The sequence below is a fragment of the Antechinus flavipes genome, chromosome 1 (assembly GCF_016432865.1).
Source record: "Antechinus flavipes isolate AdamAnt ecotype Samford, QLD, Australia chromosome 1, AdamAnt_v2, whole genome shotgun sequence".
Classification (NCBI taxonomy): domain Eukaryota; kingdom Metazoa; phylum Chordata; class Mammalia; order Dasyuromorphia; family Dasyuridae; genus Antechinus; species Antechinus flavipes.
In genome coordinates this window covers 383,873,955-384,018,133 of record NC_067398.1, presented here as the reverse complement: position 1 = coordinate 384,018,133, position 144,179 = coordinate 383,873,955, and the positions used below count along the sequence as shown (strand labels likewise).

Here is a 144,179-nt window from a genome sequence, read left to right as displayed (position 1 = left end):
GAAGGAGAAGGAGAAGAAGAAGAAGGAGAAGGAGAAGAAGAAGGAGGAGAAGGAGGAGGAGGAGAAGGAGGAGGAGAAGGAGAAGGAGGAGGAGGAAGAGGAGAAGGAGGAGGAGAAAGAAGAGGAGGAGGAGGAGGAAGAGAAGGAGGAGGAGGAAGAGGAGAAGGAGAGGAGAAGAAGAGGAGGAGGAGGAGGAAGAGGAGGAGGAAGGAGGAGGAGGAGGAGGAGGAGGAGAAGGAGAAGAGAAGAAGAAGAAGAAGAGAAGAAGAAGAAGAAGAAGAAGAAGAGGAGGAGAAGAAGGAGGAGGAGGAGGAGGAGGAGGAGGAGGAGGAGGAGGAGGAGGAGGAGGAGGAGGAGGAGGAGAAAGAAGAAGCTTGAAACAGTCTCTGCAGAGAATGAGTCATTTAAGTCAGGGGCCTTGTCACACAATGGAAGACTTCAGGAAGAATGTGGTTAAAGACCTGCCTCCTGATTGTGTGATGCTGGACAAGCTACTAAATTTTTCACTGCCCTGTATATAAATTGAAGATTTGGTGTCTACCTGCATTGGTAAAGGAAGTTTCCTCAATAGAAGTCCTTTATATGTTAACTCTTTTTGTTACTGAATACACTGAGGAATGAAAAACCAAGTAAGATTTGTCTGCAAATTTCATTTGTTATGGAGTTTGGAGGTGTGATTATGAGAAATAAGATAAGGCTCTTGACTGCTAGGTTTAAAAAAAAAAAAAACTCAACTTGGATAAATGATGATCCCTTATCAGAAATAACTATTTCTTCATTTGACTAAAAATTTGCTATTGGTCTAGAAGGATGTCATTTTGAAAAGTAGTCTACTATAATTTTGAAGTTTATTAATAAAAAAAAAAAATTGGAAAATTCCCAAAATGCATCCAAAAAATCAGGTACATTTCTTAAGTTATATTAGGTAGATTACTATGAGCAAAAATTCTTTAAAGTATTTTCAAAAGTAATTCCAGACTACAAGACAAAGTTTCTGGCCTGTGTTGTCATGAGAACAAATTGAAACCTTTACAATATTCTAATTTCCCCATAAAAATAACCAACTTGTATTGATAACTTTTAAATCAATTGAATTCCACAGATAATTTCTGTACTTATCACCCTTTGTGCATCCAGTTATAAAACTATATGGAACTCATGCATTTGTAACTTAATTTGATTTTATTATCCTAAAAAAGTGGACCAAGGAAACTTCTGTTATATCAAAATATCAAATGGATGCCTAAGTTTTTAAACTGGGATCCTAGTTATTGATGGCTTAGGGCATCAGCATGTCATATTGTTCTCCCAGGATTGTAATAATGTTTTTTGAGTTAAAGTATGTGTTGAATTGTGAACAATGTGTAGTCATAGCTGAGTAAAACACTTCAGGGCAGTTTATGAGATAACATAACAGAAACTTTAGTCTTATTTTATAGGGGAAAGTCCTACAAAAGGACTGTGATAATTTCAAAATGTGCTTGTATAGTTGTGGGAGTTCTTTGACAATTTGAAAAGTTATTCTGTCAATGACATTGTTCTCATATAGTAATTGTTGTCTCAACACGATATGGCATTTTTGTGGTTAAGTACTCTTCCTGTGCCATGAGATGAATTATCAGTGATAAAGCAATAGTTTTTGTTCATAAACAATGTGATTCAAAAGTTAACAACTTTTTAGTATTCTAGGCAGCATCCTAGCATCCTAGCAGCTGTCACAAGAATCTCCTCTTTTCCTAGTAAGCAATAAAGGGGACCAACAAGTTTCCTTCTGAAGAAGACAAATGGTAAATGTTCTCATAGGAAGACTTTAAACTCTTGTTTTATTTTGATGGCAGCATATTATAGATTCCATGTATTTTATCTTGTATAGTTTGAATACCTCTACTATTGAAGAAGTCGTCTAAGATGTCACTGGAAGGTTCCATTCCATTTTTTTTTTTTTGCCCCACTCAGACACCTAAATTGTTAAAATGATTTAGTGCTTCCTTCTGCAAATGATCTTCTGATCATTTGACCAAGCTATCACTAAAATGTGATGTTGACACTTAGAATTCTGGATCTCTGTGAGTATTGAAAAATCATAGAATGATAGATTTAGAGCTACAAAGTGGACTCTAGAGGTAATCTAATTCAATATTCTCCTGGAAATTGAAGTCTAAAGAGGTTAATTAATTTGTCCATGGTCACACAAGTAATAAATGAAAGAGCCAGAATTTGAAGTTGGGTCTTCGTAAGTACAAATCCATCATTGTTTCCTATATATCACAGTGTCTTGGAATAAAGAAAATTCCAATCCAAAGCCATTTAACTCAGTGTCCTTCAATGAGCTTGAACTGCTTGAGTGATCACTGATAATTAGTGATCACTTATTCATAGCTTTGCATAAGGTCAATGTTTACAAAAAGTCCCCTCTCCACCAAAAAAAAAAAAAAAAAAAAAAGGAAGGAAGGAAGAAAGGAAGGAAGGAAGGAAGGAAACAAAGAAAGGAAAAGCAAAAAGCAAGAAAATGACTGACTTAAGTATCTTATTAGCCATAGTTCTACCCTACCATCAGGTTTTATGGCATTTTCCAATCTTCTTCCTCTTCCCCCTCCAGAAAGTCAATTTTTGCAACAGAAAATTAAAAGAAAAGGAAAAAAATGTTTTGGGTAGAATTGTATACAGAAAATTACATAGCAACCATTTTGTAATAGTGTATTCTATTGGTAGGAGGAGGATGATAGGCTTGATGAAGGGGTGAACCTGAATGCTGAATTAAATAGGAGAGAAAAGACCATACAGAAAGGGTGAGAAGGTAGGAAACTTGTAAAATTCCTTTTATTTCTTCCTTCTCCTATTATAACTAGGACTTTCTTTGTTCAGCCTCCAAGAGTTTGTTAGATTATGAATATGAATATGATCATGCTGCTATATGGCCTAAAAAGAAGGGATAACTTTCCTATGATGCTGATGGGCAGTACTGCTCCATCCAATAGTTCTCTGTGCTTGTTCAAAATATCTTTAACTAGTACATTGCTTATAAGAAAATCATGATTAAGCTGTTTTTCTTTTTACACTTATTTAGTGGCCTTTGAGATCCCTTTCAATTCAGAATCTGGAATTCTGATAATGGATGAGCAAATGGGGAAAAATAAATGGAGAGAAAAAGTTTATGGACAATGTTGGGAGAGTTGCACCTTTAAGGATTAGGGAGAAAAGCCAGTGAAGACCTAGAGATCAAAGAGAAAACCCTAGAAATAAGAGGTTATCAAGAAAGAGAAAGTAGTTGGCAAAGTCACATATAAGAAAAGTAATGGAGGATGGATTTTTAAATCATTGGATTCAATGGCTAGTAAGTTATTGAGAGAGCAGTTTTAGAAGAGTTGAGGCAAAGGAAGTCAAATTGCAGAGAGAAAAAGAATGAATTTGGAGGAAATGAATCTTTATTGCACTTGGCAGTGGATCAGAGAAGAGCATTTTGAGGGTCAAAGAAAAGATTTTTTTTTCTTTAATAATAAAGGATACCCGAAAAAGTTTGCAAGCAGAAGCAAAATCGAAGACAAAACAGAGAAAATGAGGATGACAGATGAAGCAAGGTCCCAAAAAAGATGGGAGTTATTAGACCAAGGATATTGTGAGAGGGAGCTGGTTTTCAAGAAGAAAAGCAACCTCAATTTTTGAGACATGAGAAAGGAATGAAAAAGAAAATAGATAAAGGAGAATGGAGGATAAGGCATTAGACAGGAAGTCTTGAGTTCAGATTCTGCCTTAGATTATTACTAGCTAGGGAATTCTGAGAAAGTCACAATCTCTCCCAGCTGATGGCCTCTAAGGTACATCTTAGTTCAAAATCTATGAGTTTATGGACCTAAATTCATATCAGTTTTTTTTTTCGATCCCAATAAAGTTGGAATCAAGATCATTTGCAATGAATGAAGGAAAAAACAGAGGCACTGAGAACTTGAATAAAAGAGATATTTTGGAAAATCTTCTGTGACATGCATGATAGAAAGTTAAATAGGATGTGAATAAAAGAATTTGTATGCATCAATAAGAGTCCAATATGTCACTAATTTGTAATGGACACAATCATCTCATTTTCAGAATTTCTACATGCTTTAATGATTCAGGGATAGAAACAGAAGATAAATGGAGAGCTACCCAAAATCTGATCTTAGAAGAAAGAGTTCAAGACACTAAGGGATTCAAGATTGGAGGCAAATACTTCATTGAAAATGGCAGATCACTAAGTTGAAACTCACTAGGAGATATGGTAGAATTAATTTAGGGTGACAGACTGGGAAAATAAATAAGTGAATAAAGCAAGCGAATGGATGACTAAGAAGGGGTGGGGAAAGAGAAAGAGAATCTGGCATGCTAGAGCACAACATAAAATAAAGGACATTATTGAGGTTGAAGGAGACATGGCCATATCTGTTGCCAGTAGAGAGTGAAACAGTAACCAGAGAGAAATTGAAAATAAGTGAAAAACTGAGGACAGAGGGGGAATTTGTTGGAGATGAGATGGAATACAATTGTTTGAACAAGTAAAAAGGTTAACCTTGGCAAAGAATATAGTCATCTCATGTGGGATAAGAATGAGGGAGGAATTTGTGAAAGAAGGTATCTGAGTAATATGAGATGGGGAGGAGAGGAGAAAAGGGAACTCACAGCAAATGGTCTCTTTTTTTCTGTAGAATATGAGACAAGTTTCTCAGCTGAGAGGATGGGAGTTGGGGAGAAGGAAATATGGGAGATTTGAGGAAAGATGAAAGGGTTTTTTCCTTGCCTACTAACTATTGCCCTGTATCTCTTCTATTTTTTGTGGCTAATTTCTTGAAAATGATCATCTAAAACAGGTGCTTCTTCTCACTCTCACTTTCTTCTTAGTCCCTTGTAACTTGACATCCAACTTTATCATTTCATCACAACTACTTCCTCCAAAGTTATCAGTAATTTCTTAGTTGCCAAATTCAATGACTTTTTCTCAATTCTCATTTTTTTCAACCTCTCTATAGCTTTTCATACTGTTGATCCCTCTCTCCTCCTTGATATTCTATTCACTCTTGATTTGGGGGACATCATTCTCTCTTGGTTTCTCTCTTATCTACCTAACCCACTCCTTTGCTGGTTCCTCATTCAGATGATACTCTCTATCTATAAATATCCCATAAAGTTACATCCCAGGTTCTCTTCTCCCTCTTTACCACTTCAGGTGATGATCTTATCAGATAGCATATATTTAATTATTATGTTGATGTTTCTCAAACTGACCTATGGTGTTGTAATTTCTCTCCTGATCTCCAATCTTATACTTCCAACTGCTTTTCAACTATTCCCTGATCCTCTGATTCCAAGTTCAGCACAATATGCAGCAAGAATGGAATATATTAAACATTTAGATGTATGAAGTAGTTCCACATGATTTAATTAAATCTATGGGCTATCTATAAAAAACAGGTCAATAGTATATTTCTAGCTTATTTTGTATGTTGCCAATACAATGAAATCCTACATTTTATTATGAATTTAGTAGTATCAATATATATATGTGTATATATATACACATATATGTATATATGTATGTATGTCTATAGACAGATACATAGATCCAGATAGATATGTAGATATAGCTATATAAAATTCAAATTTTAGGCATAGGTATAGACATTATGACAAAAATGAAAAGCCATTTCTTTGGCATTAGAACCATAAGAACAACATTATGAAGTATTTGGTTTCTGCAGGCTCAAGGTGAAGGGTGTGTGCCAGACATTGTTTCCAGATGTGAGCTTTTATTGTGTGTGTGCCCATGTTCTACATAGTGATGCAATGTTCCCATCTGACTTGCCCTCAAGGGCTCCCATTTTTTCCCCAGTCTTCCCAACAAAGAGGCTTTTTCCACAGAGATGCCAACACACCTGATTGCCACCTGGTTTCTTCTGAAAGAACTTGAAGATCCTAATATTTAGCAACAAACTCCATCACTCCCCCCCTCCCCGGGCATTCTTCTCCCTTTTGTTTTCTAGTTGTTGATATCTTTTCAGGACTTACATCTGACATTCCATTCTTCTGGGATGATCTTGAATTGGGTATTGAAAGAAGCTGTCCAGAATATTAAGATTTCTTACTCGGTTTGGCTTGAGGTTTATGATTAGGAAATCACATTTTCCCTTCACTGTTCAACATCATATAGCACATATCTTATGCCCTATATTACTCTTTGATTCATCAGATGAAAAACAACTTTCTTTGTAGTCATAAAACTTTGGGGATATTACCATTTAGAAGCAAAAAATAATAACAACAGTTGATAGTGCTTTAAACAAACGTCTCATGAGGTATATTCTATAAATTCTCCCATTTCACAGATAAAGAAGCAAGAGTTACAATTATTAAATGGCAAAGCAAAGAACTGAAAACAAGACAGAGACAGAGAGACAGGAAGGGAGGAAGGAAAAGAAGAACAGAGGGAGGAAGAAAAGAAGAAAAGAGAAAGAGAAGACAAAGAATAAAGAAAGAGGTAGAGAAAAGAAAAGAGAAAAAATAGAGGGAAGGAAGGAAGGAAGGAAGGAAAGAAGGGAAGGAGAGGACAGAGTCTTTACTTCAAATGAAATAAATAGATAAGTTAAAAGAGTCTTTAAACTGTAAGGGATATCAGAGATTATCAATTTTCACCATTTTTCTGCACCTCAGTTTCCTCATCTTTAAGTGAAGAGATTAAACTAGACAATGTATAATGTAGCTTACACTTCTAAGTTCTACAATGCTATGACAAATATAAATGCCAAGGCTAATAAAGGTTAGATAATTTGTCTGAAGTCACAAACCACACACACAATACACATACACACACACACACACACACACACACACATGTGTCAAAGCATTTAAACGAACAGTGAATGAAATGTTTCCTTCTAAAAATCATACTTCATTCTACTATGGTACATTGCAACTCAAAATCTGTTTGACCAACTGGAATGAATAAAGCTTTTCCACACAATTTAATAGTGTGTGAGGTTAAAACTATTTCAGTCAGGGAAATAAAAAGTAAAAGAAATGTAGTCCATGAATCATGGCTAGAAGTTCTAACCATTAGAGCACACTCCCACCTAGTGATTTCTACCAACTGTTTTTCTTGCAGTTGGAACAATTATAATCAGCAATTAATTTATAGGAAAAATACATTAACTAACAATAATATCTGATTACCTCCATAAGACATTCAGATTAATGATTCCTATTCCTGAGACTGGGCCCAGAGAAGTGAAGCACTTTGTATAACTTCATTCAGCAGTTCTTTTGCAAAGCCAGACCACAGAGCGGATCATCACATTGCCTTCAGGGTTGTCTTAGAGAAGAAAACTGGATTAGCCACAGGCTCAGAGGAAGGCCTCTGGTGATCATTTCTTGTGTTTGCTCAGAAAGACCAGACTGCCAAAGCTGCTGACCAGCTTTCATTGAGTCAAGTTTCAGCACTTCAGCACATATCTAAAGCCTCAGTAATTCTCAACAAGGCTAAGTGTTGAAAGGTATAATTAACATTGTCAAGCAGGGCATACAGAATAAGAAAGTTTATATAACTAAGAAATACCATTAAAACATTGCTACTGTTTGCAGGTTAAATATTTGGATTTAGTGCATAGTCCATGAAAGATCTGAAAAATCTTCACCTCAACTCCCATTTTCATAGATCGGTTAGGTTCCCTGAGCTAAGCTGATTACATCTCCATCTCAACATTTTAGAGGGAATTTACTAAGATAGTATGATAAGAAATTTGATACAAAATACCTCCTCTCCACCCAAGAAAACTTTGTGACACTACAGTATCTCTATGTGTATGCAAATTACAGGGGAAAGTAGGCTCAAGTTTAGGTAGCATGTGTGACAATACATGGCTCCTGGTTGCTGGATGCCTTTTTTTCTCATTCCTGGGACACTTGGGAAGTTCCCCTTGTAGGCACAGTGTAATTTCTTTGCTGAGTCTTTCTCTGACTGCCAGTGATGATACTACTGCCAAATGACTTGGGGACAGTTTTAGAATATTGATGGGAAAATGGAAATTCAATATACTCCAAACCTTTCAAAATAAGAAGGTCTTCTAGCAATTAAATAATAAAGGAAGAGACATGGAAAAAGAAAAGAAAAGAAAAGAAAGAAAGAAAGAAAGAAAGAAAGAAAGAAAAAAGAAAGAAAGAAAGAAAGAAAGAAAGAAAGAAAGGAAGGAAGGAAGGAAGGAAGGAAGGAAGGAAGGAAGGAAGGAAGGAAGGAAGGAAGGAAGGAAGGAAGGAAGGAAGAAGGAAGGAAGGAAAAGAGGAGGGAGGAAGGAAAAGAGGGAGGGAGGAAGGAAAAGAGGGAGGGAGGGAGGAAGGGAGGGAGAGAGGAAGGAAGGAAAGAGAAAGGAAGAGAGGAAGGGAGAGAGGAAGGAAGAAAAGAGAAAGGGAGGGAGGGAGGGGAGAGAAAAGGGAAGGAGGGAGGGAGAGAGAGAGAGCGTACTAAGGTCTCTCCCACCCCCAATGGTTCCTCTTCAGGGAAACACTGGATAACCACCCTTGTTCCAATTTCTGGAAAAACCTCCATTTCAACTAATTTAATGCCTTTATATAGGACCTAGAAAGTATAGTAAAAATCCTTTAGCCACTGAAATGACCTCTTTTCTGTTATTATTTCATTTCATCTTGAATGAATTTCAAATGCTTTTCACTGTCTAAAGTCTTTTCATTGATTTCTTGGTTGAGTAATTGATTGAAATGTGTTCTCACCTAGTTATGATATCAGGTTTAAATGCAGGATTATTTCAACTCAAATCTTTTATAAAACTCACAATATTAGTCTTCTCTTTTGACATGCATTTGATATGTAGTGGCAAAAACATTGGATTTAAGATGAGAGGATCTGGATTCAAATCTTAGTCCTGCTTTTACTGAAGCACTGCTAGCCATTAGCCAGAGCCTGGATAACAAGAAGGATCAGGAGAAGGACCAATCTTGTACTCACATTGGTAATTATGGTGCTTCATACAATACTGCCTCTCCTCCCAAGAAAAAGTACTAGAGAAGTACCAAAATCTCTCTGGTTCTCAGAAAATGGGTGGCTTTCTAACCCTCGGTCCCACCACTTTTTTGGATGATTTATTAGTGTAAGAGATATGCTTAAATTGAATGTCTATAATCATAGTCTCTCCTGAGTTACCACATCATCGTCAAACTCCACCTCTCCTTTACATTTCCATATCTAATTGAGTCTTAGTCATATGATCACAACAACAGACAAAATGTGTTTCAATGTATATATTTCATTGCTTTTGACATATAATCAATGAATACAATTAAACAAAACACTTAAAGTATCTAACATGGAAAAAATTTCTTCTCTGGACACAAAAATTCTTGGAAAGTCAGGGCTTGGTTTATTCCTTCTTCAAGAATATGTCTCCTGTCAAGGACCAAGGAATGAGGATTGGACACATTAACACAATCTCATCTTGATATTTAACTCTAATAGGACTAGTCTTTAGATGAAAACTTAAGAACTCTGGACTCAGTTCTCAGCTTCTTCCTGTATTACAGGACATGGACAGGATTGTCTCAGTAAGAAGCAGCTCATGATTACTGTTCCAATCTGGCATCCCTGAACTTCAGCTCAAGAGTCCAGTAGCCAAGAACAATATGTACTCTCTCTTCTCAATTTCTTAATCCAGTCACTTTGTCCTTACTGCCACATCTCATTTCTTCCATTTGTCATTATACTTTTAACCCCCCAAACAGGCAGCCAAAGTTCCATCACTCCACGTAGCTAGCAAAGGAAATAGAGGAACAGAAATCTGAAGAGAGTCAAACTAAATTGTGAAGAATCATAAACAGTAACAGATTATTCAAAATGAAATGAGGACCCTAGAGACAAGGCCCTGAAACTTAGCTGTAACATCATATTATCCTAAAAATTTATTTCTCTTTGCTGAGTTTCAATTTGCTATTTATCACAAAGAATCATCTGAAGACTGAGAAAAGAAAGAATTGTTTGTTTGTTTGTTTTTCCTAGAAGTTTAGATTCCATTTACATCTATTAGTTGAGCTATGTTTAGTTCTTGACTTTGGGTATAGGACAAAGAGAGGAGATGGTTTGAATATTTCAGAGCTTTATCCCAATAAATTTTGTGCCTCAATCTGATTCCCATCATATTTGTATTTTGCCACTCATTGATAAACTGTGGCAATCCCAATTGGACCACTTCTATCATTCTGAGACACGTCTAGGCACAAGGAACTAAACAATCTATTACATACTAATAAATCAACCGCTTGGAACAACTCAAGAATTATCAGTGAGATAATTTTGAGCATTCTCTTTTAGAAACCAATCTGGATTAATATTAAATTGTAATAGTTCATGCAGTACATTGAGGGCCACCAATTATGTTTATTAACAATAGCTATAGGTAATAGGAACAGTCTGTAACTGGAGCAACACACTGGATCCATGTGTCAGAAGCTCCACTGATAGCTAATTTAGGGGACACAGAGGTGATTAGATCAGTTTTGTACTTCAATGTCAGTTTGCCCTGGTCAGACTAGCCAATAACTTGGTAGAGTCACAGTAGAGATATTGAACAATGCAGAAATAAAAAACAGATAAGTGCCAAGAAATGTACAGTAGCTTGTCAACGATGGTCTTTGTTTCCCCTTCTGTCTTTCTCAATATTGGGTGTGATCATAACTCTTGAACCTTTGTGAATCAGAGAACTTAAGAGTTGAAAGGTTAGAGATCATTTGTTTCAATTCATAACTGATTTTTTCCATTTTCAAAAAAAGTTCTACTAATGCTATTTAGGTAGTGTATCCCACGTATTTTCTGATTTCTAACTTCCCTCCAATACCATAACTCTTCCTTGTAAGAAAGCACAACAATTAGGCAAAAGCAGGCAATGAAACAACCATATGTAAGCAGTAGTTCATACAGTAGTTGCCAACCTCTCCATCAAAAAAGGGGCAGCAGAATGTATTTTTCATTATCTGTTGTCCTAGGAGACTTTGCTTAAAGGGGAGCCCACTACCCTCTATCATAGTCCCTTCTCTATGTTTAGACAATTTCAATTGTCTTGGCATTTATTCTCAATGTGATCCTTGAACTTGAATAATTTATATTATTCAATTTAATGCAATTTTAATTTAATGCAAATTTAATATAACCTCATAGCTGATAGGTAGTACTCCTTTTACCAGTGTAGAGTGAAATCCAGTGTAGATTATAGGTAGAATCATGAGCTGTTATCAAAAAAAAAAAAAAAAAGAAAAAAAAGAAATGTGATACTCAGCCCTCTGGTGACAAGTGTCTCAGAAATTAGCTAGACTGGACCTAACAAGAATACAAACATAATCTGTTACTAGGGCTTTAATCAAAGTATTTACATCTTAGTAAAACTCTCTCAGATACTTCATTACTGTTATTGACTTAGAGAAAATGGGGTCACTCCACACAATGAATTATCAGGATAAGAGTTAACGGTAGAGAGTTGATGTTAAAATAACAGTCAGAACAAAAAATATTTTCATCATTCATCAGATATTCTGGAATACATTGGCTGCTTCATATTGGAAAAATGAAAGAAAAAAATTTTCCTTGACTGTATATAAATTAGACTTGTTATTCTTTAGAGTATTTGGCTTAGTCAGGAAATCTCTGCTAGAACAAGGAAATCAGGGAAAGTTTCCCACAATTTCAGTGTCATATTACTAACCAAATTACTTCACAAGGTTTTGTAGCTTTGTAAATTTAGCATGACTGATAATTAAGCTGGGGAAAAAAGGGAAGTGGGCCAATAGACCAAAACAAACTGAGATGTGAGCTGAGGACTAGACAGATGAATAGATGATTATATACATTAGCCACTGGAAGGAATCATGGCATTATAAACTATAATGTAGAAAGTCACACACCCAGAACCCAGCTAGAATAAGCTGCTATAGAAAATACACAATCATGCTTCCGCTCACCTCTCAGTTTCAAGCTAAAACTTGTTCAATCTAAGAGATCTTCCTGAGAAGTTGAAGTGCAGGCATGGAGGTCCTGATACTCAATGAACTCAATTTTCATTAGAAAGGTCTTGCCCCACAAATGAAATATACAAGCAAGTTACAACCAGCTAGAAGCATAATTGCATAATCAATTTGATCCATGCTTTTTTATTTCATTTTCAAACACTTCTTAAAGTTATCTTCACTATTTTATGTTTGCTTCTTTATATTTATTCCAAGAGGAAACATGACCCCAGTAATCAAAATCAGAGCCATTTGCCCTGGAAGAAGGGTACTATCAGACAACATGATGTGAGGAGGGAGGATAGGAAGAGACTATTAGATTTTGTAGCAGTTCTTCATATATATTTTAGTTGTCATGTTTTAATATATTTGCTTTAAGATTACCTAAATTGTTATTTTTCTTTTGATATTGGTTTTTATCATGAATTTTTTCTGTTAATGTAATAAGGAGCATCTATCTTATCTACAATAATTCATTTTATATAATATATATATATATGAAAAATCATATCCTTTCCATAATTGAGATACATTATTTTATTTTCTTCCTTAGCTTTTATAGTTTTCTTTTTATATTTAATTCTATCTGCCAGGTGAATTTACTAAGTTATATGGTATGAGATGTGATTTTACTTTCATTTTCTGCCTTACTGCTAAGTGGTTTTCTCAAAAAGATTACCTAAATAATCACTTTGTCCCCATTTTTTATGTTTTATCAAACACAAATATTTTGAATGTATACGATTCAAAGTCTGGTTCCATCTATCTTACTCTCTGTTCCACCCCACCCCCGAACCAAATAGTTTAGAAGATATATCTTTGTAACATGTTGTAAAAGTCTGAAGCTGTAAATTCCCCATCATCAGCTTATTTTTTTTCCCCTCATCATACACTGTTAAATTAAAGTCTTGGAGGCACTCCTACCTTACCTTCACCTCTGAGAGTCCTTTGATTCTTTCAAATTCTGTGTGAGTCATCTTCTACATAAGCTCTTTCAGAATTCTCATTGCAAGTACAACCCACAAATTACTTTTTATCTCCTCAAATGCTTAGCATAAATAGATAGAGATAATATACCCAGTGTGTATGTGCATGTGTATATGCATAGATTTATTTATTGTTTGCTTATTCATTTTTGCTGAGGCAATTGGAGTTAAGTGACTTGCCGAGGGTCACACAGCTAAAAAGTGTTAAGTGTCTGAAACCAGATTTGAACTCAGGTTCAGAACTGGTGCTCTGTCCACTGTGCCATCTAGCTGCCCCTCATAGTTATATTTTATATACATTGTGTATATGTATATATAGAATATATATGGAATAATATATGTAGTATAATATATAAATATGTAGTATATATATATATATATATATATATAATAAATGAATGTAAGTTCTTGAGGGCATGTACCATGATATTAATTTTGAAAGGAAGAGAAAAAGAAAGAAAAAAGGAAGGAAGAAGGAAGGAAGGAAGGAAGGAAGGAAGGAAGGAAGGAAGGAAGGAGGAAGGAGGAAGGAAGGAAGGAAGGAAGGAAGGAAGGAAGGAGGAGGGAGGGAGAGAGGGAGGGAGGGAGGGAGGAAGGAAGGAGGGAAGGAGGGAGAGAGGAAAGGAGGAAAGGAAAGGAGGAAGGGAGGAAGGGAGGAAGGGAGGGAGGAAAGGAGGAAAGAAACAGAGGGAGAGAAGGAGAAGGAGGGAAGGAAGAAGGGAAAGAGGGAGAGAGGAAAGGAAGATCTCATTGGAAATTCTTTAGATATAACTATAAATGCAAACTTCAATATACGTACTATATATAGAAATAATATATAAATATTATTATTAGAAATAATATATATGAAAATATGTAGTGTATAGTATAAATATGAATATATAATATATGAGTATACATAGCATAGATAGAAATAATATATATGAGTATATATGGAAATGTATATGTCTATATATAACATATATATAATATATACCAAGTTTTTGAGTAAATAAAAAGCAATTTATGAGTTGTACTAACAATGACTTTCAGTTTAATGTCATCATACACATACTCATACACACACACCATTACCACCTTACCCTGACAAAAAAAAATGTAAGTTCTTGAGGGCATGTACCATGATATTAATTTTGAAAGGAAGAGAAAAAGAAAGAAAGAAAAAAGGAAGGAAGGAAGGAAGGAAGGAAGGAAGGAAGGAAGGAAGGAAGGAAGGAAGGAAGGAAGAAGGAAGGAAGGAAGGAAGGAAGGAGGAGGGAGGGAGGAGGGAGGGAGGAGGGAGGGAAGGAGGAAGGGAAAGGAGGAAGGGAGGAGGGAGGAAGGGAGGAAGGGAGGAAGGGAGGGAGGAAAGGAGGAAAGAAACAGAGGGAGAGAAGGAGAAGGAGGGAAGGAAGAAGGGAAAGAGGGAGAGAGGAAAGGAAGATCTCATTGGAAATTCTTTAGATATAACTATAAATGCAAGCTTCAATTCAGGAGACACACTCAGTAAAAGAAATTGATATAAACTATTAAAACTATTAAGTGAACTTTATAATGTACACCTTTTGATTGCTTGTTATATTTCTAAACTTTGTGAAAAGTCTCACTGTATGAGGTTCTATTTTGTGGAGCTTTATGGATATGTGAAATAAATGGTCCATCATATTTGTGACTGTGATTTAGAGAGTCTCTAAGCCTTAAATAGAAAATTGTGTATTGTGTATATCAAGTGTAAAAAAATAAATATTGAGAGAACTATACAAAACCTCCCATCTTCCCTCCAGAACCACTACCATCACTGCCACATTTCAATTATTTTAGGACCAAGAAGTTCTGAATAGCAGATCAAAACCAATCCCACCAGAAAGAGCCTCTCAGAAGAATGGTTTCTCATAGAGATAAAGCAATCACGTTGTTCTGCTCCTAGACATTTGTGCTTAATTTGTCAGAAGCATAATTACAAAAGCCTAGTGAATACATTTCCCCCTCCCCAAAACTTGAACAAGAAAGCTTCTGGAGACAAAAGACAATGACATCTCACCCTTACCAGGATCAACCAGTGGGATAATGTGAATCCTTGAGATTAATACTCAATATAAGTGAATACAAGGACATGTCAATATAGGGCAGAACAGCTTCTCTCTGTGGTACAGATCTAGAAGATGGGAGATATTGCTTAACTCATCTACCCCAGTGAATATCACAATGTAATTATTATTTTTTGCCCAGATGCTATCAACAAAACTCTTACTACTACCCCCCAAAAAATGCCCCTTAGTACTCAGCTGATCTGTTTTCCTACATCAGTTCTATGAAGAGACTTCAATGGAATTTCAGTTAACATTATTTAAATATGTAAATTCATTTGTTTTTTAATCAATTCCAAATTTATTAAAACATTTATTAAAAATCTGTGTCAAGAACTGTAGCAGATGATAGGAATGCATAGAAATGAGAAAGCTCTCAAATTATATATCTCATAATCCAGACAGGGGAGACTACATGCAGATATATAAAAATGTTATGGGAGTAATCAGAGAAAGCCCTTGCCCCCTTCTCTGCATTTGAGTACTACTTCCTATTGAGTCAAGCCATATTCTGGTGGTCCCTATCCTTTGGCCTACTGATAAAAAGATATGCTAACCTAAGCCCCCTAGTTGGTTCTCATGGTCCCAGTCAATGAGAACTATGTCAAAGGTGAATGTTAACTGGACAGGACAAAGTGCCCATCCAATAGGCTTTAAAGAAACAACTCACAAACTTTATTTCTCTTCTCTTCTTTTTTTTCAATATTTCTTTTTGTTTTATATCATCCTTTGTTTCAAATATAGACTTCCCTTGAACCCATTAATTTAGCTTTTTATTTTTTAATTTATGGAATAAAACAAGCACTTCCATAATATAGTACAATAAAAAAGAAGATTGCATATGTAACTCAAATCTACTATGCAAAATTGCTATCCCTTTCAAACATACAACAAAAATATTGTGTAAATTTCTTTTTTCCCTTTTTTCTTTCCTTCTCTGCTCCTGTCCTAGAGATGACTTGCTGTTAGACATGAATAGGTATATGTGTATATACACATATATATGTATATATAATATTGTTTATATATTATATATACAGAGAAGAGAGGTTATATATGTATGTATACAAATATATATTCATAGAACAATTTTATTTATACATACACACTACACCAGTCTTTCTTCATATGTCCTTTATAGTTAATTTGGGTATTTATAATATTCAAAATAGCTTATTCATTCAAAGTTGTTCTTCAAACAATATTGCTGTTACTATATGCAATGTTCTCTTGATTCTGCATTTCACTATATTATTTCATGAAAGTCTTTCCATGTTTTTTTTTCCAAAACCCATTGACTTTATCATAGCACAGTAGTATTCCATCACAAACATATACCACACTTGTTCAGCCATTTCCCAGTTGATGGTCCTCCCTGTAATTTCCAGTTCTTTGCCACCATAAAGAGAGTTGCCCTAAATATTTTAGAACGTATAGTTAGGTTCTTTTTCTTTTTCTCTAATCATCTTTGAAAACAGGCCAAGTTGTGGTATTGCTGGAAATATATAATTATTTCTTCCTTCTTTCTAATATATCTTGTGACATTTCTTGCTTAAATGTTGTGGGCAAAGGATCTGGAAGTTACAAATACAGATGTTTCTCTCCTCTTTCTACTCTACCATAACTGTGGGGTCTACATAGACATAGCAATGTTTGTCTAGGTGAGCCTGAAACTCAACCTCCCATTCCTAGCTGCCTCTTTTGCTTTATATTTCTTTCTTTGTACATAGAAAGATGATTAGATGACATTCCCAAGAAGTGGAAATTTACAGTCAGGATAACAACCTCAAGTATCCCAAATGGACATTTCACTGTGGAAGTATTGATTAATATCCAAAGGTGCTTCTTTTTTAAAGAAAAGGATGACCACAGATACTTCCTAAATTTCTGGTAATGCTTACTAATCTAGCAGCTTACATAAAAAGACACAAAACAGATGAGATAATTTGGGGATGAAGGGCCTAGAATCTGAGGAGAATTAATAAAAGATCCATACAGAGAGAATGACATTGTAGATAAACTTTAAAAGAAAGAAACAAGCATTTGTTAATTATATATTAAATGTCAGGTGCTTTACAAATATTATCTCATTTGACTTTTACCACAATCCTGTGAGATGTATGTTATTATTATCCTCATTTTGTAGGAAACTGAAGCAGAAAAAAGTTACATGAGTTTCCTAGGGTCACAATAAGGTTTCTCCAGCTCATTGAATATTTAATTAATGTTAATATTTAATGAACTGAATGAGGGCTATGTTAATTAGTGAAAAAGAAAATACCAAAGCATACACTTGGATCATTTTAAAATTTAGGATGTTCATTGTTATATATTTTGAATCCTCCCTGATAGTCTGCTGGGAATATGATGATGTTCTCTTTTGTTTTGCTTTTGTTTTTCTTTTTTTATTCTGTTTTTTTAAATAAAATATTTTTTCATAAAGAAATAGAGGCATAAAAAATTAGGAAGACAAAATTTTAAAGGAACAAGTGACAAATGGAGGGATATCATACAAGCAAGTATGATCTAATTCCAATCATACTGTTACAATAGATGTAAAATAGAAATGAGGTAATTTGTGAGTGAAAATACTAGTATTTGTGGGGATCAGAAAATGCTTCATTTTGAAAGCAGTACCCAAGAAGAAAGCAAGTATTCTAAAAAGTGAACAGGAAGAGGGAGAACATTCTAAGCATAAGGGATGGTCAATTGGCAGGCACGTGGATAAAAATCTAGTGTCATGAATAAAGAAGAGGAAGAAAGCCAGTTTGGTTCAAAGGTGTTGTATAAAGGGAAGTAATGTGTCATGAAGCCAGAAACAAAAGTTGGCCTCAAGTTGTGAAGAAGCACTAAGCATCTCTCCAATTAATTGGATCTTTATTTTAATGATTGTAGTTTTATAATTGTTCTTAGAAAATTCATATGTAATTTACTGAAGGTTTATTCTACATAGTTGATAGATTATGGTATTGTTGTAAATGAGATTTCTTTTTTATAAAGTGTTCATGATTTTTATTGCCAGCAAATAAGAATGCAAAAATTATGTTGTGGGTTAATCTATATCCAATGACCTTGCTGAATGCATTCATTTTCACAATTATTTTCCACTTTGAACTGACTTTATTCAGTTTTATGTTGACTGCCAATAATGATATTTTGAGCCCTTCATGTCCAATATTTATCTTTCATACACTTTTTCCTTTTTTATATATTCTCTAACAGGGGTCTTCAAATTATGGCCCATGGGCCAGATGTGGCAGCTGAGGATGTTTATCCCTCTCACCCAGGGCTATGAAGTTTCTTTATTTAAAGGCCCACAAAACAAAGTTTTTGTTTTTACTATAGTCCGGCCCTCCAACAGTCTGAGGGATAGTGAACTGGCCCCCTATTTAAAAAGTTTGAGGACCCCTGCAGTATTTCCAATATAGTATTGAGTTGGCTTTAAAAGCCTTTATATAGGGGTTAAGGAGTGTTCTCAGGTTTCACTTTCAAAATCTTTCTCCTGTGTAACATATATACTTGGCCTATTTTCTGGACATTTATATGTCTCATGCTTTTTTCCAAATTTTGTTTATCATCTGCTCCCCAACTTTGCTATGCCTGTGATATCAGAAGTTGGATATAAACTAAATGCAACTGATCTGCCAAGAGGAGTGACTTCATAGAAAAAAGATGAGGGATTCTTGGGAAGTCCACACATTGACTTGGAAAAGAAATGAAAAACTGACAGAAACTGAGAGTGATGAATCCAAGGCAGACATCCTGAAAGACTATCAATTTCTGCCATTCTCATGTTCTAAGAGAAAAAACTTAGATCAAAAGATAGAACATTGGAATCGAAATTAGAGAGATGTGGACTCAAATCTCACCTCCGACAACCAATGAGCGAGTCACTTAACCCCATCTTGACTTCAATTTTCTTATCTATAAAATGGAAATAATACTTGCCATACTTAACCTTACAAAGTTGTTGTGAGACTCCAATACAATAATGTATGCAAACTGCTTTACTACCTTTAAAGACTATACAAGGTATCCAAAAAAAACTTAGGAACAGTTTGAAGTTATTAAAATTTAATAATGCTCTCTTAGGACATCCTGTATAAATATCAAATATTGTGTCCTGAAAACAATCAAACCCCTGACCTAGCAACTTTTCCTCTGCTGAGTGGGACCTCAGTATCCAATCCCTCCTGCAATTGAGAACTGAGTACATCCTTTGACCCAAATCCCTGTTCCAGCAGCCTAGAAGTAACTAAATCCCACAGTGGATAGATCCTTAAAGCCAGGAAGATCTGAGTTTAAAACCCACCTCAGAAACTAGGTGACTCTATGCCAGTTATTTAGCCTCTATATGCCTCAGCTTTCTCAAATATAAAATGGGAATAATATTATTTTCCATGCTATTATGAAGATTGAATGAGATAATATTTGTAAAGTGCTTAACATAATGTTTGCCATATAATAGAAGTTTAATAAATAATTCTACCCTCCATTTTCCCATACCCCTGCTTTAAGAATCAGGCCTTCTCTTATATGAGTTAGAATTTCTCATTTAAAAAAAAAAAGACTATTGAAATATATATATTGTATGTCCCTGATGTATTTACCTCTTATGAAAATCTTTCCCCAAAGTATCATAATGGACAAGGCAAGGGTCAAAAAGAAAGAATGAAAAGTGGAAATTATTGTTTTGCACATAGCCTTACACGAAGCATTTACTTAATAAATGTTTGTTGATTAATTGCCCCTTTATTAATGTGAATCAAATTTTTCTCTATTATATGCTGCATTGGATTTTAGTCAAAATTACAAATTTTAGTTTTAAGGTAGAAAATTTGGTTGACAAAAAAATCTTGCTGTAATTTCTTAGTCTTTTGATGACAAACGAATATTAGATTTCTATCCAAAACATTTTCCAAATTTATTGATACAATATGGAATATTCTAGGGATTTTTTAAATTATCTTTTCTTTTAGCTTCTAGTTTTTCTAACGCTGAGCATGCCTTTGGCATAAACTCTACAGCTCTAATTAAATTATATGCATATACATATGCCTGTGATTCAATTTATTAAATAAACAGTTAAGATATATGATATTTAAATATTAATATTTTATTAGATTTATCATATTTTCACAAGAAGGAATGTCTTCTACTATTATTATATTTCTGTCTGTTTTTCTTATGTTGTCATTTTATTTTATTTATTTGTTGAATTGGTACAAACAAGTGCAAGATTGTATATGTTTGTTATTATGTTAATATATATTAAACATATTGTTATATATTTTATATATTCTATTAGGTAGATTAGATAGATTATAGAGAGATAGATAAATAGATGATAGAAATAGAGAGATGAATAGATGATAGATAGAATAGAAAAATAGGTGATTGATAGGGCCAATATATAGAGTCAAAATTTTTAATCTTCAGCTTTAGTATTTTTATTTTCAATGAATATTCTGGATTAATTTCTTTAATTGTTGACTGATTTAATCTCCTTGCTGTCCAAAGGATTCTCAAAAGTTTTCTCCAACACTATGATTAGAATGTTGATTCTGTGCTGCTCAGTTTTTCTTATAGTCTAATTCTTACAGTCATACATTACTATTGAAAAAATAAATATAGCTACAACTATATGGATGTTGATCAGAAAAGTTGATGTCTCTGCTTTTTAGTATGCCTTCCAGATTTGTCATAGTTTTCTTTCCAAGGAGCAATTGTCTTAATTTTATGGCTGCTGTTGCCACTGCAGTAATCTTTGATCAGCAAGGCTGTGCATTGTCATTTTATTTATTTAATTTATATGCAGAGTACATCATGCAAAATGTTAAACTCTACATTTCAAAAGTCAAAATTGTTGGGAGAAATATCAACATTCTCAGATTTGCAGATAATACCACCATAAAGACAGAAAATGAAGAATTAAGGAACGTTTTGATGAGGGTAAAAGAAGGCAGTGTAAAAGTTGGTTTGAAGCTTAACATTAAAAAAAAAAAAATTGCAACTGGTCATATCACTTCCTGGCAAATAAAGGGAGAAGAAATGGAAATTACATCAGATCTTATATTCTTGGGATTAAAGATGACTGCAGGTGACAACAGCAGTTCTAAATGGTACTTCTTGGCCCACATGCAGGCTTTTCAGGAGAAAAATAAGATGATCTGGTGCTCTCCCCTCTGAGAACTAGCACATTTTGTTCTGATCTATATAGTCAAAGGTTTTAGCATAGCCAATGAAACAGACAGAGATGTTTTTCTGGAACTCTTACTTTCTCTATAATCCAATAAATGCTTCACAATTTGGTCTTTAGTTCTCCTTCCTCTTCAAAAACTAATCTACACTTTTGATAATTCTCAGTTTACATACTGCTGAAGCCTAGCTTGCAGAATCTTAAACATAGTCCTTGTTGGTATTTGAAATGAGCACAATTGTTTGTTGATTTGAACATTGTATGGCATGGCCCTTATTTAGGATTAAATTGATTTTTTTTCCAAATCTGTGGTCATTGCTGAGTTTTCCAAATATGCTGGCATCATTGAGTGCAGTACAATATCATCTTTTGGAATTTTAAATAGCTCAGCTGCAAATCCACACCTCCACTAGTCTTATTATTAGCAATGCTTCCTAAAACCCATTTGGCTTCATTCTCCTGGATGTATGGCTCTAGATCAGTAACCCAACCATCATCGTTATCAATGATGTTGAGATCTTTTTTGTGTAATTCTTCTATATATTCTTGTTATCTCTTAATTTCTTCTACTTCTGGTAAGTCTTTGCCATCTTTGTCTTTTGCCATGCCCATTTCTGCATGACATATTCCTTTGGTAATTCTAATCTAAGGGGTGTTATTTAGGTCATATCTATGTGGTCTGATACTTTTTTTCTGTTTTCTTCAATTTGTGTAAATTTTGGAATAAGAATCTCATGATCTGAGACATAGTTAGCTGCAGGTCTTGCTTTAACTGACCACAGAGATCTTTTCCACATTTGGTTGCAAATCATCATATAACTAATCTTATTTTTATACTGACCATCTAGTAACATCCATGGATTGATGGGAAAAAAAGGATTTGCTATGACTAGCAAGTTATCTTATCTATTAGTCTTTGTGCATTCTAGGCCAAATTTGCCTGTTATTCCAGTGATTTTTTTATTTCCTACTTTAACATTCCAATTTCCTACGTGACCGATATGTGGTGTATTTTGGATGTTTTTTCTAGAAAATCTTGTAAAGCTTCATAGAATTAAGCAACTTTGGCCTCTTTGGCATTGGTGTTTGGTTTTCCTTGAATTCAAACAGATACTCTAATAGCCCAATGCTGCTTTTCTCATGCTTTTATTGACTATGAAGACTACTCCATTTCTTCTGAGGCATTCTTGTCCTCAGATGAGCATATGGATCAATTAAATTCATCAATTCCTATCTATTTAAGTTCACTGACAGCTAATATATCAATTTTAAACTTTCCATCTCCTCTTTGGCCACATCTAGTTTACTTGGTTCATAGATTTTACAATCCAGATTCCTATGCAAAATTGATTCCTGCAGCATCAGACATATCACAGTTGAACTTTCTATGGGGCTTTGGTCTAGTTCCTTCCTTCTTTCTGGAACTGCTTGTAGTTTTCCTTTGCCCTTCGATTTTAATATATTGGACATCTTTCAACCTGAGAGGCTTATCTTCTAATGTGATATCTTTTATCATTTCAATACTTTGCATAGGATTTTCTTGATAAAGATACTGAAGTGATTTACCATTTCCTTCTCTAATGGATCACTTTTTATCAGAACTCTTCACTATGATCTGTCCATCTTGGGTAATACAGTTCTTAGTTTCATTGAACTTATGCAATGCACTCTTCCAGGACAAGACAGTAGTCTAACAAGGATTATTTCATCTCTACCTATATTTTCCCTTTAGTTTCTTTCTTTTGTCTTATTGTTGTTAGTGTTTTCAGAATTATACCAAATAGTGAGGTGAGCCTATATTTATTCACTGCTGTATTCTTGTCTATGGTTCCTTTCAGCATGATCTAAATTCCTTGCTTACCCTATTTTACTTTCTGAATATTTTCACTTGATCAGATAGCATGGTTGCAACTCCTGCTTTTTGGAGTACACTTAATGTATGGTAATTTTTTTCTATCCTCTCAGTTTTATCTTGAGTGTGTCATTTTCTTAACATATGTTTCTTGTAAGTAATAAATTGTAAAGTTTTGTTTTCTTATGCAACGTCACTCTTTTTCATTTTATTGAATTGCTCAGTCTAATAAATTGTTCGTATTTAAAGTCATATATTTTCCTCCTATTGCTTTTTCTACTGTGTTTTTAAGTCATATTTTTTCCTTTTTCTGGTATAAAAATAGTACTGTCTTTCTTCAGTTACTTTAGCTTAATCTTTTTTAAGGTGGTGTATTCCCACTGGCTCTCTTCTTAGCCAAATCCTCTCTTCATATGTTATCCATTTCCCTTTGGAGTTTTTCTTCTTATTTTTTTCTTGCTTTGTTTCCTTCTCAATAAAGTGATAATCCTCTTTCTTCTCTTCAACCTAAACTAATTGTATTCATTAAGGGGTTTTTGTACCCCTCTCCAGATAGTATGTCATTCATTCTCTTTTTGTTTAGTCTAAACTCTCATTCTCTGGTTCACAACCCCTGTAATTATCTAGTCTCACTCTAGTTTCTATATTCTTCAGGGAATCAAAACTTCTAAGTTATCTATTCTAAGCTCTCACTTAAAGGCAGTTTTTCTTACTACCTTATAGAACCTGGACTTACAACTACCTTATAGAACTCCCAAGGGTTCTCCTTTTCCATTGTGCCTCACTTCCAGAACAATGCTAATGCCTATGGGCAATAAAGAGTTCATTGACCCATAGCAGATTTCTATTCACACAGCTCATTTCTTTGATTATGGGCTCACTACTGATTTGTAGTCTCTCTCTAGTTACCTTCTTTTTCCATATGCTTCAAAATTTCCCCTAGGATTTCCAGCTCCCTCCAATCCCGAAGGAAGATTCCAGCACTAAATCTCCCAAACACACCCATTATAAAATCCCTTTAATGTTAACAGAATATCTCTCTTCACGCATAGCAGTATTCATTAGTACAACTCGCTCCCAATGCCAGAACAAGAGCTCCCTTTTTTCCTCTATCTTTTCGAACCTTCTGTCTTCCTTCTCACCCATTTTCCTATACCTTCTTCTATTCAAAAGAATAGAGACAAAAAGAACACTTTTCCTTTATTCAGTTTGATCCAGGGACTTTACACTTTCTCCTCTATGTTCCTATTTCCCTTTCCCTCTTTCACACAGCTTCCCATTCTGTAATATAGTTCTACCACAAAAAAAAGAAAGAAAAAGAAAAAGAAAAAGAGAAAGAAAGAAAAAGAAGAAGAATATTGATTCACCTGTAGACAGGGTATTGCCAGGTACTACTACTATACAATGCTCCAGGTCCAACCCATTACTTTTATCTCCACCAAATTTCTCCCTTCTTTTCTCTCTCCTTGTGTACTTTTAGAAAGAAATCTCTAATGATTTCTCTACTATCACTCTGCAATTAGTGCTCTTGGTAGCTGTATTCACTCACCTCTCTTGCATTTATATAATCTGGCATGTTCAAAAAGCAAAAAATCTTTTCAAGGCTTTTGTTTTCTAAGAATATTTCAAATACTTCTTTATTATTAGCATCCTTCTGTTTTTACATTTTTGTTAAGCACAAATTTGCAAGGTAGAACACTCTAGTTTTCATCCTAAGCTTCATTGCTCTTTGAATACATTATTCCATTCCCTCCTATATTTTCTAGTATAGGCAGAATACCCTTACTATTCAAATTTCTTTTCCTTTATTTTCTCCTTATCTCTTATAGAACTTGTTTCTGAATTTAATTGTTAAATTTAACAACCATGTATCTTAGAAATTGAAGTCTTTATTATTTTATTTTCCTGGGAATTATCTACAAATTATTTCTACTGATATTTCATTTTCTGTATTAAGAAGTTCTGAGCATTTCTCTTGTATTATTTCCTGCTTTATAATCTTCAGTGTTTTTATCTTGAATTCTTCTTGGAGATTAATGATCCTTAAATTACCTCTGCATTAGTCTTCAAGATCAATATGCTTTTCTTGGACAGGAAGCACACTTTCTTTCAATGTTGATGGGTTTTACTTCTGTTTTCTAAATTATCTTTCATTCCTGTGCATTTACATTCTTAATCTATTTTCTCTTTTATTTCCTTAGTGAGACTTTCCATCACAGATTCAAATTTTTCTATTCTATTCATTATTTTTTGTTATGTGAACCATAAATTCTGCTTTCTTGATTCTCTTTTTTTTTCTTTTAAACCATTCAGATATAACATGCTATGGTTCCATGTTCTCTTCAAATTCCACAGAATCCTCTATCTTATCAAGCATTGGATCATCTCCTTTGGTTTTCAGTATTTATTCAGAGTTGAATGTATATAAAATCTTTGCAAAACTTTAATGCACCATGTAAATTTCAATTTATTATTTCGTGACTAGATTAAACATATTGCTATAAGTGAAATTCACTGATTTTATTGAAAATCTATCTTTTCCCTTAAAAATAATGCTTATTTTTTCTGGACAGTTGATAATTGGCTACAGTCCAAGATCCTTTGCCCTTACAATATCATATGCCAGGCCCTTCGAACCTTTCAAGTAGAAGCTACTAGATTCTGGGTAATCCTGATTGTGGCTTCTCAATATTTGAATTGTTTCTTTCTGATTGCTTGTATTATTTTCTCCATTGTCTGATAATTCTGAAATTTAGCTATGATATTCCTTGGAGGTTTCATTTTGGGGTATCTTTCAGGAGGTGATAGATGGATTCTTTCAATTGCTATTTGACTAGTGCTAGCACTTCAGGGCAGTTTTCCTTGATGATTTCTTGAAAGATGTTGTCTTTTTTCACCATGATTTTCGGGCAGTCCAATAACTCTTAGATTGTCTCTCCTGGATCTATTTTCCATGTCAATTGTTTTTCCTATGAGATATTTTACATTTTTCTATTTTTTTTTCTTTTTTTGTTGTTGTTTGGTTTTGTTTGACTGATTTTTGATGTCCTATTGACTTCCATTTGTTCAATTCTAATTTTAGTGAATATTTTCTTTATTTAACTTTCTAAATTCCTTTTGCATTTGGCCAATTGAACTTTTAAATGAATTATTTTGTTCATTAAATTTTTCCCCCATTTCACAAATTCTGTTTTCAAGTTGTTTTCTTTTTCCATTTTGCTAAATCTATGTTTTGAGAAGTTAGATTCTTTTTCCATTTCACCAAATCTATTTTTAAGTCATTTTCTTCAAATAATTTCTATGCTTCCTTTTCCAAACTCTCCTTCAAAGCCCTCATTTCCTTTTCCCATTTTTCTTCTGACTCTTTAAGATCCTTTTTTAATTCTTTCAAGAGAGCCTCATGAGATGGAGACCAACTCATATCACTCTTTAAGGCTTCATCTGGAAATGTTTGGTCTTTAGTGTTCTCAGGGTTTGAGGTTGGTTCTTCTCTGTCTTCATAAAAGCTATCTATGATTAGAACTCTTTGATTTTTTGCCCATTTTTAAAGGTTGAAAGTAGTCTCAGGGCAAAGGGGAGATTGTCCCAAATTTCCTCTATACAGCACCTGCATGCTGCCCTGGGGCTGGGGCTATTGACTTCCTTACTGAAATAGGTGGGCATGGCCAAGTCCCATATTATACTAGAATCCAGTAGCTCATTGTTTTCCTTCTGTAGTTGTATTGGAGGTCTCACAGCTAGCCTGCTGATCTACTGGCTACAGAACCAGAACAGAATAACCAGTGCTGCTGTCTTTTGGCTAAAAGCTTCCCAGTATATTTCCCCCAGTACATAGATGCCACTCTGCCCTAGATCCTTGCATTGTGCTTGCACTGAGTTACTTTCCTGGCCCCTGCTTTATTGAGACATACCTTTCCTGAAGTTCTTCCAAATTATCTTCTGCTAGAAATTTGTAACACTCCAAATATTTGGAGTGGGTTCTGTCATTCCAAAACCAGTTCAGAGGCTTGATCTGGTGTTGATTTGAGGGAAGCCAGGAAGAGTTCAGTTAAAGACCTGTCTACTTTCTGCCATGCTCCAACCCCTCCCACAAAATCTTTTGTAATTTCAATCTTTTTTTCCCCTTATTTCTCCAGTTGTTTATTTTCTGACTCTTTCCACTCTGATGGCAATGTCCCTATGGACTAGATCTTAAAGTGTCTCAGTTTCTCCTCATATTTGGACAAGCTACAGTTAACCAGTCTAAGCTTCTGTCCCAAGTATATTAGCCCCAGGTGAATACTGGGGTCTTTTCCCTATGCTCATTGGAATGAGGCACTGCCCTTCACACTAGCATATATGTATAAACAATGTCCCATCTCAGTATCTAAATCACTCTAATCCTCAGTTCTGTGACCCAGAACTGGCAGTTTAAAGAATTGTCATGCTGATGCTACAGGATTAATTTCTGTAATTTGGGTCTCTGAGGTTCTAGGAAAAAATGAGTCAGAGTGTGGGACTGAGCTCTATTTCAAACCCAGAAACATGTTCTTTTCTTTTCCCTCTGTTCCTCTGATCTCCCACAGATTTCTTTTGGAATACAGAACAATTCCACTGAGGTATTAGATATCTGTTGCAGGTGCAGCAAGTAGCCATAGCATTGAGCCTAGATGTTCATAGCATTGGAAAGAAGGAGGGAAAAAAATAATAAGAAGGAATATCAGGGTATGAGTTTGAATTTTGTTGCAGTCCTGTATGTCTGATCCTTGGGTTTTGTTACAAGCCTGTGTGCTGCGTCCTTAAACTTGAACAGCCAGAAGGTGGTAAGTAGTAGGGGAAGGGGTGCTAAGTAAGCTTAGGGTAAATATGTGCTTATGTTTCTCATTTTTTTATTCTTTTGGATTGGAGACATCATAATCATGGAGACAACAATCACTACTTTAACTTTGGGCACATTTTTTTTTTATTTGGAGAAGTCAAAGTTGTCATAGCAATCTGAGAAAAAATGTCTAGTCTTACACCTTGTTGTCATATGATCCATAAGACACCTTTTTCATCTAAATTCCATGGGTGATCTATTAGATAACTTTTTTACTAGTTAGTTTCAAGAAAACCTTCTCCAAGTATCAAATAAGTACCTGAGTTTTAGGAAGAAAATAGATAGCCTATTGGTCCAGGAAACTTAGCAAAAGATTTATGACCCATGTACCTGAGACTCAGGAGAAGAAGCAAAAGGAGAAAAAGAAAAGTATTTCTAAATCCTGAAATTTTAACTGGGGTCAATCCTGGCTCCAGGGCTTATAGAATGAGTAAGCACTTCCCCACCCACCTACCCAAAGCTCCCAGACAGGTTTTCCCTGAAGACATAATATTAATAATATGATTCATTTGATGAAACCTTAAGTTTTTATGAACCTTTAATAAATTATATTATTTCTATTTGAAACTAACAACTTTTCTACTTCTAGGAAATTTCTAAAGACCTATTTCCTGATTTAAGTTGGTGGTCAAAAACAAGATTATAAAATATTTAGATAACTATTAAATTGTCAATTACAAAATACAATTTGAATGGCAAAGATATCCATCTATAGGAAGGAAAGGGAATAAACATTTTTTAATGCCCTGCCATGTGTCTGACACTGCAGCATATGCTTTTGTTGCTGTCTCAGTTGTTTCCAACTCTTCATACCCAATATGAGGTTTTCTTGAAAAATATACTGGAGTAATTTGCATTTCTATCTTTCAGCTCATTTTACCAATAAGAAAACTGAGGCAAACAAGGTTGAGTGACTTGTCCAAGGTTCTATAAGTAGTAAATATTTAAGGCCAGATTTGAATTCAAATCTTCCTAACTACAGGCCTGTCACTCTCCACTATGCCACCTAACAGCCCATATATATATACTATAGATATATATACATATGTATAATGTATACACATATATGTGCATATGCACAAACACATACATATATATATATCCATATATTCTTACCTTGCTTCAAAACTCAGTTCAGATATCATCTCCTCACTGAGGATGTGCCTAGTTCCCTATCTTACCAGTTGTTAAGATTATTTCCCTCCTAAAGTTACCTTGCATATAGACACATTGTGTGCCTCTTAATCAATTATAAGCAACTTGAGGACATGGATTGTGACTGGATTGGTTGTTGTTCTTGTTCTTGTTTATCCCTAGTGTCAAAGACAGTACTCTGAACAGAAGAGACACTTAATAATTTCTTTAATCAAAATTAATTGAATTGAACATGTCTTGATTTCAGACTTAACAGTTTTTTTTATTGTACCAGTACTTCTCCTCCACATATTACATTTTGATTAATATTACTCAAGTGAACATATATCTCAACTAGGAGACAAATGTATTATTAGTGTAAATTAAGTGAACACAATCTTTTAACAATTGCTTAGACCAAAGTTGACTTCAATTGGGGCACTGCTATCATTTTCCTTCTATTTGTCTTGATAGAGGAGTCTTCCCTCTCAAGTTCTGAAAGGTTATAAAAGTTTTATTTTGAATCTTAACCACTAGCAATAAAATAGGATGATTTTTTTAATCTACCCATAGACTCAGTGGGGCAATGATTTTCAAACTGATTTGTCCTATTATGGTTTTTTGTTTTTTTATACAAGTCTTTGATTTTTCCACAATCCCTCCTGGTACTCATTTATTGTGTTTTAAAAACTTCATCTATGATCATCAAAAATTCTTTCCAGATGGCCAAGAATTTAATATTGATGGATTGTCTATCAATTAGGAAATGGTTGAACAAGTTGTTGCATATAATTGTGATGAAACAGCATTGTACAATAAGAAATGCTGAGCAGGATGCTCTCAGAAAAACCTGGAAAGACTTACCTGAACCAACACAAAGTGAAATGACAAAAACTGGGAGAACATTGTATATACTAAGAATAATATTGTATGATGATCACCTGTGAATGACTTTTAACTATTTTCAGCAGTACAAAGACCCAAACAATTCTGAAAGACTGATGGTAAAAAATGTTATCCATCTCTAGAAAAAAATTGATGGAGTCCAAATGCAGATTGAATATATTTCTTTATTTGGGGGAGGGGAGTTATCTGTGTTTTCTTTTACAACATGTCTAACACGGAAATGTTTTGCATGACTGCACATGTACAACCTATATCAAATTGGTTTCTTTCTCAATGGGAAAAAGAGTGAAAGGGAGAGAGAGAATTTGGAGCTCAAAATTTCTTTAAAACAAGTGTTAAAAATTGCTTTTACAAATAATTAGAGAAAAATAAAATTTTTAATTTTAAAAAAGAAAATCCTTTTCAGAACTAAAGGTATGATATAGTTATTCTACAGCCACTTACCTCTTGAGGAATAAAGTCTGGTCTTTATATATTTGCATTTCTTCTCTTTATACCTTGTATGCCAGATGTTTATTAGAAATGTCTATTTTAAATTAAGGTGCATTTTCTTTTTTTAATTTTTATTAAAGCTTTTTATTTTTTCAAAACATATGTGTGGATAATTCTGCAACATTAGCCCTTGCAAAACCTTGTGTTCTAGTTTTCCCCTTCCCTTTTCCCACCCCCCTCCTCTAGATAGCAAGTAGTCCAATATATATTAAACATGGTAGACATACATGTTAAATCCAATATATGCACACATATTTATACAATGATCTTGCTTAATGAAGAAAATAAAATGCAAACAAACAATATCAAAAAAAAAAAAAAAAAAAAGCTTTTTCTACTTGCAATCTTTTTTTCTGGCCTGAGAAATTTTTATGTGACTCCAAGAATACAAAATAAGCATACAAATCAAACATTTACTGATAATAAAGCATAATTCCATGATGCACAAATTCAGTTGTAGAACCCCATATGCATCCCAAATCATACTTTAAGAAGCTGAGCTTTAGAGGATCATGTTGAAAAGTCAAAAATTGTGATATTATGGTGCCTTAATGCATTTACAAACTATTTAATGATCAAAAAGAATAAACCTTTAAAAATCAAAATTCATGTGAACATTTAGAAACTGAGGTATGATTTTAAAAGACTACCAATTTCATAAGGGAAATATGGTTAATGATTTACTTTTTAAGTTAAAGATGTGTCATAAAGTAAGAGGAGGGAGTGATTTAAACCATTGTAGATACAGGAATCTAGAATCTGAACCTGGGAAGCTGGGGACAATAAAAATCAATACAGACCACTGAAAACACAGTAGGGAATGGAAAAGTTACTCTACTGGAGTCCTTAAAGCTTGAAACAATGAATTTATGGAAGACTTCAACTAACTCATTCTTTGTGGGATTGGTTTCATTAACTAAGAGCTTCATTATCTGCTATTGCCCTTCAGAGCCACCCAGATTTAAAGAGAGGTGAAGCTTTCCATTAAATACCTTTGTCTCTATTGCTCTCTGCTAGGACCTCTGATTTCAGAAAGAAAAGCAAAAGAGAAAACAGACTTTGCACCCATTTTTGTATCATTAAACTTATTAGGATTTTTGTCTTGTTTAGACAAATTAACCTGATCAAAAGATAGGAACAGATAATTTTCAGATGAAAAAAATTAAACCATTTCTAATTATATGAAAAAAAATGCTCTAAAAACTATTAAGACAACTTTAAGTTACTACTTCACATGTCTCATTGGCTTAAATGACAAAAGATAATGATAAATGTTAGAAGAGATGTGGGAAAACTGGGACACTAATACATTGTTGGTAAGGTTGTGAATTGATCCAACCACTGTGGAAAGCAATTTGGAATTATGCCCAAAGTGCTATAAAACTGTGTATACCCTATGATCCAGCAATGTTTCTACTGGGCTTGTATCCAGAAGACATCATAAAAAGGAAGGGAAGGACTCACATGTGTGAAATGTTTGTAGCAGCTCTTTTTGTAGTGGCAAGAAATTGGAAATGTAGTAAATGCCCATTAATTGAGAAATGATTGAATAAATATGAAGGTAACAGAATATTATTATTCTATAGGAAATGATGAATAGGCTGATTTCAGAAAGGCCTGGAAAGACTTGCATGAACTGATGCTAGAACCAAAATAACTTTGTACACAGCAACAACAAGACTGTGTGATGATCAATTGGGATGGACTTGGTTCTTTTCAACAATAAAGTCGTTCCAATAGACTTATGATGGAAAGAGCCATTCACATCCAGAAAGAGAACTATGAAGATTAAATATGGATCAAAACATAGTATTTTCACCTCTTTTTATGGTGGTGTTGTTTGCTTATTTTTATTCTTTCTTGTGTTTTTTTTTCCTCTTTTATCTGATTTTTCTTGTGTAGCATAACAAATATAGAAATATGTTGAGAAAAATTGCACATGTTTAACCTATAGTAAATTGCTTGCTCTCCAGGGGAGAAGGAAGGGGAAAAAATTGGAACACAAAGTTTTGCAAAGGTGAATGTTGAAAACTATCTTTGTATGTAATGTGGAAAAATAAAAAGCTATTATAAAAAAAATTTAAGTCATCCTGAGCTGTGTGTCTGCTCTGTTCTAATTAGATGACCCAGAATCCAAATGAGTGAATAATTGGCTAGATCGGGCGGGTCTGGTGAATAATTGCAAATCTCTAACTTTAAGGGAACTGTAAATTCAAATTAAGAATTATTCAAATTTTCCAAATATCTTGTTAAGGGTAATTATAAATTGGATAAGCTTAGAGAATTTAGTGTTGATAGAAAAATAATAAACAGAGAAGCTGTTTTGTGTGGTGCAAATGTTTCCAAATGGACCAACATGAATTTATACTTAGCAAAGAATGCAGTCCAGAGTTGTGAGTTACCCTAAGCATATTCTTCACTCATGTGTTTCTGACTAGTTCCTCTCAGTATATATTCAATTCTGTCCCATAGAAACTGAGGGCATTGGAGGAATAGTGTGACCCATTTTACATGTGGATTGTGATTTTTTTTATTTTATGCAATCAATTTAATTACAAAATTGCTTAGTAAATGGTTATTTTTAAGATTTAAGAGTGTCATTAATGTGAATGACTAGTTTTGTAAAAGTCATGCACTGTAACAGTATATTAAATTTAAAAAGACTGGTTATATTAGGAGAAATAACCTAGTGGGGGGCTTAAGAATAACATGAACTGATGCTGAGTGAAGTGAGCAAAACCAAAAGAACATTGTATACATAATAATAACAATATTATGTAATGATGAACTATGATTGACTTAGCTGTTCTCAACAATGCAAATGATTCAAGATAATTCCAAAAGACGCATGATGGATAATGCTGTCCAAATTCAGAGAAAGAACTGATGTAGCCTGAATGCAGTTTGAAATATACTTTATTTTTTCTTAGTTTTTTCTCTTTTCTGTTTCTTCTTTCACAACATGACTAAAATAGAAATGTTTTTATTGAACATAAATAATCCATATCGATTTGCTTACCATCTTAGAGAGGAGATGGAGAGAAGGAGAAAAATGGAACTCAATCTTATTTTTAAAATAACATTTAAAAGTGTCTTTACATGTAATTGGAAAAAATAAAATACTATTTAAAAAAAGAAAAAATAAAATACCCATCTGTTCATGTAAAAAATGCTTTGAGTTACTTGTATTATTTCTTTCTCTAAGATAAATAGAACTGGAGTGGGAAGACTCTCAGAGATTATAGCTGATAAAGGGGGAAAGAGGGTGGTGCTGAAGTAAAATGTTCCTCAGAATGCAAACATGAATGTTTTGAAAAGGTAATTTTATTCAGATACATAGAAAGAAGAATGATAAACAATAAATAATGATATAATAATTACAATCAATTAAAAAGTTAGCAATATCAGCCTTGGGAAAATCAGCTACATAACTGACTGTTAGCTATTTTGCTTTTCCCCTCACTGAGCACAACCTGGGAAAAGACAAGTTACTTCCTTTTCTTTCTGGTTCTTTCTCTTTCAAAGGCAACTCTTTCCTTCATTGACTAATTGGTCTGACACCGACTCGGTTGCTGCTTCAATTGCTCCTCTGGTCAATACCCTACTCATGTTTTCAGTGCCCAAGAAGCCTCAGAGGAAAATGCAAGCTGTTTTTCATTATCTCACAAAGCCCCCACACTAAAGAAAAGAAAGTAACTTCATCTCACATATAGGCTTGCTTTTGGAGGTTTTCAAGACACAAGCCCAGACCACGTAGGAGGAAAGGAATCTCCCTACTGACCCTCCAAAGTTTAGAGTGCCATCCTTATACTTTAAAAGGGAGCAAAAAATCAAAAATTAAGGACTAAGGCACAATGATTATCCTTTTAGCATATCTTCAATCGCAAATTAAAAGTATACTCATGGCAGATAGGAACTACTCAGAAAATATCTGTGCCTGATTTGAAGTGAAGGGGAAGGATCCCATTGTCACTCATTATTAAAGGGGTGCTATAATTAGATCATGTTTTATGGCATGTTGAAGAAAAGAAAATTATAGTAACTTGGATTAATCTAGCACTTTGCAGTTTATCAACACTTTCTTGACAACAAATCTGGGAGTTAGGTAGTGGGAATGGTATCCCCCATTTACTCTGAAAGGACAAATAATTGACCTATAGGGATAAAAGACATCTTTTGAAGCTAGAGAACTTCCTACTACTGCCTGGAAAAAAATCTAATCTTATATTCTTAGTCAAGTTTTACAGAGCTGTTTGTTGTTCTAAGAAATAGAAACCAATAATTCTGTAAAATTCAGTACCCAGAACTCCAGCTATGCAAGAAGCAATAGATTTTGTTTCAGGGAAACTCAATATGCAAAATATATAATACAGAATGATTTGGTAGCCATGGAGTGATTTTTCAAGGTCGTTAAAGGATCATTTTTCCTTTCAATTTTTTATGCTAACTTGATGAAATTAAAAAGATTTAAAAGAACAATTTTTTTTTAATCTTAGACTGTGTATATACAGATAAAAGGTATGTATTAATATACACATACATACAAGCACTTACATATAGTAATACTTGAAGGGGCTTCTAGTAGAAAAACCATGGTTCTGCAATCATGGAATCCTGAGTTTAAATTCCATCTGAGGCTCGTTACCCATGTGACTTTAGCTAAGTCACTTAATATCCTATGGCCTCAATTTCCTTGTCTGCTTAATGTAAATATTAGTGTGTATGAAGTGTTCATGCAGCACTAGTACCTTTGGTCTGAGGGCTTGCAAAGTCTTTTTCAGGGTTGCTCATTCACCTTTGGTTTACTTGGCCTCAATTTTCACCTGTGACTCCAGGTTTATTTGCAATAAACCATACCCCCCCCCCCCAGTAAATCTTCGTGGCAGATGGTCTAAACCAGATTGAAAGTAACCAACTAGTCTCAAACCCATCAGTGAGTTAGAAGGTTGTCTCCACTCTCCCCTCATAGAAACAACTTGTTCCAATGGCCATGAAGATGGCTAAGTCTGGTGCTATGGAACATTAACACCTTGATGAGAAAAAGAGCAAATTAAAAACTCCCAATCAAATACCAAACTTGAAATTCTAAAAATAAAAGGAGAGATTAATAAAATTGAAAGTAAAAAACCATACACCACCAACAAAATCCAAGAGCAAGAGATACAAAGAGAAATTCCATTCAAAATAACTGTTGATAGCATAAAATATTTTGGAATCTACCTACCAAAGGAAAGTCAGGAATTATTTGAGCAAAATTACAAAAAAGTTTTCACACAAATAAAGTCAGACTTAAATAATTGGAAAAATATTAAGTGCTCTTGGATAGGCCGAGCGAATATAATAAAGATGACAGTGCTCCCTAAACTAATCTATTTATTTAGCGCTATACCAATCAGACTTCCAAGAAAATATTTTAATGATGTAGAAAAAATAACAACAAAATTCATATGGAACAATAAAAAGTCGAGAATCTCAAGGGAATTAATGAAAAAAAATCAAATGAAGGTGGTCTAGCTGTACCTGATCTAAAATTATATTATAAAGCAGCAATCACCAAAACCATTTGGTATTAGCTAAGAAATAGATTAGTTGATCAGTGGAAAAGGTTAGGTTCACAAGACAGAATAGTCAACTATAGCAATCTAGTGTTTGACAAACCCAAAGATTCTAAATTTTGGGATAAGATTTCATTATTTGATAAAAACTGCTGGGATAACTGGAAATTAGTATGGCAGAAATTAGGCAAGGACCCACACTTAACACCACATACCAAGATAAGTTCAAAATGGATCCATGACCTAGGCTTAAAGAACGAGATTATAAATAAATTAGAGGAACATAGGATAGTTTATCTCTCAGACTTGTGGAGGAGAAAGAAATTTGTGGCCAAAGATGAACTAGAGACCATTATTGATCACAAAATAGAAAATTTTGATTATATCAAATTAAAAAGCCTTTGTACAAACAGAACGAATGCAAACAAGATTAGTAGGGAAGCAACAAACTGGGAAAACATCTTTACAATTAAAGGTTCTGATAAAGGCCTCATTTCCAAAATATATAGAGAACTGACTCAAATTTATAAGAAATCAAGCCATTCTCCAATTGATAAATGGTCAAAGGATATGAACAGACAATTTTCAGATGAAGAAATTGAAACTAGTACCACTCACATGAAAGAGTGTTCCAAATCACTATTGATCAGAGAAATGCAAATTAAGACAACTCTGAGATATCACTACACACCTGTCAGATTGGCTAAGATGACAGGAAAAAATAATGATGAATGTTGGAGGGGATGCGGGAAAATGGGGACACTGATGCATTGTTGGTGGAGTTGTGAACGAATCCAGCCATTCTGGAGAGCAATCTGGAATTATGCCCAAAAAGTTATCAAACTGTGCATACCCTTTGATCCAGCAGTGTTTCTATTGGGCTTATACCCCAAAGAGATACTAAAAAAAAGGAAAGGGACCTGTATGTGCCAAAATGTTTGTAGCAGCCCTGTTTGTAGTGGCTAGAAACTGGAAAATGAATGGATGCCCATCAATTGGAGAATGGCTGGGTAAATTGTGGTATATGAATGTTATGGAATATTATTGCTCTGTAAGGAATGACCAGCAGGATGAATACAGAGAGGCTTGGAGAGACCTACATGGACTGATGCTAAGTGAGATGAGCAGAACCAGGAGATCATTATACACTTCGACAACGATATTGTATGAGGATGTATTCTGATGGAAGTGGATTTCTATGACAAAGAGACTTAACTGAGTTTCAATGGATAAATGATGGACAGAAACAGCTACACCCAAAGAAGGAATACTGGGAAATGAATGTGAACTATTTGCATTTTTGATTTTCTTCCCGAGTTATTTTTACCTTCTGAATCCAATTCTCCCTGTGCAGCGGGAGAACTGTTCGGTTCTGCAAATATGTATTGTATCTAGGATATACTGCAACATATTTAACATATATAGGACTGCTTGCCATCTTGGGGGGGTGGGGTGGAGGGAGGGAGGGGAAAAAACGAAACATAAGCGATTGCAAGGGATAATGTTGTATAAAAATTATCCTGGCATGGATTCTGTCAATACAAAGTTATTATTAAATAAAATAAAATTTAAAAAAAAAAGAAAGTAAAAAACCATTGAGTTAATAAATAAAATTAAAAATTGGTTTTATGAAAAAACCAACAAAATAGATAAGCTTTCAGTAAATTTGATCAGCAAAATGAAAGAGGAAAATCAAATTGTTAGTCTCAAAAATGAAAAGGGAGAATTTCCCATCAATGAAGATGAAATTGGAGCAATAATTAGGAGTTACTTTGCCCAATTTTATGCCAATAAATTTGATAACCTAAGTGAAATGGAGGAATACTTACAAAAATATAGATTGCCCAGATTAACAGAGGAGGAAGTAAAATGCTCCCATTTTAGAAAAAGAAATAGAACAAGCTATTAATCAACTCCCTAAGAAAAAATCCCCAGGACCAGAGGAATTTACATGTGAATTCTACCAAACATTTAAAGAACAATTAATTCCAATGCTATATAAACTATTTGAAAAAATAGGGAATGAAGGACTCCTACCAAATTCCCTTTGTGACACAGATATAGTACTGATACCTAAACCAGATAGAATGAAAACAGAGAAAGAAAATTATAGGCCAATCTCCCTAATGAATATTAATGCAAAAATCTTAAATAAAATATTAGTAAAGAGATTACAGAAAATCATCCCCAAGATAATATACCATGACCAATGAGATGATTCAAACCAGTTCCAATTGTTCAGTAATGAAGAAAGCTACCTATATCCAGAGAGAGGACTATGGGAACTGAATGTGGTCCACAACATAGCATTTTCACTCTTTCTGTTATTGTTTGCTTGCATTTTTGTTTTCCGTCTAAGGTTTTTTTTTTTTCTTTCCAGATCCGACTTTTTCTTGCGCAACAAGATAACTGTATAAATATGTATACATATATTTGATTTAACATATTTAACATGTATTGGACTACCTGTCATCTAGGGAAGGGGATGGAGGGAAAGAGGGAAAATTTTGGAACAGAAGGTTTTGCAAGGGTCAATGTTGAAAAAATTACCCATGCATATGTTTTGTAAATAAAAAGCTATAATAAAAAAAAAAAAAATCTGACCTCAGATACTTCCTAGCTGTGTCATCCTGGACAAGTCACTTCATCAATAATGCTACCTCCTTCCCAAGTTTGTGAGTATCAAATGAAATGATATTTCAAATTAAAACAGTGCCTAGCACATATTTGATGATATGCAAAGAATCTAAAGCTACATTTAAAGGATTATCAAACTGTTGACTCAGTTACACTTCTACTAAGTATGTATACCAAGAAGATCAAAGAAAAGTGGAAATGATCTATATATATGAAAATATTTATAGTAGCTCTTTTTGTGGTAGCAAAGGATTGGAAATCAAGAGAATGTCCATTCATTGAAGAATGGCTGAACAAGTTATGGTGTATGATTATGATGAAATACTGAAATACTATTGTACTTATAAGAAATGATGAACTGGATGATTTCAGAAAAACCTAGGAAGAATTATATGAACTGATGCAAAGTGAAGTGAGCAGAACCAGTAGAATACTGCACACAATAACAGCAGTATTGCAAGGATGATGAATTGTGAAAGATTTAATTACTGTGTTTTTAACCATGACAATTCCAAAATACCCATGATGAAAAATTCTATCCACTTCCAGATAAAGGACTGATAACTCGGTATAAATTGAAATGTATTTTTTACTTTCGTTATTTTTCTTGTTTTTTTTTCTGTATGTTTCCTTTTGCAATATGGCAAATATGGAAATATATTTTGCATGGCTTCACATGTATAATTGATATATTATTTGTCTTTTCAAGAAGTGGGGAGCAACAGAAGGGAGAAAATGTAGAACTCAAAAATTTTAAAAATTAATGTTAAAAAATTACTTGTATTTTGTAAATATTTAATGAAATGATTTAATTATATTTTTTAAAAAGAAAACAAGGGAAGAGTGACTTGGTCAAGGTCACACTAGAGGGAGTGGTCAAGCTGAAACTAAAACCTAGGTTCTCTGATGTCAAATTAGTGCTTTTTCTACAACCCCATTCTGCTATCTTCAAGCCATATTCCTTACTGCAAAAGGAAAGATAAAAATCAAAAGTGAGCCAGACTAGCAAAGAATCATACAAATGTTCCACCCTGAAAGTAGTTGATGAGAAGGGGACTGACATGCCTGTGGGGAGGAAAGTAGAAAGAAGAGACCAATAAAGAAAAAAGGAAATAAAAGCCTCTTGGGATGACACTACATGGAAAAGCAAGAAATAGGATCCCTGTCATGTTAAAATGATTTTGTTGATGACAGTCCCTGAACGCAAGCTGATCTAAGGGAAAGTCATAAACTGGCCAAAAAAAAAAAAAAATAGACTGTATATTATTTCTTCTGAAGGAAGTTTGAACTTGCTGGTGATGATGAAATAATTTCAATGGTCTGGTCATGCACTCAAAAAGTTGTCTCTCTATGACAATTTTCTCAGCCCCAAGAAGTTTGTTTTAAGACAAGACAACTCACAGTTTTAGCCATTTCACTAGTCTAGGCAATATGATATTTTAAGCAATCATCTAGCTAATCAATGTGTTTAAGAAGTCAGTCTGGATTATCTGGGTCTCATCATCTCCATCTTTCCTAAATAATAGAGTTTGAGGATTTTGCTGAAATTAGCTCGTTTTCTTCACCTTCCATTTGATTTTGCCTCTATTCTGGTCCTAGCTGATATGTCCCCTTCAACAAGTTAAATACCCTCCCAATCCCTCAGTTTCCATATAAATTTTTCATAATCATGTAAAATTATGCAAAATACCAAATTTCAATGTAGTATAATAAACTTTTTTTCTTCTTTAGAAAAAAAGTTTTTCAAATATGTCTTAATGGGCTCTTTTCTAAGTTTAGCTCATTTTCTTAGAGGCAGCTAAGTGACACATTAGATAGAACATTGGGCCTAGAGTCGGAAAAACTTGTCTCAGACATTTACTAGCTATATGATATTAGGCAAATCACATAATCTCACCAGGCTCTCAGTTTTCCTAATTGTAAGATGGGGTTAATAATAATTAAAATCCACTTTCCAAGATTATTGTGAGGATTAAATGTGATAATATGTATAAAGCACTTAGCATAAAGCACTTAGCACAGTACCTGTCCTATAATAGGTGCTAAATAAATATTTGCTTGGGTTTTTTTTTTCCTTCCTTCTTTTTTGGCATTTCCAGAATTTGCTACTAAAGCTCTTAACTTCTGAGAAAAAATTTATAAGTTTATAAGCAATACTGCTGTTATTGTGTGCATTTTAGGGCTAAGGATGACGCACTCAAGGAACTTATATTTACTGCTAATGTTTTAAAGAAAATTGATCAAGCCCTTGGAGTGATTCTATGACTTTTTATAATAGTAGTAGGTTTTCTTTTCTGATGTAGATATAATGCTTTCTTTCTTTGGACTAATACATTATAAATAGAGAGGTCCTTGGAAATTTAAAAAAAATTCACAAGAAAGATCATCTTCCACTTCTAGTCTAAAGCAGAATTAAGTGGAGACTAAATTAGTTGGCTACCCCATGGACTACATTTGTCGTGTTAATCTTTCTGAAATAACCAATTTGAATTTTGTTTAGAAAGTGGTACCTCATAATTATGACTGAAATGGATGAAAAATTCAAGAATGCACATGCCCATTTCATCAATGTAATTGTGCCCATTTTAAGGGGAAAAAATCAAGTTATGTAAGTTGATTATTGTCTTAAATAAAACAACTTAAGTGTCTCTTGCTTTAGATGGCAGCTGTTTTTTCCTAATAAGTGTGACTAGAAAGTGGCAAGACTTGGTGATTTTTTTCACAAGCATAACAGCATTTATACAACTAAATGAGTGTTGTGCCCTTCAGAGTGTCTCTTGGGAAGCTAGACATTTATTCCATCCTGCCATTACTCAAAACATATTTGAAACTTTTCTCTGGAAAAAGCCTTCAAAGGCAGCTTACAAGCCAAACAAGAAAATCAGTCTGATTTCTTTACAATATTCTGAGCATCCACTTTATTTACCAGATTTGGACCTGAATACTTGTAGTTGACCTGATGAATTAGAAAAGCTTTACTTACCAATGCTTCAGTAGTATTAATTTAAGAAAATCATTAAATAAAATGTTTAAATCATTATTTGAATTTTTTGAAATAGTCACAATTTATTTCAAAGCAATATCAGAACAAAGCACAAATTTAAAAGGTATAGTGAACATCTTCTCAAAATTGAGTCAATAGCTACTATTGTGAACACTTTCAAATAAAAAGAATTCACTTTTCACAGGGGAAAATGTAATAAAATCAAGTCTTCCAACTGACAATTTGTCAAATCCTATATATTCAGTCCTATTGATACACTAAACTCTACCCCTCCATGTTTTTCCTTCTACTTTTAAAATATATTCCAGAACATGATCTGGTCTATTATTAAACATTTCATGAGAGAGAACAAGAATAAAAGTTGAAGTGATGTAGTTGAATTCAATGAATTGAACCTAGTATCTCATGACATGCCACACCCACATATACAAAGTCATAAAGATGGAAAGCTGCTGAACCAACATTTGAATTCAGGTATTCAGATTGCAAATTGGGTGCTCTTTCCACTATACTACTAACTGTGTCTAGACTCAGCAACAACTTCAAAAATTCACAATCACTTAAAAAAGAAAGACTTGAATAGCATAAGACATTTTATACAAATGTCTTACCTGCTGAAAAATATACTTATTATGCTCCAGTCTGAGCCAAAGAAGACAGATCCCTACTGAGTTAACAGGATCATTTGAAATTATCCGACATATGCAGGTGTTTGTTGGAGTAAAACAGGAAAGGTTTTAAAAGGAGAAACAAAATAAGAAAATGATGCCCAAGATAATGTTTAAGAATTATTTCAGAAGCAGAAACTGTTGACTGAAAGTGCTGGGAGTGAGTTTTGCACGTGGTATCTGAAAATATTTCATGCAAGAAGAAAAGTCAAATTCTAAAGATGTGTTTGGGATATGAGAACTATACAGGCAATACCTAAAAAATAGAAGCAAGTAAAGTCATATGGCACAAAGAAACACCAGACCAGAGAATGTGGACAAATTTAAAGAAAAATCAATGGATATGAGCAGGTCTAGTCCTTGACTATGAATCATCTGCATTGATTATGTGATGTGTAAATGATATAATAGAGTGTAAGTTCCTCGAGGAAAGGAACTGTCTCATATTTGTATTTATATTCTCAGTGACTAGTGTAGAGTTTGGCACATAGCAGGTGCCTAATTAATTCTTGTCCATTAATTAGCAGCAGACTTTTTATGTCCTTGAAAATTATATCTATTGTTCCTGACTGCAGGACAAATTTAAATTAGCCTACTTGTGCAGTGTTGTCAGTGTACATTTTCAAAAACATCTCCCCAATCATAAGCTGTTGCCAATGGCATCCACTCTTTGCATTTGCTGTTTCCATAATTTTTAGATGAAGGAAAGCTACCTAGGTTGATATGACCACAAATGAATGAGTAGGACAAAAATTAAATTAAAATGCAAAAGATTTGGCTACAAAACAAAGGAGAGGACAGTTTGAAGAGCCAGATTAAAACAAGCAGTGATCAGTGTGAGAGAAAGGGAACAAAAGTTACTTTCTCTGCCAATTAAGATTTCTGTCTGGCTGATTTTCACTTTAATTTTTAATTTCCTACTAGCAAAGACCAGCAGATACTGCTGAGAAACATCCAGACTACTTGTAGAATGTACTGACCCAAAGCATACAGGATACTTACACAATGAAAGCAGAGGTTTGTCCATACATAACTATGAAAAAGTCCATCCATGCAATCAATCAATCAAATTATGTTTGTGGTGAAGAGGAGGAGGAGAGGAGAGGAGACAATTGAGAGAGGCTGGATTAAACTGTTAAATACCTTACATTCTGGGTATGTGTTTCTATAGCTTGAATGATGAAGAGGAATTATCTTTATTGACTACATTTGCTAAGTAAATGTTCATCTCCCACTCCCTTTGGCCCACAGAATATTTTGAACAAGATCACAAATGTCTCAGCAATGGTAACAAATACTCTTAGCCAGGGTGGATTGCCCAAACACAGTGGGTAGGACACTAAAATTGATTCCATACTTACAATTTAGACAACAGAAGACTAAAAAAATTAAAATAAGTTATATTAAATAGAGAAAACACAAGAATAGGAACTAGACATGGGTTCTGGCCCCAATTCTGTCAATATTTGACCAAGTAACTTTGAGAAGGTCATTAACATCTCTAAGCTTTAGAATCCCTATTTGTAAAATAGGCAGTTTGAGCTAGATGATCTTTAAAGATCCTTCTGGTTCTGAAATTCTTTAATACTACGTGGAAAAATTGAAGCAATTTTCCAGATACTAAGTTAGGATTTCTCACTCTCCCTCTTGAAAAAAAAAATGCTTTAAAAAATTACTTAGATAACTGTAACAATAAATATTTTTGTGGTCTTCTACATGATTGGTAGAGCTGTGAATTAGTCCAGTTGCTTTGGGAAATACTTTTCTTTATAAAGTTTCATTTTTTCCCTATGTTTTTGGAATTTTTAATAAGCATTTGTTATCTCTTCTTCCCATGCTCCTCTATCTAATTTCTTATGCAACAAGCAATTCCAACAGTAGGTCAGTTTATTAAGGGAAGAAGGGCATTCCAAACAAGCAGCTGAGAGGAATTACTTGGGGAAAGGAAAAAAATTGCCATTCTTACCCTGTTTCTCTCTTCCTTTTCTCTCAGATGATCATGACAGTTCAACAGTACTGTCAAAGGTCCCTTATGACCAAAAGGGGTGGTAGTAGCCACTAGAGTTGCAGTATTTGATGACAGAAGTATTTACACATGTGGGAAAACAGTCACCCAAAGATGGAAACAGCTTCAGAGAATAAAACTATTCTTGGAAGACAAGAGTTGGCTATGGACTCGACTCCAGAAGGTACCAATCTTCAGATCCCAGCAGACAGTTAATCCTAAAGGGAACTTAGTGAAGTTTTTATAAAGAGAGAAGCACAATTCCTGCTCTTCAGATATGCCTCACTACCATTATATTCTGAATCCATTTTCCTTAGGGATCTTATGTATACAGGGGGAGAGAGTGTTCCCAGTTTAGAAGGAATATTTCATACCAACTTATCTTTTTTTTTTCATTTATTTTCTTTCAATTACATGCAAACAAAAAAAATTTTAACATTCTTTTTCTTGCAAAATATCTCACCTTCCTTCTCTCCCTCTTCCTTGAGAAGGTAAGCAACTTGACATAGATTATACATTTGTAGCCATGCAAAACATTCCCATATTAGTCATATTACAATAGAAAATAAAAAGCAAGAAAAATTTAAACAGGTTTAATAAAGAAAGTTTTTTTTAAGTATGCTTCAATCTGCAATCAGACCCCATCATTTCTTTCTCAAGTAGATAGAATTTTTCATCATGAGTATTTAAGAATTTTCTTGATCGATTGTATTAGTGAGAATAGTTAAGACATTTATAGTTAATCATCGTACAATATTACTATTACTGTGTAGCACTGAGCTGGTTCTGTTTACCTCACTTTGCCTCAGTTCAGTTTTTCTGATTTTTCTGAAAGTATCCTACTTATAATTTCTTACAACATAATTTATTCCTTCACAATTACATACCACAACTTGTTCAGCCATTCCCCAACTGATGAGTATCTCCTCAATTTCTAATTCTTTGCCACCACAAAAAAAGCTGTTTTAACTATTTTTGTGCATTTAAGTCCTTTTCCTTTTTCTTAAGGTTTCTTTGGAGTACAAGCCTAGTAGTGGTTTTGCTGGATCACAGGATATGCACAGTTTGCTATACCTGTAGGCATAGTTTGAAACTGCTCCAGAATAGTCTTAGCAGTCTACAAGTCCACCAATATCTATTTTTCCATATCAACTCCAACATTTGTAATTTTCCCTTTCTGCCATATTAGCCAATCTGGGAAGTATGAGATGGTACCTGAGTTGTTACAATTTTCTTTTCTCTAATCAATAGTGATTTGGAGCATTTTTCCATGTTATTATAGATATCTTTGATTTTTTCTTCTGAAATTTTGTTCACATCTTTTGACCAGAGATAGTTGGATGAAGATGCCTCCGGAAAAGAAGTCTACTGACTAACCATAGTGCTCCCTACTGGATGAATGGAAGGCTAACAGATGGCCCAAAGTCAGAGCCTCTATAGCTCAAGCACATGGGGTGAGTAAAAAAAATTATAGTTATCCTCTTCATAAAAAAAAAATTTACTTATAGGTGCGGGTAGGTGGCGCAGTGGACCAAGCACCAGTCCTGAAGTCAGGAAGACCTGAGTTCAAATGTGACCTCAATCATTTAACACTGCCTAGCTGCGTGACACTGGGCAGATCACTTAACCTCCATTGCCTCAGGAAAAAAAAATTAATTAAAAAAAAAGTTTTACTAATCACAACATATCCAAGAAGTGATTGTTGTTACTGAAAGAGCATATTGGAAGAGCTATCCTTTCTCTCAAGAGAATAGACCCTTATTAGCCACTCTAGATGGTAGAGGTAGTTAAAAGAGCTATTTCAGGGCAGAGAATTCCTAATTACAACTAAGTCATTACTAGGACAAATAAAAAATTCTATGAAATTGCCACATTATTCAAATTCATACTGCATGCTTCCATTGAACTGGAACAAATTACCATATTGTGCATAATTATGATCTCAAATATTGCGAATTCAAATGCATGTGACCATTTCATAGGATTCATTATTGACACTAATCAGGACTTGGCTGTATAGCATTCCTAGTCAGTGTTAGACAACACAGTAGGTTACCCTGAAGACCATCCCCCAAAACCAAATAGATTTAGATGTGTAATGTCAAACTCAAATAAAAAAGGAGGATACTAAAAGGTATATAAGGATCCCTGGAGGTAGCATATTGACTAAGAAACCATATAATAAAGTGATCTATGTTCTATTGTATTTTATTTTTTTGTTAAATATTCCCCAATTACAGTTTAATTTCATTCTTGAGACTGGAAAATTATATTTTGAAATATATACACATTAGCATTTCTCCTTTAGGGTGTTGACTCAGTGGAAAGTAATATTATGACATCAATAGAAAATATTGGCAGCTCTACAACATCAAAAGTATAAGATACACCTCTATCCATATGTTTTCAGTGTATATGGTCTCTGAGTATGGGTACTTTTCAAACTAAAAGTATGTGTATTTTGGGGAAATGAGTTTAAGGTTTATGGGAGAAAATAGCTTCCGTTTAGTTATTTCATTAAATGGCTCTAAGTTGCACTAAGTATGTCTATTGGCTTAGTTTTTTTTTTTTTATGGTAAAACACATTAGTGGGGGCTTTTGAGCTGTGCTTTAGATAGGAGTCAGATCCACAAAATACCTAGAACCAAAGGGCAGTTTTGAGAGAAACTGTAGCAAAAAAAGGCTCCAGATAAACAGAGGCTTATCCAGGATTTCATTTATGAATATCCTATGCTCTGCAGGGACACATTTGCAGTTTGCAGTTTGGGGGGATTAGAAGACATTTTTTGGTGGGCAGAGGGGAGCAGAAGGGGGTGTCAGGCTGTGATTAGAAAAGGTGTTTTGTTTTTGTTCTTTTTATATATCAGACCAGTTGTTTGAAAGTAACTATTGTACTGTTATATGTCAAAGTGACATTGAAGTATCATTATTTATTGTTATGGTGATCAAATACTGTGTTTAAAGATGAATGCTAATTTTCTAAAACACTGGTGCCAAGCATTGCACCTAGAAAATATAGAGCACTTCTAGTTAAAGGAGTGCCTCAAGACCTGAAAGATAATGATTTTGAAACTGCCTTATGTGATAGAAATAACTAATTTCCTTCAAGGTTCAGTTTAAGCATCGCCTTTGAGATGAGGCCATTTCTGATTACTCATCACCTCTCAAGTGCTAGTGCCTTCTCACGTGCCAAAAAGATCCTTATATTTATTTGCATTAATTTATTGTATTATATTATCTATAGATACATATTGTCTCAGCTAAATTATAAACTCCTCCATAGCAGGGAACTATACCATAGCATGATATAAGCATATAATTAGTGAAATAATAATAAATATTCATTAATCAATTGATATTTATAGATATTTTGGAGAGATGTGAAACATTTATTAATCTGTATGAGGAGACCTATCCTGTCTGTTTTATACACATTAATTTAACCAAGAGATTATTCTAAAAATATAAAATATAAAAATGAAAATTCCTGGTGAGATAGTAGTTGGTAAGACTATCTAGAAACTGGAAATTTGGCATGAGAGAAGAGAAAGAAAGAGAGAGAGACAGAGACAGAGACAGAGACAGAGACAGAGACAGACAGAGACAGAGAGATTTAATATGTATTTATATTGTTTGTTATACTGTATATTTAACTAAACCTATAAGATTAAGTGAAGAAAACAGTAAAAGCACATTCCAATAGAAGCAAAGTAAGAAAAAAAGAGAGAGAGAAGGATTAAGCAGTCATTAATTGCTTACAAAATTCCAGACGCTTTGCTAACTGCTTTACAAATATTATTTCATTTGATCCTCACAACAATCCTGTTAAATAGAAGCTATTATTATTTCCATTTTGTGATTGAGGAAATTAAGATAGACAGAGCTTAAGACACTTAAATGGAGAAAAGAAGGAATGAAAATACATAGAAAAAAAGTTTCTCCAGGCTATTTGTAAATCAGAGTGGGGGTTCTTTGAGATACTAGTTATTGAGAGATATCATGCATTTGTACTAATTTGTAAGAAAGTATTATAATAATAATAATATTTCATTAGAAACCAGGACAAGAATTAATAAGGAAAAGACCTAGTAGATGCTAGAGAGGAAGGGCGGTTGATGTAATTGTTAACTAATGCACACTATAACCAATACAATTAAAATATAGAGATGAAATTACTCCTAAAATCTGCTATATGCTGAACAAAGACTTCCCAACTTCCTATTCCTTTTTAATGTCAAATATCTTCACACTTATTCTTCCTTATTTCCTAACTTTCTAGCTTCCTAAAGTACTACTCTCCTAGGTCACCAATTAACTTCTTAATCACAAAATCCAATGATCTTTCTCTCACCCTTTTTTAACTTTGTAAAGCATTTGATATTATTGATAATCTTCTTGCTGAATACTTTCTCCTCCCTTGTTTTCAGATGTTACACTCTCCATTGTCTTCTACCTTAGGTTTTTTTTTTTTTAGTTCTGTCTTCATTTTGGGATTCCTCATGTTCTTCCCAACTTCTTAAGGTGGGTCTCCATCACTTTTAATCTCATTCTTCTTTTCTTTTCTTTACACAAAGGGTTCTTTACAGGTTACAAAGATCATCTTTAGTAATATGGTGAAGCTTAATAACTTCTTCTCAGAACATTTTTAAATAATTGGAGGAAATGTTAAATTTTAGTTTGAAGTTAGTGCAAATAGACTTATAATTTATTCTTATCTGAATTCACAGACCTCCCCCCCCGCCGCGAATTAATTCCTGAAATTCCAGGATCTAAAAACTACAGATTAAGAACCAATGCTCTATACTCTCTCCCTATATAATTCTATATTTCAATTCAACTTCACACATATCTTTATTTACTTAATAGATATAAAAACTATGAATGAATCTTTTCTCCAAAGTGGAACAGATCCTGTCTGCCAGTTTGAAGATGAATCTATTCACTTGCCAGTATTCTATATGAGCTGTTATACATGCACAACCTATCATCATCCTCCTTTCTGAATAAGTGAAATAGTAGAAACAAAGACATTTGTAAAGTTGATGTAAGATTACATAGGTGTGAAAAAATAACAAAGACTTTTCCAAAGTCTTAATTTTCCTGTAACTCAAACAGCTGTTCAACAGTGATAACATCTGTATTGCAAGCCATTCATAGCTTTCCAACCTACTAATGTTTGTTTAGTAGATTTTCCCTTTACTTAAAACATGAAGTACAATGCCTAGAATGAAGAAAAACACTGCAAATTATCATCACCATTGAAGAGCATTCAATCTTCATGAGAGCCAATTGAGTAATAAAGATTAAAAGCAAAAGCAAAGCTGCTATAATTTTCATTTAAAAAGCAGTGTAAAAATTTAGTGGAGAAGGGTAAAATGAATTCAGTTGAATTAAACTTAATAAGATGTTATTAAAGAGCTCTTGTGTATCTAGCATTTTGCTAATCACTCTAAAGAAAATGAGGCTCACTTTGGCTTTGTCCTGACTCTGATGATAAATGAACAGTTGACAAGTTAATAAAATTCTCAGTGGCCCAAGTAATTCTCTAAGTCTGTAAATCAGAGATGAATTGTCCAGTTGTATCAATGGAAGATTTTACATTGGGAGTTTCCCACATTAATGAAATCATAAGTATGAGTAAAAAAAATTCTTTTTAATTTTTTTTTGATGAGGCAATCCGAATGAAGTGATTTGCCTAGGGTCACCCAACCAGTAAGTGTTAAGTGTCTGAGGTCATATTTGAACTCAGGTCCTACTGACTTCAGAGCTGGTGTTTTATCACTGTACCATTTAGTTGCCACAAAAATAATTTTAATAATATGTTTTTGTTTTCAAAGTAGATAATGTCATCTCAATCCTTGAGAAACTTACAAGGGTAAGAAAAAATAGCAAGATAAACTAACATAAAATAAGCATAATCTGTAATCAAAATAAAGTATGACATGGAAGATAGAGCAATGGCCCTATAGTCAGCAAAGAACTGAATCTGAATTCTGACTTACTGACTCCAACATTTATTAGTGTTGTGACCACAGCTTTACTTTTCTGAGTTTCACTCATCTGTAAATTGGATATAATTATACCTATGGTATCTAACTTTTAGATGTTCAAATCAGTTAACATATAAATAGTGCTTAGCAAAACTATAAGGTTTATATATACGTTCATATTTGCTATTATGATAAGCCAAGGGGAGATTGTGAGGCATTAGCACTATCAGAGCTTAAAGAATTAATAAGCAAAATGGCATCTTGCTTATGTGGACGCAAATACTCTTATCTCTGGAATCAAAATCAGACAAACTACAAAAAAGTTTTTATTTTGAAGTATATATTAGATTGTCCATCCTTAAACAATATCAAATAGCTTTTACATAAGAATTTCCAATATAAACCAATAGTTTTTAGTATTTCGGACCTTCTGAATCAAGAATGATAACCAGTTCATTGGTAGTTTTCAGTCACTTACCACTTCCTCAACATCTCCATGATAGGAAGAAAATATCTGTAGTCAAACTTCAAACCAGTGAGAGGTTTAGGTTATTCTCCATCACCTTCTTTATATTCTTATATCCACTGGATATCCCTGGATTTAATTTAAACCTTCTCCACCAGGTAATGTCACCTTTCTTGAAATTCCTCTTAAAAGGACTCTGTCCTCACAGACTTCATATTTTTGTCCCTAATAATCAAGAGTTATGGCTTTTTTCTCTGTGAAAACACTCTTTTATGTGGCACAATTTAAGATAACCCTATGAAGAAAGAAATGAAGATATTATTTTTCCCACTTGACAAATTAAGAAATTGAGGGTCAGAGAGATTTTCTATGGTCACACAGATAATAAAAGGGTATGAGTTAAATACTCACTTAAAACCCAGTTCATTCTTTCCATTTCATTTTCTTAAATGGTCTTTGGCAAGTCTATCTTCAAATGAGAAGAATACCTGTTACCTACTGGACCTGGATTCAGGAAGACCTGAGTTCAAATATGGCCTCAGACATTTACTAACTAACTGTGTCCCCCTGGGCAACTGACTTAACCCTGTTTATTTCAGTTTCCTCCTCTGTAAAATAAGCTGAAAAAAATGGCAAATCATTCCATTGTCTTTTTCAAGAAAACCCCAAATGAGATCCCATGACTGAAGTGACTAATTAGCAAAAGTTTATAAATATATGAAGCAATATGTGTGTCTATGTAATTGTATGTATGTATACACACACACACACACTCTGTTTGGAGTTATTCATCTAGTATGTGTGCACACATACATGTATATATAACATATACACTACATGTATATGTTTTTGTATGTGTGCATATATGTATGCAAGCATATAATATGCATGGAACTGTCCAATATAATGCAATGGACATTATGTTGAAACCATAATGGACAGGAGGACAGCATGACTGCCTTATCTTTTAGAAACTGAAAATTTCTTTTAATGACCAAAATCTTCTCCTTGAAACAAAATCCCATCTTTTTAATACTCTTCGCCATATTCCTGTTTCCTGACTGCCAGTTATGAAACACTACTGTCTCCAAAGAACTTTGAAGTATGAGGTTTGAGGCTGATGATAAACAGGCTGAAGCACACTTCAAATAGGTGATTCCAAAAATGAAAAAACTATAAAAGATGTTGGGTTTTTAAATGTTGTTTTGTTTTTGTTTTAAATAGTGTTTTAAAATTTAAATGGGGGGGGGGCAGCTAGGTGGTGCAGTGGATAGAGCACCAGCCCTGAAGTCAGGAGGAACTGAATTCAAATTTGGTTTCAGACACTTAACATTTCCTAGCTGTGTGACCCTGGGTAAGTGACTTAACACTAACTGCCTCAGAAAAAAAATTACATGGACTAGTGGTATGTGAAGAAGAGGAGACAATCAGTGAAAAGCTCCACTGACATATTTGCAATGAAAAGAGAATTGGAGAAAAATACCCAGAAACACAGAAGATTCTCCCTTTCCCTTGTACCTATACCAATAGAATCATAAACCTACAAGTGTAAATCTTCAAAAGAAGTCCCTACTGTCTGTTAGAAAGTGTTCTCTAAACCTGAAGAACATTGCACAGAGTAACAAAAACATTGTACCATGATCAACTATGATAGACTTAGCTCTTCTAAACAACACAATGATCAAAGACAATTCCAAAAGATTCATGAAGAAAAATGTTATCCACATCCATAAAAAGAACTGCTAGGGTCCGAATGTAGATCAAAACATGCTAGTTTATCTTTCTTTGTTTTTTTTTTTATTTTCCCCTTTTGTTTTGTTTCTTCTTAAACAATATGACAAATGTGGAAATGTGTTTTAAATGATTACCCATGTATAACCTATATCAAATTTCTTATCATCTTGGGGAAGGCAGAGAGCAAGGAGGAAGAAAATTTTGGAACTCGAAACTTTATTTTTTAAAAAATGAATTTTGGGGAGGATTCTGGAAAGATGGTAGAGTAGGTTAAATTTTAAACTCTCCAGATTTCCCTTACAAATAGAACAAATTTTTGCCTCAAGGCGAACATAGACTGGTGAAAAATCAAGAAGTTTTGGGCAAAACAGGGTGCCCTGGAACAACCCAACAAAATCTGAAGAAAGATCCAAGCCCAGAATTAGCCAATGTGAAGTACAAACATCTCCCTATATAGTTCCACAAAAACACCTAATGGGGACCCCTCAGGCTAGCTAGCTGTAGCTGGAACCTCTGGAAACCTCAGAGACTTTCACCTCCCAGACTGTTTATGGAGTCGGGGTATGCATTCAGGCAGATTGAGAGAATCTCATCTGATTGGGAGTGCCAGACCCAGCTATGCCTCTGAGACAGGACTGATGGAGAAGAAACCAACATCTGGTGAGTGCAGAAGCAAGGGGAGCAGAACTGTAGGTACTTGAATGAAGGTAAAACTCTCGCTTTGGGGTTCCTGGTCAAAGTAGAGAGCTGAAGAGAAGATTGAGATACCATCCCCCCACTCCACTATTGGAGGTGCTTACACTAATACCTTTTATTTTTTAAAAATAAACTGATGAAGAAGAAAGAACCCACTATAGAAACTTACTATGGGAAAAGGGAAAACCAAGATTCATCTTCAGAAGAGGACACTGAAATACAATACCTCAAAAAGTAATGTGAAATGGCTCTCTGCCCTGAATTTATAGAAAAGCTCAAAAAAATTAAAAATCAAATGAGAGACATTGAGGGAAAACTAAAAAAGAAAGGAAGGCAGGAAGGAAGGAAGGAAGGAAAGAAGAAAAGGAAAGGAAGGAAAGAAAGAAAAATCAACCAAGAAAAACATGATGATGAGTGGAAAATTATCCTACTAGAAAAGGAGTTACAGAATCTCAAAGATAATTTTTTTTTGAAAATTAAAATCAGGCAAAGGGAAGCCACAGAAGCTATGAGAGACCAAGAAATAACAAAACTGATTTTTTTTCAAAAATGAGAAAATAGAACAGAATTTGAAACATTTTATAAGAAAAATGACAGATCTGGAGAACAGAAGAGAAAATATAAGAATAATTGAACCACCTGAAAGTTGTGATCAAAAAGAGAACCTTGATACAATAATGCAGAAAATAATCCAAGAAAATTGTCCTGGAATGATAGAACATGAGGCTAAAGTAGAAATAGAAAAACATTCACCATTCACTACATCAATTAAATCATTTGTAGAAAACACACAGGAATATTATTGCCAAATTTTGAAACCCCAGATCAAAGAGAAAATTTTGCCAGAAACAAGAAAAAAAATTCAAATATGTTCAAGCTACAATTAGAATTGTACAGGATTTATCAGCAGCTACAATAAAAGATCACAGATCCTGGAATCATATCTACCAACAATCAAAAGAACTAGGCCTGTTACCAAAAATATCGTATCCAGCAAAATTATCTATAATGTTGAGTGAAAAAAAAATGGACATTCAACAAACTTGCTGATTTTCAGGACTTTCTATCAATCAAACCTGAACTTCAACAGTTCAGGATTTAAATTTAAAATATGAGTCAACATCAAATATCAATTTCAAAGAACTCAACATGGACAAATTGTCTACACAAGGACAAATTATGTTTTTTACATGGAAAATGTATGCTATATGTTGAAAAGTTACATCAATAATAGGGTAGCTCAAAAGAAAGAGTTAAGGTAAAAAATAATAATGTTATACAAATAATGTGCAGAAGAAAAAAAGAAACAGAGGCATTAGAAGAGGAAGAAGGGCTTGTATTCTAAAAACCTACTCACATAAGGAATGAGTTTAATAAGTAACACCTACATATATACCATGAAGGGTATAACTCCCTCCAAAAGCTATAAAATTAAGGGGGAAAGAGATGAGCAGGGGGCAACAAAGGTCAAGGGAAAAGACAAGGGAGAAATCCTTGGATGGGGGAGATTAAAAATATAAAAGAAAAAAAGAAAAAGAAAAAGAAAAGGGGCAGCTAGATGGCACAGTAGAGAGAGTACACTCAACTCTCTGAAGTTAGAAGATCCTGAGTTTAAATCTGGCCTCAGATGCTTAACACTTTCTAGCTGTATGACCCTGTGCTAATCATTTAACCTCAATTGTTTTAGGAAAAAAAAATAATAAGTTAATTTTGAGAAAATGTTCTCTGTAACTTCTTTCAACTCAACTAAACAAATATTTATTAACTGCCTGATTGGCTCAGAGTGAATGTAAATAACAATTATTCCTGTTCTGGTCAGAAACCTACAGGATTTTCTCCTTCAAGATTGATTTTTTTTTGACTAGGTAAAAGAAACCATTCTTTGCTTCATTTCTTACCTAATCTTAATTACTGAATGGACATTGTCTCAGTCAAACTCAGACCTGGAAAAGACCTTCGCTTAAAAAGGTCAAAGTCTCCCCACTTCATTCAGGGCTATCTCCAGTCATCATGATCTATATCTTTCCAATGGACCTAGATGGCTCTGGAGGAGTGAAGCTGGTGACTTTGCATAGCCCACCCTTAAATCTAATTGATTTGCAAATCATGACATTATCTTCCTGATGCCATGGTTTTCTTTGAGAACTAAGGACAAACAAAAACCTATGAGTATAGTACCAGCTGCCCCAAGGGGAACCCAACTAGACCTGGCCAGTTGAGCTATATAATTTCTTCCTTCTTCCTTTTTTCCTTCCTTCTTCCCTTCCTCCCTTCCTTCTCCTTTCCCTTCCCTTCTAGACCTTTCAAATTTACTGTCCTGTGCCAGGGAAAATAAAAAGATAAAGTTGCCCATAAACAAAGAATGATCTGGTTATTCATCTTTGCCTTCACCAGATGGTGGCTGAGCTTTTGAATTTTTCTTGTCTTTTGGAATTTCAAACTTTAAAGCTTTTATCCATCCTCTAATCCAATTTCCCAAACATTCATATACCTAAGGAGTATGCATATTAAGTGTATAGTAAAGAATAACAAATTCAGTTTACAAAGGTTCATAGGTTTTTAAGCTACATATAGAGGTGCAATCCCACAGTTATACAAGTAAAGAAACTAAGGCCTAAAAAGTGGACAAAACAGAAAAAGTTGGGATTTAAGCCAAATCTGCTGCCTCCAATCCCATTGTTCTTTCCATTTCAAAATTAATATTTTATGGAACTATATTGATATTTAGAAACAGGTAAATCCTGTTGTTGTTGTTTTTTAATTAGTAGCATGTCAGCTTATATCACCTATGATTAAAATCACAATGATTAAAATAAAAAGTTATAGGATGGAGGGAGACAGGGAAAGAGCAGTTATATACAGAGCTTCCATTTCTAGTCCTCCTTGATTGATCAATGGGGAATTTTGTCCTTATATCCCATTTCTCCTTCAAACATTAAGCTAGTATTTTTGCATTCCCTTTTGTCTATTCCGGCATACCTCAAAGATATTGCTGGTTCAATTTCAGATTAGTGCAATAAAGTAAATATAACAATAAAGCAAGTCACACAAATATTTGTTTGTTTCACAGTACATATAAAAATTATGTTTGTACCATGTGGTAATCTATTAAATGTACAATAGTGTTATGTCAAAAAAACACACATCTTAATTTAAAAATACTAATCATCTAATTCTAACTAAAAAAATGCTAACAATCATCTGAACCTTCAATGAATCATAATCTTTTTGCAGGTAGGTAATCATTGCCTCTCTGTTGATGGCCACGACTGATCAGGGTATTGTTTGCTGAAGGCTGAAGTGGCTGTGATAATTTCTTAAAATAAGGCAACAGTGACATTTGCTGAATTGATTATCTCTTCCTTTCATAAAGAATTTCTCTATACTTTGTGATGTTATTTGATAATATTCTACTCATAATTGAACTTCTTTCAAAATTGAAGTTAATCCTCTCAAATTTGGATACAACTTTAACAAATAAGATTATGTACTATTCTTCAGTATTCTTTCTTCTCAAGGAATAAAGAATCCAAAGGAGAATAGGAGAAATACGAGGAAATGGCTGGTCAGTGGAGCAGTCAGAACTCACATAATATTTCTATTAATTTGGCCATCTTATATGGGTATAATTCTTGGCACCCAAAATGATTACAATAGCAACTTCAAAGACCACTGATTACTATATCTTATAATAATAATGGACAATTCGAAATAGTACAAGAATTGCCAAAATATGACACAGAGATACAGTGTTGGGAAAATGGTGCCAATAGACATACTTGATTCAGGATTGCCAAAAAAATTGAATTTGTTAAAAAACAAACAAACAAACAAACAAACAAACAAAAAATGCAATATCTACAAAGAAAAATGAAAGGAAGCACAATAAAATGGGATATGCCTACAAAAGAAGAAGGGAAATATAAATCACAGAGTAACCATTGTTATTCTGTTTTTGGTGTTGCTAATATAATTGTGTGTGTATGTCTAACCCTATGATCTCAAGGATGTAAGGAATAGTTGGCAACTAAATATTCTATACTAATGTAGATCAGCAACTTTTCTTCAATCTTAGATATTTGCTTTTATTATGTATATCTTTGTGTGTATATATACATACACAATGTGTGTGTGTGTTTGTCATTTTTATAATCCTTTAAGGATAGTAAAATTCTTTGAATACATAGTGCCCCCTTTGTGGGGTGCTACTCCCTCACTTATGCTTTCATTGCAGAGTTACATTCCAGAGGACAGTTTCAGGAGTGTGTCCAGGAGTTATCTCACTAAAACAATAGCATAAGCTCTTTCCTGGTATACTTCCTATGAATAAGCAGTTGTTAAACAGGCTTATTCTTCAACAAAAGCATTTAATAAAATGACAGGGAGGAGAAAAAATTCCTTCCCCATACCATCTCATCTATAGGTAGCACTTGAACTCATCTTAACTATTAAAATCTTCTATTAGAGTGTTCTATTTTCAACCCAACCCATCAGAGGAAAGGGAAGGAAGTGGAATGGTATTCATATTTTGTAAAGGGATGGAGGAGTATTAACATCTGTTTAACATATAAATACTTTGTTGCCTCTATTATCAATATTGTGCTCTCTTGATTATGAGAGGTAAGGGAAGAGAAATGAGGAAACAAATCTCTCTCCCCACCAAAAAAAAAAAAAAAAAATTATACTTATGTTAGAGGTAGTTAGATAGCTCCGTGGATAGAGTGCTGGGGCCTAAAGTCAGGAAGACCTGAGTTCAAAATTTAGTCTCAGAAACTTACTATGTGATTCTAGGCAAGTCACTTAACCTCTATTTACTTTAATCCAAGAAAATCTTTGCCAAGAAAATCCCATGGAAAATATGGTTTATGGGGTTACGAAGAATCAAACATGATTGAACAAAAAATATCTGTTATCTTAATACATCCCTACCACAATCCTATGAGTTTCAGGTATTATGCCCTCTTTTTAAAGATGAAAAAATTGCAATTGAGAGAGAACTATTAAGAATATAAAAGGAGCAGAATTTGTCACATTCAAGTAAATTGGTCTTCAAAAAGATCAGGAATAATCTTCTCATGTTAGTATGATGTGGGAAAGATTCCTATCTTTGTTTCCCAACCCTCCCTAGTTAATGTAAATTATTCTTTAACTCACAAATCCTGGTCCCTTTGAATTCCAATAGAAGATCTGGACCTTTCCCAGCCCCACCTGGATCTGAGCCAACTTTGGGGCTATACCCAAAAGCCCCTCCAGCTAAATCTCCCATTATAAAAGGGAGACACTGGGACCCCCTCTTTGCAGAGATTCAAAACATGCTAGCCATGTGAGGACCCTCTGTCCACTGGACCCTTTGTCCAGTGCCCTCCTTATCTCTATCTTCACCTATCTTCTTACTTCCAAACCCAATAATAAACCTCTTTTATCAATCTAGCTCTCAGGCCAATAAATGCTTTTATTGGGAATTTGCACCGCTATTAGACCCCATTTATTGCTATATCCTTGTGCCGAATCCAGGGGAATTGCAGGGGAGCTCCATTTGGCTCCCTGTACCCTGAACCTGCCACTAGACCTCAACTAAACCCTAATTCCATTTAGGTACCCCAAATCTAGATCTCAACAAGTACTTTGCAGAAAGTCTCCCAAGACTTCTCAAACTAAAAAAGGAACCCAATGGAGACCTGATTGGTCACTCACATAGAATTATAGATTGAGAACTGTGTTGTATGAAGATTATCATTTCATAAAAGAGAACACAAGGGCCAGTGAAGTTAAATTATTTATTCAAGTTCACATGAATAATAAGAGGCAGAAGCAGAATTCAATCCCTTGTCTTCAAACTACAAATCCTGCATTCTGTCTTTCATTTCATTTTCTATAATATCTCTTAAGTCAAATAAAGTCAAATGGCCCTCTTCACTTCCTTCCATTCAAACTCATATAAAGAAAAAGGTCTATTATATTATTTTTGGCCACCAGTTAGATTAAAATAAAGAAAATCTGCCAATGGCTTTCTAATAAAGTTATTTTATGTTTGACTAGCACTTGCCAGTATGAACTAGAAATGCAGAACAGCATCCCTGACTGAAGAATGATTGCAATTCCTTTTTTTTTTTTTGCAGGTTTCAACAACTTTCTGTATCATAAGAAGTAAGTGCATCTCTTGCTATCATATTCAAAAAGAAAATGAAAAGATTGCTTAAATGCATAAGTAATTGTAACTGATTCATTGATCTGAATACTGTTTAAAGTAAAACAGTAAGTATTTCTGTCACACTTTGAAGTTGAGCTCTGCAGTTCAGTTTCCTCCCTGAGGGTTACTTTATAGCCATTAAGAATATGTACCTTTTATCTGGTGCCTTCAATTAATTGAATTTCAAAAAATATTCTGATTTTTTTTTTGAGAAAATCATTTAGTTCCTGGAGGACATTTTTGTGTGATTTATTGCTACAGTAATTAAAAGCACTGAACATTAGGCTGGTCACTGTTAGAACTCCTGCCTGCCTTTGGCTACATTGTGGTTAAGTCTAGATATTTGTCGTTTTCAAGACATTTTCCAACCAAAAAGATAAATTTTTATTCTTTTCAGACTGCTTCTAAAATGTTAGCATACTTTCCTAAATTACTTCTTAAAGTGATCCCACCAGTATTTACATGGTAATTAAATATAAACACAATTAAACTCTTCTGTATTAAACAATTAAAGAAAGAAAATCCTAGAATGATAAATATTTTCTGACTTTCTCCACACTTTTTCTATAGTATAATTGATGTCATAAAACCATCTCTACCATAAAACAACCTTCCCATGAACCCCTGATTAGAAGTTTTGGTGAAGTTAAAATTGTTACTTGGAATAATTAGCAGAGAGGAAGGCTCAGCCTAAATTGAAAGCAACATTCTAGTTAAAAAGAAAATCTGAATCAATTATAGCATTTTGTTTCAGAGAAATAAATTCTGCTCTTTAATTTATTCCTCTTTCTCCTCTTATTCCTCTATTTCTCTGTTTCTTTCAGCCTTCTGTCTTCACTTTCTGCCTCTCAATTTCTTCCTTTTCCTCTCTTCTTCCTTCTATTCATCTTAGGAAAAAATATTTTTCTGTTTTTATCAACCTATCTTTAAAAAATTAAGTGCATTTGGGAATTAGACTGCCAGAAAATGGATTCAAGTAAATAAACATTAGTGCACAGAAATATCTAATATTACTTGACATTTCCTGCTCAAGGAATTTTTTTCTTTCTCCTCCATGTCAAACACTAATAGAAAAACCAATAACATTCTATTTTCAAATGTCCAAATATTTTCTGTATTTAAATTGTAAATGTTCATAATACCCATAACAAATTATTTATATTTATATTTAAATAGTTTTAAAATTGTGTTCCCTACTTAATATGGACTCAGTTGTTTATTTTTTATAATAAATCAGAAGACTCAGGAAGATTATAAATTCCTAGGTAATCAAAGCACATTTTCTCCTATCTTTTAAATCTCTCTGTCTCTCTGTCTCTGTCTCATTTCTGCCTGTGTGTGTGTGTGTGTGTGTGTGGCAAAGACAGGTCTGGGTTCTTCTAGACCAATTTTCTGTTTATATAAGCATATTTGAATCAGAAGATTCATCACAGGATAATAATTCTGCCTTTTGAACACCATATGCTAATCCTGATGGTAAAGAATAATGAACAAAAATGGCTTCTTCTTTGCATCCAAATGTTAGTCCAACTTCCTCAGAACATGCTAACAAAAGAAAAATGCATACAACAGTGAATTCTTGCAGTCAACCCTTTAGCATTACTTTTCAAAGACTCTGATCCTTCATTCTTCTTTTTCTGTACCTCACCATGATTTCAAAATGATCTCCTCACAGGTCTATTCCTTGTTTCAGGAATCCCCTTAACTAGGTTATTGCTGATTTTTAAAAGTACATTTTCCCAGCATTACTTTAATGCTTTTGTGAATCAACGTTCTTTATTGTGAAGGTAAAGTGATAAAAAGATGGGATGGCCATCCTTGTGGCATAGGAAATAGTTTCTCTCCTCCTTCCCTGCTCATGGTTGTAGAACTCAAAAACAAATGCTAGGTGTGTCCCCAAAGATCAAACTTCAGTAGATGGAGTTTTTCATTTTATACTATGTCAGTGTTTTACTACAGGATGTATTGGTGTCTTTTCTGTAAACTTTAGGCCAAGAAGCAAAACCAAGATTAGTACAGTACAACAAGTAATCCTGCCTCTGATCTTTACTACTGTGTGATGTTAACTTCTTTGGAGCCTTGATTTCTTCATCTGTAAAAAAAGATGGGGATGAATTCAATGGCCATTGAAGTCTCTTTCAGCTTTTGAGCTATGAACTATGAAAGTCTAGAAATATATGGATGACTTTGACTTGGATGCTCAAGTTTTCACACCAAATTCATTTCTTCTACTTTCTAGCTTAGCCTTTTGTAGTGTCTGGTTTGTCCCTGTAAAAGAGTCACCTGTCCTTTTTTTCCAATTCAGTGGAATGATGGGGGAAGACAGGGACTGTTTCTGCTGTTCGCCCCTAGAGCAGATGAAGACACCTGTATCTGTGTTAGACATGATTGTCAGGAATACCAGGAGACTCATTCAACTAACTATCTCACTTTCAAACCACTAGCTGTCTCTGCTTGTTTCTGCAGCTTCCGTTGAAGAGAGAAATCTAGTAGCAGTGGCCAAGCCCTACAGGGGCAGAAATATTTACTCAGATTCCTCTCTGGCTGCTTTGCCAACAGGAGAAACAAAAAAAGAATTGAAAGATGATCTGGTGGGGAACAAGTACTGACCAGAAGTCTCTGGGTACGGGGGTGGCAGGAACTCTGCCTTGTCAGTGGCATCCAGGCAGAGTGAAGTGTGAAGATTTGTCTAGAGAATATACACCCTGACCTAATGAAGACTATTTTTGTTGTAACTGCTGATGTTACAGCTGCTGCTGCTGGGGGACTGTCTTCTGAATAAAATCATCCTCTCTAAGACTGGGTGGAATTTTTCCCCAGGGGACTCTTGGCAAGGGTCTTGGGGAATTTGCTTCTTTTCTCCAGAGTACAAGCAGAGATGGGCCTTGGAAATAAGGTGGGAGTATTCTACATAACCCCATTTCCTGTGAGGGTAGGTAAAGTAGTGGATGGGCAGGAATGAGCTTCTAATCTTTCAATCTTCTTCTGGGATTCTGGTTCAAGGATCAGAACTCTGATGGTTTGATTCTAAATCTAAATGCACTACAGTACAACATTTGCATGAAAAGTAAAAAAGAAAGTCTTGGGAGTGTCATGGAAAGAGAACAAGCAGCTGACACTTGTTCCCAACGAGGAGTGATTTTGCTGCATATTGCACATCAAATTTTTTTTATTTGTTTTTAGGATCCTATCCATTGGGAAAAGACCTTTAACTGTGGGGGAAATGAATTTAATGGATAGATTTCCTATTTCTTTGCATGTTCTTTAGAGTTTGTTTTCTGTTTATGGTTCTTCTTATTAAATAAATAGTGCAAATATTAAACAGGTAAATTGTTAAATAAGTCAAGTGGGGTTTAAACACCTTGTATGTCTCTCTTGTTTTGTTCTCATTTCCTAAAGAGAAAGTAATAGAACAAGAACTAAAAGCTCTCACCAATACCTAGCAGTCTGATGTAACTGAAACTAACTTTTCTCTCCTTCTTCCTTCTCTCGAGTTTAAACTACATGCACTTTCTTCTACTTTTCTCCCTAAATGGAACCTAGATTTTGTCATCTAAAGCAAATAGATCACCTTAATTGAAAAAGGTCTAGGTCCAATTTGGAATTTGATTCTGGGATGATAAATGAAATAGATACTTCTTTAAGGATAGTATCTATCCTTAGGATATTTTTATCTCCTGTATAGACCCCTTCATTCTGCAAGTCAATAGTAAATAACCAATATTTTCATTCTTTGAAAAAATGGTTCAAGTTCATTTTTCTAGGACCTAGATTCAGCTCCTAAAGGAGTAAAAAGAAAGGGCAACCTAAGGAAATAAGACTTGGAGAAATAGATTGTTGAACTGACTTTCTTTGCCTTTTAGTTTGGTTTTTTCCCCTTCTTTTGTGGTCATTTTGCTCTATCTTAAGGAATGGGCAAACAAATACTTTTTTCAATGTGTTACTTAGTATAACAACTAGATGTTTTATTGCCTTCCTAGCATCTGGAGCAATGTTCCTAGTATTTTTCTTATATCTACTACCAAATTTAAAATGTCATTGCAGAGTAATATATTGTGAAGGAAAAACAAGCAAATAACTATACCAAGTGAAAATGACAAAGGAAGTGGGAGTTTAAGAAAAAAGTCATTCTCGATATAGTTTGTCTCAGAAAGTCATCATGAGTCTCTTTTTCCAAAGAATTTTAGGTATATTCTGTGATAGATATGAACTATATATCCCATATATCATACAATATGTGGCTTATCACATTATATCATTATATAGCCACAATATGTGGCTATATCACATATACGTTATATATTTATATACATATATGTATAAATATATATCATATACATACATAATATGTCTTACTGTGTAAATGCTGAAAGTTTGGAACAAAGCCTTATTATTTTAGATAATATAAACCTGTGACTTATGCCTGCTCTAGCTATAGCTCCTGCTTTGTTCTTCCATTCCCTACCTACCCTCAGTCTACAGTAATGCTAGCTAGTTGGAACCTTCAGCCTAAATCAGTAGGAGAGAAGGGGGAGGGGAAGGGAGTATATATATATATATATATATATATATATATATATATATATATATATATATATATATGTATATATATATATAAATTACCAATCACTCAGAAGCTTCCTTGCTGATAGTCTTGGAGGACTTAATCCCGGGTTTAGTGGCTCTTGAACTGGTTACCACCCAGCTAGTCTCCTATTTTTTTCCTCTATCCCCTCAAAAGTAAAAGTTTTTTTTTTTATTCTGACATATTAAAGGCTCATAGACCCCCTTACTTGAATGGTGAGTTTCCTAAATTTGAATGCTCCAGTAGAATCCTATTCTGGACAAACACTCCTTTCCTTTAGGAGGGCAAAAAAATGCTCCCTTCAATAGCCCTATTTTCCTTGGCAGCTTCGAGGCCTAGGGCCATGTGCCTAAATTTAAGTCGATTCTTCTCTGGCTAACCAGAAGCCCACTGAAGAAAAGAGTTTCTGAGGCAGGTATGGTGGAGTATGTATGAAGAAGGAAGCAGTGAAATTGGGCTATATCACATCTAACTTCCCAGGGAGGGGGAAAAGGAAGAAGGGGATAGTGGCCTAGGTAACCATGGGATTCAAGTCTATTCTATTGTGAAGGGGAGGAAGAGGGTTCTTGGTTGCTGGTCCATAGATAATTTTCCCCAGGAGTCCTGTGGGCATTCTTAATAGAATAGGTAGAGATGCATAAGCTAAATTCACATCATTCCTCACAACACCGACCCACCCCCATCCTCCATTACCACCACTACCCCACCATTGCCGACTACTTTCTACCCTGAGTTCGCTTGTGTGAGTAAGGTAGAGACTTGGAGAGAAAGGAAGCAAATTGAGCTCTTGCCATCTTTACTCGCTCTGATAAATTACGGTTTGCATGTGGGTGCAGTTAATCAAAGCTTTGATAGATGGCTGTCTTACAGCGTGTACAACCTGGAAATGATTTGGTTAAACGGAGGACATCCGTGTACTTTCAGAATCAATGCAATTATTGTTTGCCACCTCGACAACATCTAGAGTGGCAGCACTGATTTGACTGACCTGTTATTGATGGCGGTGTCCACTCTTCCTCCCTAACCTCCTTGAACCTTTGCAACCTCCTCCTCACCACCACCCCCCCAGCAAACATACACATCCCCCACCCTCAGCGCGCGCGCGCCCCGCCATTCAGCCCAGCACTTAAAACCCCAAGAATGCATAGGCGAGGTCGAGTTTTCAAAGGAAAAGTTGGGAACTCCTGCTCGCGTTGGAAAGTGTTAATCAGCAGGAAAGAGTGTGATCAGTGGAGCTATTCACTTGAACGTCACTCTGGTACAGGGGTTAGTGAAGTGATTGTGGCGCCTAGGGACTGAAGGAAGGCATATTCCACTCCAGTCAGGTGTTATACACTGAGAAATGTCTACATTAGTTCTCTATAGCTCTCCGCAAGTGAGCCGGTACAGGAAAGAGACCAGGACCCCAGCAATGGAAAAGCCCTCACGGGAAGATCAGAGTTGCAGCCTGGCTTGATCTCAGGTAAAGAAATATCTCTCAACCCTCTCAACTCCCCAGTCCCCTCCCCAGTCCTCACACCTCCTCCAATCCCCCTTTCCTCATACCCCCATGCCCCTCCCGACCTTCACTTTTTTTTTGATGAAGTGGCTTTTTTCTCCCACAAAAAAAGGGGGAGCTGAAAAGCGGGAAAGAGAAGCGGAGGTACATTGGTGAATTTTGTACAGTGATTACCTAAGACCCAGTGAAGCGGTGTGTGTGTGTGTGTGTGTGTGTGTGTGTGTGTGTGTGTGTGTGTACGCGCGTGCGAATGTTTTCTTAGGAAAAGGGAGAAGGATTCGACGTTTCCGAAGTGAAGGTAGGGTACAGAGCTCCTCCAGGGTCCGGACTCTGACAGCGCAAACTTTGCAGAAAATCGGATTTACTCTGACTGAAACAAAGTTTGGTTTCCACAAGAGGTGTGGTGGAGTGTATGTGTCGGGGGGCGGAGAGGGGGGGAAATGGGGATTTTAAGCCAAGTGCTGCCCACAGTTCAGAAAAAAACAGGAAGAAGAAAGCGGAAGGGGGGGGGAGGAAAGGAGGGGGGAAGATGCCGCAGGAGGAAAGAAGCTAATAGTGGGAAGCTTACGGATGAGTCACGGAGAATAATTAAATCTAAGAGCCCGTGGCTCCCCTAAGAACCATGTGTCGACTAATGCAGCGACTTTGCCCCGGGACCCAGAGCGCCGAAAGGGCGTAAGGGGGAAAGTTAGGGGATTCAAGTTCTTGGAGCCCCAGCCCTTAGTTTCCTGGGTCACTTGGGAGGAAGATAAGGATTTCCCCTGAGTAGTGATGGCACCTTAGGAGGAGGGGAGAGCTGGGTAGATAGAGGATAGTGAATGGGGTGGGGATGGGAGGATGAAGTTGTCAATTAATTGTCAAGTAATGAAAGTGAATAAATTGCAAAGTACTTTATCTGAATCTGAGGCCTGTCTTCATGTACTCAGTCTGTTATTTCCCTCCCTTTCCAGCAATCCCCTTCCACCTGACCCTGAGAAATCAGACAAAAACTACTAAGGAAAAGAAGGGACACTTCCCATGCTTTCCTCCCCCCACCTTTCCACTACATTTCGCAGTTGCCAGGGTCTTTTGGATCACTCCTACCTCCTTGCCTTGCCCTTTCTACTCTTTGAGCAAAGCGCTGCATATCTCCGAATGGACTCTGTTTTTTACCTCTCCTGGAAGGGATGGCATCCCTGGAAGCTCGAAATCCCACCACCCTCCTTCCACCATCCTAGGCCACTTAGACAGAAATGGATTGTCTTAGCACTGACTGATTTCGTGTTTGTTTCTCTCCCAGAGTGGGGACAGGGAACAATCCTACCAGCCCCTGGCAAAAGTCATTCGTTGCCCTGGTTTTCCTGTCACTCCCCTACTGGACAAGGTAGTTTTTGTCATTGCTGAGCTGTCAGAAACCAGATAGCCTAGGACAGCGAGTTTCTCATTCTAAAGTCCCTCTATGTATTCCAGAGAGCTATGTATTCCAGAGTATTTCAAAGGAACTTCCACCCACATCACCTCTTGAATATGAGAAGAGGAAAACACATTCTAGTTCACTTGAGAGTGCCTACTATCTGAGGTTGCACAACTTCCAGGCTTGCCTCAGCTAGGACCACCACCAGTCTCCCTGGCTCTCTGGCAGGGGCCTGCTCCAGCAAGGGGCTGATTTCTCCTTCTTATACACATCTACACGCATAGACTCGAACACCCTACCCTTACAATTAGGTTTCAGAAACTCTAAAGAAGGTGAATTGTTCATTCTTTTGTGGCTTTGATTTTCTTCTCCCTGTAGTGGTTCTAACAAGTGCAGGAGTGATGAAATGGGGTGGGGGGGAGGGGGAGCCTTCATAGGGATCCATAGATATAATTAATCAGTTCAATAGAGAGCACTGAACATTGTTGATACATGTAAAAGCATATTTGTGAATATGGCTTAATGTGTGTACATATATATGTGTGTATAACTGCATATGCATGAGTGTATAGATTGCATGATATTTAAATAAATGAGATTCTAGCCATTCATACCTACCATGGAACATTTCGTTGACTCCTTGTGACTTGGCAACAAGAACAAGCAAAAGGAAAACCACGATCCTGAGCTAGGGTTTCACCTTTTGTAGGGAAGGGGCTTTGGGACAATAATGCAAATGCAGAACATTTTCTTCCACTAAAATTCCTCCTGTGTGCTTTGGGTTAGAGATTGTCCCACAATATTAGAGACAATTTAGATTAATATCTGTTTCAAAGCAAGGAGATGAAACTTCATCATGGGTTGGGGGATCATCTGGAGCATTTGAGCTCAAGCAACAAATCTACCAAGATGCCAGGCAGTCCCTAGTAGGGTTGACTAAGCAAAGACCAAGGTTAAGCTTACAGAGGAAAGTCGGGACCTAGAGAACTAAGACTTGTAAGGGAGTAAGAGTAGAGGTGGGAAAGAGTAACTTCTAGTCTCTTGTTTAGTAACAGAAGTTGGAAATGACATTTCAGAAGAGCATTGACTGATCATGACACCAGGGAGACTCAGGGCCCTAGGGAGGGCTGAGAATTGTCAGTAGTAGGCCAGGCTGGGTGGAAAGAAACATGACAGAATTGTACAGTGATTAATAAAGGGACCTTCTGTGCACCCACAATAACACCTCCTCCCCCCCTCAAGGGGGAGGGAGTTGCAAAGGAATTGCATTAAGGCTGCTGTGTAGAAGATTACTGTAGCTATATAAATAGATAAGGAACATACATATGGAATCTCATCTGGCATTTTAAAGATTAATAGATGTATCAGATTCTCAATTTTTATGTAGTTCAGACATAGCATTGCTCCATTGTTTTCACTGGAAGCAGAAGAAAAGGGGATAGATATCAGACACTGAAGAAATTGAGGAGTTGTAACAACTGTTTAAGAGGGATCATTGGCTCAATCTGCTAATTATAATGTTCAAGTAGGAGACAGACTGGAAAGGACATTGGTGTGTGTGTGTGTGTGTGTGTGTGTGTGTGTGTGTGAACTAAGTGACTAGTCCCTGATGATTTAAATAAGCAACTTCCTCCACCCCAATCATTACACTCAAACAATGTTACAGCAATTGGAGTCGAAGACAAAACAAATCTTAATGGAGACTTTTTTTTTCTCCTGATACCCTCCTATAAATTATCTAATGCACCACTCATCTCCTAACTCCAGATTTTTTACAAGGTTGTAAACAAGTTATGTATTAAAAAAAAAAAAAACACTATTAATTACTTAATTAAAATAAATGTCTTGTTCTGCTGGGGGGGGGAGGGGGAGGGAAGGATGAGAGAGACGGAGACAGAGAGATGGCCCGTTAGCTAGTTTCTTATTATTTACAAGAAGGTGATATTAGTAATGCAGGTGAGAATGAAATAAACAGCTCGCCAAGAAATCAATACAGAATTCAAAAACAATTATTAATGTCATTTGACTCGTGTTCTTTTTATATTTCTCCCGGCTACAGACGCTAAACTGTCTGAATAATTTGCATGGATCTGCTATTCATTATTTCGGATGGCTTTCCTTTGAAAGCGGCTAGGACATTGCTTACTATAGTCTAACTCGATCGGAGAACTAGTATTTTCATCTGTAAATTAAAGCAATTACGCAGCAGATATTATATTATGTGTACTGTGGTCTCCAGATAGTCATCAATCACCTTCAATCGAGCTGTCAGAGTGGGCAGATTCGTTTCTGGGAGGCAGTCTTCCAGCTGGGGAGAAGAAGAGAACATCATCATTAATTAGAGTGTGACCCTGGGGCTATTCACATGTCTGAACCCAGGAATCTCTCTGAGCAAGTCTGCACACTACCGAGCGGCAGTTCCCCTGCGCTGGGCTGCCAGGGCTCCCACAGGCTTACTCCCTCAGCTGCCCTCCGCTTTCTGGGAGCGGTCCAGATCCACAAGGGTTCCTTTTGGTCTTCATTGACCCTCACTGGGCAGCATTTAGAAATGGGGGACTCCTCAGGTCTGATGGTGGACTGTTGGCTGTAGTTGCATTTTCGGTCTTTCTTTACTAAAGAGATAAAGGAAAAAGAAGGAAAGGAACCCCGAGGAAGCCAAGAGAACTGATTTTGTCAGTGGAGGGCAAGATGAATCAAAGCGCTATAATTATTAAGTGGCTTGAGATCCTTTTACAATCTGTCCAATGACTCAGATAAATCAGATTCTGAAAGTAGAATGTGACTTGAGACAGGTTCTCTAGTCTGGGATGGAATAAAGGAAGTCTTGGGATTGGTATTATCTGACTCTCTACCCCTACGCTCCTTCACCACTACCTAGGACTCCTCCCCACCCCCGGTAGAGGAGAGTATTTTGGCAGCTTCTGCGCTGGGGGCGGAGGGGAATCAGCCCTGGCTTGGAAAACCTCAACTTAGCGGGGAGACTGTGAAAATAATGGACGAGGGGTTTTCGTCTCCTTGCTCCCAGAACAACTTTAAAGGGCCTTCGTGCCTCCATGTAAGTGAGTTTTTTCTTCCTCCAATCTGCCACACGGGGAGGTTGGGGAAGGGAGGGCGGGAGGGGTATAAGATCTTTATGACAGGGTTGAAGAGATTTCTAGATGTGTGCGACATTTTTTACTGAGGGAGGATAGATTTGACTAAGTCTTACGACCCTTCTTCACTATGAAGCTATGAATTTTTTAGCTCCTCAGAGAAAAGAGGAGGGAGGGTCCTATGCGTAAGAAGAAGAGGGAACGACAGTGACAGACAGAAGGTAGACTCTCAGGGGACATGCTAGGGGTTGCAGCTGACTTGGAGGCAAGGGGATCCGGTTGGAGCTGTTTGGGACCCTATACTTGGAAGGGGATTTAAAAGAAGTGGTTTGTGTTTGAGTAACTTGTTTCAAAGAGTTTCAGCGATATTCCAAAGTGGCAGAAAACTTTGTTTCACTTTCCTCGAAGCAATCTGAATGAATATTCAAGACCTATTATAAATTAGATTGGTTCTTACCATGAGAGCTGGTTTGGACTTTAAAACTCATTTAATTTAAAACTTTCACATTAAAGATAAGAAAACTCAAGCTCACAGAGGTAAAGTAATTAGTTGAGGTTTTTGAGAGGAGAGCATTAAACATTCACCAGACTTTAAAAAGAGATTTGGAAAAAAAATGTACAAAACTCTTAAGGGAGACATTTATTCAGAAAACCCAAATTAGGATTAGACTGTTAGAATAATCTAGAAACACGTCTTAAAATACATAGAGCAATATATATGTGCGTGTGTTTACCCATTTAAAAGACAAGAATTGTATTTGAGGTTTTTCTCCAGTTTCATTGCCCTGTAAATTGCCGCCTGCAATTAATTGTCTCATATTCTGAGCCTAAGAGTTTTACATTCAGTAACCCATCTGGAGTAAAGGATACAAAGAAAATAGAAGTCGTTGTCCTGTGGTTTATTGCCAATGTTAGTGCTAATTTTAACTGTTGATTAAATCTTAAATGAAGACTCACTCGTGTGTCCCTTCATATGTCTCATTTGTAATTGAGACTAATTATTACAGTGGGGTGGGAAGAAGCAGCTGCTCATTAATTAATTTCTAATTAAAAGTGCTTACCATTCTTCAGTGACTAAGGAGAAAAAAAAACATTAGTCGGTGTAATATTGATTCTTCAGATGAAAACCATAAAAAGTGCTATTTGTTTTTCGAGTGTATTCCCCACTTGGATTCACGTTCTCTATGCAGTCATAATGCAGGTTTGTGTATTCTTCACACACACACACACACACACACACACACACACACACACACACACACATTCAGATGTGCCTCAAATGAATATTAAACCTGCAGTCAGGTCAGTTTGAGTAGGTTTTATCTGACGTCAGTCTTCGCTGTTTAAAACAATGTACATCCGACTTGACGTGTTTGCCCGCGAGTTTTTTTTTTTCTTTTTTCTTTTGAAAAATAAGTATTTGTATCGCCACGGGTTAACCGATCTCGGTACCCGGTATAGCTATTTTTCTGGACTAAACGAATAGCTGTAATCATTGTAGATCACTTTTTACTCAGTTTAAAAAAAAACTTTAAGATGTAAGTAGATAAATTAAATATGGTGTTCTGCTTCGTCCTATAAGCATCTAGAAACCTCTGGTCACCAATCAGTGGGTACAGTAAAGCAGAACCCAGCTGCGGTAGCGTGTTAGAGCAGACGCCTCTCCTCGCTCGTTGATAACCGGGAACTTCTGTACCATGTCATACCCTCAGTTTGGATACCCTTACTCTTCTGCACCACAGGTAAGACCTGATGGTCCACGGAGGATAAATGATTGAATGCCAATGATTATTGGTCACTTCCGAGAGGGCTGCGGGCTGCGGGATTGCTTGGGTAAACAGAAGAGCTATTAGAAGAGCGTGAAATTGGTTAAACCGCGTTGCTGGCGGTGTTCACAGAGAGAGAGAAAGAGTTAGGTTCCTCTGCCTTAGTGATTTGGAGAAGGAAAGGAGCTCGTAGTAGAACCTGGAGGACAGGAATTGGGTTGGGAGAGAGAACAAGATTAAAGGGATGGGGGAGGGGAAAACTATTCCCCCTCCAGGTTTCACTTACTCCTTTAGATCTTGTATTTTTGAAGAAGAAACAGCAAAGTGCCTTAAATGAGTAATTGCAGTCACTTTGGGGAATACCCCAAAGACAGCAGGTTAATAACAGATGTGAATATTTGTCTCAGTGTGGCCATTTCAAATCTGGAGCTAATTGTAAACAGGGTAGTTTAGGATAAAGGATTCTAAGGGTAGGGCAATCTTTTTGTGGCAAAAGGAGTAAAACCATTTTAATGTGGTGACGATGCAAAAAAAAAAAAAGTTCCTTTAAAGAAGGGAGTTTAAAGAGAATGTTTCACCTATATACTCTAGACAATCAGAAGCCCCTCTTTCCCAAAATACATTCCCATTAGATAATGGGGGGGGGGACGTACCAATTGAGGTTTCTGTGTTCACAAACGAGCAAGCATAGAGCTGTACATTTTAAAATATCCTAGGTCATCCGCTGCAAAAAGTAGTGAACAGAAACCCCCTCCCTCCCTTCCTATTAGGCATTTTTCTGTGGAAATTTGTTCTTTCTCACTAATTTCCGCCCAAGCACCTACTTTGCCCTCAAAATCTCTTTCCTCCTTCTAGTTCCTGATGACCACTAATTCCTTGACTACTTGCTGTGAGTCCAACGGTCGGACGTTAGCAGACTCGGGGGCAGCCGGCTCAGCTCAGACCCCAGTCTATTGTCCTGTGTACGAAAGCAGGCTGCTGGCCACAGCGAGGCACGAGCTCAATTCCGCAGCTGCCTTGGGAGTGTATGGGAACCCTTACACCGGCACCCAGGGCTACGGAAACTACGTTACCTACGGCACTGAAGCATCTGCCTTCTATTCTTTGGTAAGCTAAGCTCTAGACCCGGGGTGGGAGACTGGGGGATAGTCCTCACACAAATTTGGCCCTTATGATGCCCGGGATTGAGCTAATGTGTTAGGGACAGAGTAAAGAGAGAAAGGGGGGTGAGGGTAGGGGAGGGACAAAGGGAAATGGAAAGGGGAAGTGAAGAGGGGAGGAGGGACAGACCGATAAAGAAAAAAAGAGTGAGAAAGAGAGAGAATATTAGAAAATCTTTTTTCCCATGTGGAACTATTCCCTTGCAATGTAGATGGTTTGAGATAAGTAGTGTTGATAACTGAAAGTTCATGTTCAGCATTTTCTAATTCTTTGGTTTTATATGTTCGTGGAGACTGGGGTCTTCTCCGTAAAAGTAGTAGAGTCAATTACTCAAAAAATTGCTGCCTCCTAGGTGCTAGGGAGTAATGGTACTAATGACAGATGCTAGTGATGCAGGAGCTACAGAGGCTTAGAGTTTAAAGTTGCATGTGTCCAGACTCCCCAAGAATCGATACACCTTCGAATGAGCTTTTCCTTTGGCATCATTATAGTGAGGGTTAATGTGTCTATTGATCTCCCTCCCGCTGAAATTCCACAATACTTGGGATTAAAGTCTTGGGAATCAGTCGTCCTCCTCACTCACCCACCACCTCCCATTCCAGGCCCCAAGCTCAACTCTAAATCCTCCCAGACTCGAACTTCTCTATTCCCCTCCGCCTCTCTCCCCTGCTTTTTTCTACCTTCTATTTACCTTCCTCTCTTCCCTCCCTTTCCCTTTTTCTCCTTCCTCATTTTTGTTTCTTATCCCAAAGTTAATAAGCATAATTCTAGGTAGGAAGATTCAGAACCTTTTTTTTTCTCCCCAAAGCAATTGAATAAATCAATTTCAAGCAAAATTTCTTTGGGTCACTAGAGTTCTGTGTTCAGGCCTTATGCTTAGTTTTGGAGGCTAAGCATATGCAGGAGATCATAATATTTATAAACTAAACATGTTGATTTCTTGTTCCATCCTCAGTGTATTCCTCATTACCAGAGGAGGTGGATATGGGGAGAAGAGGGAAAGGGAGAGAAATGCAAAATAGTTTTATTTCCATTTTCTACTTCTAGTCTGTGGCACTCAGAGTTGACATACACTTTATAAGCTAATAAAGACTTCAATGGAACTTTATTTTCAGTAGAGATATTGCTAGAGACGTATTCTGTATTCCATCAGAAATGTAAGCAGATTAGTGTCGCTTAATTCCCCTTGAGAAATAAAAAGATTAATAAACCGACAAGCTTGATTTAATGTTACAGAATAGTTTCGACTCAAAAGATGGGACAGGATCTGCGCATGCGGGCATCACCCAGGCTGCGGCCGCTTATTATCCTTATGACCACACGCTCAGCCAGTATCAATATGACAGGTAAGAAGCAACAATTAAAGATTTGGTCCATCGAGGAGGAAGGGCATTGAGTGTGCTTTTGCTCCACAGCACCATCCCTCTCGAATTTTAAAGGGAATATTTTCCACATATATTTTTCGGGCTATAAGTATTGGTGGGTTGCCATACACTGGCGACTTTCTTCACGTGATCGTTTATTTTTTGGAAAGTGACTATGCAAAAGCGAGAGGCAATCTCGCCCACATCCTCTCCTGGGTCTGTGGAGAGATATCCTTAGATGTGGGGCCTGAGGAATGGTTCAGCTAATTACGGAGGCTAGAACTGCCCGAGAAGTGTAATAAGCATCAACCAGTACGGCCTTTCTTATCAGTTTTCATATTTGGCTGTTGAAATAAAACATCTGGTTTAAATAGTACAAAAGATGGTGGGCTCAGGGGACAAAACACCTGAAAGTCAGCCCAAGGGATATTGGAGGTGGGAGGAGAAAAGAAGTGGAATGGAAATGCAAGTCCCAAAGGGAGCTTAAAAATGTGCTGATTAAACACACTCATACTCAGTCAGGCACCCAAGTCCTCAGACAAAACTCTCATCGAGATTTCCCTTTCTCTTCCTTTGTGGATTGGGGGTTGGGAGTATCACTTCTGTAGCAAGATGTTTTCAGTGTGACAAAATGGCCAACTAGACTTCCACCCCAGGGGCTCCTACCCATCTGCGTACATACCATTCACCAGATTACCCTTTTCCAGAGGTGCCTGGCATATTTTATCCTCTCTCTTTCTAAAATCTTTCTTGTTTTGAGTTTCTTTCAGATGGATTGGACTCTGAGGTAGGCCCTTGACCCTTCATGCATTCATACTCAAGTCACTCGTTACCTTGCCATTTTTGTTAACTTTAAACTTGAAACCCCCCTTAAGCCATTTTCAACCCTTTACACCCATTGGGCACTAGTGATCTTTCTAGGCTGTGTACATTAAATATTCAGGTCCGGTCCCTCCATCATCTTCTGCATTTCGCTTTTACATTTTTCCCGAACAAAGGGGTAGTAGGGATGACTAATAAAGGAATCCTATTAAAAAGATGTCTATTAACATTTATGCCCTGAGGTCATTTAAATAACTTCTCTTTGAGAGCAGCTTATCAAACTGTCCAACAAACTTATATGTGCTCTAGTGCTCTTCTCTTTTAAGGTTTTAAAAGATTTTTATCTCCTCATGTGTGTTTAAATTAAAAACAAATATTATCTGCCCACCTAGTGCCTCAAAAGCCAAATAAACAGAACTGAACCCAGGATTCTCCTGCCTTGGTTTAATTTTTCTGACGCAGTCTTCACGTTGTAGTCTGTCTGACGCAGGTTACTTTGCCAACACCTCTCTCCTCCATTTCCCAGGTATGGTACCATGGATGGTGGAACAAGGAGAAAAAATGCTACCCGGGAAACCACAAGTACCTTGAAGGCCTGGCTTCAGGAGCACCGAAAGAACCCTTATCCCACAAAGGGTGAGAAGATCATGCTGGCTATCATCACTAAGATGACCCTCACCCAGGTCTCCACTTGGTTTGCCAATGCCCGAAGGAGACTCAAGAAGGAGAATAAGATGACTTGGCCACCTCGAAACAAATGTTCAGATGAGAAGAGGCCCTATGAGGAGGAAGAAGAGGGAGAGGAAGAATCCCAAGAAGAACATATCAAAAATGAAAAGAATGATGGTTGGTTTGAAGTGATAACATTTGACTCTGGGTAGGAAGAAGGAAGGGAAAGATGGATTTTCAATCCAATTATGTGTGCTGGTGGCTATATCGTTGTAGAATGAGAAGATACTTGTTGTAATGTTCCTAAAGAATAGAAGAGAGCAAACAATATGTTTTTATTCTAGACCCTTGGTCATCTTTTGACCCACTGTGGGGAATCACTGCCCTTTGCCTTACTATCTTTTAGAACAATCGGGAGAGAGAGAGAAAAGAGTTGGAGGCAAGGAAAGATTTTCCTTGCTTCCCTTGCTTGACTCCTTATTGAGTGTCCCTTTAAAAGATCTGGGTTAGGATTTAGTGGAGATGAACAGGAAAACATTCAATGGCTTTGTTTAACTTGCAGATGTCTCTCTTTTTGCTTTCCCCCACACCTACCCTAAATAGAACGCGTTCGAAAGGAGGAGAAGGAACTCGAACTAAGTGACTTAGATGATTTCGACCCCATAGAATCCGAGAGCTCAGAGTGCGAACTGAAGCCGGCTTTCCAGCACCTGGACAGCGGTCACATGCGGGCTGCTTCTGCAAGCGCAGATTGCCCAGGAGATCCTTGTAAAGAGTCTGCCACCTCTCTCAAAATGTCGGTCCCTGGAGGCGTCCAGTTGGAGGAAGATATGGAGCGTGCCAAAAACTGTCTCAAAAGCGTAGTGGATGAATGTGAGCAAGATCTAGTAGTGGGAGGGCGACAGAGGGGCTGCGATTCTAAAATGTGCTTTCAGCAGCCGGGGGAGTCCCAGATCCTGGAGGCCAAGCCCCGAATCTGGTCCCTAGCTCACACAGCCACTTCTCTTAACCAGACTGAGTACCCATCCTGCATGTTGAAGCGCCAAGGACTCTCCACTTCTTCCTCATCTGCCTCCTCTTCTTCCTCCACTGCGGTCTCGGCTCCCAGCGGCCTCGAAAGGCACCAAGATTCCCCTGTCACCAGTCTCAGAAACTGGGTGGATGGAGTCTTTCACGACCCCATATTCAGGCACAGTACTTTGAATCAAGCCTTGAGTAACACTACAGTGTCCTGGGCTACCACCAAAGGAGCAATACTGGAAACGGGAGCCCTAGGACGCTCTCTGGGGAACAGCACGGACATGCTAAAGGGACATCTGGCAAACTTCCCCCCACACCACCACCACCACGACTCCAATAAGGAGCTCCTCTCCTTTCCCAAATCTGGCAGCAAAATGTTCTGTTCTTAACAGCCCCGCCCCAACTGGGGCCCAGAACGTTCTTATCCTAGGCAGAAGTGGACACAAGCTTGAAAGGAGAGTGGGGGAGGGGGGACATAGGGAGGGGAAGAGCTTAAGTTTGAAGAATAAACTTTTTTTCTACAAATAAATAAATAAATAAAAATAAGCCTAACACAAATCAAGAAGCAAGTAAACCAACCATGTCAAACCAAGTAATCCAAAATAGAGGATTTAAAAGTCTGTTTTGCTTAGGTTTACCGAAGAGACTATTTTCATTCCGTCTTGAGAAGAGTTTCCCTTGCCTACAACTTTGAAAAGAATCAGTGCCGGGATCCTTATTTAACTTCATGTCTAAAGAAAAAAAAAGAAGGGGGAAAACGCGTGCTATATTTTAGGAGTACTTAACAAACAGAAAGTTTACATCTAAAGGTTTACATTGAGGCAATGTTTCCATACCGTTTCAACAGTGAGTTTTCCATTTCAGGCATGCCAATATTAGTTATAAAGACTTTTCAGACTTTACCCTTCTGATTTCATTGTTAGCATATAATTCTCACAAACAACACTTCTCCCAGGTTTACACTATTGCACAAACTTAACCTTGCAAATAAGATGTTTTAAAGAGGTATGTTCACATCAATGGATTGTCTGTTTCAGAGGTTTAAAATAATAATACTAATAAAACAGAGTGATGGTGTTTTGCATTGCCCTATGACTAAATTCCAAATTTAGAATTTATACTGGTAAATGCTCCAATGGTAATTTCTGAGATGCTATCAATCCCAAAGAATAGAAGTGGGGAAGAGCAGAGAGATAGACATTTACTGATTCTTCATATCAGTAAAGTGGCCTGTAACAATTTAAGATTTATATTTAAACAAAGACTAGGTAATCACTTGTGTTTTGTTGTTTGTTTGTTTTGAGAGGGGAGGAGGAATTCAGGACCTTTAGACTTTCTAAAAATCTTTTCAAACAGAACACTCTGGAACCCAAGAGAAATTGGATTTCTTTACCCCTGAGCATACCAACAGTTTAACCCCTGAAGTTCCCCCTTGGCTATTTGATAGCTAAGAGAGAAACAGACCCCTCTTAGTGGATCTTCCCAGCTGGAAAGAACTCAGTTCCATCCATCACCACTGTTTGATGACTCTGACAGCTTCTCACCAATCCCCCCCACCTTCACCTCCAAAGGGAAAACAAACTGTTCAGTTAGTCATATGTCCATCCTTTAAAAATCAATCCAAATTCTGTGCACTAAATTTGAAGCATTAAATGAGTAGGGGAAAGGGTGGTTGCAATTAAAGACTTTAGAAAGAAGGGAGGAGAACATGACTCAGGCCTTGGAGGTCTTGGAAGGGTGCAGGATAGGAGAATCTCCTAGCAAAGAAAGGATTGGGGTGAGGAAAGTGCAAGTGTATCTCTCGAGTCCCAACATCAGCAAACGCTCCTGAATTAGTGCCAAGTCATTGTTTCACATAGAAAACTTGGTATCTGATTTTTTTCCCCCTCCTTTTCTCAACCGATTGTTTGAGCTTGGAGCTCTTCTAGTAACGTGGAGAGCCGCTAATTCCACATGAATATTTCAGCATTTCAGGACAGATGCTTTGCCCGGGTTTTGACATTAAATAGAGAAGAGGGTTTTCTGCATATGAATCTCTCAGGCCACTAGCCATTTAGTTCCAATAAGCATTTTAAACATTTTCCTTAAGATACTGAATGAAAGTTTAAAAAAAAAAAAAACTTCTGGGCATCCGAGAAGTAGGCAAAAGTTGAATACATGTCAAGAAGTCACAGAAAGGGATAATAAAAAGATATTTCAGAGAAGAGAAAGTTGGCGTTCTAGATATTAGATAAAAAGATAAATAGATCGGCAAATAAACAGGAGAGAAATAGAGAAAACACGTAAGACTGGCCCTACTAATGACCGGCTCTGATTGACAAAATTCTTTTTCCTGATAGAAAGTGCAATTAGCATTTGGAGAAGGGAAGGGAACTTAAGGAACAGGAGAAACACGTGCGATCTAAGACTAAATTATTGCTCTCGTGGCAAAGAAGGGGAAAAAAAGTCGAATTTGTAAACCTAGTGGACACTTTAGGTTCGGATAGGAACTCTGCCAAAAAAAAAAAAAAAAAGCCTCAACACTATTCTTTTCGTGACTATATTACTGGCACTCATACACACGTGTGCCTAAGTGAAAACACAGGGGTCCCCGAACTTTGGAGACAGATCATCTCGGAGAAACCACTGAATAAAGGAATCTGGGGGGCGAAGAGTAGATCAAACCCTTCCCCTAGCTGCAAGCAGCTGTAATTGGATTGTATCCAGTCATATTCCCTGTCATTGTATTGACTTTCGCTCTCTTGGATGATATTATCGAGATCACTGAACCTCTCTGCTGATCTGGCTGTCAAAAGGCTGAGACAGGAGCCCCCGGCCTGGAAAACGTGCATCAGCCAAGATAATTTGAAGTGAAATTTTCATTTTGACAGTAAACCCCTCAATTTCTAAAGGCTCCGCACACGAAGAGCTCAGTGGCAGGGGGAGGCTTTACAGAAAGCCCACGTCTTAGACTGAAAAGGGCAAAAGAACTCGAATTAGTTGTAATAGATAAAAGGGCAAAAATAAAGAGTCAAGGGTACTTGACAGTAATAGCGAAAGTGGAGTCTCGGGGGAGAAGCGTTTTCAGCTCCAAGCTGGGCCAGCAGGAATTTTAATGCAGCCGGGGCGGCCGCCCGGAGCCTTCCACTGCAACCCTTTAGACAAAGCAAATCATTTTCAGCCAAAATAAGGCATGGAGGACAGGGATGATGGGGGATAAAAGATGAAGGGGGAGAGGAGAAGGGGGGGCGGGGGGAAGAAGGGACAGAAAAGGGAGCGAGGACTTAGGCCGGAAGCAGAGCCACAGGGGGACTACGCCTGGGATAGGAGGCATGACCAAGGGGCCCACTGTTGATCCTACAGGTCTGGGGGGAGGGGGGAGGACAAGCTAGTCAAGGAATAGGAGGAAAGAGTCTGATCTGGTTTCCCAGGAGGAATGAGTCTCTGCCTCGTGGAACTGTTGTTTTTCGGAAGGAGCCTCCTCGCTACTTGTTGGTGATAGAAGACACAAAGTAAGCCGGAATAGGAGCTAGCCCAAGATGCCCATGGGGACGTCATCACTCCCGCCAAGTTCACTAGGCTTTAGGGGCTCCTGACCTACCTGTGGCTCTATATCGTTCATTCATACACAGCCTGGCTCCCACCATACACTTCCCAATGGAACTAGGACATTGCATGAAAAATAAACAATACAATTCGAAGCTGAAAGTCTTTGAATATATCTCGCAGGGAGAGAGGTGGAAAGAGAGGGTCGACCCAAAGGGCTTGATGACACTATTTAAATAAACCCAAAGAATATGCGAGTTAGAGACTTTAAAAATGGAGAGGGGAGGGAAAGATTAAGTGAACTAGGAACTTGGATGTCATTTCATCCCAAATAACCGAGGGAATTTCTTTTATTTTTTTTTCTCCAGGAATCAGACACCCACCCCATAAGCTTTCTGTAGAGTACTTTCATGATCTCAGAAAGTAGGATACATACCTTTGCAGCCTTTTCTTTTCCTATTTCTTTAACATTTTAAACATACCCTAGGAGAGCATTCGCAGTGAGATTTCCCAACTTTCTCGAGTTCAGAAAAGGAAAGAGAAATTAATTCCGAATGTTTGATTTAACGGGGTAAGTAAAAAATCATTGTCGATGGGTCCAGGGGTGGGGAGGAAGGGGGAGGGAGAGAAGTGTAAGGCAGAGGTACAAAAGGAAGATTGTAAAAGAAAAAGGAAAGAAAAGAAAGAAAAGAGAACGAAAAAGGCTGGAAACTGAGAGACTCTAAATCATTCAGCCATGGCAAATTCAAACACACAAAGGAGGGGATGCTAAATTAACGGCGCTTTTTACATAGGGCCCAAATAAAACTGTAATCAGCGACGCGTTACTTTTCATTAAGCGAGTTTGACAGCAGCATATTCAGCCTCGACTAGGGAACAGGAGCGAAGAAATATACTGCTCTCCCAGCCCGAGTCATAAGATAATTCCTTAAGCTCCATTAACAACTCTTAGCCGCAGGAAATGGGCTCCCTGAAAACATCTCCAAATCTAAAAGCTTTATCGACCTCTCAAACCTCTGCTGATGGTTCTATTTTTTTTAACTTGGGGAGAGACGTCCAGCAAGGTAATAGACTTTGACACAACACCTTCTTAACTAGAGAGAGAGGCAGAGAAAACCAGACCTTAAATGATATTTAAAAGGCAGCCAATTAAGATTTAAAATGATTGTCTCCTGAGATTATGCATGCGATTTATGTCACCTACTTTTTCTAGGCATGCATGCAAAATTGCAACTGGGTATATGGCCTATTCTTGATTTTTTAAATGAATTAAGAAAAACAGAAAATAAAAGTCATATCAATTAAATAGTCCAGTATTTCAGTGCTTAATACATTGAAGCTTAATAAAAGGGTTAAGTGTTAGGCAGAGTGAATTTTAAAATATCAGGGTAGAGAATTAGCTAATTAACATAGAAACAAAGCACAATCTTCCTATGAATATTTCTTGAACATACTGTTTTCTGGCATAAATTTCTAGAAATAGTCTCAAACTCTACTGATGGAAGCCTTTTATTAGTGGATTATTAGTGTAGCAGAGTGTGAATTTTTTTTTCAGAATTCTCATAATGGAAAGTCTGATGACATGACAAGAGTTTAAAGGTACATCTTACTAATATCAAAGAACTATGATAGAAATGCTGGATCCAAAATGTTCTTCTGGCTGGTAGGACAGAGTAAAACATAGTTATTGTCCCTTATTTCATTTAAATATAATTGCCTCCACTATGAATTTTTCTCTATTTTGGTATAAAGTTCAATAATTCAATCTTTTTTTTCCCCTTGTCCTACCTAGTGAAATGGTTTCTAAACACCATTTAAGGGCAAGGCCACAATGAACCATCCTTCAAAATGCCTTGAAAGCATTGAGATGGAAAAAAAATTGTATGTGGGGGGAAATATCCACTCTTATCTAGATTATCCTAATATGCATAAGGTACGGAACTAGTTTTGTACATAAAGTGGAAATTCTCTGGACCTGGGGAAGTGATAAGCATAAAGGTGCATTTTCTATTGAATGTTCTTCTGGTTGAACTATAAACCTTTGATGGAGTTTTAATCAGTTCTGTGTTTGGGGAGAGCTGACTAAATTTTTATGAGAATTTTCATAATAATTTTTGCATTTTTAAAGGCAAGAGACAAATCTTATTGACCCAAAGGTCAATGACTAGTAAGATTCATAGACCTTCTGTGTTCCCATGTTCCTTTCTATACAACATATTGCAAGTAAAAAGTCACACAGCAACAAGTAGGGATACATAAATGTTCCCAAATGGCCTGAACTACTCTCAGAAACATGACATAGAAGAAATTAATGCTAATAATTTTTAAAGATTTCCAAAGCTGTGCCCATTAAAAGTAGGATAAGTCAATTGCCCAAACTATGGAAATTAAATTCTCATCCTTGTCTTCATTATATTTCAGGCAATTAAATGTTTTCATTGTCCCAAATAATTACATCACTTTTCTTGTGGACTCTGTTTTGGCATTATAAAAGTCTACTTCATTGCACCTGGATCTAGGATTTAGGCACCTACTATGGCAACTGTTGCCACAGTTAGTAGGTAAGGATAGTTTGTTTTCTGGACTTAGAGAGCTGCTTAGTAAGGAAAATCTGTGTTCCCCCTTGCCTGGAAGTAATACATCTGGATCTTGGATTTAGGCACCTACTATGGCAACTGTTGCCACAGTTAGTAGGTAGGGACAGTTTGTTTTCTGGACTTAGAGAGCTGCTTAGTAAGGAAAATCTGTGTTCCCCCTTGCCTGGAAGTAACACAGTGCTCACTTACTTATCCTTAGTTCCACTTTCATTCAATGATGGTTGAAATAATGCCTGACTTAGATGAGATACATTCCACAGTGGCAAAGTTGAGATTTGGCTGTCTTTGATCCCCTGCTTCATGTTTGCTTTGGTTCCTGAGGGGACAAATTTACCAAGCCTGTAGAGTCACATTCCAACATAAAGCATAAAGCCTTCATGGATAGAGACAAAACAATTTGGTGACCCCATCTCTGGTGCTTTTAGTAGTGCCTCCTCTATCCACTTTTCCATCTTCATTTTGGGGTTTTTACCAAGACAAATTCACAAACTTTAGGTTAAGAATCCTATTATCTTATCTAATGTTGCACACATATTATTTCCTTGGAGGAGAAATAGATTCTCCAAAATGAGGGATTTTTACCTTTGCTTAGACATAATAAATATTTATTGAATTACAGAGTGTTTATACAGGTTAGTGCTCATAGAAATCATAAAGGAGGTTTTTGCCCAAACTTTATTGGATTCTTTAATCAACTATCTCAGTGCAGAATCATATAACAGTAGAGTTAAATAGGACCTTGGAGGCCATCTAGTTATGGGCATGAATATGCATAGCGCCTTTCATTAATATGAATTTTTTTTAAAGGAAAACATTTTCAAATACAGATAAAGGACATTTTATTTATTTATTAATTTAAAAGCACTAACACTTAATTTTCAAAAGTTAACACTTTAAATTTTACTTTTAAAATGAGATCCAAGTCAAAAACATTTATTAAACACCTATTAAGCACTTCAATAAGTACCAGAGACACAAAAGAAGGCAAAAATTTTGCCTCTCCTCAAGGACCTTACATTTTAATGTGGAAGACAACATTCAAAATGGTCAGTGTCTTCTCATAGGTTGAAATAAGGCTATTGTACTAGATATTCTCTAACATCTGATTTAAGATTTTTAAATTTCCATGATCTTGGAATGCTTTTAAATATAAATTTTGTATGAACTCCAACATTCTCTTTAAAGTTATCATTCACTTATTCATTTTATAAAAATTTATTAGGTATCTGCTATCTAATCAAAGCACTGTTCTGAAAGGAGGAAAGGACTGAAAAGGTTGTATTTACGTATGTGTGTACGTGTGTATGGCAGTAGGGGTGTGGTATTTAGAAATAAGATAATAAGACTTTTAGCTCCTATCCTTAATGAGCTTACAATTGTGAAAAAGAGATGTGAAACATCCAAAACAAGAAAAATACAAGGTAATGGTGATGTAATACTGCAGTGTAAATGTAAAAAAAAAAAAAAAAAGTGTAGGGGCTTAGAGAATGGAGAGATCATTTCTTTTGAAATAATCAAGAAGAACTTCATGAATTGGCATTAGACTGGGCCTCCAAGTAATGAAAGACTTGTTTTGTTTAATAGATTATGATATGAGAGTGTCAGAGACTGAGAGAGACAAAGATAAAGACATAAATACATACAGAGAAAGAGAGACAGACACAGACACAAGAGACACAGAGAAAGGACAGAAGGAGATGGAGAGTCTAGGTTGGAGTGAGGAAGGGCCACATGAATAAAAGTATAAGTCAGGAAACCCCAGGCTAAATTTTAGGAAATCAATTAATCAATTCAAAAGCATTTGTACCATTATGGACCAGGAAATGCTATGTGCTAGAAATACAAAGAATGATTCAATCCCTACTTGCAAGGAGCTCACATTCTAATGTGAAAAAAAGAATTTCATAATAGTTTAACTGGGCCTGCCAACAGTTAATCTAGAAAGGTGGGAAAGAGTGACCTTAAAATGTCAGGCTTGGTGATTTGGATGTAATTTAAAAGGCAACAAATAGCTGCTGAAGTTTTGTGTCTGTTTTTTTTTTTTTTTTTAAATCAGCAAAGTGCCATAGTCAAAGGGATACTAGAGAAAGATTAGCCTGACAGGTATATGTGAAGTATTAAATTGAGGACAGATTGAAACCAGAAAGACTAATTAGAAAACTATTATAAACTCTACAAACAAGAAAATAAAGGAGTGATGGTAGTGGGAAAAGAAAGGAAGGAACACAGGCAGTACACACACACACACACACACACACACACACACACACACACACACACACACACACACATTTTTTATATTCCTTTATGGGGGACCATAAAGAAATATATCTCCATATGCAAAAAGAACGATGTACAAATAGACAAATATTCCAAGAGAAAGAAAGAGAGCTATAATTAGGTAGGTAGATAGATAGACAGACAGGCAGACAAATAAATAGGTAGATATACACACACATACAGAAGGAAGAGAAAGAGAAAGGTCAAAAGTACAATTATTATCCAGCAACTGAAATGTTTTTCATTTATGGAATCTCAGAGCTAGAAGAGACTTCAGAGACAACTAATACTGCTTCTCCCAAGAATTCCCACTACAACCTAGCAAATAGTCATCTAACCTTTGAAGACATCCCAACACTAAAGTTATTAGAAAAGTTTCTTTATGTGAAACTTTACTGTACCTATGCAGTTTCTACACATTGCCCCTAGTATTATTCTCTGGAGAAAGTCCAACAATTCAAATCCTCTTTCCACATAATAATCCTTAAAATATTTGAAGACAGAGATCATCCCCCACTTCAAAATTATTTTATTATTCAAGTAAAATAGCCCAGAAATCCTTCAATTTATACTCATATGAAAGAGTCTCAAGAACTTTACTATCTAATCATCCTTCTCTGAAAATTATCTCACCTATCAATGTCCTCCTAAAATGTGTCACCCCAAACTTGAACACAAGATTTCACCAATTCAAGCTAGTGAACTTCTCAGAGAGGAGCTTGCTTGCACTGGGAGATTAATTATTTTGACATGGTCATACATTGGAGATATCCTTGTCTCCTGGGGGATAACCTTCTCTTGCCATTTAAGCTGAAAATTTCTATCAATTTCTTTATGAGAAGAGGACCCTTTGCCTTGTAAATATCTGTTGGATAAAATCAGCTCCACCTTCTTGCAGATGTGCCTAAATGGCATTTAAAATCTCTTCTTCAGTTGGAAATTCAATTAAAGAGGGATTGACTTCAATCTGAGATATAAGGACAATGGGGTAGTCTTTCAAGCTCATATTAGACTGATCAACCACAATCTAAGATAGTGTATCTTGAATTCAGCATTATGATGTCATTGATCCTCCTTGAATACAAAGGATGAAAAACAACTATATATGAGGTACTGTGCTAAGCCTTGGGACTACAAAAACAAGCAAAAGTCAAGGCAGTCAGTCACTGCCCTCATGGAGTCTATATTCTAATGAGGAAAGACAGTACCTGAAAGGAAGATGAAAAATGAGAGTGAGAGAGAGGACCTACTAATACTCCGGGCATAGAGACAAAACCTAGAGAATCAGAAGTCTAGTCAGGATGGGATTTGGCCAGCCTGGGTAGATTCCCAAAATGGACACTCCCTGGAAAGAACCCAGCAATGATAAAAGAGTTGACATGTAGGAGGGAAGTTTCAGGATAAAAGAGACACCAGAGACAAAATTTGACCTGCAATCCACTATTCCCTGTTATGTCTCATTACAAAAAATACAATAGAATACAAAGTCATGGGTGACACTTTCTCAATGACATAATCATATAATATTATCTAACCAGTGGCTCAAACCAAACATATTTTTCTAGTTCTGCTGTGGAAGTTGTTGCATTTTATCACAATAAAAGCCTATTTTGGTCGAATTTGATTAATGTTCTTTAAGAAACTATTGACTCAATAGATTTTTTAGCATTGTCCAGTGGCCATGAGGAGTTTGTTATGAGGATGAAATGAGATCATGTAGATGAAAATGCTTTTAAAAGCATAAATATCATATACAGCAACATTACTATTCTTATTTTTATTAGTAGTATTATTTTCTTAACTGACAGCATTTAGGCATTAAGATTAAATTAAATTTCAGCCTATGATCAATGGAAGGAAAACCAAAATCTAAAACCATTTGTTAGTCTTTGGGATAGACAAGACTTAAGTAGATCTCTCCAGGGGAGAGTATGAACAGTGATGAATTACTCTCAAGGTGAACTAGTGGACAGAGTGCTGGGACTTGGAGTCAAGAAGATAGCTCTTCTTCATGAGTTCATATCTTGCCTCAAACACATATTAGCTGTGTGACCCTAGGCAAGTCAACTAACCTTATTTGTCTCAGTTCTTCAAATACAAAATTACCTAGAGAAGGAAATGACAAACTACACATTTAATAAGATAATTTGGTGGCACTAATTTTTGGAGTTGTCTGGTAATGGTGTGTGTGTGTGTGTGTGTGTGTGTGTGTGTGTGTGTGTGTAATGGAGTTGATTCATCATGATTATACTAAACACTGTCCTTAGTTATTATTGATCTACTGGCTGGGACTTTGAATAAGGGCTAGAACTTGAAGAATGTGAGGGAAATAAGAACTGAGAGTGAAACTGACTAGACACCATAGGCTCTCATTCTCTCTCCTCACACTCTTTAGGTTCTTGCCTATTGGAGAGGACTGAGTTGAGGAGTTTCTGAAAGCAAAATAATAGAGCTATGGAGCATCAAGGGACAGAAATACAATGTATAAAAATAAACTCTAATATTTACCTTGATTGATGCTGGAAGTTCTATGGACTGTGTAGGATCAGGGGAAAAGATTAATTCTCTAAGTGACTCTGAGACTTTACCCCAAATTGGGGTTGCAGAGAGAGGGTGGCACAGAGAATAGTAATCTAAATCTGAAGGATTGTATGGTTCCCTGGGAAATGAAGCTCACAAGAGATGGAAAAAGTATGTTGAGTCTTTATGAATGATGACAGCAAAAAAGTTAAACCATTATCTACTAATCATAGACAAAGAGTGATAGCTTTAATTTTGTTACCTAAATGATCCAATTCTGTCTTTAGTAACTGAAATGGTTCATTCTCTTAAACAACAGAATAGTAACATTCTTTTAAACAGTAGTTCTATATTTAAACCTTAGGATATTACAATATTTACTTTAGCTTTAATTAATTTTGAGATTTTACTGGCTTCAACATTTATCCTTTTTGAACTTTATTCTTATTACTTTACATTTGCTTTCATTTATGAATATAATTTCCTCTAAGAGAGTGTAAACTATTTGAGGAAAGTAATTCTTTTTGTTTGCCTCCATTTGGCGTGGTGTCTAGCACATGGTAAACCTTAATCATTTTTTTTGCTGAATTGAGTTAGATGGAGAGTAACCAACTGAATGGTACATTTGACTGTTTCATATAAAATGTGTGGACAAGAAAAATTAGAATGAAATACTCAATTCCCATTCAACTGTTTAGTCTAATAAGATAACAAATATGGGGAAGGCTTTATTTAATAAAATAAGAAAATATTTATCCATGGTTTACAATGATGATTGACATTACTCCATCAAAGGCTCTCTGCCCTTGGGTCCTGGACTTTCTTCTCCCTCCTCTGATACCCTTGTCTCTAATCTGTTTACTTTAGTCCATAAAACTGTTCAAACACAAAATTTAACTTTACCAAGATAGCACTCCTTTGAGGGCCACTTCCCAGACTTGCCCTAATGGTAGGGGTCTGGAATGCAAAGATAGCTGTAGCTTATGATCTCTGAGTTCTAGGAGTTAATCTTAGCAGTTGAGGTTTTTTTTGTTTGTTTGTTTGAGTTTAATATTTGGGATTCATGAGCACCCATCAGTTTACTTCCCATTAACAATCAGACTTTTACAAAGATATTTATTAAGCCAATATAGTAAGAATACTTGGAATTAAAAAAAAAAATTTCCAATTTCCGAAGTACACAAATACAGAGAATGCCCATGGGAAGAGAGGGCTGATTGTGAGGTACAGTGGAAATGTATGAAGAGAAGGTTACCTTACAAATACTGGTATTAGAAGTTGTTACTGCTGTTGTTGTTTGCAGGGAGAGGAGGTTGTCCATAGCTATCAATCTTCTCTAGTACAAGGGATCCTGCTCATAAAAATACTTCCTTCCACTGGTACTTTCTATAACCATTTGTATCCAACTTTGTGCTTGACCTTGGGGTGTCTTCTGGATGCATTTTCTGCTCTTGATCCAATATCTCTGAGTACATAATAAATTGAGGGGAGAGAAGGGAGAAGAGATCGGAAAGAAAAGGAAAAAATGGCTTTCTTCTGCTCAACAATAACAACAACCAAAAAATCCCTCATAGGAAATTTGATTGAAATCCTCTGAACTGAAATCCCCCATTATTGGATTGTTCCTCCACTTTACTGAATAATTGCTAAAATTTCTTCTTCTTTTTTTTTTTTTAAGTTCCCAATGGTATGGTTAGCTTGTTTAGTTAGACAGTCATGTTCATCCTTTCTTGAACCAATTAAAAAGAGTTCCTACCTGATGAAGGGATCATAGGATATAGAAAATGTGTTACACATTTTAACACTTTAATCATGTCTGTTAATTTATTGACATTTTCCTTCCCTCCCACAACATAAGGGACTGTGGGAATACAATATCAGGATCTATGATCTTACCAGCACGGTACTATCATCAATGCAGATAGCAACAACCTCTCTATACCATAGTAGATCATCTTCATGTGTTGCTGTGGCAGCAAAAAGTCCATCCTGGAGCACTATTCTAAGATAATGAGCTTCATAGGACTTAAGCTGAGTGACAATGAGAAGGCCACTTAGTGAGCCAAAATTCAATATATTTGCAGCTTGATAGAACTTGGAATTTTTCCTCCACTGCTATAGTCTTTAAGAATGAAGAGTTTTATCCATGTCTCTGTGAAAAATCAGAATTGTATTTAACTTAAGGACAAACTGTGTTGAGTCAAAATAAATCACAAGTTCAGTTTTATATTATTCTGGGTATTTCCAGGTTCCTTACTTCGTATTCTGTAGTCATGAGCATTAATCTATCATAGATCCTTTCTAAGAAAAATATTTTAAAACTTATCAAAATCTTAAAAAAAAAAAGTCACAATCCTCATTGGACTCTATCTGCCAACCCCTTAAGTGTGTTTGTTAAACATTTAACAAATAGGCTCTGGGGGTGGGAAATGTACATATAACATTTTTAAACTTTAATCTGCATCATTAACTGTTTTTCTACCACACCAGTCTAGACAATCAAGAAATTAATAAATAAAGCCCTGATTTGTAGTATTGGATGATTTCTAACTATCAGCAGTTTGAGCTTTTTAAATATACTCCTGCCCTTAGGGATCCATCTATTCTCCTGTTAAGAAATCCTACTCTTGTTCCAAAAGTTCAATGATCTCTAATGATAATTCATTTCAACTGATACTTTGGTTGGGGAGGGGGGAAGTAACAGAAATTGTTTGTAATATTGGTTGACTATTGTCCTTGAACTTGTCTTCCTCCCCAGTTTACCAGGAGTTCTTTTGGCATTTGCTTTCATCAGATCATTTTCTCTCTAGCTTTCCTCTCTATTCTTAACTCTAGATACTGACCAAAAGATCCAACTATATCATTCCCTTCATCAAATTCTTTCCTGGAGTCTCTCTTCCATGTTTCTCTAGTTGTCTTTACACTGTCCTTTAGTATTCAAAAACCCTGCCCTTAAATATTATATAATCATATCACTCAGAAAAAGATCTCTTCCTCTCCTCTCCCCCAATCCCATCATATATATATATATATATATATATATATATATTTTATTCCCATGACCCTTCCTATATTTAAAGAACATTATAGGATCATAAGCTTTAGAATTATAGAACAACTTAGAGATCAAGTAGCACAAGATTCTTAAATTATAAATGAGGAAATGGAAGCCCAGAGAAGTTAAATGATTTGTCTAAGAATACATAGGTCAAAAATATCAGAGACCAGATTCAAACCCAATTCCTCTAATCTTGATTAATGAACAGTTAATGAGATGGTAGACTTTTAAATGAAGAGATGAATTGAAAACCTTCAGCTCCTCTTGCTGAGACCGTGCTTCATCTTGAAACTCAGCCAGATTCCTGAATCTGCACAAAGAAACACCTCTAATCAAACCACTCATTCAGGAGCTGAGTTATCCCAAATCCCAGTGGAGGGGAGAAAAAGGAAGAATATAAGGGCATAGATTTAATGCTTTAGGGATGGAATGCACCTAGATCAGATTCTTTTTACACTCTAAATAAAAGTAAGGTGTTCTAGTTGAGTGGGATCCTGTACAAGATGGAGGAACATGCACCCAAGGATAAAGACAATCTCTCCTTCAGTCATCTTTTTATTATCACATCTTCTCTGGAAAGTTCTTATTCTCTCCTCTTAAGCATTTAAAATATTTATTACTATTCAGTTACATTTTAGCACAGGAATCTCTACCTGTTCCCATTTCTTATGGGATAGCATCATATGTATATAATTCATATGCACTTTTTGGGAAGAGGCACAGTTTATCAATCTGCAATCAAGGAATTATTATTAATGAAAGATCATGTTTATACTTCCATTTTAAATGTAAATATATTTCTTTAAACTATCTTTTTAGTTTGTTGTAGCCATTATAATACCAATAAGAGATATACTCAAATTTGCAAAGCAGAATATATGGAATTATTACTTCTAACCTGATCTACTCTGACTCAATAATTTCACAGAATGACAGTTCTCAACAAGGAGTAGAATCTTACTTAAACAAATGATTATCTTTCACAATAAGACTACTAACAGGACAATAATTAATGAATTTGTTAACAGATGTCTCTTATTTATGGACAATTAAATGAGGTTCCATGTTTTTGGTCTTACTATAATGTCCATTTTTGCAGTCATCCCTTGCCTAGGGGAAAAATAATTTATATTAGACAAGTAGGTAAAAATGCAAAATCAATTATTTTGATTAACAATAACTTCTGAAATGAGGATTCATTTATAAAATGGATGCAGATAAATATTTTATTTTTGCCTTTTAGGTAATCTGAGAGACCCAAAAAAACTTTTCTAAGTTTGGTGATTTTGGATGAATGACTGCCTCTTGTCAGATAGGAAGATTGACATGTCTGGTCCCTTCAAATGAGCATCAATGGAATGATCACAATATCAATGATTATACAGTGCCAGAGATACATAGTAAAATAGAAAAAGTAATGCAGAGTTTCATAAGGCAGATGCTCCAAGTTTGTCATCACAAGAATTTATTTTTGACTGGTTGGGGTCAGTGACTTGACTTTACCAAATCGATATTGCGCCTGCTTAATAGGCTAATTGAATATCAAACAACATACCCTGTCAGAAGAGTTTTCTATCATTTTTGAACATGGAATGTATGATGAGGGAGGGGAGACATGCTTATACATATTTAGAAGGAAACATATAGTGGTCCCTTCAGAAAGATTGTAACCTGGATGGAAATGGACCAATCCATTTTTTGAAAGGAGGAGACTGCACCCAGCTAACAAGTATAAAGTTTCTCTTGTTTCTGTGCTCAGTGATCTTTCTTCTCAAACAGGAGTGTAATCTGCTTCTGGCCAGAAACATGAAGACAATTCCTTAAGATTGCTCTTTAATACATTTTCCTCAATATCTAAAAAAAATAAGAATTTATTTTTGGCAAAAATGTTTAGGGTTTTTTTTTAAGGGTAAAATGGCCATTCATATGATCTAATCAGATCTCCTAAGGATCCTTTATAAACAGATTTGCCCCCTGAAAGAGGAAGGATGAGATATCTTTGAGTTCATGGTTCATAGAGATAGAGCAGTATGAAAACTCAGAGTAATCTAGTCTAACTCCTATAGATCTTCAGTTTTATTGGCAATCATCTTTTTAATTATGCTATGTTATAAAAATGATTGTTTTATTCCATAAAAGATAAATAAAATAATAATAATAAAAAAAAAAACTGAGGTCCACAAAAGTAGTGTTACAAAGGTTACCTCCACTTCTGCTAGTTTGTATTCTCTAGAAAGTTGTTATATTGCCATAATTTAAACTACTTTTCAATATTAAAAATATAAAGACTGTAGTGTTCTGATCATGAGCTATTTCTGATACAAGTAGCTTGAGATTTTCATATCTGTTCAGCCATTCATGTAAAGGTGTTGCTTGTCAAAATGATTACACACAGGGAAGGCTAAAGAGAAGGGCTGATAGCATCTCTAGGCAACAACTGTCTTGAGTTTTTAGTTTATCTTCATCTTCCAAATTTTCTGCTCTCTTACTACTTTGTGAATGATTTGTCCATCCTAATACTCCCCTCAACCATTATTCAATGAGCAATTCCCTAGCAAAGCATCATCTCAAGAAAAGAATGACAATCTAAAGGGGAAATTCATTCCTTTAATTGAGCCAAAATTAGTTTCTTTTTAATTTCTAATTATGAAATAATTCTCAAACTTTCTTTAACAGACATTTCAATAGATTTTTAAAACTTCTATTTCATCTCTAAATATCCAGTATAAAATTTATATATAAATCAATATTCTTCTTGCCTGATTTTATTAGGGACTGACACAATCTTTTTATATGTCATAATCATTTTTGGATGAAGCTTATGGAACTCTGCTAAGAATAATGATTTTAAATATACAAAAGAAAATATAGAGAATTACAAATGAAACCAATTATATTGAAATGATTATCTATCTATCTATCTATCTATATCTGTGTGTGTGTGTTCATTGGGTCCATGTTAAGAACCTCTACACTAGATATACTATATCTCTATACTATAATAAGCTAATCAATAATCTAGACAATGTCTAGAATCAACCATAGCTCTCTAAATGTGGTTTGACTAGTGCAAAGTATAAGAATTTTCTCCTGTTCTGAAACCTGTTTCTTTTAATTTCTCACCAAACTTTATTATAAATTTCATCACACAATAGTAAAGTTGTAATCTTACCTAGCCACTTCAGCCCTGGAATTTACAATTCCGTAAGCACACTTTGTCTCACTGTTCCCTCCCTGATTGGATGGCTCCTCCCAGAACCTCCATTTAAGGAAGGTGCTTGGTATAACCAACTTTTTATTAATCTCTAGTCAGCCAGACTTCCACATCATACTCCAACAAGTGTCTTCCTCTTCCTCCTATTCCTCCTCCTTTTCTTTCACCCTTTTTTAGCTTTCTTTTATGTCATACCCTCCCACTAGAATGAAGCCTCCTTGAGAGGAGTGGATATCTTTCTTCTTGTTTGTTTTTGTATTCTTGATGCCTAGTCTAGTGTCTGATTATCCAAGCACATTATTCATGTTCAGTAAGGGCTTTTTGTTTGACTAACACTGTACTTTGTTTTTTTGTTTGTTTTGTTTTCTTTTTGTGGACTCAGAACACTACTAACATATTGAGTTTACAGTCAACTAAAAATCCCTTAATTTTTTTCATAAAATCTGCTAAACAAGTTTTACTCCAATGTATATATCAGAGATAGATGACAGACAATAGATACAGGCATAACATAACACACATAAATGACCTAAGTATAGCACTTTATATTTAACTATATTCAATTTTATTTTATCAGATTATCCCATTGATAGAGATTATTTCAAATCCTGATTCTGTTATAATTGAAATCAATAGCTTTTTCTCGCTATTGTGTGCCAATTACAAGTTTATTAAGTGTGTGCCTTTCTCCAAGTTGTTAATAAAAATGTTAAAGAGGACTGAGCCAAATTGTCAATGGTAATTTTTAGCAATATATTTTTATAAATGTCATTAAGACCATAGAAATCTCAGTAGGGTCACAAAGATTAAACTAGCCCTCCCCATATTCAGCAGTTCTTAGTATCTTTAGCTCTTCTAGCTACTTTTCTATCACCAGGTTAACAAAATACAAATATTTATTCATGGTAAATATATATTTTGGACCCTAAAATAATAACATTGAGGCATTGGGCTAGACCATCAGGTATCACAGTATGATCCAGGGGGTCTCTTAAAAACCCTTAAGATTATTTTGCAAAGTCCTTGGGGTCATCTTACTTTTAGAGATAGTAAATATCAACAGATACAGCACATTTAAACAAAAATTTTTAGGATTCTCAATAATTTTTAAGAATGTTAAGGGGCTAGGGACAGTTAGGTGGCTCAAGGGCTAGAGTATCAGCCCTTGAATCAGAAAGGTCTGAGTTTAAATCAGGCCTAACACTCATTAGTCTTGTGATCCTGGGCAAGTCATTACCCTTTATTGCCCCCACCCCAACCCTAGGGTGGGAGAGGGAGAGAGAATATAAAGGAGCCTGAGACTGAAAAGTTTGAGAACTGATGGAGTAGGTAATTGGCCCATTTGTCAAGGCCAGCCCAAAGCAGAACTCATTGTGTAGTGAACTAAAGAAAAACCAGAGATAATTGTTCACTCTTTCTTTTTTTTTTTTTTTCAAATCTAGCTCTATGTATACACTGATTATTTTTATTAGTAAAAAAAAATTGTTGCTTAATTTCCCTTAATTTGTTTAACACTCCCTATGTTATATAAGCAAACTTGAGCTCTGACTATAAAAGTAGAAAATGATGAGCAAACTCAACAGTTATAGTTTTACTTGGAGTGCTATAAACTTTCTTTAATATTATTTTGCATGTTTTTGAGGAGATTAACATTTTTGCAATTTTTTTGTAACTGTAAAACTTTATAAATGTAAGGTTTCTTACTAAAGACTAAAAATAGTATCAATCATATAAAAATAGTTGTAAGGGTCATTTATCTTTTTAGAAGTTTTGTTATCATGTTCTTATGTAGGTGGTAGTGAGGGGAACAATGTAGAAAAATAAAAATAAAAATGCACAGTAGATAATTTATACATTTGTGAAATTCTCCCTTCCATTATCTCTAACTGAAAATAAAGTCAGGATGCCATAGTTTAATCAAAAATATTTCTCTTCCATTTTATTTGCTTCCATTCAGATTTTATTAACGCTAGCCTGAGCTGGGATCATTATCTATATATGTTTAATTCTTCCTCCACAGAAGACTTTTGTCAGTCTACTGGCAATGTTTTTTCAAATTTATTTCGGTTATTCTAAGAGCAGAGACTATAGTTCAGAAGTCTTTCTACCCAAATTCACCTAGTAAATTTAGAAAAATGGTTATAGAAAGCTGTTCTTACTCCCATAAAATGAATATAGATAGTGTACTAAGCAAAACTAATTCAAAAATGTTATTTTTTTCTTTCTGATTAATTGTTCTTTTTAATTATCTAATTTCAATTTAATTTGGCTAAGAATAGTACTTCAACAAATTAAGATCTTAAGGTTTGCTTTAATTCATGAAATAAAAATAAATATGTCCATAATGTAGTAGAAAAAAAGGTGATTTCACCTGAAACTGCAAATCTATTATGTACAACTTGCTGTTACCTTTAAAATTATCATGAAAAATTCTCGGTTTCCTTTCTCCCTATACCTGTCCTAGAAATGGCAACCATTATACAAAATACATATCTGTGTATGTATATGTGTATATGTGATAACATTCTATACTTCTTTTTATTTAAGTGATATTTTAAAAAGAATTTTCAAAGAAAGAATTTTTTTCTATTTTCAAATATGTGAGGAATTTCTTTTTTAATATTTTAAATTCTTTAAATTACTTTAATCTTTATTTTAAAATTTTATGCCTAATTTAGCTTGTCTGTCCCTTTTCATCTACCATCTCTCATACAGCAGTGCCAATTCTTTCCAAAATATTAAAATCCCTTAATCATAAAACCATTTAATTAAGGGTAACTATTTACATCATTAAAAGATTCTTTACTTTAGAAAATATTCACCACAAGTTTTATTTCAAATAGCCTGTTCCTCTATGAAAGAGTCTGTTGGAATCTTTACAAACTGCTAACTCATTAGAGTTGATGTTTTTGGCCAGAACCTGAAACAAGGTACTAAGTAGAATTAATTAATACAATGCTTGTGTTTATACCTTTACTCATTGGAATTCACAAGTATGGGAGATTCACAAAGTTAACTGTGTAACTTTGTGAATTCATACTTCCCTTGAAGCTCTTAGGGCCAGAGAGCACTCTGGGAGAAAACCCATAATCCCTCTCTCTGGTATATAAGAAAGCAGAGGCCCAGTGGGGAGAATTCTGCCAAATTACATGGAGAGGGGAGCGTCAAGTCAGAAGAAGCCATGAGTCGGAGTTGAGCTAGAGCCAGGAGAGAATTACTTCGGAAGGCAAGAGAGACAGATTCATCTTTGTGCTGGCTGGAGGCTGAAGGGAGCAGAGGCAAAGGACAAAGCTGCAGGAGTTCACAGAACGGAGCAGAAAGATAAGCTTCTAAGAATCTAGCCATCCGGGTCCAAGGAAAGAGACAAAACTTGGAAGGAGAAATAAACATTTGTATTTTTAGCATCTGGCTGCATTTGGGGTAATTATTGATCTGAACTGCAACTAAGGCTGCCTCCAGAAAACCTCCCCGAGAAATCTGCTCGCTCCCAAAGAGAACCATCATATTTATTATATTTTAAAGAAGAAAAAGATCACCACAAGAGTCAGAGTAGGAGATTTATAGAACCTCAGTATATTTAAAATGTGATTTAGTTTAGAGAAAAATTGTTTTATATATCAATTTTGAGAAATATTTCTTTTATTTAAAGTGGGGATAATCTTTTCAATTGTTCCAAACTTGTAATATCAGTATAAGGAAGTTCTAGAGAGGAAACCCTTCTCCCATTCCCAGTCCACCCTGTCCCATTCAGATCAGCCCTAAAGAGTTGCCTGAGAAGATGTTGAGAAGATAAGTGATTTTGCCTTTAGTTATAATATTAGTTTATATCAGAAACAGAACTATAATCAAGATCTTTTTCACTCAGCCCACTATATATACTGTAGTCACCCATATTATTTTTCCAAAATAATTTTGTATCATTTTGGCAAATGTATATATATATATACATATATATATATATATGTTAATTAAACCATAAAATTTGCTTTGCTTTCATGTTTAAATCATTGTTGGGTGTAGAAAAAAATTGCTGACCCATGCCCTCTGCCCTCCCCCTTAGGAAGTATATATTTAATATTCAGAAGAGAGGAGGAAGAGAGTGAGAAGATATTGTTCTTTTTTGTCAAAGCTATTAAGGAGACAACTTTTCCTAACTCAGTGGACACATCTTTTTTCTTCATCTGCCTTCATAGGAACCAAAAGATTCCTACATTGTTTCAAAGTGCCAGCTTTTTCAAAGGTGAGCATGCATTTTTTGTGGGAAGAAAGCAGAAGGGTATGTATTAGTGCATGCTTCCTTTAGGCGTCTCCCCATATATGCTCCACACAGTGTATTCCAATCCCACCCGGGCGCTATGAGAAACATCTCAATATTTGTGTAAGAGCAAAACAAAAAAACTGACTTCAGCTATATTCCAGGTATTTTTAACTACCATGAGGAAATGTAGCTCAGTGAGACCCCCCAAAACTCCAGAGTTCTCTGAGTCACTCCTGGGAAATGGAAAGACTTCTTTGTAATGCTTGCAAGTGAGGAAGGGAGGGAGATTATTTTCCAGAAACACCAAAGATGCTTACAATGCTAATTCTATAAAAGTTAAGGTACAAACCCCCACAATATCGCGACCACAAGGCACCTTAAAACTCATCTAGTCCATTTTTTTTCTTTTTTACATTTTACATATTAGGAGACTTGAGGACCTAAAAAGAAGATGAGAGAAATATTACGATTCAGATCAAGGATGTTGGTATAGGAACTTATGAGAATGTACCTCATATGTGCAATGTGTTGAAATCTTGAAACAAAAAGTGAAGAAAAGAAAAAATGGGGAAAAAGCAAGATCTAACTGCTAAGGGAATGGAAAGACCTGTGCAATGAAAAGACCGATTTCACATCGAACCACCACTGCTTTCCCCTTCTCTTCCCCGGCTCTGGGACTGCACTTCTAACCAGTCTACCCCGGGAGCCTCTGAGGAATTCATATTGAAGTGTGAAATGACTGATATCAGATTAGTCTTCAATAGAGGTGGGGAGGGGAGAGGTGAGGAAACAGCTGGAGAAAATGAGCTAGAGAGATTGTCCAGAGGCACCTCCAACTCTGGGTTTCTGTTCTCCCAGTCTAGAAATCAGAGCATTTTACTCTCATAGGATCAGCATGTTATATTGGAAGATAAGTAAGAAAAAATAATTCTAGGGGGAAATACATAGGAGATTACAGTAAAAGTGTTTCCTTTAATCTAATTCAATTAGATTCATTAAATATTTATTAAGTCCTTATTATATGCCAGGCTCTGAGAATACAGAAATAATAACAACAACAACAATAAAAATTAAATAGCCCCTGCCCTCAAGAGTCTTGCATTCTACAGGGAAAAAAACAATATGTATAAATATCACTAAATAGATATAACATCATCCCCAAAATGGGGGAGGAGCATTAGCCACAAAAATCAGGAAAAGTGGCATATGAGTTAAGCCTTGAAGGGAATTAGGAATTCCAAGGAAGAATATCCCTGATGTAGGGGATTGATAGATTGTTCTGGAACACCATATCTGACTCCATTTAGCATCAGATAGCCTAGCCAATTATCTTGGAGTTTAAGCATCATTAAAGATATATAGATATAGATATAGATATAGATATAGATATAGATATAGATAGATATAGATAGATATAGATATAGATATATAGATATATATATATAGATATGTAAATATATTATATATATATCTTTAAAGAAAATAAATTCTATCCATCAATTTTTGGAGAAAAAAAGATATTGGTCTATATAAGTAAGATGGGGTTCTTGGGTTTTTTTGGTTGTTCATTGCTTGTGTTTTACTATGAGAACATGCTTATAGTGCCCATTATTACTGTCATTTTTATTAGTAATGTTTCACAAATAGCAAAGAAAGTCACATGTAGCAAAAATTTCTTTGAGCCCTAAAATAGCAAGGACTAATCTAAAATGGAGCAGTAATTATCCCAATAAACACCATTTATACAGTATAGTCTTCAAAGGCCTCATGAGTAAGCTGTGAAATAAGTAATGAGCATTTCTTAGTTCAAGTGAGACTCTATGCCTGATTCCAGAGTAGCCATGTTTCATTTCAACTGTGGGAGTGTAGTCTTGGGAGTGGCACTGAATAAAAATGGAATCAAGGGTACATGATAGCTCTTGCTATTTCTGGGCTGAGGGAAGCAAAGTATTTTCACAGCCATTAAAAGTTTGGAGGTGGAAAGGATTAATTGCCCAGTCCACAATAATTAAAGCTAAACAGATTTTTCTTGTTCTTAAAGCTATTACTTAATTTGGTTCCTGGACAATATGGCAGAGTGGGGAAAGGGAAGGAAAGGGAATAAGCATTTATGTAGTACCTACTATGTGCCAGGCACTATGCTAAGTGTTTTTCACAAATATCTCATTTAATAAACATAACAACACTGTGAAGTAAATACTGTGATTATTTCCATTTTACAATTGAAGAAACTGAGGCAAACAAGTTAAGCTACATAAATAGGTCACATAGCCTTGTTCTAGTTCCATCTACTGCACCAGCTAACTGCTATGGTAGAATAACTAAAAAATCAGAAAGACTGGAATTTAAAGCTTATCTCTGAGTCTTAATGATTGTGAGCTTCTGGGTAATATAATTTCTCAGAGTTTCAGGAAACATAAATTGCAGCAGTTTCTCAGATAGGCATTAGTAGATAGAACTTTCAGCAGGAGTTCTTTCTGCCAATAAAGCACATATCCATCCCCATCCCATCCCTAATGTAGACAATAGCTTTAAAGAAAGGTTTAAAAAAAAGACTCACAAAAATCCTACCAGTCCCAGAAATTTAACATGGCTTCACATACCTCTAGTTATACTATTCATCATTAATAAAGGAGAGCAAATTTTATTTATTTTCTAGAGAATCTTCTACTGGTGACCAAAACAAAAAAGAGAAAATAAGATATTTGAACAACTTGAGTCTTTCATTGAATACCTTTTCCTTCTCACAATGTTTTCTCCCAAATCAAATTCAGGATGTATATTCTTTAATAGAATGTTTTCAATATTCAACACTTATGAGAGCATTCAGCTGACCAGTTAAAATGCTACCCAATGCCAGAATTCTCATGCTGAGGGCTGATGCCAACTATGGCATCACCCAAGCCCTGAGCAAGTTCCAAGAACTGTGCCCATCCTCCCTTCCCTGGAAGCCTCCCTGCTGTATGTATTTCAATGATGCTCTCTCCACCTCCACATTACCAGACATTGAAATGGGGAAGGTTTTAGGATCAGTGAGGCAAAAAAAGTGATTTGGGAGGTAAAGTGCTCTAATTATAATCTCACCAAGCTATAAGGAAAAGACTTGGTCTTCTCCGGACTGTATCTAGCAAAATCAAATGTCCAATTTCCCAACTCAGAGTTAGAGCTCTGCCAGACATAGGACATTCTGAGAGCAACTCTACAACTTGATTAGAAAGTGTTACATCTTTGGAAGTCATAGCATTCTCTAGATATTAAACAGGATCCTGACACGAAAATGTTTTGGCAGGAAACTAAACTGTAGGTGGTAGTGTCTTAATGCCCCAACTATTCCACTTTTGCCTTTAGCTTTTTTTCCTCCTCAAAATATTTAATTTCTATTTTGTGCAGCAGAGTAGCAAATAGTATATCTATCTATTATGGAGTCATAAATTTAGAGCTAGAGGGATGTCAGAAATCTTATGTCTGTCTCTTCCATTTAACAAATGAGGAAACAGATGTCTGGGTGGTTAAATGGCTTGCTTAAGATTATACAGGTATTTTGGCATTCCACAATGTTGGAGGTGTAATATGAAGTCAGATACTTTGATTCTCAAATTCATGCCCTAAGTCCAGGGGTCCTCAAACTCTTTAAATAAGGGGCCAGTTCACTGTCCTTCAGACTGTTGGAGGGCCAGATTATAGTAAAAACAAAAGCTTTGTTTTGTGGGCCTTTAAATAAAGAAACTTCATAGCCCTGGGTGAGGGGGCCACATCTGGCCCATGGGCAGTAGTTTGAGACCCCTGCATGGCCTAATCTATTGCCATCATGCTGGTCCAGTACTAGCAAACTATTTTTATGTCATCCTCCATGTCGTCTTCAGTCTTCACTAGTTTCTTCAGTCTTCTTCAAGCTTAGGAACTGAAGGAGGAGGGTGTTGGGGAAAATACAAGGGGTGACAACATGAGTCAAAACAATTGCAAAGAATGAAAAAGGTTTAATTGATGGACACTTAGTAAAACGATATTCCATTTACATATTAAAATTGCGACAAAAATCTCTACTCACAGGGGTAAATATCACAAGTTAAGGTTGTCTCAGAGTCATGGGGGCATCACAAGTCAATTGGTGCCTCATTGTATTTTTTTCCCTGACAATGGTATTCAATTTGAACATTCAAATCTATAACAGTTTCTGATGGAAAGTCAGACATTTGGCTTAACTTCAGGGGAAGTCAGTGGAGCAGAATCAAAAGCCCATTTCAGCTTGAAGCTGATCTCAGCCTCGTGCTGGCTTTCAGCTTTACACCTCTGGGGACTTTTGACCTTATGCTTGCTGCCCGATGCTGTCAACAACCACTGTATTTCTGCCTGCTTAGTGTTCCTTGTAAGAGTATCTTAAAAGAACTCTCACCATATGTTGTCTTATTCCTGTGGGGTCCCCGAAGGAAGTTGGGAAGGCTACTTAAGCAAGCTTTGTAAATGTACGTGGCTGTCTCTCTGTATCAAGGCATACAGCTCTATTCGGCCTTTAAGCCAGACTTAAGTTTATTAAAAATAAATGCATCCCATTGAGCTAAGTCTGGCTCAGAAGGTGTCATTTTGCTAGATGGGCCATTAGTTGTTGCCTAGTTATTAATAAAACACATTCAATTAGAATTGTAAGGCTCTTTACTTTGCCTGTGTGTCATCCACCCCGGGCTCTAGATTCCCAAGCTTTGACAGATTTATGGACAGAGGGAGATGTAGTAGCTTCTACTCACCAGTAGAGAATATGAATAGGAACTTCAAAAGATAGCATAAAATCAATTTGAGTGTAAACATAGAAGTATTAGGCTTATTCAGGAATTCAATGAGACAATAACCAGCCAGTTCTACAAGAGCCATATTGAGTGCTACGGTAAAGCCAGGAGGAGCTAGCACAACATAACTATGCTGGCAAGTAGTCAGAATCCTATGCTGGTGAGTAGTCAGAATCTGTTCAGAATAATCCTAAGTGTTTCTCCTTTACTCAGCAAACATTAATGGAGGAAAGAATACCAAGAATGAAATGAATATTGGATGTTCTTAGACAGAAGGGTCACAGATTATGCACAATTCTCAATGAAAAAATATATAAAGAACTTTGTAAACATGAAAGCATGACATAAATGTCAAACATTGTCATTATGTTGTTTTGTACTATGAAAAAATAAATCCTTAGATGGAAAATGACCCATAACTTTGATAAGATGATAGATTTAGAGCTAAAAGGTACTTTAGGAAGCAACTAACTCAAATTCTTCAATTTTAAGGTCAGGAAATTGCAGTTTATATTACTTAAGCAACTTAGAAAGAGGCAAATTTTGAACCCAATTCCCCTAAGCTACAGGTCATTTGCACTGCACCTTACTGCCTTCACATAGCATATCTACTTCTAGACACAAAGCAGGGAGGTCAATTAATATAATTTTATAGTGTTTTCTGAAAGAGCTGATATGGTTAAAAATCTAAAAGTTGATAATAAACAGAGAAAAAGAGAAAGATCTGCCTAACTGAGGAGACTTTCTGATGTCAAAGCACATGCAATTGCAAGGTACATAATTTTAGTTGTCAAGTTCCTTTCTCAGACATTTACATGTGTCTCAACTTCTTGCTACAGTTAAAGAAGCCTAATTAAACAAGGAAGGCAAGATGCTGGATTACCCTTTTTGTCTCATTTGTTTTATTGTGTCTCTTGTTAAATGACTTTGCCTTATAGGTAGGGGAATAATAGAAAAAGGGAAGAATTATGGCCTTTTAGTTAATTTAATTGGCAGATGTTTTCACAGAAACAGTTTTAACATCTTCAAGAGTCACACAATTTTGAAATGGAAAGGACCACAATGACCAACCTATGTATAAATAAAAGGTAACTTTCATTATAACATGTGTGACAAAGAGACCTTCCCTGATCTCCCCAATTACAAGGATTCTATTCCTTCATGACTTAATTTTTACCTATACAAGGCTTTCTTTTTACTTATATGTTTACTTATTGTTACATATAGTTAGTAATAGAAGTTCCTTGAGGAAAGAGATCTTTTCATTTTTGTCTCTGTATCCCTTGCATCTTGCACAATGCCTAGAATATAGTTGTAGTGCTTAATTACATCTATCTAATGGGTGCTGAAAAATCTGGATATGTCTGAAAAATTAAGATAAAAGTCATGTATTTTGTGTAATGCACGAATCCATGTTAAGCAGAGACAGGATTGAAAGAACTAAAAAGTCTATAGAGGAAAGTGACTTTTAAATGTATTTAAGCAAAAGCTTCTACTGAAACACTGAAGCTTTAATATTCATCAACTTTTCTCCTTAAAAGATTTAAGTTCAAATACACCTTATCTAACATAAATCTCACAGAAAACACTTCCTTCAGTATCACTATGGGCTTGGATTGCTTTCTTTTTCTTAGGTGGAAAATCCAGCATATTTACTAGACTTTCAGGTTCTGAAACACTGCTGAATTTTCAGAAAATATCTGAAGCTTTTCAGATGATTAGAAGAATCAAAACCAATCTACCATATAGGAAAGTTGCAATCACACCTGCCTATGATGGTTCATGTTACTGACTCCAGACCATTCAGTGCTGGAACTCACTCAAAAAATTTAGAAAAAGGAAAAAAATTAAGATGACATTCTTTCAAACTGGATTCCCTAGGAATGCTAGCTTTAATTTTTAAAATAAGTTATTTTAAGTGAAAATGTTTAACTGACTTTTTTAAATAATGAAATTATCAACAAGGCATTTCATACGTAGTTGTCAAAGGGAGCAAAATGGTTTCAGGTCTTCCTGGAAAGAAGCTGTACAAAATCCCACCTCCTTTCCCTCTTTACCTGTTTTCTACCCATTTCAAGCATAGTGTATAAATTATCCTATGTTCAGTGGCAGAAGATTGACTTCATCCTTCAGTAAATTCCCAGAAAGCTACTGGGAGAACATTAGCAAAATTCTCAGTAAGTTGGCTAGATTACAACAGAAGAACTCATCCACATATGCATTTTTTATGTACATTCTCATCAGTAGAATTTTTCCATTTTGTGTTTGATTTGTCTTGAATAAATACGTTTGTGATTTGAGATGGTCTACTAGTGTTTGGTGGGAAGTTGAGATGTTAAATTTCCAAGATTGTTGGGGCTTTATGATATTCTGTAATGTGTAATTTTTAATAAAGAAAATACTCTGCAGAAATTTAGCTTCATTTTGAAATCATTTAAAACAGCCTAGATGACAATGAAACAATGGAAAAAAAGATGCCCTAACCATTGTAGATAACTAGTGATACTTTGATCTAAGGAGAAAGTAGTTGCTAACTCAGTAGTAATAGTATTTTAGATTTTTGAGTCTCAATTCCTTTGGGAAAAACATATAGAAGTTATGAAAATCAATACAGTTAACTTAAAAGCATGAACCTTATCCTATCAATTATTATCCTGTATTTGTAAAGAGTTCAATCATGTAAACCCTTTTTCCCAAATGAAAAAAAAAGCTGTAGTATAGTGCACAGAACTTTTTCACTAGAGACTTCTAAACCTAATATTCAAAACAAAAAATCATAACAGGGACAAAACATAAGCAGAGTCAGAGGACATAAAGATATTGCCCTCAGTAGCTCATTACCTGGAATAGAGAATAGAAATGATCCATTAACACATGCTATCTTTATCCTTCTCCCAGTAACACCATATGGAGCATCATATTATTTTGCTATACTATCATTTATACATATAAACTATGTAATCTTTAGAACTGTGGAAACATAAAAGATAACTTGGTTGAAAACATTAATTTTGAAATTCTAAAGATTTTAAAGATAGAAAGCATAAGAAGGAATGAAATTTGAAAATCAACCAGTCAATCATTATGTTTCCACTGTGTGTTTAACACTAAATTGGGTGGGTGCAAATGACTACCAAAAATGCAAAGTAAGTGTAAGGTCCAGATGGCTCTCCCCAAATGATGAGGCAAGATATATAGAGAAAAGCAAATAAAGCATAGTTATGCTTTTCAACAATACATATAGATATATAGATATAATAAAATTCTAAATTGTGAGGTACAATTAGAGAATAGGCTGGAATATTGTGAGCTGTTCCTTGCAAAATAGATAATAATTGGCAAAGGAGTTAGTAGAGATCTGACTGTTGACAGAAATCATCAAGATGGATTTCATAGAGGAAGTTCTTCTTGAGCTAAACTTTAAAGAAAAATAGAATATATGTCACCCAGGTTCCACCCAAATCTGAAGTAACTATGCAAGCTACACTGATGTGACTCCTGATTGGTTATGAGAATGTTGAATGCAACAGTGAATATCTCTCATAAGAAATCTACCTCACTTGGTTCCAGAGACTCTTTGAAGATAGAGGTAGAAAGACCTCCTGGAAAGATGGAGAGAGAAAGACTTTGTGAATGATGATAGAACACTGGAGAACTCCAAGCTGTGAAGACTTATGAGTTGGTCCTACCATATTACTGACTTCCATAGAATCTAAAATTATAGACACTGATGAGAAAGGATTTCTGAGTAAGATCTTTGTTTCCATGTGTCTCTGTCTAGATCTACCTGTCTGTCTGCATTTTTCTTTTATCTTGTCTTGATTGCAACTGAAGAGCTTATTTACTTATATATTTTTATGTACATTCTCATTTGTAGAATTTTTCCAATTTGTGTTTTATTTGGCTTGGATAAATAAGTTTAGGTTTACTCACCTATTGTGATTTGAGACAATCTATTATTTACTAGTCTTTGGTGGGAAGGTAAGTGTCCACTACAAACTACCTTCTCCCTTAAGGGTGATCAATGAATCAACTTTCTTTCTTAATTCAGGATTATGGCCCAAGGCCAGAGATAGCTGAGAAGTGGCAGATAGATGTAATTCTAGCCTTTGCTCCTTTTGGAGATTTAGGAAAGATTTCCCAACCTCTATATTTCTAGACCTCTTCCTCCAACAATCTTGTTGGTGATGTGAGCAGGTACTTTCTCTTACTCTCATGAAGTTGGGCCATACTTCAGAACATTTATCCATAACACTTGAGAACAATATCTATGTATTTAGATAACCTCCACATAAATATTTTGCATATACTTAAGTAGTGAGAGATAGGAGATTGTAGACAAAAGGAACAGCATTAGGAAAAAATCCAGAGGCCAAAGTAAGCATGGTGTGTGTGTGTGTGTGTGTGTGTGTGTGTGTGTGTGTGTGTTAAGGAAAAAGTGAGACAGAAAAACAGTGACAGAGAAAGACAGAAGGAGAAAGAAAAAAGAGAAAGAAAGAGAAAGAGACAGAGAGAGAGATGAAGACACAGAGAAAGAGACAGAGAGATGGAGAGAGAGAAAAAGAGACAGAGAGAGAGATACTAACAGAAAATGAGAAGAGGGAGACAGAGACAGACAGCAAGAACAGGTCATGAAAGGAGGAGTCAGAAAGTGAGTGAACATAAGGAGAAAAAATAGAAATTAACAAAGATCAAGAGGATGAAAACAATAAAAAAAACTTTGATTAAAAGCAAATGAATTATTAGGGAAGGAAACAAAAAGAGAAGGAAAGGTGGCTTCCAGGGAAATTTTTCTTTTAAAAAAAAAGGTGATTTGGTTGAATCCTAGAATTTCATGCTAGCTAGTACATGAATTTATGTTCTATCTCATTAATTTTGAATCGTTTTTTCTATTTCTTAACTGGCAATACAGTTTGTTTCTATTTGTAGTTTTGAAAAAATTAAATATCAGCACCTGAAAAGATGTGTGTTCAAAATGATAAATGTAACAGTTCATTTTCTTATGTTACAATATTGCTCTTTCAAAAGATCAGAGGACATATCCATTAGGCATCTCATTCATTAAGTATCTGATCAAGAGATACTGTAGATAAAGAAGTCAGGAAAATTGTAATTGTATCTAAATAGGTGCCAATATCACAGATTAGGACATTATTATAGGTGATACCACCATTACCACTTTCTAGCTCTATTAGAACTAGTTCTTTTTTGGTTATATATGTTCCTTCATTTTTTTTACATATGTCCATATGAATCATATTGGGAGAGAAAAATCAGAACAAAAGGGAAAAACCACAAGAACTTGATTTACATTAAGTCTTCATAGTTCTCCCTCTAAATGCAGATGGCGTTTTTCATCCAGAATTTATTGAGATTGCCTTGGATCACTGAACTGCTTAGAAAAACCAAGTCTATACAATCTTGCTATTGGCATGTACAATGTTTTCCTGGTTCTGCTTGTTTCACTCAGAATCAAGTCATGTAAATCTTTCCAGGCCTTTGTAAAATCAACCTGTTTGTCATTTTTTATAAAACAATAATGTTCCATCACATTCATATATCATAATTTTTTCAACCATTCCCCAATTGATGGGCATTTACTCAATTCCCAATTCCTTGTCACTACAAAAAGAGCTGTTCTAAACATTTTTTGTACATGTGGGTCCTTTTCCCTTTTTTTACGATCTCCATGGGATTAAAATCATCAATAGAGACACTGCTGAATCAAAGAGTATGTAGCTTTATAGACTTTGGACATAGTTCTAAATTTCTCTCCAGAATGGTTGAATCAGTTCAAAACTTCACCAAAAATGCATTAAGTGTTTTTTACATCCCCTCCAGCATTATCTTTTCTTGTCAATTTAGATAATCTGAGAGGTATGAGGAAGTACCTCAGAGTGGTTTTAATTTATATTTCTCTAATCAATAATGATTTAGAGTATTTTTATATGACTATAGATGGCTTTAATTTCTTCATCTAAAAAGTGTCTGTTCATATTCTTTAACTTACTAGGACTAATTCTGCCAGAAGCAGAGGGCTGCTGAGGTATGCCAATGGGCTAGGGGTATCATATTTATTGTTTCTTACTTATCCATATACTGTTCTTCAGTTATCCTCCTAACTACAGGAATTTTAAGATTATAGATTTAGAACTGCAAGAAAGCTGAGAGATCATCCAGTCCAACCACCTCATTTTAAAAAATCTAAAGTCACACAGGTAGAAAGTAAGTGGTCCTTTGACCACACATTTATGCTTTTTCCCCTACAGGGCACCACAGTGACTAGGGATACACTAGCTCAACCTTGAACCAGCTGTCAAATGATGATTGTTAAATTTTCAGTGTGAGTATTTTCACCTCAGAAATTGGAAAATGTTACAAGTCAGGATCTGATTCATTGTTTTGTTGATTGTCTAAACTTAAGAAAGTGATGGCGAAAATATTAATTACACAGATTAAACTTAAAAATGTGTCTGAGTATGTTTTTTCAGAGTTAGTTGTTAAACATTTATCAGCACACTGTGGACACCATTCTTCCAAGAGTTTTTTTTACTCTGCTTTCTGAAACATTCCCCACTCACATACCCAATTTCACAGATTATTTTGACTTCCATATTCAGTGTATACAGTTTTCAACCTCTTCTTTGAATACCAAAAGAACTCAGTTCAACCAATCAGGGAACTTGGGCCCTAAGTATAAATAAGAAAACAATATTTACCATATTTCTACATGTTTTGTGAGTATTATTTGGCCAAATGCCCAGGATAATATAAAACTGAGTCACTCTGAAGTATCTCTCAAAATTACATTTTTAGTTAAATCATTGAGATTGCTAGCCTCATTCAAGTTTCTGTAATAATTTTGTGGTATTACAAACTAAATAAGTAATTTATTAATCTTAGATAATCACAAAGCTACTGGTAAAACTGATATTTTTCTTTCCATAAAATTTCACATGGAAGTCAGATCCTAGTGGTTTAAATGTTTTAGAATAATTTTTTAACATACACACACACACACACACACACACACACACACACACTAATTTGGGGTTAAAGAAAGTTAAAGAAGAGAAACAAAAAAAAAAAAAACCAAGTATAATTAGATTTGTAGATGATTGTCTTTTCTAGCCCTTAATTGAGGAATCTGATAATATGTAGGATGATTTCTGCATGCTCAGTTTTAAAAATTAAGAAAATGATCTTTCCCTGGAGGAGTGACATTTTTTATTCATCTCTCTTCCATTGTCTAGCCACAGTTAAATGTCCATCTGTTATATGCTTTGAGGTATCACAATTTTAGAAATGATATTCTACAGTCTCAAAAATTGGCATCAAAATTGTCCCAAAAGTAAGAATACTGAAAAAGTGAATCTGCTTGCCAATGCATCAGAGGCCAAAGGAGATTTGATGTCCAAATTATATTTTGCATTGTAATGTTATTATGTAATTACAGTGTGAAACATATTATTTTTCTCCTTATTTTTTTCATTCTGAATTAACAGTAAATTTTGTTACATAAATAAATTACAGCAGGCATAATTTATGCCTTGCAGCCTACACACCAATTATATTTATAGTTAACAGAGAGTCCAAGTATAATCTACTAAGTAGAATAACCATTTATTTACTCAATAATAAGTCAATGCCATTTAGTTAACTACTAGTGATGAGATATATTTCTAGAACTACACTAGAGTGCTTATTCCAAAGTGATTTATGTGTTCCTTCCAAATGCTTTTCAGATAATTTCCTTATGTTTCTAGTATATAAGTTACTTTTTTGTTACATGCATGTACAAAACCATTCATACTTCTTGGAACTTCTCTCATAGGAAAGAGGGGATGATGTGGGAAGACTCAAAAATGAAAATGGCAAATTAGCAGAAGGAAAGAAATTCATTTATTAATCAATCATTTATTAAGTGCCTCATATGTGCCAGACAATGTGTCTGGTGCTGGAGATACAAAGACAAAAATAGGATCCCTGCTCTGAAGAAGTTTACATTCTATTGAAGGCACAAAGAAATTATAGTCTTTAATTACATAAGAATCTTATATTTTATTTGCCAGTTCTCTATTTGCCTCTAATCTCCTGTCGTTCCATCTTTTTTTATAGCTTTTCCTCTTCTAAATGTCTTCTTTGTCATGCAGAAACCTCCAATGTTTCCACTCTTCAGTACTTTCCTAAGCAATTACTCTATTCTGATTTGACTTTCCTCTCTTCTTGGTCTCAATCCTATAGTTAATTCAATTACATTATCCCTGAAGTCTTTATTCTTCTGCCTATCCCCATTAATCCCTTGCCAAACCTCAGCCCTGAATTGTGCCTAACATCTATTTTTTGCTTACCAACGGTCTTTGGAACTAGAGGAAGTCACAGAATCTGGTTGACTAAATACAATATAAATTAATGCTATCTCACCTCAATTGGGCTCTTTTTTCTTTTTTCTCCCTGATTGATTATCTATCTTATTTCACAGAAGCTATTCCAAGGCTGCTCTTTTTTCCTCAAGTTCCTCATATATTCCTTTCTCCATCCCTCTGCTAAAGACCTGGACTCTTACTTTCCTGAGAAAATTGAAAACATTTACTGAGTTCTCTCATCTTCCTTTCTCTTCTCTTCTTCTCTACTTCCTTGGGTTTCTGACAATGAAATTACTATCCTCTCAACAAGTACCATTGATTTCAGAGCCTCCTAATTTCTCCAATAGAATGCCCCTCAATTAGTTCCTCTTTGTCTTATCTTCAATCTCTCCTTCTATATTGGTCTCTTTTCTGCTTTCTTTGAACATAATCAAGTCTCATCCATTCTTAAACAAATTTATTTGTAAACCTGACTTTTTTCAGTTTAGAAATTTTGCTCTGTAGAATAAGCTTTTCCTGAAGAAATGCCATAAGTAATGGCATTCATAAGACCACAAATGTTTACCCTCTAAAACAGAGATCAATAATTATATTGGCCTTAGTGGCTAAGACTATGCATACACACACACACACACACACACACACATATATATATGTACACACACACACATATATATATATGTATGTGTGTATATATATATATATATATATATATATATATATATATATATAATCTGTGTATGTGAGAGAGACAGAAACAGAGGAAGGGAGGAAGGAGAGAGTGTGAGAGAGTATTTATGTGTGAGAGATGGGGGGAGGCGGGGGAAAGGAGAGAGAGAGAAAGCACATTGGTAATCTTAAGGGACAAGCAGATAGAGTGAAAGGAGGAGAAGGGGGGGTGCTTGTAGAAGATAAAAGGAAGAAAAGAAATACAAAAATTTCTTAGATCCATAGAATCATAGAATTGTTGAATTTGAGATAACTTTGGAGGTAAATTGGTCCAAACTCTACTTAATTTACAAATCCCATCTATGGCACCCTGTCACCTTGCTGCTAATTGAAGATCTCTAGTGACCAAAAGCTCAATATTAGCTGATACATCCCACTTCATTTGTTGATAGCTCTGATTTTGGAGTTTTCATTTAAATCCAACATTTTTCTGAATCATCCTTCTAATTACTCAGATTTGCAACCTCCTGCTGATTCCATATATGATATCAGTTACCAAATTTCTATCATGTGTGACGCCTTGTCTTCATTCACATAGCCACTAGTTCAAATCCTCATTATCTTTTACCTAGACTGCCGGGATATTCTGCAGACACATTATTAGTCATGACATACATGAGACAACAATGGAACCAAGGTTATCATCCATTTCTGTCTATGGTTAAGGTTTTCCCCACTCTAAACCAAATTTCACACAGCTTCCAAAGAGATTTTCCTAAAGCTCATGCCTTTCCATATAAGCCCCCACTTGACAACACCTCCATCATAGCATCTATCACTTCTGCAATCAAATATAAATGCCACTATTTAGTACTGAAAGTCCTACATGACCTTGCCTCTTCCTTCTTTCCCAGTCTTATATTATTCCCCTTTATGTAGTCCACAATCTGTCCAAACTGGCCTTTTTATAATTCCTTCTTCTTCTATAATACCCCATCTTCTATATCTGGCTTTTTGCATTGTCTTTCATTCCTTGAACATATCTCTCTTCATCTCTATCTCCTATCATCACTATTTTCCTTCAAGACTAACGTCAAATGTTATCTATCTCCTATCATCTCTATTTTCCTTCAAGACTAACGTCAAATGTTACCTTTACATTAAGTATTTCTGAGCTCTTTGGCTGTTAGCACTGTCCATTCCAAAATGACCTTATATCTACTTTGCATATACAAATAATTGTCTCCCTCCTCTTTTGTCCTATTAAAATGTTAGGTCTTTGAGAAAAGGGACCATTTTAATTTTTATTTGTATCCTCAGTGCCCAGCATAGTGCCTGGCATTCAGTGATCTGATAAATACTTATTGAGTAACCAGTTATAAGAGCTCAACATAATCAAATCAAGATCTACTCCTCTTAACTTTCATCCAGTGATCCTAGTATTGCTCCCTAAGGCCAATCAGAAAAAAAAAGGATCCCTCTTATACAAAAGCTATCAAATATTTGAAGATGTCACATTCCAACTAACTTTTTTAAAAATTATATATTTTGTTTTTACATCACCTTTTTTTAAAAACATATGCCTCCCATTCTCCAATTGATAAATGGTCAAAGGATATGAACAGACAATTTTCAGAGGATGAGATTGAAACTATTACCACTCATATGAAAGAGTGTTCCAAATCATTATTGATCAGAGAAATGCAAATTAAGACAACTCTGAGATACCACTACACACCTGTCAGATTGGCTAAGATGACAGGAAAAAATAATGATGAATGTTGGAGGGGATGCGGGAAAACTGGGACACTAATGCATTGTTGGTGGAGTTGTGAACGAATCCAACCATTCTGGAGAGCAATCTGGAATTATGCCCAAAAAATTATCAAAATGTACATACCCTTTGATCCAGCAGTGTTTCTATTGGGCTTATATCCCAAAGAAATACTAAAGAAGGGAAAGGGACCTGTATGTGCCAAAATGTTTGTAGCAGCCCTGTTTGTAGTGGCTAGAAACTGGAAAATGAATGGATGCCCATCAATTGGAGAATGGCTGGGTAAATTGTGGTATATGAATGTTATGGAATATTATTGTTCTGTAAGAAATGACCAGCAGGATGAATACAGAGAGGCTTGGAGAGACCTACATGAACTGATGCTAAGTGAAATGAGCAGAACCAGGAGATCATTATACACTTCGACAACGATATTGTATGAGGACATATTTTGATGGAAGTGGATTTCTTTGACAAAGAGACCTGAGTTTCAATTGATAAATGACGGACAAAAGCAGCTACACCCAAAGAAAGAACACTGGGAAACGAATGTGAACTATCTGCATTTTTGTTTTTCTTCCCGGATTATTTATACCTTCTGAATCCAATTCTCCCTACGCAACAAGAGAACTGTTCAGTTCTGCAAACATATATTGTATCTAGGATATACTGCAACATATCCAACATATAAAGGACTGCTTGCCATCTAGGGGAGGGGGTGGAGGGAGGGAGGGGAAAAAAATCGGAACAGAAATGAGTGTCAATATAATGTAATTATTAAATAAAAAATTTAAAAAAAAAAAAAAGAAAATAATAGGAAAGAGGAGAAAAAAAAAAAAACATATGCCTCTCTTAACCTTCCTAGCAAGTCATCTATTTTGACAAAGAATGAAAAATCAGAGAAGCAGTTTTAGAAAATCAGCCTGTCAGACAAATCCGAGAGTATACTCTTCTATACCCATGGTCTTTTCACCTCTCAAAGAAGAGAAGATCATATAAGGAAAAAAGAAACTTCCCCAAAGCCAACTTTTTTTGCTTATTATAATACAGAGTATAGTGGGGAGAGGTTGTTGTTATTGTTCTTTCCATTTTCCTTGTTGTAATCATTGGCTGGATTGTTTTCTTGGTTCTGCTCACTTTACCTTGCAACAATTCTCCTGATGTTTATCTGTATTCTTCATATTTGCCAGTTTTCATGACATTGTAAAATTCTATTACATTCATATACCACAATCTATTTAGCCATTTCCCATCTATTTTGTTCTCTGCTACTATAAAAAGTGTTGCTATGAATACTTAAATATATATGGGATATTTCTTTTAGTCTTTTATTTTTCTTGGGGTTTATGCCTAGCAGCAAAATATCTATGTCAAGGAAATATGGACATTTTAGTCTTTTTTTTTTTAATAATTCAAAATTGCTTTCTCAAATGTTTGAACAAATTCAAAGTTTAATCAGTAGCGTGCCTATCCTTTCCCTGTCCTTCTGACACAAACTATTTTCATCTTTGGTTATCTTGACCAATTTTATAAATGTATATATAGATATGATATCTTTACCAATTTTATATATATATGATATCTCTCCCATTAGAATAAAAGTTCCTGTGAATTTTTTTCTTCCAGTTAAACATCCAGAATTCATTGTATAGAATGAATTCTGGTTTCCTTTCCTTTCCATCCTTTATGTTATCCCTAGAAGAATTATAGGAAATTATGCATAGGTTAAAAGTATTATTAAAAGAAAAGCAATCATGTATATATTTATATGAATGCATAAGCTTAAAAGACTTATTTAAATTGGATAGAGTAATTACTTACATCAGTAAAATGATGGAATATCAAAATATTGTGATTGAAATATTTTCCTATAGAGAATGTGAAAAAGATCTGTATAAATATATGCTTTTTAGAAAGAATATCCTAATGGTTTATGTCTTATTTTCACCTAAAGCTCCATATTGTTGGATTCACGGATATCTGAATGAATGAGAGTATATCTATTATATATGCCCTGGAAACTCATTATGCAGCTGTACATTTGGTTCTACTTTGACACCAGAAAAGACCAGATGTGTAGAGTTTAGAAACCATACAGGTCAGCTGTGTGCATTCTGCCAGGAATATATAAAAAGTTTCAAAACCCTGCTCATACAAGTCTGTTCTGAGAGTATTTGCAGCCCAGCCCTCTGGGAAAACACAAGTCAACCTGTGTGGTTTATCCACTGACAGACAGATATTTTTAAATAGCATAAATAACACATGATCCTTTTAGGTTGGAATATTCTGGCTTCTTATCTTCAACTTTAGCTAATAAATCAATTTTAACTATTTTATTAGGATTAAATCTATATCATTCATCTTTATGATCAATTTAAAATCCCCTCAAGTTTCAGATATGTCAGTATAAAAACAGAATTGGCATGGTATGTGAAATAAAATTAGTGTTTACTTCAAGAATTTATTTGGAAATGTTAAGCACGTAAGATTTATTTTCAAAATATGTGATAGGGTAGTTTCCACTCAAAACTGCCTTGTGACCACCTTTATTTATAAGGGACATTTATTTAGCAAAGAGAATCTACTCTATTCATGTAAAAAAAATAAGAATCTCACGTTTTCAGCCAGCATGGTTGTACACATCTATACTCTCTGGTAACTGAGAGTCTAAGGATGATGGGATCCTTGTGCTCAGGAGTTCTGAGGGACAGTGAACTTAACTGATTGGGTGACTGCACTAAACCTGGCAACAGAAAATGGTTGGCTATGCCCCAGGAGCAGAGAGTTACAAGGCTGTCTGAGGAGGAGCAAAGTGGCTCAGGTCCGAAATAGAGCAGGTCAAAGCTCCCAGATTCATTAATAGTGGGAATAGACCTGTGAGCAGCTATTGCATCTCTCTCTGGAAGAGAAAGGAAGAATGAATATTAAAATGATTTTTTAAAAAATCTCTTGTTTTTCAATCTTTTTTCTCATCTTTATTATTACATTTATTCTCTCTTCATTTTTCTCATATTTTTCACATCTTATATTCTAAATTTTAAGGTAAAAAATTATGACTATATACACATATATCTTTATTCCAGCTTGATCTATCATCCAGAGTCCAATATCACATTTTGAACTGTCTCCAAAACATTTCCATTCAGGTCAAAAATTGAAGTCATACCTAATCATGAGCTCTACTACTACTTAATGGAACCACTATTTTCTCAGTCACTTAAGTTTAAAACCTCAGGCAGCTTATTTTATTTTTGAAATTTCTTTAATATTATGAGTTTAACCATCATCCACAAACATAAATATTTCAATATGAAAAGAACAAAAACAAAGACTAAATTATGGACCTGTGAGATTCTATTGTTTACAGTTTGTTTTGATACATCCTTAAAATTTAATAAAATAGTAAAAAGTTTCTCTCTGCATCCACTTCTTAATTTTTTGTTCCTTCCATGTCTCTTTTATTATTTGATGTTCTTTTCTTTCTTAAAATATTTCATGAAAATATTCATGTTTTTTACAACTATCAACACTCTCATTACTCCCCCACCACCAAAAGAAGCCTTCTCTTATAACAAATAAGTATGTCAAAAAAAGCAAGTTAAGAAATGTCCATCTCTGAAAATGTATGCTTTATTCTGTGTCTGTAGTTTATCACCTCTTTGACAAGAAGTCAGCAATGAACATTTATTAATTACCCATTATTTTCCAGGCACTATAATGAGACACATGCTTCATTGCCATTCTCTTTGAATAATGATTTGTCTATGTTGACCAAAAATCCTAACTCTTCCAAAATCGTCTTCCTTCACATAATTATGATCAATGTATAAATTGTTCTACTGATTCTGCTCATTTTACTCTGCATTAGTTTAGACAAATCTGTTAGGTTTCTCTGAATCTTCCATAACTGTGACTCCTTGTGGCCCATTATGTAAATATATCAAAAATTCATTTAGTCATTTTTCAAATGATAGTTACCCAAGTTTTTTATATATAGTTTGTTTCTTATGTATGAGTCATTTCTCCTTTAGAGTATATATATTTTTTTTACTTTAACATATCTCCCTCATTCCCCACATCTATTATGTTCAAGTTATTCTCTCTCTACAATGATTTTCTTTCTATTACCACTACTATTACTCTTGTTAGTGAGGGTGGGAATTGTTACTCTTGACTAGCATATTATAATAGTCTCTTAACTGAGCTCCATGAATCCATGAATCCAGTATATTTCCCCTTCAATTTATTTTACATAGTACTGCCAGGTTAGTTTTCTAAAATATAGTTCCGATAATTCTGCTTTCCAGATGAAAACCTTAAATGGTTCCCTGTTGTCTACCAAAAAATATAATATAAATATCCTTATCTTGACATTCAATGACCTTCATAATCTCATCCTAATATATCTTTTCAACCTAATTTTTCACTACTGACTTTCAGGAATCCTCTGATCCAATCATTTCCACTAACTAGGGCTATTTGCTCCACTAACATGCTTCATATTTTGGTTTGGTTTGTTTGTTTGTTTGTTTGTTTTTTTACTCTTTACATTTACTACTCCAGCTTCATGAAATATCTCTGTGTCCCATCTAAATCCTGCCCAACCTTTAGAGTCTAGATCAAGGAATCACAGAAAATATGCTGGATTTATACCAGAGAACTTTGGTTTAATTCTTGATTCTTCCATTTATTTTTTTTAATCTAAGGAAAGTCATTTATTTTGTTTCTTCATCTGTAATGGAATTAGACTAGATGACTTTTGAGAAACTATTCAGATCTAATGTCTTACCTGTTTCAATATCACCTAGAGAAGAAAAAGCACCATGCCTTGTCTATAGAGGTACTTAATAAAAATGGCAGTTAGGTAGCTCAGTGGGATAGAGTACTATATCTAGTGTCAGGAAATTCTGAGTCAAATCCAGTCTCAGACACTTACTGGCTAGCTGTGTGATCCTGACCAATATATGTCTACCTCAGCTTCTTCATTTATACTAATGACTCTTACTTTCTATGATTATTGTGAAAATAAAATGAGGTCACATGTTTAAAATGTTTTACAAATCTTAGAAATGCCATCCAAAGACTATTATTATTTGTTAAGTAAGTGAAATTAAATTTGCTACTTATATATAATGATTTTCAGAATGCCATTTGTTCATAAATAAAATAAGTACATCTCACACACACACCCTTTGGTGGTATTAACAATTAATATTAATGAAAGAAAGCTTTTTCTAGTTAATAGTATTTTATTTTTTCCAATTACATATAAAAATAGTTTTCAACATTTGTATTTATAAGATTTTGATTTCCGCTTTTTTCTCCCTTCCTACTTCTTTTCCCCTCTCCAAAATGGCAAGCAATCTGATATAGGTTACACATGTATAATTATACTAACATATTTCCATATTAGTTGTGTTGTTAAAAAAAAGAATCAGAACAAAAGAGAAAAACCATGAGAAAGAAAAAAAAGTGAAAATAGTATGCTTTAATCTGCATTCAACTCCGATAGCATGTTCTATTATGAATCCTTTGGAACTGTCCTAGAGCATTGTATTACTTAGAAGAACAAAATCTATCAAAATTGATCATTGCACAATGTTGCTGTTATTGTACACAATGTTCTAGTGTTTCTGCTTATTTCATTCAGCATCAGTTCATATAAGTCTTTACATGTTTTTCTGAATGCTGCCTGACCATCATTTCTTATAGAACAATAGTATTCTATTATATTTAAATACCACAATTTGTTCAGCCATTCCCCAATTGATGGGCATCCCCTTGATTTCCAATTCTTTGCCACCATAAAGAAAGCTACAATAGACATTTTTGCACATGTGGGTCCTTTTCCTTTTTTATGATCTCTTTGGAATATAGAGCTAGTAATTGTATTACTGGATCAAAGGATATGCACAGTTTCATAGTCTTTGGAGCCTAATTCCAAATTGCTCTCCAGAATAATTAGATCAGTTCACAACTCTACCAACAATGCACTAGTATTACAATTTTCCCACATCCTCTCCAACAAGTATCCTCTTCTGTCATATGAGACAATAAGTGGGAGGTGGTATCTCAGAGTTGTTTTAATTTGCATTGTACATGTTTGCAATTCTCATTCCTTCAGTTTGACTGATATTTACCTTTCAAGTATATATTTATACATATATACACATATATGTGTGTAATATATATTATATATGTATATATTTATACACTGAGGGGAGGGTACGGAGGCAGTACCCTCAATAAAATTGAAGTTATGAATATATTTGCTTAACAGATAATGAATGAATCAGAGACACCAAGATTTGAGTAATATCCATATCCCACAATAAGACTCTGAAGCTAGCACCTCTTCATATTCAATAATTTTTTGAATATTTAGCCCTTTCCTTACTTTCAATTTTTCAAGGCCCAGCAATTAAAGGGAAGATTCAAAGAGGGAAAAGCCTGTTTCCGTAAAGATAAGGTATGCATATGACATCTGAAATATATATATATGACATATATCTATATGTCAATAAGTATGTCCCTCTTCAATCTGATAATAATACAAATTCAAGTTGGAAAACTGGGCTGATTCTTTTACTGATGAATTTTGCCTTCTAGTGAAATATGTTTGGGGAAAATGCCTTCCTGTGATGGTTCCAAAGTCAGAATTCATTGTCCACTTGATTCATGTTTAGATAATAACGTAGTCTCTCTTTCCTAGGATATAACTCTTTCTTATGTTAAAGACACAAACCTTTAAAAACACTGAATATAGTGTTATGCACTCAGTAAAAATTAAGTAGAAAAACAGTGATAACATATTTATGAAGAGAAACAGAAACAGAAAACTTAATGGTAGAATTAATGTAGGAGACCACAGGAAAGGCACAGAAGTATTACAGAATTCCAGAATACTAAATCAGAAGAAACTTTAGTGGCCAAACAAATTGAATTTATATATGTACACAGGAATCTGCTCTCTATTACTAAGTGATTTTCCAACTTCTGCTTGAAGATCTCCAGAAAGAGGAAACCACAACCTGCTGAAGCTTCTTTGTCAGTTTGGGGCAGTTCTAATTGTAGGGAATTTTTCCTTATATAAATCCTAACTGCCATAAAGAACTATTTCCATTCATTGTTCCTAATTTTTCTGGGACTAAATGTAGACTAATTCCTTTTCTATAACACAGCCCTTCAAATACTCAAAAATTGCTACCATGTTTCCCCTTTTTCACACTATCTATTCTCAGTCTTTTAAACCAGTTTTTGCATAGCAAAGTATCTGGTCTTCTCACCTTTCCAGTCACTTTATTTACCCTTTCTAGTTTATCTATATTCTTCCTAAAATGTGATGGCCAGAACTTAATCTAATAGTGCTGATGTGAGGGATCAAGGCAGCATTTAAGAAAACAATCACATCCCTTGTTCTCTTAACACAGCCTAGACTAGCATTAGCTTTTTAGCTACCGTGTTCATACACTGAATGCTATGAAGCTTTCAGTCAACTAAGTGATATATATTTTCCATACTGTCTCACACAAACATAACACTTTTTGAAAAAATGAAGTAAAGTTATATGGGGGAATTTTCTCAGGGAATACAAAGGCTTGCTTTTTCTCTTGTATCTATCTATTACTTTTCATCTCCTCCAAGGAACCAACCATATAATTGTCAGCCTTCAGAAGGCTGCTTTGAATCATGCACACTGATTGTTTTTGAAAGTTCTTGGAAAATGAACAAATATTTTAGAAATGCCAGGTACTATTGTTATAGTCCAAATGAACTATTTCTACTCCCTTCTTATATCACACCAAACATGTGAAGTCAAATCAGGGAGTTGAATCAGGGGGTCAAGGGATAGAACAGACTAGGCATTTTCTAGGCAGAGGACTAAAGCTTTAAGATTTTTCTCCTACATTGCTAGACTCTAACCAAAGAGCTTTAAGATGTAGCATATGGCCAGGATATGTTCTATTCGCTGATTATTTTCTCTAGGATAATATGGCTATACCCTCTTCTGTCCAACAGAAACTTAAGGCACCTCTCTCCCCAGTACCCCAGCCTAGCACGTGACAGAGTCCAAACACTAAATCCAGCTAAGTTTATTTGTGTCAACTGGGAGTTGTTGCATTACATCCTGCAGTAGCCACACAGGAGTGTTTCCAAATACCACAGTGGCAGCACTCTAGGGGTGTGCTTGGCATGAGTCAGGGGTGATGAAGAAAGGTGAAGAAAGGTCAAAACTCTGACACTTCCACTTGCTTCCCAGCTGTCACTCTGCTAAGCATATTATTACCTCAACCTCATTGGTACTCTGTGCTGTGGTTAACCAAATGCCTGTCGTCAGCTAAGAATAGAAGAAGACTAAAACCCACAGTGCTGATGATTATCATGGCCCTGTTTGTATTTATTGTGTCTTTTGTTTGCACAATAACTACATTTCTGAAAAGTTGTTTTCAATTTTTTTCCCTTTTTTTCTGGTAAAGCAGAGCTTACTATCAGCACAAAGGAAATGTATGAATTCATCTATTCCTCCCCCACAGAAATGAATTCTTTTGCAATGGAATGTTCGCCTCCTAATTCAGGTTCTTAAATGTCAAGCATTGGGGTATACCTATATCTGAAAGGCTTTCCTTATCATTCTGGTTTACTGTTCTTCATATCACTTAGACTTCAGCAGGCAGCATTAGTGCTCTACCTTTTAAGGGAAACAGACCCAAGGGTCATAATAATAGCAAATAATAATAGGTAATATACACGTAGCACTCTTAAGGGTTTGCAGAGCACTTTATATAGACTATCTCATTTAATCTTTATAATAAATTATTATTCTTATTTCACTGAAACCAGGAGAGATTAAATGACACATACAGGGTTATATAGCTTGATGTTAGGGATTTTTTTTTTTTTTTTTGCCTTTCTGTGTATCCCCAGTGTTTAGCATTGTAGGAGGCACAAAGTAGATACTTAATAAATGCTTCGCTATTGATCGCCTGAAAATTTGAATTCAGATCTTCCAGAGTTCACAAACAATGACAAATTAAATGAACTTAGAATGCTAACTCTGGAAAAGAGAAGATCCTTGGGGGAAGGGTTGGGAAGAGATGATAATTGTCTTCAACTATTTGAAGCATTATAGTGGGAGGGGTTGGGGGGGGGGGGAGAGACAAGGGTATTAGATTTGTTTTATTTGTCCCCTGAAGACAAAACCACTAGTAGTTTGAAAGTTATAAAGAAACCAATTAAGATTTGATGTTAGGAAAAAAAATTCTTAATAATTGTTTTTGTTCAGCCATGTCCAACTTTTCATGACCCCATTTGGGGCTTTCTTGGCAAAGATTTGTGAGTAATTTGTTATTTCCTTCTCTAGTTCATTTTATAGATGAGAAAACTGAGGCAAATAATTGACAACAGTAATTTACTCAGTGTCTCACAACTACTGTCTGAGGATACATTTAAATTCAGGTCTTTATGACTCTAGACCCAGCACTCTATCCACTATGCCATATAATCCCTTTTTAATAATTAGAGTTGTCCAAAAGTGGAATAGGCTACATCAAAAAGTAGTGAGTTCCTCTTTTTCAAAGATTTTCAAGCAGAGGGTGGATAGCCATTTGCAAGGTAGGTCTTCAGGAGGATTCCATGTGTGTATAGGTGGACTGCATGACTACTGAGACACTTTCAAACTCTCAAATTCTGTGATTTCAGAATTCAAGTCCAAAGCTCCTTTTATTCCATAAAATTGTCTTTCATGTAAGCAAGCAGGGCGGGGACTAGATATTATGTCCCTTTGGGTTCATCTCCTAGTCCCAGGCAATTGTATAATCCCTGTAAAATACACTGCCTCTCCCATGAAAGGATGATTACTAATGACTTACCCAGGAAAGAGGCACACCCAGTATAATTAACCTATTAACAAAATGTTATGGTAATGATGGGGTAGGGTCCTCCTCAGCCATTGCTCTTGGTTTTAGCTAAACCATCAACTTTTTCTTTTCTTTCCCTTTGAGTTACCTCAAGTCTTTGCTCCAAGGAAAAATGGCTGTTTTGATTATTTCTCACCCTACCCCCATTAGGGAATTTTTTTTTCATGCTAAGTTTCTACCTGCTGCAACAACTCCAGGGAAATGTTGCTTCCTAAGGCATCGGTGTGGCCAAGCTACAAGCTTTTAAAAAGTGCACAGGTGTGCTACAAATGGGGCTAATGAGCAATGCATTCTTTCCTTATAAATCCTTCAGCTGAAAGACTACGGAGCCAGTTTGGCAATAAACAGATGGACAAGGATGGAAGGTTGCCTACCTTTGAGATTCACTTCCTGGAAAATATGGCTCTAGAAACAAAGCTTGGCAATCATGGGCTCTGAACAGCAGCAATAAAAGGTGGTGAAAGGCGCTGCTAGCAAGAATTACTGACTAGGCTCCTTGGTGATGATTATCTGCCCATCTCCATCATTGCTTGTTCCTCCTTCCCTCCCCCCCCCCCCCGCCCCAATCTCCATTCACCCGATAGAAGAAGAATAATCTGGAAGTTTGGGGTGTCTTCTTTAACAAACGATTACATCTTGGTGAAGTAGAAGGGAAATCAAGGAATAAATAAACGAAGAAAATAAATCATTCATTCAAACAGGAAGCTCATTACCAAGTGAAAGGGAACCTGGGGAGAATCACCAGGAAATTATCTACTATACTGACTCTGCTACTATAAGCAGCTATGTGACTCTGGGTAAGTCAGGTAATTTGTGTGGGCTTCAGTTTCCTCCTCTGTTGAAGGAAGTTGGCCCATATGACCTCTGAGGTCTTTTCCAGCTCTAAATCTACAATCTTACTAAAGTCTAAAGAAGCTCGATTTGCATTGATGAAAAGATCATGTAGATATATGAATCCACGGCTCCTTTAATTATTGAAATAAAGAAAAGTGAAGTGACCTTAATGATGTCCCTGACTAGAATCCTTCTTGCATCTGGAAAGCAAGCTATTATTGTAGCTTGTTGTGCTATTCACCAGTTTGTGTGTGTGACATAAAGGACTCCAGGTCCCAACATTGGCTACTCGAAGCCTTGATATATTAGGGCTCTTTGTATAAGACAACAAAACTGATACATGCTTCTTCTTTCTCATAATACCTATGAGACAGCATGAATCACTCACCAGAGCTTGCTTGCAAGAGATAAACTTTGGAAGCAATAAATTGTCAAGATTTCAACTGTTTAAATAGGTATTTTTCTGCTTTGTCTTTTGTCCACTAGTTCCAACTTTTCTAAAATTACCTGTTCCTTGAGTCCAAAGCAACATTGTACTCTGAAGAAATCTTAGAATATCAACATAAAAGCAATTTGTAGAAAACACACAAATATAGCAAAAGACTATCAAAAACTCTGTATACCAATGACTAAAGTATTACTTTTTTTTTCTAGGACTAACAAGGAATGGGGGTGGTGCTTGCATATAATTTCAGTGCCAAATTAGACTTCCTGCAAAAAAAAAAACATACTTCTGTCCACACAAACCTAATTATTCACTAAAAAGGAAAAAATAATAACCCTATAGCTTGTTTTCTTTTTCAGAATTCATTTTTGCTCTCTAGCTCCATCTTCTGGGACTCCTTCAAAATCCTAATATTTTGATCCTTGCCCATTCCAACATCCGCGCCCCCCCCCCCCAAAAAAAAAACAATGTTCTTGGTTTTTCTCTAAAGATTTTAAAGGTTTACTCTGTTTCTATTAGTTGAAAAGAAGAGTAAATATAAAGAGAATATGTCTACTCTTTAGAATAGCTGTAAAACAAGTACAATTATAGTGTTTGAAAGCCTAAGAGATCTCAAGTATAATAAATCCCATGATCGATTATGAATAAGTCATTTCACCTAGCTAATCCTCAGTTTCCTTACTTTTTAAGATAGTGTGAAAATACTGCACTTTCTGCCTTATAATGTTGTTGTCAATAGAGCCAGCAGAATTATGCCCATTTTGCAGATAGGTAAACTGAGTCCCAGAAAGGTGAAGTGATTCTTTCTAGATAATAGCTAGTTGGTTTCAATGCTCAGAGGAGAAAAGAGGCCTCTTGACTTCCTGGCCAATGTTTTTGGTTTTTGTTTTTTGTTTTTCTTTTGGAAGAAAGGGAATAGACATAGATGACTGAGGGACAGTGACTCATTATTATTGAATCACAGGATTCATGGGAAGCTTAAGGGATCAACTCCACATCCCGAATTCATTAGAGGTAGACTATTTGGAAAGAATACTGGAATTACTCCTAACTGCAGGTAACTTGATTTGTGATATTAGGTAATTATCTGGGTCTCTTTTGTCACCTATATAATGAGAAGACTGGATCGCTAATGCTCCTGATGAATCTGACATCCTATTTAAGCTCAAAAGTATTTATATTATCTCTGAAAAATGAGATTTCACTATATTTTAAAGACTCTTGGGGAGAAAGATACCACAACCTCCCTCAATAATCCATTCCAGGGTTTAAATTTTTCACCATGACTTTTTCTTTTATGTCTCATTAAAATCCCTGAAGCTTAGTTCCAATTCTTCACATGCATTTTTGAAGTAGTGGATGGTATTCATCACCCTGTCTGTAAAATTCCTAAATGCATTGGAAAACTCTGTTACTCTTTGAAAGCATAGAAAACAGCAAGCCATTTATAATGTTACTCAAGCAGTGGGATTTTTGATAACCTTTTCTGTGTGGATAAAAAAGGAAGGAAAGAAGGAACAAAGAAAGAAAGAAAGAAAAAAAGAAAGAAAGAGAAAAGAAAAAGAAAATTATGATGTTATGTTTGAGTACAAAAAATTAGTAATAGAAATATTTAAGAGTATTGACTTAAGTATACTTTTAAACTAATACAATTCATAGTAAAAATATTCTTTAAAATTTCATTTTTGTAAATGTTTTTGAGATGTTGAATTTCCTTCTGCCTTTTTTTCTTGCTTATAAGTAATGAGTTCATGGGCTTTATCAACAATATAGAGATATGTGGTCTTAAAAATATTTACTTTTCATCTTTCTAAGTAATAGAAAGAAGAGAGGGCAGCTAAGCAGAACAATGGATAGAATGCCAGGCCTAGAGTCAGGAAAATGAATTCAAATCTAACTGTGTGATCATAGGCAAGTTATTTAACCCTATTTGCCTCAGTTTCCTCATCTGTAAAATAAGCTAAAAAAGGAAATGGCAAATCACTATAGTATCTTTGCCAAGAAAATCCCCAAATGCAGTCATGAAGAAATGGATATAACTGAAAAACAACTGAACAACCAGAAAGAAGAGAAGTGATTTTCAGCTTCATTTTCTTGATTACATTGAATTACCATTTTATGGTAAAAATTATATTAATGAATTTAGTTTTATGATTTTGACAATATTAAATGACTATCTATGCCAACCAGCCATTCCAGTAACTAGTGTCCACAATATTAAGAATACAGTGAAGTGGATATACTAGCTGTTTGATCTAAATCATCATCATCATCATCATCATCATCATCTCTGGAAATAATCATTGCCATCATTGTTGAATATTCAAGTTAAACAAGCATATTACTTGGGAACATGCATGTCTCTCTAACTCAGGGTTCAGAAACTACCCCTTTCCCATCATGGGTATAAAAAGCATGATCATCCAGCTCATCCATGCAGCTTGTTATTTAATCACCACTGGCCTTATTGTGCTACTACAACTCCTTCTCCCCATTCCCTCTCTACCACATTCTATCCATTTTCTTTAGCTTTGATAGGGCAAGATATAACTCTATCTTATTCATTCCCAACATTTGGATTAGTAGAGAAAGAATTAAAAACAGGTTCTGAATATCCCCAATACTTTCATACTTTAATACATGTTATTACTCTACCTCCATTCATTTTTACTATCTCTCTTGCCACAGTATAACATAACAACCCCAAAATGTACTATTACCTTCTCTAGGAACTCCTTTAACTCACTTGAATGGTTGACAATAAAATCATATTTAGAGGTCTAGGCTCTTTCTTTGCAAGAAAAACAGAAACTAACTCATGTTGGCATTTTGAAAATCATTGACAGTTAATAGATGAGAACCTCAGAAAGTGATTTTTCAACCACTTTCTCAAATAGAGACATCCCCAGAGCAAGAGGCTTTTCACCAACAAATATCTGAATGAGTCTGATGAGCAATGGAATAAAATTAGAGAAGAAAAGATCATGACTGAGGAAATAATAATAGTATACACTGTGATAGGTAGACTGGACATTGATACCATTTTTCTCTGTTTTCTATTGTATAGCTTAATCTGATGGCCACCAAGTAATACAGAGAGAGAGAGAGAGAAAGACAGAGAGAGAAAGAGAGAGAGAGAAAGAGAGAGAGAGAGAGAGAGAGAGAGAGAGAGAGAGAGAGAAAGCGAGAGAGAGAGAGAGAGAGAGAGAGAAAGAGAGAGAGAGAGAGAGAGAGAGAGAGAGAGAGAGAGAGAGAGAGAGAGAGAGAAAGCAGTTAATTCTGCTCTGATTAATTTGTTCAGGAAAGATAAATCAACCTGGTGTAGAGGTTGCTACTTCACTGGCTAATCTATGCAAACAGAAAATGTTAAGTAACCAATCTTCAAACTTATGGTAGATTTTATTCTTGAAGAAGGCATCATGTGATGAAATAACGTAAGCCTAACCTGATTGATCTATATAATCAAAATTATTTAGAACAGGATTATATCCATGATCTCATGCTCATCTCTTTGTAGATATGGCCACAAATACCATCTTTAATCAGCTATCAATTATACATCTCTCTGCTTATATAATAAAGCTTTGTAGAGGGCGTGTGGAATAGATTAAAAAGCAGTACTATGTTATAGTGAGATAATTATGGTGGCTCACATTTCTATAGCACTTTAAAGATGATACCCACAGCACTTTTCCTATGACAATCCTATTAGGTAATACATGTATCATCATCATTATCATTATACCTCTATAATGCCCATTTTTATAGATGAAAAAACAGGTAGTAGAATATTATTGAAGGTATCATAATGCATATTTTACATATAAGGGCACAGATTTTGCAAGGATAAATGACTTGCCCAGACTCATATGACTAAGTGTGAGAGCAGTATTTGAACCCTTTCTTCATGATTCCAATCTAATACTCTAATCCACTTTATCTTGGCCCTGGGAATCACAATCCAGATCCTAGTCCTCGCTTTGCCACTAATTTATTTGTCAGTTGCCCCCCAGATTCATGTAAAATGGGGATAATAATAGTACCTGCCTACCAGAATTGTGGTGAGCATAAAAATGAGATGATAATTGTAAAGTGCTTTGTATAATTCCTAGCACTTAGTAACACTCTATAAATGTTGGTGGCTATTGTTGTTTCTAGGGGTTTTTCCCAAGTACTATCAAGTTCAAAGAGTCTTTCATTCTATATTGAAAAGCTATATTGAACAATATAGTGGCCATTTCAACAAAGTTACAATTGATTAAGCAATTATAGGGATGGGGTTCGGGAAAAGAGAAAAGAAGAAGGGAAGGGAACTGCAACCAGGAAGAAAATAACCAGAGGAACTCCAGAAAAGGAAGTATTAAGCCTGAATCCAGGAACTGGAGAGACCCTAGGAAAAGAGGTCAAAGGGTGATCCTGGTCAAATCACTTGACCTTTGTTTGCCTCAGATTCCTCATCTATAAAATAAGGATAATAATAGCACCTAACTCCCAGGTTTGTTGGGAGGATCAAATAAGATAATATTTGTAAAGCTTTTGACACATTGCCTTGACACATAGTATGCATTATATAAATACTAGTTATTGTTATTATTTCCTGCATTTGAATACTGTTATCATCTGTGTGACTGGGGGAAATCAGTTAACTTGCTTCAACTTTAGTTTTTTCATCTATAACATGAGGAAAATAATAGCACTTTTCTTACAGGATTATTGAGACAGATTAAATGATGTAGACTGCTTTTCAAAATAAAGTACTATATAAATATTAGCTATTATTAGTAGTAGTAATTTTCATTGTGACCTTAATACTTGCAAAGATATGAAACTTTCTTAATATTTTCAAAGAATTTTGAAAACTAGTGGACCTACAACAGAGTTGTCAAACACATGATTTGTGCCCTTGGCGTACAACATTCCCAAGTATAGCCAAAATCAACCAGATTACAATATAATTGAAAAAAAATTTATCTTATATCTTACCTTTAGCCTTATACATGGTCTCTCTACCTCAAACTTCTTCCCACTCTAATCCAAACTTCACATAGCAGCCAAAATGATTTTGCTGATAATCAGATCTGATCTTGTCACTCTCCACTAAATAAAATCAGTAGTTCCCTATCTCATTTAAAATCAAACATATAAAGGAAGGAAGGAAAGAAGGAAGGAAGGAAGGAAGAAAAGAAAGAAGGAAGGAAGGAAGGAAAAAAAGGAAGGAAGGAGGGGAGAAGAGATGGGGGAAAAAAATACAAAAATAAAAGTAAGTACCTCCCATGTGTCTACACTATGTTAGAAACTAGGGAAAGATACATAGTTTAGGTAAGGCACCTAAAGCTTCCAGCTTAGCTGGGGATAAAAAACAGTCACAGATCATTGAAATGTATAATATTATTTTTTATCAAATGTATGCTCCTTGAAAGTAGGAATTGTATTATTCTTTGTATCTCTGGTACTTTGTGCAGTGGTTAGAACTTAATAGATATTTAATAAATTATTTGATTTGTGCATTAAAAACTGTACGACTGTAAGCAACATGATATATGCTGTTATTATCAAATAAAACTAAAGAATCACATCTTATATAATAATATCTTAGACATTATGAGTTTCTTATAGAGAGGTTGAAAGAAGAAAAGTAAAGAAGCAAGATAACAGTACAGAACAAGTGAAAGTTTGAAAAAAGAAAAATTGAAAATTGAAAAATATTTCACAATCTTCTCAAACCATTAATTTTCTAGAGGAAGAACCCCTAAATGTAACTTCTTACATGCATAGCTTATATGTAGTTTTGGGTTAAATATATGAATCAATGCATTCATATGTATTCCTAGTGTTTACCATTATTGAAGATTTTTATTCCAGCTCATTAAACCTACTGGGATTATTACAATGCTCACTCTACCCTATCCCTGACAAAATAAGAGATTTTTTTTAAGGTGACTTACTATTTCTATAACAATCAAGGATTTACATAGTGATTCCATATTACTAGAGAAATCAAAGCCAAATTCTTTTAAAGTGCTGCAAATGCTCAAGTCCTTGCTGGCTATACTAAAATGCAATTGTTCCTTTTGGATCATAGAGTGCTGGTATATCATTTCAAAACATGCTAGAACTAGAGTACAAGGAAAACATGAATCCCTTTTATCCCAATTGCATATCATCATTTTTCAATTGTACTATTTTGATGCATTCTGCAACCAGAGTGGAAATTATATTTCAAAGTAACTGCTTTGAAAGATGTGTTATAAATCATGACGAGCTTGTGATATAGTGCATTATCATTTTGGTGATGTGCCTTATGTATGAATAATAGGCATGCCTCATAAAATAATGTCATGGTATAAAATCAGACATTATTATAACCAGTAATCTTATGCCAAAATTATTGACACATGGCATTCAGGAATTTAATTATGCCATATACACATAAATTGTTTAATAAAATATAATAGGCTTTATCACCCTTTAAACCTGTTTTAAATCCTAGACAGGAAAAAGCCTCTCTTGATTCAGCTGAGCACAGGTTGCTGAATGCTTTATTAAGTGTAAACATTAAAATATGTAGAAACCTCAGGCACTACAGTTGTCACTCCAAGGAAAACACAATTTAAGACCTTACCATTTTCTGATGAGTAGCCTTTATTCTTTTTTTCATCATTATTAATGTAGACACAGAGAATTATAAAGCAGTCACTATTAGAAAACTGATTTTCTGATTTTTTCCCTTGGTTATTAAATTGAAAAGTAATCTACCTGTGTGACTCAGTGTTCATTATAAATATATATTATCTCGTGTTCATTATAAATATATATTATCTCTACACCTTTTTCTGTGCAATCATTTGCTTATTTATGAATTAATATAGAAGTCAAGATGACCAGAGGTAAAATAAAAAGTCTGGTTTTTTTTCCTGAAATATACCTCTCAGGTGTTCTAGTACATGTCTATGAAATGAAATAATTCATAAATGTACCTAACTAAACAAAATTCCAAACTCATTCTGTCCATCATCCCTTCTCCATGATTTCCCTTCTCAGCCACATTGAAAATAAAATAGCTTATTTTCTTCATCTTTTCTAAATGACATAGACGTCTAACATCCTTAGAACCTGGATTGTTCATCTTAAAAGCTACATTCAGAGATAACACTTTGTTAAAAATTTTTGCCATAATCTCCTTTAATATCATCCTTCATCTTGCTCATTTAGTGGATTTGCCTATTCAGCTGGAATCTGCTTAGCTGTGCATTTGCATATGAGGAGATGTGGTCCAGGTTCCACAGTGCTCTGAATATCAAACCACAAAGCCCCTTTTCAAAAGCAAATTCATAAATGCAATCATGCATACCTTTCTGAGTTATGAGGTGGCTGTGGATTTGGCAGTGCTGACTTGATGCAGTTCTGACAGGGTAGGTTAAGGGATTAAGTCTAGTCTGTCTTCACTTGGCCCTGCCTCTGACATACTCAAAAAAGTTGCTGGCTGGCCCCGTTCCTACAGTGACCCGTCTATCTCCTCCGAGTGACAACACTTCCCTTTAAGTCTCTCCAAAGGTCAAGTCAGATAACTTGGTGAGTCTCCCAGATAGTTTCTTATCTGTACCTCATCCTACTGAACTGTCCCTGAGAAAGAGAATCATGTTGATGAGCTAACGGAGAACACAGATAATCTGGGAGTAAAGAAGGAAGGAGGGAAGGAGAGAAGAAAATTAGATCCATCTTGATTGGAAATAATTTATGTTATAGGAAATTTAGCTGTTATCTTTGCTGGCTTGGGAACCATAATGCCAAACTGTCTGCAAGAATCCCGGAGTTCAACAGGGTCAGTGAGCCATTCACATCAACACAATCAAGTGTAGAGCCTCCTTGCCTTCCCCCTCACCATAGTGAGAGTTACATGCATAATTAACTTACATCTCAAGCCAGTTTTTCAATCATGCAAAATGACACTGGCTAAGCAAGTGACAGTGATTTATATGGAAAAGGCACACAATATTGTAATGGGATCTAAAATAGTGCAGGGCTAAAAGTTCTCTCCTGACAACAATGAAAAGACACAACATAATTAGGCATTTAAACCCTCAACCCTTCCATTCAAGACTTCTTGTCCTAGAGCTTTCCACAGCTTTTTTGTTGTTTGGGGGAATTGGATGGGGGTAGGGGGTAGGTGAGGGCTGTTGTTGTTTTTCTTGGTTGCATGGTATGAAGCAGCCCCACCTCTCTCTGTTGAAAAAATTACTGACAGATTTCATTTTATTTTGTTTAGTCCACATCAAAATTTACTAACATGAAAATTACCCTTTCCCTGCCTGAGGAGAGATGAACAACTGCAATGCAGGCAGATACTATGTGTCCTCTTTTGTCAGGGGAATTGAGGGGATAGAGTGAACTTGTTAAAGACATGTCCACTTAGATTTGACCAAGACTTCAGTATAAAAGTATTGCATTATTTGTCTGATAACTCATCCATATTCTTTTTTTCTCGGTTATCAGCGCCATAATCAGAAAGGGCTAGGAAGGATACACAGAGAACAGCTTTCTTAGTCAAAAGCTTTGTCTCTTTTCTAAATACTCTTCCAACCTTACAGGAAAATGTAGAGAAACTCACCTACAGTCCCCAGAAAAGGCAAACAGAGGCCTTTCTTTGATCTCTACCAGAGCACTTGTTTCCTCTCAGATCTGCCTTTTTGTGTCTCACTACTAACATCCTAAAAAGGAAATGAAGTGGACATTTAGGAAATTTTGACCCTTACATAGAGAACTAAAACAAACAAGAAGGATGAACTGGTGATAAAAATATGTACTTAGATACTGGAGAAGAGGGTAAATGCCACTTTGAGACTACTTTTAGTGGGAGATTATTATAAAGGCAATTTTGTGGCTATTGATGTTTTGGATCTTGGATTCCACTGGTATAGAGAACATTGAGGGAAGGAAACATTCTCTACCAATGAAGATCAACAATTATTCTTTGATTTATATTCCCAAGGCATTATGTGAAAAATCAAAGTTAAGTGACTTATGTAGGGTGACACAGGATGTTTCAGAGCTGGGACTTCAACACAGGAGGTCCTGATTCTGAAATTGGGTCTCTACCAACTACACTACCACTGCTTTCTTTTTAACAGGACATTATCATGATAGAGTCATAAACCATATACAGAGCTACCCTAGACAATTGAATCTCTTAGGAGTTTGATGAATGGAAATCCCTCTTAAAATCAGGAAGCTCTACTATAAGGTTGTCCGTTGATCACACATTTGAAATGTGTATAACCTCATTGTTCAGGAACTAAATTCTGCTTTATGACACTTTTTAAGCTGGTATTTTCATGGAAATAAAGTATGGGATATGTCTGTATTATATGTGTGTATGTGTGTGTGGATATACATATACAGAGAGTTTATAATGTTTAATACAGGTTATATGCATGTATAAATATGTGTAAATATTTGTGTGCATATATACAACCTATATCCATTTAACTCACAGCAAGGAGTAAGCTTTAATTAATATTTCTAAGCTGCAGATTTTCTTTGTTAATTAGAATTTGTACTTCCAAAGGTGGAGCCAAGATGGCAGAGTAAAGCCAGAAAACTGCTCCAGCTCTCCTAGTTCCCCACAAAAACCATATGAAACCAAGTCTCTGAACAGTGACAAAATGAAACTGTTCTCCAGCTCAAGATAGACTGAAAAAACTTTGAGAAAGGTCAGTCTCACTGGGGTGAAAAGAGTGTTCAGCCCAGCCCCGACAGACTCTGGAAAAGACAGTGAGAGCATCTTAATCACAGCAAATCAGCAACTAAGATCCTCAATCCTGGCTCAGTAGAGGAACAAATCAGTGGAGTAACTTCCATCTCAAGCTCAGAAGGCACACTCTGGGAAACCAGACTGTGTCCTGAAAAGAGCAAGTAAAGCTACTCCCTGCAAACACAACGGCCCTTGTGCTCAAAGCCAAAGCTCAGAGCTACATACAAAACTTGGGACAGTGTTCCTTTTGCTCCAGGGACAGAGCTCAACCATAAAAGTTTTTTAAACAAAGGAAAGAAAATGAATAACAGAAAATAACCTTGACCATAGAAAGCTACTATGATGACAGGAAAGAACCAAAACACCAACTGAGATGAGTTCAAAATGTCCATAGAAGAAATCTCAAAGAGTGAAATAAATTAGTCTCAATCCCAAAGAGACTTCTTGAAAATGCTCACAAAATATTTTAAAAGGCAAATAAGAGAAGTAGAAGAAAAAATGAGAAAATAAATAAGAGGGATGCACGAGAGAGTCAACAGCTTGGAAAAGGAAAGGAAAAAAATTGACCAAAGAAAACAACTCCTTAAAAAAATACAATTGGCCAAATGCAATACACACACACACACACACACACACATCCATTGAAGAAAACAACACTTTCAAAAATAGAATTAGAATTTTCATATTCCACCCATTTGATAGAGTCCTCTACCATTCAGATCTCCAGGGAATAGGGAGGCCTCTTGTGCTAGCTGCTCTGACCCTCTAAATCACCAAGAAATTTCTAAGTGAAGTCTTTCCTTCAGCTTCATGTAGATGTAATGGGTGATAGGGAGGCACAATGGTCAACACAGTGTTCCTTGTTTTAGAAAAAAAATCTAATTTATCCCAATGACCTGTAAGAGCACAGTGATATTAAGTACCTATTGACTCTAGCTTCTAAGTAGTTTTAAACAAACCAATTCATACTTAAAGTGGTTATGGTAGCACACGAAGCATGGTGTAAGGACAATGGTTCAACAAGGGAATGAAAGAGAAATTCTTGTTTCAACATTAGAGAGAGTAAAGAAGATCATGTATTAATTAAATAAAAGACTAAATAGGACAAACCTTTGGAACAGGAGACATAACATTTAAGAATAAAATCAACATGGCAGGGTAAAGGTCGGAGAAGATCAAGTAAGACGCTAATAGTTGTGCTTTTTCCATTTTCTTATCGATCAATATTATGTTTTTTTAGAGCTAAAATGCAACAGCAGAGTTATTGCTGACCTTTTCTTCACCCTTCCATTGTGTATAAAATCACAGCAAAATAACAAATGACTTTATAAGCTGTAGAATTTTTCTGATCCAAACCCCTATGTGTGTTGAAATATTTCTCAAAATCTATTTCTTCTAAGAAAGAACATGGATTTTCTTAATTAGGTATTTGAAAATGTCCTTAACTTTCACAACAACAAAAAATCATCCATTTAAAAATGTGTTTCACAATTTTTGCCAGTTGTGGAAATAAGAAATTTATGATTTTCTTTTTTTTAAAAGTTGTGCTTCAATCTCATACTAATGCATATGTAATATAAAAATTAATGTCTATAGAATCATTGGATTCTGAATCAATGCTTCATTCATCAACAAATAATTGGATTGTGCTTTCTCTATTTGAGAATAATTTAGGCTGCAGTCCAAAAGATTTCTTAAAAACTGCACAAAATGGGGAAAAGTCCCACATCATGAGGAGGGACTTAACAAGGCTTTAAATAAGAAACATTGCTGCTCTCTTCCAACAGACATGAGAGCAAAGAAAAAAAAATGAGTATTTGATAGTTTCTCATTTTAAAGGCTTTAACCCAATTTAATTAAAGTTAAGAATATATGTGTTTCACTCATTATACTGAATGCAAGATGAAGAAATTGCATAATAACTCTTATCACCATAGAACAAAATTGGTGTGATTCAGATCCTGGGCAAAGGGTATTAGTCACTGAAGGGGGAATAGGATCCCAGGATTTTTCTTATAAGGGATTTTGATGGCATGAACCCCAGGACAATGTCCTGATAAGAGTCCAGGCTAATTTGAAAATTGTTTTTTATGATATACACATAGCAGAGGGTTTGGGGTTGGTTTCAAATATAAGTTTATATGTCCCTATCCAATTTGAATTAGCTATAGTATTTTCATGCCTCCCTCCATTCCAACATGGCTCTAAGCAAAATAATAACTGAAAATTATGAAATCTATAGCAAGTCTTCAAATTCAGAGCAATTTTTAAGGCTACTTCTCTGATGCAGGAAAAGTTAATGGATTTCTATTTTAATAAGTCTGTGAGTGGTATCTAATTCTAATAAGGAAAACATATAAAAATGTTTGTTAGTCAGAAGATTCTGCTAGACATGTTTCATTTGGTTCCCAGCTGTCACATCTGGGTCTCTCCAATATATCCTAAGGGTGATGGGGTGGAGTTTCAGAAAAATCAGAAATACAACCTAACCTCTGTCTGAATAGCTTTATCACCAGTAGAGTACAGAATAAAACAAGAATACCTAAGCATGCCCTAATATTTCAACAATAGTTTGTATTTTGTATCTCATTTTTAACATTTGTATTTTAAAATAAATTTTAGTTGATTATTTAAAAAATAAATTTAGTTAAGCCTTATTTTTATTTGACAAATAAAAATATTATGTAAGACCAAATGTTCAATCAATATTATCCTGAAAATGAAACATAAAAGGAAAAAGTAAAATTACTTTGGTATTGACCATAATGAAATGTGCTTTGTAGGCATATTCATTATAGATTCAACCCTTAAAGGAAAACTGATCTCTTCTCTTTAAGGAAGACACCAAACAAAGTCAAAATATTTAACATAATTGGGGAAGAAAATGGAAACATAAATCCACTCTTCCTACAATAAATGTTTGCTATGGAAGATGTACAAAGGCATGTGTATGTCATGGAAACTTTCTAGGAAACCCAAACAATGCCATTGCAAATCCTCAGAGCTTACCTGAATCTGACTTTCCCTTTTCAAGCTTCAAAATATGCCTAAAGGCAACAAGCTCATGGCCAATCTCATTATCCACCAGCAGCCAGTAACTAGTCCTGGTTCTCCTTAAAGATCTCAGCTAGTTCTAGGTCCTAAGATCTCCAGAATGGAATTTCAAATGTTCACAATGTATTTCATCTAGTTCCCATTGGATTTTCCTGACTACAATACTAAGATTGTAGACTACTGCAGTCTAAATAAAAAATAAATCTTGGTTTTGTGAGCATTTTATGCATCAGTGTTATTTATTCAAAATAAAAGGAATGGCCTTTTGTTTCTGAAAGGGTTAGTGTGTTTCTAGGGAAAACTTTGTATTTACAATATTGTAATTTGCTTAATTTTTTCCTACTTTTAAACATGGGATTGTAGAACTGACTTATTTTCACTTAAAAAAAAAGGAGTGAACTAATAATAACAAGATTATGTGATGAGCAATTATGATGGACTTGGGCCTTCCCAATAATGCAGTGATTCAAGGTAATCCCAGCAGATTTGGAATGGAAAATGCCATCCACATCCAGAGAGAGATGTATGAGACTAAAAGTGAATTTGAAGCATAGTATTTTCAACTTTTTTGCTTGTTTTCTTTCTCATGTTTTTCCCCCACTTTGGTCTGATTTTTCTTGTACAACATGATAAATATGGAAATATGTTTAAAAGAATTGCATATATTTAACCTATATCAGATTGCTTGCTGTCTTGGGGAGAGAGTAGGTGAGGCAGGGAGGGAGTAAAATTTGGAACACAAAGTCTTTCAAAAATGAATGTTGAAAACTATTTTACATACATTTGGAAAAATAAAATGCTCCTGAAATTTAAACAAAAAGAAAGGGGAAAAATACTGAACATACACACTTTCATCTACACAAAAACTGATCACTTTCAAAGTTAGCTGTAGTAAGACTTTCCAAATTGACTTCTATTTTTAAATTGGAGATGTGCTATTAAAGAAAAAATTATAAATAAGCCAATGTAAAATTTGGGGGGGATAAGCAGAGAAGATTTTGTACTACTGAAAGTGATTCTCTGACATACTTAGAAATTGTAGATACTTTTCAACAAATGTAGCCCCAGGTTGTCAACAGTATATAGTCCTTTTGTGCTATTGAGCAGAAAGGACTATAGCCAAGCTAAGAGAAACTATAATAATAGAAAGCAATACATTGAAATCAATTGAAAGGTTTGATCAGAGTCAGATTAGTCTAGGTTGGGATACATATAGATACTAAGGGCTAACAGATGAGGTGTTATTCTATGCCAAATACATATCTGGTGTCTAGGATCAGACAGCAGAATCCAAAGGTCAAGGGAAAAGTCAAGAACCGATAAATCAAAACTATGGATAGGTCAGGGGAAAGTCATGACAAGGGACTCAAGTAAAACCTGATCATTAAAAATAGCTGGATTTTTTGTTTTGTGTTGTGTTGTTTTTTGAGTACAATGAATCTATGTGTGGAATGGTTAGAAATGCAGGCAAGCTTGGCTCAAGGGTGAAATGGATATGAGAAGGTCAATGTTAACTCTATAGAGTGCAGCACAAGATTTACAGTTGATGCCAAAACCCTCAGCACACTAGCTGTGGGAAGAGTTGGTAAGGACCAAGGCTACCAAGACTAAGAAATCTTCCCTCCAATATCCAAGAAGAGTACTGAGCTAGAACTATGTCCACCACCCTTGAAATACTGGATAGTCTAGAGGAAAATAAATTCAGAACAAAAGATGCTTCCCTGATTGCGCACAAGCTCACAAGCTTTCCTTGGCTCACACTTACCAGCCTGGTTTATTCTCCATTGAATGTTATACAAAAGACCAGCACAAGTGGCAAATAGCTTGAATTTTTTATTTTTTTTATTTATAAAACTGCAAATAGAAACCAAAAAGTAATACAAATGAGAATATAATCAAAGAATACAAAAGAGTGAAAGAACTCTTTATCTGGGAACAATATAAGATATAAGCTTAACCAAAACAAAAGGGAATAATCTCAGGTAGAGGTCCACATTCATAAGTGTCTATCATTTCAAGTAAATCTAGCAGAATGCCCACCATTAAAAAATCTCACTTTTTACTACCTCTTTATAGGTCCTTTCTTCAAGTCTTTCCTAAAGTGTGTTTGGAACCAATTTAAGTTTCTATTAACAGGTAAACAAAAAGCTGATCCTCAGAATTCTTTCTGCCCACTGTCTTGACTCTGGTTCTCTCCCCAACCTTGCCTGGGTAGGAACCTAATTAAATTAACCTGCATTTACCTTACTTCCCAAATAGAAGAACCACAAGTTGGTTGGGACTGGTTAAAATATTTTCAATTAAATCAATTCAACAATCATTTATTAAGTATCTACAATGTGAAAGGCACTAAATTATGGGGAAACAAAGACAAAAATGAAGTAATCCCAGTCCTTGAAGAGCTTTTGTCCTATTTTAGGACAGTAAATAAAGTAAATAAAAACAGCAGGCTTAAGGAAGGATATATACACAAGACTCTAGTACAAGTTTTTGCCAGAAAATCTATTTAATTCCCACTTTTCCTTTTTCCATGATCTCCCCTTGTCTATTACTCTTATAAAGGAAGGGGCAAGGGAAGAAGCATTTATATAGCACCTAATATGTGCCAAACATTATTGCTCTTATCACTTTTCATCATTCCTTAGGTCAAAAGAAAATAAATTACTGAACTTGAACTCAAGAAGGCTTGAGTTTGGACCTTACCTTTGACACATACTAGGTAGTAACCCTGGGAAAGTGACTTAACTTCTTCATGTCTCAGTTTCCTCATCTGTAAAATGAAAAAGCAATGAAAATAGCATATGTTTCACCGGGGTATTATACATGTAAAGAAGCTCTCTGGCAAAATTTTAAAGCATTGTATAAATGTTAGTTGTTATTAGTGCTGACGCCTAATAGAATTAGATTGAATATCATAATGACTAAAAAGTTCTATTGGCTCACACAGAATATAGCCCTAATTAAACTGGGAGATTTCATATTCTATAAAATTTATTGTCATTTTCTAAATATGAAATTCTATTCAAATCATTGCTTAAGAGTTTGGAACTATGCCCAAAGGACCATAAAATTGTGCATACTCTTTGATCCAGCTGTGTTGCTACTGAGTCTGTATCCCAAAGATATTACAAAAGAAGGGAAAGGAACCATACATGTAAAAATGTTTGTGGCAGTTCTTTTTATGATAGTAAGGATTTAGAAATTGAATGAATACCCATCGATTGGGGAAAAGCTGAATAAGTTATGGCATATGAATATCATGAAATACTATTGTTCTATAAGAAAAGTGAGCAGGCTGATACAGAAAAGCCTGGAAAAACTTTCATGATCTGATGCTGAGTGATGTGAGCAGAACCAGGAAAACATTATACACAGAAACAACAAGATAATGTGATGATCAACTGTGATAGACTTAGCTCTTCTCAGCAATACATTGATCCAAGACAATTCCAATAAACTTGGAAAGAAAATACCATCTGCATGTAGAGAGAGAATTATGGAAACTAAATACAGATCAAAGCATACTATTTTCACCTTTTTTCTCATAGTTTTTCTGTTTGGGGCTGATTTTTCTTTCACAACATGACTAATATGGAATATGTTTAAAATGATTGTATGTGTATAACCTATAAAATCAGATTGCTTACTGTCTTGGTAAGGAGAAAGGGAGGGAGGGAGGGAAAAAATTTGGAACACAAAATCTTATAAAAATGAATGCTGAAAATTATTTTTACATATAATTGGAAAATAAAATACTATTTAAATTTTTTAAATCACTGCTTAAAACAATACTTTTACTTCATATTAATAATTTTTGTATATAAAATTGTAATTATAGCCTCTATAGGTATTCATTAGGATGATCGTTGATTTTTCCCATCAAATTTATAATTTTGCTATAATTTAAAGCATTTAGTCATTTTGAATTACTCCAAATGCTTGGTAATCCTTGGGAAAATCCTATGTGAACTAGTGGGCAGAGTAAAGCATCCACAGCAGCTATAGGCAAGCTTCAGGAGTAAATGAGAGGCACACTGCTGTTTGCACAGTCTATAGGCAGGCAATCAACTGCATCAGCTGGAAGCCTTCTCTCTCTGCATGGGAGCAAGCTGCTTCAGGCAGCGTGTTTTCTTATAGTATCTTGCTGAGGTGGTGTCAGACTCTGTTAAGAAACAACTCCCTCTTGCCCAAAGGAAGCTGCCTGTAGCTTCCTAAAATGTACCACAAGTACAGACACCAAAAGGTTAAGAATTTCCCAAAGTCCTGAAGTTGTCAAAATGTGAAAAAAAACAACCTTCTCTTTTTTCATGAGTCCCTTAATGCCATTGAACCACCATTCTTTGGACTATTTTGTGGATTTCTAACTACATTAAGCTTAGCATCTTGGATAACGCCATCATAGCAGCAAAATTTTAAGATTTACAGAATGCTATATCTACAACAACTCTCTGGATATTCACCCACATTTTAGAGATGATGAAACTAAAATCCAAAGAATTTTAATTAACAAGCCCACTTGAAGGAGGGGCAGAACTTAAACCCAGGACTTGGCTGAAGTGGAGTTCAGGGCTCTTTCCACTAAACTGTGCTGCATTTCCCTCCCCCAAAAAATCAAGCATATTCCCACATTGTTAGTTTCCTTTTTCTGTAAGCAAAATGACCAGAAAATGATAGGATAATGATGAATAAAGACTAATTTATTGAAACAGTCAATGATAGATGGTATAGAACATTAGTGTTTAAAGCCCCCATCTTACAGATAGAAAAATTGAGACTCAGTTAAGGAGCAGTATTAGGATAAGCCTGAGGTTTGTTAAATCATGGGTGGGGATTTTCTAGCCTCTGCCCCAAAGCTACTTTCTATCTCAGGTTTCTAGGACTATATCAGCAGGAACCAGAACCTTTAGGTCACAGACAATAGAGTAGGGTCCCTTTATCCCCAAATCCATCAAGAGAGATTTCCCCACTAGCATGGCTATGAGCTCCACTATCCACCCTTCATACCATTCATAACATTCTTGTCTCTAGTTAGTGAATATACCAGCCCAATTTATTTTCAGTCTGACTGCACTGCCAGTCCACTTTATGCAGCACAGTAAAAAATAATAATAATCAAGGAATACTGACATTGGAATTTTCTTTACCTACCATAAGCAGCCTGCTCCAGCATCTCCTGAGCTAATCCATCTGCCTGAGCAGGAGCCTGCTACTAGTCCTACAGAGAGGGGGATCATGCTGCTCCAGTTCACCCAAGAAGTGAGCCAAAGCCATCTCTTATGTTCTCAACTTGCCAAGACTATGAGATTTTTAGATCATTCCCCTCTTAGTTTAGATTCAATACTGGGACAAAATGAGGCTCTCAATCCACATTTTTGTTTTGTTTTTGTTTTTGTTTTGCTTTATTTTGTTTATTTCCTCCTTGATACTGCCCATGTTAGAAGGACTTGTTTTATAAGACTTGAAATTGGATATAGAAGGTAAAGGACAATGAAGAATTAAGTATAAGACTGTGGTCATGGAGCTGAAGACTAGGAGGATGGTTTTATCCTTGATAGTTATAGGATATGGTGGGGAAAAGTTTGGGGGAAAATATGAGTTCAGTTTTGAACTTCTTGTATTTAAGATGTCTACTGTATATCCAGTTTGAGATGGCTGAAAGGTAATTAGATATCAATAAAGAGGTTGTGACAGGATAGGTAGATCTGAGAACTGTTGGCATTGAAATGGTAATTAAATATATGGAGCCAATGAAATCAACAAGTGAAGTAATATAGAGAGAGAAGAAAAGAGAACACAAGACAGAATTCTGTGGGACACCTACCATTAGAGAGTGAGATCTGGATGTAGATCGAACAAAGGACACTTTGTAAGATAGAAGGAGAACTAGGAGAATGTGTGTCAAAGGTTTCAAAGAGGTTGAGGATAATGAAGATTGAGAAAAGGCCATTCTATTCTGTCAATAAAAAGTTATTTAAAAGAGAGAGAGAGAGAGAGGGAGAGAGAGGGAGAGAGAAAGAGAGAGAGAGAGAGATTGAGAGAGAGAGAGAGAGAGAGAGAGAGAGAGAGAGAGAGAAAAGGCCATTGAATTATCTGAATGAGCTAAATAACTATTTTGGTGATTGGATCTGCCTGGCAAATTTAAAGGGTGAGGCTAAATTGGTGTTCAACAAATATTTAAGCATATATCACTATATGTATATGACAATGGGCTTAAATGCAAATGGAACTTCATAGATAAAAGTATCATAGACTTAGAGCTAGAAAAAATCTTCCATGTCATACTGAACTGTGATGCAATAGAAAA

General features: G+C 35.4%; 1 protein-coding gene and 1 long non-coding RNA gene across 3 annotated transcripts; one reads left to right on the top strand and one right to left on the bottom strand.

Annotated features, from left to right (window-relative positions):
• Nucleotides 1–64,548: 64,548 nt before the first annotated feature.
• IRX4 (iroquois homeobox 4) lies at nt 64,549–77,916 on the top strand. 2 transcript variants are annotated; one of them, XM_051969815.1, is made up of 6 exons: nt 64,549–65,509; nt 71,613–71,772; nt 72,652–72,903; nt 74,194–74,303; nt 75,670–75,989; nt 76,416–77,916. In XM_051969815.1, the coding sequence occupies exons 2-6, from the start codon at nt 71,728–71,730 to the stop codon at nt 77,219–77,221; spliced, it is 1,533 nt and encodes a 510-aa protein (XP_051825775.1). In that variant the 5' UTR covers nt 64,549–65,509; nt 71,613–71,727; the 3' UTR covers nt 77,222–77,916. The 2 variants fall into 2 exon arrangements, with proteins under 2 accessions (XP_051825775.1, XP_051825774.1); XM_051969814.1 differs by lacking the exon at nt 64,549–65,509 and adding an exon at nt 69,474–69,993.
• On the bottom strand, nt 68,932–140,646 carry LOC127543598 (uncharacterized). Its single transcript, XR_007949260.1, has 2 exons — nt 140,579–140,646; nt 68,932–69,246 (listed from the first exon to the last, which is right to left on the bottom strand). It is a non-coding gene; the product is annotated as an uncharacterized LOC127543598 (long non-coding RNA).
• Between the last annotated feature and the right edge of the window lie 3,533 nt (nt 140,647–144,179).

What these genes read in the sequence shown, in the direction of transcription:
- IRX4 (XM_051969815.1), top strand. Translation starts at nt 71,728, where the DNA reads ATGTCATACCCTCAGTTTGGATACCCTTACTCTTCTGCACCACAG. An exon ending in CATCTGCCTTCTATTCTTTG is followed by an intron (nt 72,904 to 74,193) that starts GTAAGCTAAGCT and finishes TTAATGTTACAG; the next exon opens with AATAGTTTCGACTCAAAAGA. An exon ending in CAAAAATGAAAAGAATGATG is followed by an intron (nt 75,990 to 76,415) that starts GTTGGTTTGAAG and finishes TACCCTAAATAG; the next exon opens with AACGCGTTCGAAAGGAGGAG.